At 33.5% G+C, this 134,433-nt stretch overlaps 24 protein-coding genes, 2 non-coding genes and 1 pseudogene across 46 annotated transcripts in view; 18 read left to right on the forward strand and 9 right to left on the reverse strand.

Moving 5' to 3' along the window:
- Nucleotides 1-357: 357 nt before the first annotated feature.
- Nucleotides 358-2,748, forward strand: LOC8289340 (perakine reductase). The gene is made up of 7 exons (XM_002512169.4): nt 358-630; nt 995-1,162; nt 1,248-1,457; nt 1,538-1,710; nt 1,900-1,996; nt 2,139-2,292; nt 2,466-2,748. Exons 1-7 carry the CDS (start codon nt 571-573, stop codon nt 2,636-2,638), a joined length of 1,035 nt encoding a protein of 344 aa, XP_002512215.2. The 5' UTR covers nt 358-570; the 3' UTR covers nt 2,639-2,748.
- Nucleotides 2,749-3,631: 883 nt separating this feature from the next.
- LOC8289341 (probable aldo-keto reductase 1) lies at nt 3,632-6,490 on the forward strand. The gene is made up of 7 exons (XM_002512170.4): nt 3,632-3,889; nt 4,506-4,673; nt 5,082-5,291; nt 5,406-5,578; nt 5,741-5,837; nt 5,947-6,100; nt 6,212-6,490. Exons 1-7 carry the CDS (start codon nt 3,830-3,832, stop codon nt 6,400-6,402), a joined length of 1,053 nt encoding a protein of 350 aa, XP_002512216.1. The 5' UTR covers nt 3,632-3,829; the 3' UTR covers nt 6,403-6,490.
- Nucleotides 6,491-6,645: 155 nt separating this feature from the next.
- Nucleotides 6,646-10,513, forward strand: LOC8289342 (probable aldo-keto reductase 1). The gene is made up of 7 exons (XM_002512171.3): nt 6,646-7,570; nt 8,250-8,417; nt 8,901-9,110; nt 9,235-9,407; nt 9,602-9,698; nt 9,840-9,993; nt 10,111-10,513. Exons 1-7 carry the CDS (start codon nt 7,409-7,411, stop codon nt 10,287-10,289), a joined length of 1,143 nt encoding a protein of 380 aa, XP_002512217.3. The 5' UTR covers nt 6,646-7,408; the 3' UTR covers nt 10,290-10,513.
- Nucleotides 10,514-10,965: 452 nt separating this feature from the next.
- On the forward strand, nt 10,966-14,605 carry LOC8289343 (annotated as a pseudogene).
- A 155-nt stretch (nt 14,606-14,760) lies between these two features.
- TRNAG-GCC lies at nt 14,761-14,831 on the forward strand. Its single transcript has one exon. It is a non-coding gene; the product is annotated as a tRNA-Gly (tRNA).
- A 117-nt stretch (nt 14,832-14,948) lies between these two features.
- LOC8280232 (probable aldo-keto reductase 1) lies at nt 14,949-17,193 on the forward strand. The gene is made up of 6 exons (XM_002512174.3): nt 14,949-15,042; nt 15,462-15,629; nt 15,737-15,940; nt 16,043-16,312; nt 16,418-16,571; nt 16,645-17,193. The coding sequence occupies exons 1-6, from the start codon at nt 14,986-14,988 to the stop codon at nt 16,821-16,823; spliced, it is 1,032 nt and encodes a 343-aa protein (XP_002512220.2). The 5' UTR covers nt 14,949-14,985; the 3' UTR covers nt 16,824-17,193.
- Nucleotides 17,194-17,701: 508 nt separating this feature from the next.
- On the forward strand, nt 17,702-24,302 carry LOC8289346 (peptide-N(4)-(N-acetyl-beta-glucosaminyl)asparagine amidase). 3 transcript variants are annotated; one of them, XM_002512175.4, is made up of 17 exons: nt 17,705-17,908; nt 18,057-18,110; nt 18,197-18,346; nt 18,435-18,533; nt 18,707-18,793; nt 19,360-19,442; nt 19,783-19,896; nt 20,854-20,908; nt 20,991-21,077; nt 21,512-21,567; nt 21,686-21,745; nt 21,868-21,955; nt 22,048-22,788; nt 22,885-22,945; nt 23,251-23,353; nt 23,535-23,669; nt 23,752-24,302. In XM_002512175.4, exons 1-17 carry the CDS (start codon nt 17,831-17,833, stop codon nt 23,861-23,863), a joined length of 2,163 nt encoding a protein of 720 aa, XP_002512221.2. In that variant the 5' UTR covers nt 17,705-17,830; the 3' UTR covers nt 23,864-24,302. The 3 variants fall into 3 exon arrangements, 2 of the variants coding, with proteins under 2 accessions (XP_015570590.2, XP_002512221.2); XR_001534758.3 differs by lacking the exon at nt 23,752-24,302 and having other exon boundaries at nt 17,703-17,908; nt 23,238-23,353; nt 23,535-23,673; XM_015715104.3 differs by lacking the exons at nt 23,251-23,353; nt 23,535-23,669; nt 23,752-24,302 and having other exon boundaries at nt 17,702-17,908; nt 22,048-22,765; nt 22,885-22,920.
- An 876-nt stretch (nt 24,303-25,178) lies between these two features.
- Nucleotides 25,179-27,836, reverse strand: LOC8289347 (PITH domain-containing protein At3g04780). Its single transcript, XM_002512176.4, has 8 exons — nt 27,648-27,836; nt 27,407-27,493; nt 26,999-27,122; nt 26,854-26,902; nt 26,699-26,756; nt 26,555-26,601; nt 26,395-26,472; nt 25,179-25,449 (listed from the first exon to the last, which is right to left on the reverse strand). The coding sequence occupies exons 1-8, from the start codon at nt 27,684-27,686 to the stop codon at nt 25,401-25,403; spliced, it is 531 nt and encodes a 176-aa protein (XP_002512222.1). The 5' UTR covers nt 27,687-27,836; the 3' UTR covers nt 25,179-25,400.
- An 8,152-nt stretch (nt 27,837-35,988) lies between these two features.
- Nucleotides 35,989-37,194, forward strand: LOC8289348 (probable ribose-5-phosphate isomerase 3, chloroplastic). The gene has a single exon (XM_002512177.4). It carries the CDS (start codon nt 36,144-36,146, stop codon nt 36,996-36,998), a length of 855 nt encoding a protein of 284 aa, XP_002512223.1. The 5' UTR covers nt 35,989-36,143; the 3' UTR covers nt 36,999-37,194.
- Nucleotides 37,195-38,827: 1,633 nt separating this feature from the next.
- Nucleotides 38,828-40,715, reverse strand: LOC8289349. The gene is made up of 6 exons (XM_002512178.4): nt 40,531-40,715; nt 40,218-40,376; nt 39,985-40,068; nt 39,750-39,875; nt 39,573-39,647; nt 38,828-39,184 (listed from the first exon to the last, which is right to left on the reverse strand). The coding sequence occupies exons 1-6, from the start codon at nt 40,622-40,624 to the stop codon at nt 39,108-39,110; spliced, it is 615 nt and encodes a 204-aa protein (XP_002512224.1). The 5' UTR covers nt 40,625-40,715; the 3' UTR covers nt 38,828-39,107.
- Nucleotides 40,716-43,824: 3,109 nt separating this feature from the next.
- Nucleotides 43,825-44,885, reverse strand: LOC8289350 (mitochondrial import inner membrane translocase subunit TIM23-2). Its single transcript, XM_025156197.2, has one exon. It carries the CDS (start codon nt 44,572-44,574, stop codon nt 44,029-44,031), a length of 546 nt encoding a protein of 181 aa, XP_025011965.1. The 5' UTR covers nt 44,575-44,885; the 3' UTR covers nt 43,825-44,028.
- Nucleotides 44,886-47,106: 2,221 nt separating this feature from the next.
- LOC8289351 (trihelix transcription factor GTL2) lies at nt 47,107-49,995 on the forward strand. Its single transcript, XM_002512180.4, has 2 exons — nt 47,107-48,000; nt 48,352-49,995. Exons 1-2 carry the CDS (start codon nt 47,579-47,581, stop codon nt 49,832-49,834), a joined length of 1,905 nt encoding a protein of 634 aa, XP_002512226.2. The 5' UTR covers nt 47,107-47,578; the 3' UTR covers nt 49,835-49,995.
- Nucleotides 49,996-55,952: 5,957 nt separating this feature from the next.
- Nucleotides 55,953-62,292, forward strand: LOC8289353 (serine/threonine-protein kinase Nek1). 2 transcript variants are annotated; one of them, XM_002512182.4, is made up of 15 exons: nt 55,953-56,337; nt 57,232-57,352; nt 57,469-57,535; nt 57,878-57,943; nt 58,295-58,341; nt 58,461-58,506; nt 58,659-58,739; nt 58,844-58,886; nt 58,967-59,016; nt 59,095-59,176; nt 59,278-59,327; nt 60,389-60,462; nt 60,573-60,624; nt 60,778-61,203; nt 61,366-62,292. In XM_002512182.4, the coding sequence occupies exons 2-15, from the start codon at nt 57,267-57,269 to the stop codon at nt 62,020-62,022; spliced, it is 1,827 nt and encodes a 608-aa protein (XP_002512228.2). In that variant the 5' UTR covers nt 55,953-56,337; nt 57,232-57,266; the 3' UTR covers nt 62,023-62,292. The 2 variants fall into 2 exon arrangements, with proteins under 2 accessions (XP_002512228.2, XP_015570649.2); XM_015715163.3 differs by lacking the exon at nt 55,953-56,337 and adding an exon at nt 56,937-56,961.
- Nucleotides 62,293-62,869: 577 nt separating this feature from the next.
- LOC8289354 (protein IQ-DOMAIN 19) lies at nt 62,870-64,789 on the forward strand. 3 transcript variants are annotated; one of them, XM_048379973.1, is made up of 4 exons: nt 62,870-63,398; nt 63,499-63,759; nt 63,861-64,439; nt 64,515-64,789. In XM_048379973.1, the coding sequence occupies exons 1-4, from the start codon at nt 62,997-62,999 to the stop codon at nt 64,533-64,535; spliced, it is 1,263 nt and encodes a 420-aa protein (XP_048235930.1). In that variant the 5' UTR covers nt 62,870-62,996; the 3' UTR covers nt 64,536-64,789. The 3 variants fall into 3 exon arrangements, with proteins under 3 accessions (XP_048235930.1, XP_048235929.1, XP_002512229.2); XM_048379972.1 differs by having other exon boundaries at nt 62,871-63,398; nt 63,858-64,439; XM_002512183.4 differs by having other exon boundaries at nt 62,872-63,398; nt 63,517-63,759; nt 63,858-64,439.
- Nucleotides 64,790-64,903: 114 nt separating this feature from the next.
- On the reverse strand, nt 64,904-71,259 carry LOC8289355 (multisubstrate pseudouridine synthase 7). 7 transcript variants are annotated; one of them, XM_015715166.3, is made up of 20 exons: nt 70,922-71,250; nt 70,620-70,829; nt 70,288-70,505; nt 70,099-70,171; nt 69,858-69,914; nt 69,424-69,503; nt 69,279-69,341; nt 69,091-69,178; nt 68,746-68,848; nt 68,508-68,611; nt 68,172-68,245; nt 67,672-67,736; nt 67,369-67,547; nt 67,207-67,274; nt 67,051-67,111; nt 66,673-66,710; nt 66,437-66,505; nt 65,996-66,341; nt 65,566-65,677; nt 64,904-65,114 (listed from the first exon to the last, which is right to left on the reverse strand). In XM_015715166.3, the coding sequence occupies exons 1-19, from the start codon at nt 71,225-71,227 to the stop codon at nt 65,648-65,650; spliced, it is 2,232 nt and encodes a 743-aa protein (XP_015570652.2). In that variant the 5' UTR covers nt 71,228-71,250; the 3' UTR covers nt 64,904-65,114; nt 65,566-65,647. The 7 variants fall into 7 exon arrangements, with proteins under 7 accessions (XP_015570652.2, XP_048235924.1, XP_048235925.1 ...); XM_048379967.1 differs by lacking the exons at nt 67,051-67,111; nt 67,207-67,274 and having other exon boundaries at nt 70,922-71,251; XM_048379968.1 differs by lacking the exons at nt 64,904-65,114; nt 65,566-65,677 and having other exon boundaries at nt 66,062-66,341; nt 66,878-67,111; nt 70,922-71,259.
- Nucleotides 71,260-71,895: 636 nt separating this feature from the next.
- LOC8289356 (ER membrane protein complex subunit 2) lies at nt 71,896-76,534 on the forward strand. The gene is made up of 9 exons (XM_002512185.4): nt 71,896-72,268; nt 73,071-73,135; nt 73,634-73,682; nt 74,201-74,295; nt 74,450-74,535; nt 74,637-74,696; nt 74,804-74,885; nt 75,704-75,817; nt 76,065-76,534. The coding sequence occupies exons 1-9, from the start codon at nt 72,082-72,084 to the stop codon at nt 76,233-76,235; spliced, it is 909 nt and encodes a 302-aa protein (XP_002512231.1). The 5' UTR covers nt 71,896-72,081; the 3' UTR covers nt 76,236-76,534.
- A 4,191-nt stretch (nt 76,535-80,725) lies between these two features.
- LOC8289357 (40S ribosomal protein S3a-1) lies at nt 80,726-83,143 on the forward strand. Its single transcript, XM_002512186.4, has 7 exons — nt 80,726-80,873; nt 80,966-81,013; nt 81,257-81,362; nt 81,903-82,040; nt 82,144-82,329; nt 82,414-82,614; nt 82,795-83,143. Exons 1-7 carry the CDS (start codon nt 80,863-80,865, stop codon nt 82,894-82,896), a joined length of 792 nt encoding a protein of 263 aa, XP_002512232.1. The 5' UTR covers nt 80,726-80,862; the 3' UTR covers nt 82,897-83,143.
- A 574-nt stretch (nt 83,144-83,717) lies between these two features.
- LOC8289358 (protein tesmin/TSO1-like CXC 3) lies at nt 83,718-88,786 on the reverse strand. 2 transcript variants are annotated; one of them, XM_015729156.3, is made up of 11 exons: nt 88,573-88,786; nt 87,918-88,084; nt 87,139-87,820; nt 86,573-86,825; nt 86,382-86,484; nt 86,237-86,305; nt 85,232-85,412; nt 84,892-84,987; nt 84,745-84,811; nt 84,494-84,599; nt 83,718-84,408 (listed from the first exon to the last, which is right to left on the reverse strand). In XM_015729156.3, exons 1-11 carry the CDS (start codon nt 88,639-88,641, stop codon nt 84,054-84,056), a joined length of 2,148 nt encoding a protein of 715 aa, XP_015584642.2. In that variant the 5' UTR covers nt 88,642-88,786; the 3' UTR covers nt 83,718-84,053. The 2 variants fall into 2 exon arrangements, with proteins under 2 accessions (XP_015584642.2, XP_015584641.2); XM_015729155.3 differs by having other exon boundaries at nt 86,573-86,828; nt 88,573-88,785.
- A 2,053-nt stretch (nt 88,787-90,839) lies between these two features.
- Nucleotides 90,840-94,746, reverse strand: LOC8289360 (protein NDL1). The gene is made up of 11 exons (XM_048380060.1): nt 94,526-94,746; nt 94,235-94,334; nt 93,769-93,866; nt 93,522-93,610; nt 93,058-93,118; nt 92,878-92,964; nt 92,332-92,409; nt 92,173-92,229; nt 91,987-92,042; nt 91,622-91,757; nt 90,840-91,470 (listed from the first exon to the last, which is right to left on the reverse strand). Exons 1-11 carry the CDS (start codon nt 94,583-94,585, stop codon nt 91,231-91,233), a joined length of 1,062 nt encoding a protein of 353 aa, XP_048236017.1. The 5' UTR covers nt 94,586-94,746; the 3' UTR covers nt 90,840-91,230.
- A 3,947-nt stretch (nt 94,747-98,693) lies between these two features.
- LOC8289361 lies at nt 98,694-101,581 on the reverse strand. 4 transcript variants are annotated; one of them, XM_048370154.1, is made up of 4 exons: nt 101,291-101,581; nt 100,949-101,031; nt 99,256-100,855; nt 98,694-99,124 (listed from the first exon to the last, which is right to left on the reverse strand). In XM_048370154.1, the coding sequence occupies exon 3, from the start codon at nt 100,771-100,773 to the stop codon at nt 99,874-99,876; it is 900 nt and encodes a 299-aa protein (XP_048226111.1). In that variant the 5' UTR covers nt 100,774-100,855; nt 100,949-101,031; nt 101,291-101,581; the 3' UTR covers nt 98,694-99,124; nt 99,256-99,873. The 4 variants fall into 4 exon arrangements, with proteins under 4 accessions (XP_048226111.1, XP_015584637.1, XP_025011959.1 ...); XM_015729151.3 differs by having other exon boundaries at nt 98,694-99,128; XM_025156191.2 differs by lacking the exon at nt 101,291-101,581 and adding an exon at nt 101,135-101,282 and having other exon boundaries at nt 98,694-99,128.
- A 5,014-nt stretch (nt 101,582-106,595) lies between these two features.
- LOC8289442 lies at nt 106,596-108,838 on the forward strand. Of its 2 annotated transcripts, none has more exons than XM_015714939.3 (6): nt 106,596-106,936; nt 107,281-107,382; nt 107,515-107,579; nt 107,721-107,776; nt 107,875-107,924; nt 108,013-108,838. In XM_015714939.3, exons 1-6 carry the CDS (start codon nt 106,632-106,634, stop codon nt 108,014-108,016), a joined length of 582 nt encoding a protein of 193 aa, XP_015570425.2. In that variant the 5' UTR covers nt 106,596-106,631; the 3' UTR covers nt 108,017-108,838. The 2 variants fall into 2 exon arrangements, with proteins under 2 accessions (XP_015570425.2, XP_015570424.2); XM_015714938.3 differs by having other exon boundaries at nt 106,598-106,936; nt 107,875-107,904.
- A 2,527-nt stretch (nt 108,839-111,365) lies between these two features.
- On the reverse strand, nt 111,366-113,950 carry LOC8289443 (peptidyl-prolyl cis-trans isomerase FKBP16-1, chloroplastic). 2 transcript variants are annotated; one of them, XM_002512192.4, is made up of 8 exons: nt 113,525-113,922; nt 113,238-113,423; nt 113,063-113,097; nt 112,782-112,875; nt 112,600-112,660; nt 111,962-112,007; nt 111,815-111,885; nt 111,366-111,650 (listed from the first exon to the last, which is right to left on the reverse strand). In XM_002512192.4, exons 1-8 carry the CDS (start codon nt 113,581-113,583, stop codon nt 111,573-111,575), a joined length of 630 nt encoding a protein of 209 aa, XP_002512238.2. In that variant the 5' UTR covers nt 113,584-113,922; the 3' UTR covers nt 111,366-111,572. The 2 variants fall into 2 exon arrangements, with proteins under 2 accessions (XP_002512238.2, XP_025011915.1); XM_025156147.2 differs by having other exon boundaries at nt 111,474-111,687; nt 113,525-113,950.
- A 114-nt stretch (nt 113,951-114,064) lies between these two features.
- Nucleotides 114,065-120,311, forward strand: LOC8289444 (zeta-carotene desaturase, chloroplastic/chromoplastic). Its single transcript, XM_015715119.3, has 14 exons — nt 114,065-114,774; nt 115,356-115,480; nt 115,638-115,772; nt 115,956-116,028; nt 116,186-116,259; nt 116,634-116,738; nt 116,843-117,087; nt 117,200-117,287; nt 117,713-117,755; nt 117,873-118,029; nt 118,159-118,287; nt 118,733-118,805; nt 119,380-119,544; nt 120,016-120,311. Exons 1-14 carry the CDS (start codon nt 114,588-114,590, stop codon nt 120,181-120,183), a joined length of 1,767 nt encoding a protein of 588 aa, XP_015570605.1. The 5' UTR covers nt 114,065-114,587; the 3' UTR covers nt 120,184-120,311.
- Nucleotides 120,312-120,467: 156 nt separating this feature from the next.
- On the forward strand, nt 120,468-122,417 carry LOC107260753 (GDSL esterase/lipase At5g03980-like). 2 transcript variants are annotated; one of them, XR_007217665.1, is made up of 5 exons: nt 120,468-121,241; nt 121,379-121,590; nt 121,675-121,826; nt 121,910-122,173; nt 122,279-122,417. XR_007217665.1 is itself a non-coding variant. In XM_048380132.1 (4 exons), exons 2-4 carry the CDS (start codon nt 121,497-121,499, stop codon nt 122,087-122,089), a joined length of 426 nt encoding a protein of 141 aa, XP_048236089.1. In that variant the 5' UTR covers nt 120,468-121,241; nt 121,379-121,496; the 3' UTR covers nt 122,090-122,223. The 2 variants fall into 2 exon arrangements, 1 of the variants encoding a protein (XP_048236089.1); XM_048380132.1 differs by lacking the exon at nt 122,279-122,417 and having other exon boundaries at nt 121,910-122,223.
- Nucleotides 122,418-123,598: 1,181 nt separating this feature from the next.
- Nucleotides 123,599-124,867, forward strand: LOC8289445. The gene is made up of 3 exons (XR_007214370.1): nt 123,599-124,132; nt 124,257-124,473; nt 124,560-124,867. It is a non-coding gene; the product is annotated as an uncharacterized LOC8289445 (transcript).
- A 633-nt stretch (nt 124,868-125,500) lies between these two features.
- Nucleotides 125,501-126,761, reverse strand: LOC8289446 (DNA damage-repair/toleration protein DRT102). The gene has a single exon (XM_002512195.4). It carries the CDS (start codon nt 126,689-126,691, stop codon nt 125,735-125,737), a length of 957 nt encoding a protein of 318 aa, XP_002512241.1. The 5' UTR covers nt 126,692-126,761; the 3' UTR covers nt 125,501-125,734.
- A 4,839-nt stretch (nt 126,762-131,600) lies between these two features.
- Nucleotides 131,601-134,433, forward strand: part of LOC8289447 — a 3,156-nt gene continuing 323 nt past the window's right edge. The window contains exons 1-9 of one of the 3 annotated variants that reach the window (XM_048370284.1): nt 131,601-131,806; nt 131,944-132,095; nt 132,240-132,337; nt 132,426-132,491; nt 132,721-132,803; nt 132,882-132,956; nt 133,326-133,372; nt 134,129-134,207; nt 134,375-134,433. The exon at nt 134,375-134,433 is cut by the window's right edge and continues 323 nt beyond it. In XM_048370284.1, coding sequence (XP_048226241.1) covers nt 131,765-131,806; nt 131,944-132,095; nt 132,240-132,337; nt 132,426-132,491; nt 132,721-132,803; nt 132,882-132,956; nt 133,326-133,372; nt 134,129-134,207; nt 134,375-134,433 — 701 coding nt within the window. In that variant the 5' untranslated portion in view covers nt 131,601-131,764. The remainder of the gene's footprint in view (nt 131,807-131,943; nt 132,096-132,239; nt 132,338-132,425; nt 132,492-132,720; nt 132,804-132,881; nt 132,957-133,325; nt 133,373-134,128; nt 134,208-134,374) is intronic. The other 2 variants (XM_048370285.1, XM_048370286.1) reach the window with 2 other exon arrangements.

A 134,433-nucleotide genomic window follows, 5' to 3' on the forward strand; every position in this document is an offset into this window, starting at 1 on the left:
AGTGTAAAACCGTCCCGTGAAGTTCAGCGACATGTTCTAGAATCCGACTTTTAGAAGATATTCCGTGACTGGTCAACATTGTGGAGCTTAATTGGCTTTAAAATTCTTTTTCGTAGAGCATGTGTTTGGATTTAAGCCCCTAACTCAGTCAAATTTGGGGAGCTTTACTATTTTAATAATATTTGTTTTAGAAAAAGAATGACATAATTGAAGTGATTTCCCTTCGTGGCGCTGCAATATTTCATTTGCAACGATCATGTTTTTTCTTTTAAGCAAATAGAAGTTTGTAATTGAGTAGAATATTAGGGGCCAGCCGCCTCCAATGTGGTTATAATTTTCTAATATCAGTCGCTTTCTTTTATGGAAAAAAGGAAAGAAACGCAGTCTGAATTATTGACATTTTTTATAATGCCTCACTGCCATTATATGGGGGGGATCAAAGGATCATCTGTCACAGCAATTTGGTATAAATAACAACCTTGTTGCTTGTTTGCTGCACTGGTTTTCTCTGCCTTTTCCATAGCTAGAAGAAGATACAAAGAAGAAAAATAAGAAGAAATAGCAGAAAGCATGGCTGAGGAGCAAAGTGTTTTGATCCCAAAGGTGAAACTGGGTAGCCAAGGATTGGAGGTAAAATCCATTTCCCTTCTGATGCTCTTGTATATCTTTCAATCAAAAAAGTTTTGTTGCTCAAGTGGCAAGTGCGTTTCTTATCCTGTCTACCAGTGAAGCTGTTAATTTATGAGCTATAGATTATCTTTATAAATAAAATCAGTTTAAAGACTTAATAACTCGTATCTGGTTTGTCATTTTGTTCTGAGATAAGTAATATTTTCGTCCATCACACGGTTCAATTCTGTGATCAGCACTTACTTGTTTATAAAAGCGATTGAATCAAGATGGGCTTAAAGCTAGCCAAAGATTATCTTACCATTTGAAAAATAATAGCACAGAGCTAATGTTTTCTAGTGTCACATGTCTTGTTCAAATTCAGGTGTCCAAATTAGGGTTTGGATGTATGGGGCTTAGTGGTTTCCTCAACGCCCCTGTCTCCGACGAGGTTGGCATTTCAATTATCAAGGAAGCATTCAATAGAGGAGTTACATTTTTTGACACAGCTGATTATTATGGACCCTGCACTAATGAAGTTCTGGTTGGCAAGGTACTTAACTATCTAAAAAACATTCAATAACTCTTTTGGGAAGCTTTTCATTTTTGAAGGAATATTGATTGTCTCCGTCTTTCAGGCATTGAAGCAATTGCCGAGAGAAAAGGTCCAGTTGGCTACAAAGTTTGGCATTGATTTCAAGAACAGTGATTTAGTAAAAACTGTAATTAATGGCAAACCTGAATATGTTCGTGCTTGCTGTGAGGCTAGCTTAGAACGCCTTGGTGTGGACTACATTGATCTTTATTATCAACATAGAGTCGACACTTCAATTCCAATAGAGGAAACTGTAAGTATATATATCTCCTTTCATTCAATGGATATCTGAAATCCAAGCTTCAAATTTTGACATATTGTTTGCTTTGGCAGATGGGGGAGCTAAAAAAGTTAGTAGAAGAAGGGAAAATTAAGTATATTGGAATATCTGAGCCAAGTCCTGACACCATAAGAAGGGCACATGCTGTTCATCCCATTACCGCACTGCAAATGGAATGGTCCCTTTGGACTCGCGACCTCGAGGAAGAAATAGTCCCACTTTGCAGGTAATTTCCCATGAACTTTGGCTCGATGGTATTAGATTTGTCTCCAGGGTGATGTAGTTAGGACTAGGAGTCCAAATCCCGACCAAAATTTAATTGATTAAATAACTACATACAAGTTGAAAAATTGCATATATTATTTCTCTATATTTGATCATAGACTGAGGGAATTTGGTTATGAATTCAATGCAGGGAACTTGGAATTGGAGTGGTTACATATAGCCCTCTTGGTCAGGGTTTTTTTGGTGGCAAAGCAACTGTTGAAAGCTTGCCTGCAGAGAGTGTGCTGGTATTCAACTTGTACTTGTTACTTACTCATACCATTAAAATCTTTATACTAATTGTTTTTGGATTACCTCATTTTCTTGAAACTTGAATGACTGGATTTATATTTGGCAACTAATGATCTCTTATACCCTGTCATGCACTAGAAATATCTGCCAAGGTTCACAGACGAAAATGTGGAAAAGAACAAGGTATTTTATGCTCGAATTGAGATCTTGGCCAAAAGACATGGATGTACTCCTGCTCAGCTTGCACTTGCTTGGGTTCTAAATCAAGGGGATGATGTGGTTCCCATTCCTGGTGAGTATGCTATTGTCTTTTCTATAGTTTAATGAAGCTGTCAGAACTCGAATAACCTGACTTATTGTATAATGAGACAGACAATAGATTGTCAACTAATAGAGTTGATGTTTTCAGATTTACAGTTTGATTTATAGAAACGCTAATATGATGATCTTCTTGAATTTGGTTAGGAACAACCAAGATTAAAAACCTGTTGGACAATATCGGAGCAGTGAGAATTAAGCTAACAAAAGAAGAGTTGAAGGAGATCTCTGATGCCGTTCCTGACTATGAAGTTGCTGGACATAGAACTATTAAACCCGAGTTTACATGGAAGTTTGCTGATACCCCACTTCCCAAGTGAGATGGTCTTAATATCCAGTTACTAGCTTGCAATAATTATTGAGTTTCCATCTTTAATGTATTCAGAGGAACTGTGGCTTGTTTGTAATAAATCATTTTTCTCGAGTGTCATTATTTTTGTCTGATTTCATTTCTTTTTCTTTATTGCAAAGAAAAGATTGAATTTTTTATATTAAGTTTTGCAAACAGGAGAAATTGAGATGTGTTATAAGGTTTTAATATATAAATGTAAAGAATGGAACTGAAGGGAATTTAGTTGGTTTTAGCCCCTTTTCCTTCTTTCGGTGATCTTTACATATAATAAATAAATATAAAATTCATCTTTCTCGACAACTTCCATTTTTTAGTTCAGTGATTCTAATATTTAAGAATTTGATAAAAAAATGAATTGATAACAAAAATTAATTTAAATTTGTTGTTGTAAAATTTCTTTTGACTTCAAATAAAAATAATTTTAAAATAAAAAACTATATACTTTTGAGTTTATATTTAATATAAATATTTTGTATTATTTTATTTTCTAAAATATTAAATCTAAAAATTGTATATATTATATGTCTAGTTTACACTACATCAATCATTCCCAAAAAATTTATTACTAAATTCATTATATATCTTTATTTAGCCTATATATATATATATATATGTATATATTAAATTACTATTGTTGTATGTATGTACATGATAATTGTCAAATTCTATGTCATGCACAATATTTTTTACTAGATCTTTCTTTTTATTTATAAATCATATATAAATTTTAATAAAAATATATATAAATAATTAAAAAATAAAACTCTTTTTAAATTAACAAATACTCTGTATTTATAAATTAATAAATTATTTATTTTCATTCCTAATAGTATTATTTTATAGCCATTTTATCATATTTTAATAATAATTATTTTAAACTCTTTGAGTACAAGAAAATATTTAATAATACTAATGCAAATACATATAAATAGGAGTGCGGACATTTCTTTTAGACATGGATAGGGACATAGCATTGCCCCTACCAATATGTTACCCATTGCCATCTATCTCTGCTGAAAAGATTCACTTCACGGCGGACACAGGCGGCAAAGAGTCTTCCTTCTACCTCCTCTAATTATTCTTCACCTCCCTCTATCCGAAACAGACTATCTGTCATCTCATAACAAGAGGAAAGGAAAGAAAAACACACATAAAAGATATGTCAGAGGAACAAGGAATTGTAGTTCCGAGAATAAAACTGGGTAATCAAGGATTTGAGGTAAATAACCATTTTATATTACTGGTTCTGTGTGTTTTTTTTTCTTTTTCAAGAGGTAATTAAAATCAAAGAGGAACATCAATACAAAATAAGAGTTTGAAGCTCATTGGGAGCAGAAGAAATCCAAGCACAAGGAAGACTCCCAGCACAATGCTTATCAGCTAACCACCTGGCAATGCGATTGGCAGTCTTAGAGACAAGCTTAAAACCAACACCCAAAAAGCTTGAGAGTGATTCTTTAAATTTATAATTACTTGCACAGTGTGAATGAAATCCTTCTTTTTTTTTATCTTGCATTCATCAGAAAAATGTTAATAGTACCTCTTTATGGTCCATGTCTTTCAAATCTTTAACCTGTTAGTTTCCTTGGCACTCTTTTTGCGTGTGTATATCTTGATAATTCGTTATGGTTATTAAATTGGCAAGTATGATCTTTCTACTTCTTTTAGGCTAATCCCACTGGATTATTCATTAATTAGAATTTTTAGTCGGTGATCAAGACCCAGATATCAGAATAAATTTATCATGTCTATTTCTTCGAGAAGTTAAGATATACTAATGAAGGGGCTTGCATTTATGTTCTCATTCTTTTGTCTGGTATAAATTGGATTTTCAGGTCTCAGAGTTAGGCTTCGGATGTGGGGGGCTTAGTGGTATGTACAATGCTCCTGTCTCTGACGAGGTTGGCTTTTCAATCATCAAGGAAGCATTTAATAGAGGAATTACATTTTTTGACACGGCTGACGCTTATGGACCTCACACTAATGAGGTCTTGGTTGGGAAGGTAAGTGTCCAAATGTTTCTTCTGTTTAAGGTTTTGTTCCGATTCTTTTGATTTTAAAGTTCTGGCTGGTTGCAAAATTAGTGGGACATTTTGTATGATTATTGCTCATCTAATAAAACTTCTGCAATATAGCTTTGTTTCAATCTTGAAATAGCAATTGTAGTCCAGGATTCATTTGTGGCCTGAAACAGTAGAGTTTTATCATCATCTATGGTAAACAATCAAAACAAAATATATAACTGACAGGCCGCTGAGTCTAGAAATAGTGGGAACAGTAAACATAAAGCCAGAAATATGTTGCTTCAGCATGCAGTTAAGGCAGAGGAAATGTAAATTGTGTTGTGGCATCAAGTTTTATTTATGTTAATCAATTTATGAACTAGAGTGTATGATACTCATGTCTTGCAGGCACTAAAGCAATTGCCTAGAGAAAAGATCCAGTTGGCTACGAAATTCGGTATTGTTGTCAACAAAACTGATTTTGGAAATGCTTCAGTTAATGGTAAACCAGAATATGTTCGTGCATGCTGTGAGGCTAGCCTAAAGCGTCTGGATGTGGAATATATTGATCTCTACTATCAACATCGTATTGACACTTCAGTACCAATAGAGGAAACTGTGTGGCTACCTTTCTGTTGCTCTTATTTCAGAAACACTTCAAATTGATGGCATGTGCCATTTCTTTTGAATGAAAACCTATTGATCAATACTTGTTGAATTTTGGGTTGACAGATGGGAGAGCTTAAGAAGCTAGTGGAAGAAGGAAAAATTAAGTACATTGGATTATCTGAAGCAAGTCCTGACACAATAAGGAGAGCACATGCAATTCATCCCATCACTGCAGTACAGATGGAATGGTCACTCTGGACTCGTGACATTGAAGAAGAAGTAATCCCACTTTGCAGGTATACTGGCGCTTTATGCAGAATGTAGAACAACTTCCTGTTGATTTTTCCAAGATATAAGTGCACGATTTTGCTTTGAATTCATTTATATTAACTTTGGATATCTAGTAACATCTTCTACTAGCTGGTATGAGGGCATTTGACTCTGGAAAAACCATGCAGGGAACTTGGAATTGCAGTAGTGGCATATAGCCCTCTTGGTCGAGGCTTTTTTGGCGGAAGAGCAGTTGTGGAAAGTTTGCCTTCAGATACTATACTGGTTTAGATACTTCTATTAATCAGTTATTCACTAGTCCTGACAATAAAATCTTGCTCTAAAATATATTTACATGTTAATACTAGTTTCTTGTAACTCTGTCTTATTTCAGAAATCACATCCAAGGTTCACAGAAGAAAATATTGAAAAGAACAAGGTATTTTACACTCGAGTAGAAAATCTGGCTAAAAGATATGGATGTACTCCTGCTCAGCTTGCCCTGGCTTGGGTTCTTAATCAAGGGGACGATGTGGTTCCCATCCCTGGTGAGTCAAATGCTTCTTAAGCACTCCAATTCAGATAAATGTAACAAAATTCCACTCTGCTTTGTGCTTTCTTAATCTTTCTTAATCTTTCTTCTTGTTGAATTTCATTAGGGACAACGAAGGTGAAAAATCTGATAGACAATATTGAAGCATTGAGAATCAAGCTAACGGAAGATGAGCTAAAGGAGATCTCTGATGCTGTCCCAATCAATGAAGTTGCTGGAATTAGATCTTTCAACTATAAGCAGACCTTTAAGTTTGCTAATACACCACTACCTAAAAATGCCTACCAGACCTTATAAAATTCTTTTCTCTTTCACATCTATCTTGCATGATGAACACGAGCTATGTTTTTTTTGTTTTTAATACAACAAGAATTATTATTTATTATTTAAAAGAATAAAAAGTAAAATTAATTGTTAGAAGAGAATCAAAAGAATTGCAAGAGTAGATGAAATTGAGGAGTCAGCTCATATTTGTCTGTGATCGGAAAGAAGATGAACACGGTTGCAAAGATGAAGCCCTCTATGGAAGAAACCCAATACTACACTGCCAAACAACCAAAGCATCATTCCTCGAAGCTCTGAAAGTTTTTTCTTTCTCAAAGTATCATCACAGTAAGTTGAGTTGAGTTGAGTTTGATAACAACAACCGCGGCAGCAATGAATATATCTCATAATCTAACATCAATAATCATAAAGGAAAGAGAAAAGAAGGTGATAATGGAGAATAAGTAAAGTTCAGGAGACAGGAGTGGCGACATCATCAGCTCCATCTGCCTATCTGAGAGCAAAGCCTCATTCTAGAATTAATATCATTTTTACAATTACACCCTAAATATTGCGTAATTTCTTTTTATGGGTATTGATGGCAGATAGAGGATCTAAGAGCGGTGTCTAATGTCTAGAATCGAAAGGAGCTTATTTCTAGTAGTTGCCCACCTTCAGGTAGCCGGAAATGATTGAATGGAAGCCATATATAATATCCAGAATCGTCTATTTTGAGTTTCGCAACCACCATCAACTCTTTTTCTTGGCAAGGGATTTCTCTTTTTGGTAAGGCCATTGTTGCAACTCTTTAATGAAACCGAGATAACAGTAGTAACTTTGGCATTAATTCTTGCTTTATGGTAGCTGAAGGATGGAATTTCAGAAACTGAAATTTTGTTTTTCTTCTAAAAAAATTGGGGTTGCGGGTTCTTCCGTTCTTCTTTCTTTCTGATGTTGCTGACATGTGGTAATGCGTCAGTGAATTCACTAGAGGTATCTCTAGATTCTCTACTAGATTACGTGTTGCTGACATGTGGTCATGCGTCACAAGGGATACGATTTCTCAATATATATAAACGATAAAAGAATCAGTAGGAGCATACTAACAAGAGGAAAGGAAAGAAGATCACAGATCAAAGATATGGCAGAGGAACAAGGATTTGTAGTTCCAAGAGTGAAACTGGGTAATCGAGGATTTGAGGTAAACCAAAATATCTATAATTCCTTGTCTTTCCTTCTTCTGCACTTTTAATTTCTTCACCTCATTTATTAATGTTATTGATCAAGATTCCGAGTAACTAACTAATTGCATAATACCCTTAATAATCTTTTATCTATCAGGGAAATGTTAATACTAGTCGTTATGATCCATGTTATCTTTCATATTTTCAACCTGTTAGTTTCCTTTTGCCTTTTCTTCTTTTTTGTTTATACGTTATTAATCTTTATGGTTACTCATTTGGCAACTGTGATATTTTTACTTCTTTGTGGGTTACTTCTACGGGATTATTCAGTTATTAGAATTAAGACCCAGATATAGAATACCAATTTTTCCCCCCAAAATTTAAGATAGCAGAAGCACATAACATTTAACTCCATGGAAAAGCTTATACCAGTGATTTGTGCTCAATATGTTAGTTGAAATTCCTCACTTTGTGAAAGTATGTGGATGACCTCCTATGAATCATATGTAAAGCAAAGGAAAACAAAGGATAGCAAGTTTTTCCCCATTTATGCACTCAGTTATAGTCACCAGCCTATCCTCAAATGATAACGACACCTGGCTATTTATGAGAAAACAAGAATCAAAGCATCTTTGCAAGGGAAACTTGCATTTACGTTCTCATAATTCTGTTGTCTGATATAAATCTGACTTTCAGGTGTCAAAGTTAGGCTTTGGATGTATGGGGCTTACTGGCACGTACAGTGCTCCTGTCCCTGAAGAAGTTGGCATTTCAATCATTCAGGAAGCATTCAAAAGAGGAATTACATTTCTCGACACAGCTGACGTTTATGGACCTCACACTAATGAAGTCTTAGTTGGGAAGGCAAGCTTCCAACTGTTTCTTCTGTTTAAAGTTTCTGTCTGACTCTTTTGATTTCAATGATTTGGATGGTTGCAAAGAAACATATACTGCATTATGTTTGATTATTTCTAAATGTGGAAAAGGTGCCAAAAGATTTCAATCTTTGCTTGGCATCATCAAGCTACCCAAGGTGTTGCTTCTGAAAAGGTTGTGCTCATCTAATAGAACTTTTGAAATATACCAATGGTTCCATCTTGAAATATGAATTGCAATCATGGGTTCATTTGTGGCCTGAAACACTATAGTTTTATCATTATAGTACTTAATATGTTATTGACAGGCAGGTCTGTCTAGAAATAGTGGAAACAATATACACAAGCTAGAAATATGTTGCTTCAGCATGTGCTTAAAGTAGAAGGAATGTAGTTTGACATAAAACATCAAGTTTTATTTATGTTGTTAATCAGTGTATGAACTGCTAGTCTATGATACTCGTGTTTGCAGGCACTAAAGCAATTGCCTAGAGAAAAGATCCAGTTAGCTACGAAATTTGGTATTGTTATCAATAAATCTGATTTTGGAAGCGCTTCAATTGATGGCAGACCAGAATATGTTCGTGCATGCTGTGAGGCTAGTCTAAAGCGTCTGGATGTGGAATATATTGATCTCTACTATCAACATCGCATCGACACTTCAGTACCAATTGAGGAAACTGTATGGCCACTGTTTTATTCCCTTATTTTAGATACACTTCAAATTGATGATATATGCCATCCCTTTCGAATGAATAATTTACTGATCTTCTTAATCATAATCTTATTAATTTTTGAGTTGACAGATGGGAGAGCTTAAGAAACTAGTGGAAGAAGGTAAAATTAAGTACATTGGATTATCTGAAGCAAGTCCTGATACAATAAGGAGAGCACATGCAATTCATCCAATCACTGCAGTGCAGATGGAATGGTCACTTTGGACTCGTGACATTGAAGAAGAAATAATCCCACTTTGCAGGTATATCTACCTGTGTGATCTCTGAGTATAAAAATAAGATGTAAAATGGTATCCAGGATGTAGAACAAATTCCTGTTGAATTTTCCAAGATATAAGTGTATGATTTGTTTTGTATTCCGTTCATTTTAACTTTGGATATCTAGCAACATTTTATACTAGGTACTAGGGCATTTTTCTGACTGGAAGCTATGCAGGGAACTTGGAATTGCAGTAGTGGCATATAGCCCTCTTGGTCGAGGCTTTTTTGGTGGAAGAGCAGTTGTGGAAAGTTTGCCTTCAGAGACTAAACTGGTATAGACGTTGATTAAGTAGTTATTTACTAGTGCTGAAAGTTGAATCTTACACTAAATTATTTCATCTGTTAATACTAGTTTCTTATAGCTTATTTAAGAGTATGCTTAGTAACTAACTGTGCACTTTGTCTTATTTTAGAAATCACATCCAAGGTTCACAGAAGAAAATATTGAAAAGAACAAGGTACTTTACACTCGAGTGGAAAATTTGGCTAAAAGATATGGATGTACTCCTGCTCAGCTTGCCCTGGCTTGGGTTCTTAATCAAGGGGATGATGTGGTTCCCATCCCTGGTGAGTCAAATGCTTCTTATACTCCATATTTTCTGAAGCACTCTTAACTTAGATTGATGTAACAAATTCCAGTCTGGGTCCTGCTTTCCTAATTTTCTTCTTGGTGAATTTTATTAGGGACAACGAAGGTGAAAAATCTGATAGACAATAGGGAAGCATTGAGAATCAAGCTAACCAAAGATGAGCTGAAGGAGATCTCTGATGCTGTCCCAGTCAATGAAGTAGCTGGAGTTAGATCTTTCAACTACAAGCAGACCTTTAAGTTTGCCAATACACCACTGCCCAAAAATGCCTAAGCAGCAAACTGAACAATTATGGATGAGATGAATTTGCTTTTGAATTGAATATTGTGGTGAAAAGCTGAAAATGTAACAAACAATAGTAGCTGCATTGTTGATTATTGAATTCAGCGAGGTGCTGTTCCTGTAATCATGTGGCAAATTTGATAATTTCATTGGCAGCATACTGTCACAATTTCTGTATTATTGTTGATGAGGTAATTCTATCTGTTAAGAGACTAGTTCAACTATGATTTATGCTTTTGTGGATTTGAATGAAGTAAAACAGAGATAATGGAAAAAAAAGCCATAAATAAGCATCCGCTTCAATTCTTTTCCAATTTATGTAAAATATAAATAATTTTTCTTTAGTGAATAATATATAAATCAATTGAGTTATCTTTTTATAAACTTAATTATCTTATTTTATATTTATTTTTTGACTTTTTGTTTTTAGTTGAGCTTATTACTTTCCTGATCAAATAATAAAAGAATATCTGAATTATAATTTTTTTTTTTGTATAAAATACACGTTAGATCATTTAAATAATAGTAAGATAAAAATAAATTAACTAAGACATTACATAATATACCGTTCATTGGAATTTGCTCAACCAAGTTGAACCAAATTGACAGAAATAAATAATATTATAAATTAAATCTATCAAACTAAATCAACAAAAAATTTCACGGGTTTGTTGTTTAATGGAAATGAAAAATGTTCATGCGACATATGACTTATTTGAAATTGCTGTCAGTATTTAGAAAAAAAAGAAAGACAGATTTATAATTTTTTTAATTTTAATAGATTAATTTTCTTTCAATTTTTTATATACTGTTCTTCTAAAAAGTATTTTGAAATTTCTTCAAATCTTTTTTTTTAAAAGCCCTTTGAACACCAATGTCAGAAGAAAGAGCAATCTTGAAAGGACAGCCACACAAATCCTCTCTTCCACACTTAAACCATATCCCTCGACCCAGATCAAAGACATGGCAGAGGAACAAGGATTTGTAATTCCAAGAGTTAAGCTTGGTAATCAAGGATTAGAGGTATAGAAATCATTCCAGTATTGCATACCCATTTGTTAAGTTTTTATTGTTGATCAGAAAATGTTGTTTTCTTACTTCAATTGTAGTGTTTAAGTTAATCTTTTCTATATAGTACCGGGAGAATCTTTACACTGTCTGGTACTGTTCTGTTTTATATCCTCTAATATCTGGTGGTTTTGCTTTTGCCTTTCTTCGCATAAAGTTTGTCTCTTTCTAGTATGTAGTAGGTTAATTCAAGTGGATATATTAGCCAATTAACAATAGCCATTTTGTTGGTGAGGGAAAACAATTCTTTACTTGTCTGTACACACACTTCTATTCATTAAATTATAACGCTCTATTAAGGAAGCAAAACAATGTAGCTGAGGGGATTATAGCTCAAATGGTAGCAGTGTGCATTCAGTCTTCTTATTCTTCTGTGTGATATAATGTTGGTGGCTACTTTCAGGTTTCAAAGGTAGGATTTGGACGTATGGGGCTTAGTGTTATGTACAATGCTCCTGTCCCAGACGAGGTTGGCATTTCAATCATCAAGGAAGCATTCAAGAGAGGAATTACATTTTTTGACACAGCTGATGTCTATAGACATTGCACCAATGAAATTTTGGTTGGGAAGGTATATGCCAAAATGTTTATACTTTTATGTTGGTCGCAAGTTAACAAGTACTTTATATATAATCACAAATAAAGTGAGGCAAAAATCTTATCTCCACTTGTTCTAAGGAAGATAACCCATGAACTGCTTCCTATTTATATTGGAAATTTCTGGACTATTTTCTTTCTTGGTTAAGGTGAAGGTTACCCTTTCCGCTTTTGTTCTTATAGACTATACTTTGACCTGGACATCATTTATGTAGATGCTAGCAACTGTTAAGGGTACACTCAATTGTTGAACACCAAAATCATATTGCATTATATCTCTCTGTTAAAGGTAAGACCTGCTTTAATTTCCATTTTTTCAAGGGTCAGGGCTTTCTAGCAGTGGGTAAGGGAAGTTTCCCATGTCCGGGATTTTCTGAAATACGGAACATATCCAACTTGAAAGTACTCATGGGTTCATTTGTGGGCTGAAAGTTAGAAATTCATGACAAGAATGGAACAGTGAGCTGAAAGGGCAGGCTTTCATTTGCACGTGTTCTTCTGATAATTTAACATGGTGATGAATGTAAACATAGAACAAGAATTAAATTCTCTGCTATGCAACTAAAGATGTTGAAATATACCTTAATATACTATCAAGTGTTATTCTCATTTATGTACTACATTTATAGGTGTACTATGCTTTTTGTGTTGCAGGCGCTAAAGCAATTGCCTAGAGAGAATATCCAGTTGGCTACAAAATTTGGTATTTCTGCCAAGAATTTCAATTTTAGGAATGTTTCAATTAACAGTAGTCCTCAATATGTTCGTGAATGCTCGTCTTGATGTGGAATACATTGATCTCTACTATCAACACTGTGTCGACACCTCAGTACCAATGGAGGAAACTGTATGTCCAACATGCACCCTTTCGTTTGGAGGAAAGTATATGGGTTATTTTAATCCATCTAAAAAATTTTGTGTTGGCAGATGGGAGAGCTTAAGAAATTAGTGGAAGAAGGAAAAATTAAGTACATTGGATTATCTGAAGCAAGTCTTGACACAATAAAGAGGGCACATGCATTTCATCCTATCACTGCTGTGCAAATGGAATGGTCCCTTTGGACTCGTGATATTGAGGAAGATGTAATCCGACTTTTCAGGTATCTCTACTTGTGTGATTTCCTAGTATAAATTGACTATATTGGGTTCCTTTCCAAAATTATAATAATTTCTTATTCAGTTTTCCAATAAATCTGCTAATTGTTTGCTTGATTTTTATCTTTTACACTTTTCTTTTTCTCATAAATATTTCACGTGGGCTTCTGAATCTGCAAAACATGCAGGGAACTTGGAATTGCAATTCTGTATAGCCCGCTTGGTCGGGGTTTTTTGGTGGCAAAGCAGTTCTGGAAAGTCTGTCTTCAGAGACTATACTGGTAAGAAAGTAATATTAGTATTCTGTAGTTCTCTTGAATATTGAATTTCAGTTTTGAGTTTATTTTTGTGCTAAAACTGGTTTCTTGTTGTTTGTATGAGTGAAGATGCTGGCTGACCTGCCTTATCTTGTTTTAGAAATCACATCCAAGATTTGCAGGTGAAAATCTTGAAAAGAACAAGGTGCTCTATACTCGAATAAAAAATTTAGCTGACAAAATTGGGTGTTCCCCTGCTCATCTTGCCCTTGCATGGGTTCTCAATCAAGGGGATGTTGTTCCCATCCCTGGTGAGCTAACTTCTCGAGTTCTATGTGTTTGAGCTATCCAATTTAGACTGAAGTACTAATTCCTTGTGCATTGTTCATTGCTAATCTCCTTGAACTTCATTAATGACGACAAAGATTAAAAACTTGATCGACAATATCAACGCGTTGAGAATCAAGCTAACAAAAGATGAGCTGAAGGAGATTTCTGATGCTGTCCCCGTCAATGAAGTAGCTGGAGTTAGATCTAACAATTTCCCACTTACCTATAAATTGGCTGACACGTCACTGCCTAAAAATGGACAAGCAGCAGCCTGATATCTTTGTGGAGGATGGTGGTGAAATGCAAATTGTAAGCAATATAATTTGACCTTGAACTGATTGTTGTTTTGAAAATTTAACAACCAAATAATAGCTGCATTCATATCCATACAGAGAACATGGTCAGAGGATAGTTACAAGTACTGTACTTTCTAGCTTCATTTGGTCTCAAAAATTGGGTTTTGGCTGCATGGATCTTACTTGAATCTACAATGCTCCTGTCCCTGGAGAAGTTGGCATATGAATCACAAAGCCCACATTCAGTGAAGAATCACATTCTTCCATACCGCGGAATTCTCCAAAGAAAAAAAAAAGTAAAAGCAGCTTGAGGTTGTACTTGTGCTGGATAATTGCTAAAGCAGTATCGAAAAGAAACTTGAGATGGTGTTGTCTGGTTACAAGAAAATTTGGCAATGGAGATGGAAGTTGACTCGTCTTTTCTTATGTAAAGATGGCCAAATGGAAGGCAATATGCTGCCCGACTTATCTTAAGAACCATTTATCTAGTTAGTTTCTCCATGTAGCAGCTGGAACTATGTATTTGTAAAAAGAAAAGCATGGATCTTGCTTCAAGTGATGCCTAAGCTGGATTCTGGACTGAAATCTGAGAAACTTGTTTTTGATTTATATATCATTGGAAAAAACAAAGTAGAACATAAGAAACATTTCCCACATCTTGAAACTTCCATGTCAGTTTCTACATTGTCCAGTTTACCATAAGCTTATAATCAATTTACCTAAGGCAAAATTAAATGGACATTAAAACACATTCTGTGGTAAAAGAAAGAGGCCAGAAGAACTTTTACATATATTTTGTATTAAACTTTTAACGTTAGAGCACCAGTGGTCTAGTGGTAGAATAGTACCCTGCCACGGTACAGACCCGGGTTCGATTCCCGGCTGGTGCAGATTTTGCTTTCTTTTCTTTTGCATTTCATTTATCATCTTCCACGACATTTTCAGGCCACGACATTTTCAATCCTAAATTATAGATACTCACCTGCTATATGATGTCTTGAAAATTTTGTTTATGTCTTGGAAAACGTTTCATTCACCTCAACAATGGCACAGGAAAACTTCCAAATTCCAAGAACGAAACTGGGGAGCCAAGGACTTGAGGTAACCAATCGCATTTTACATTCTAAGACAAAGCACGAGCTTTTCCTTTCAAGTACATACCTTCCTCTGTTGTTTAATGCTTGTTTTCTTGATTGGAGAAGTGCCATTGTTGTATGCAAAATTCGACATCAAAAAATTGATCTCTTAACGTTCATCCTGAAGCATCTATGATCCCTTTCTTTACATTTTCTTGATGAAGTTATTCTGTATGATGATCCCTTTCTTTACATTGCCATAGAATGTGATCCAGGTGGACAATGAGATTTAATAAAAAAAATCATAATGCAATGAGTCATCAAGTTTATCAGATCCTCTGATTTCAGAGCTGGTCTTTGTCATATAACTGAATTGGCAGTCTGTCATTTTTTATCTTTCTCTTCATTTGTAAATTCTTTTTCGTATTACATATCTACTGACAGGTCTCAAAGCTTGGGTTTGGATGCATGGGCCTAACTGGAGTCTACAACTCTCCTCTCTCAGATGAGGACGGAATCTCAATATTGAGACATGCCTTCGATAAAGGAATCACTTTCTTTGATACTTCAGATGTATATGGACCCCATACTAATGAGATTTTGGTGGGAAAGGTACGTATCTTCGCCTGTAATTTTGGCAATATCTTCAACACCCTGTTGGGTTGAACTTGGAATCAGTATGTGTGCATTATTGTTAAGAACAGTTGTGCTTTTCTCAGGCCCTGAAGCAATTACCAAGAGAAAAAGTTCAGTTGGCCACAAAGTTTGGTATTGTCAAAATGCCACCTCCTAAAATGATAGTGAATGGCATCCCTGAGTATGTAAGGTCAAGTTGTGAGGCCAGCTTGAAGCGCCTAGGCATAGATTACATTGATCTGTATTATCAGCATCGAGTCGACACATCAGTGCCTATTGAGGAAACTGTCAGTAATTCTCAATTAATCTACTGGACATCTGCCCGATTTCATAATTCTTGAATCTTGATGAAGAATTACATATATTTTTTTTCATTTTCTTGAATGCAGATGAGTGAACTAAAAAAACTGGTTGAAGAAGGAAAGATAAAGTATATTGGACTATCTGAAGCTAGTCCTGACACAATAAGAAGGGCACATGCTGTTCATCCCATCACAGCTTTGCAGATAGAGTGGTCCCTGTGGACTCGTGATGTTGAGGAAGAGATCGTTCCTCTTTGCAAGGAGCTTGGCATTGGAATTGTTCCATATAGTCCTCTTGGTCGTGGTTTTTTTGCAGGTAAAGGAGTTGTTGAAAGGTTGCCTGCAAACAGCATGCTGGTACGTATGTCTGCTATCAATGCATCAGTTACCACATATTAATTCAAAAGCGTTCGCTAATTTTAGTTAAGACATTCCAAGTTCCCTGTTTTTCTCTCTTATAAGGTTGGATATCCTCGATTTCGAGCAGAGAACTTGGATAAAAACAAAATGGCATATAATCGAATGGAAAAGCTTGGTGAAAAGCATAAATGCACTCCTTCTCAACTAGCATTGGCATGGATTCTCCAACAAGGGGATTTTGTTGTGCCTATTCCTGGTCAGTGGTGTTTCAATCTTCTTCTCTGCATAATTAGTTTCTAGGTTCCTGAATACTGTTGATTTGCTTGCAGGGACTACTAAGATCAAAAACCTGGAATCGAACATGGGCTCCTTGAGGGTGCAACTTACAGGAGAAGACCTAAAAGCAATCGCTGCAGCTGTACCCATAGAAGAAGTGGCAGGAGATAGGGCCCATGAGAGCATGAGTGCCATGTCATGGAAGTTTGCTAACACACCTCCACAAGTATAACACAATAGCTTCTGCAGCGAAGGCACCACTCTGCTTTCCTGGCGTTATGTCAGTTTGATCAAGTCTTACTAAGCCAAAACCTGGCTTTTTTTTCTTTTCCAGCCACGAAATTTATTTGAAACAATGAGGTTCTGCTATGTAGTTTCTGTTTCAGTTTTCGAGAAATGAAATGGCTAAGGAGAACTGTTTCTAATTTTGAGTGGATAGGGACCCTGCAGCCATTGTTCTCTGCCATTTTGGGTAAGAGAGGAAGATGACCGAAACTCAGAAATGGGCATGTACATGAATACAGTTCAAGGTAGCAATTGTGCAGGAAGATGGGATTTGCAAGAAAATAATGGTAAAACTAAAAAGCGAATGTTATGTATTCTGAGCTGAGCAAAACCAAAACCGAAAACCGAACCGAACTTGCTGGTTTTATTCATTTCTTCTTAATTCAATTTTAATTTTTACAAGTAAAATAATTTTAGTTATATATTAATTGAATATTATAAAAATAACATAAGAAATTCCAAATTGTGCTCTTTCACTGAAGTGAGATTAAATGGTTTATTTCAAATAATTTCATTCATATTCGAATACTAGAGCAGCAACTAAAATGGAAACATCCAAAACACTATCATCGTCGTAAAGAATTACTTTACTCTTAATTTATATATACAAAAATAAAAAATTATAATTAATAGTACCAGTAAATTTCAACTAATTTTGTTTAATTTGGCATATTATTATTATTATTATTATTATTATTATTATTATATAATTTAATTATTGAGATTTAAATAAGAATTTAATGTTATAGATTTATAATTAAAATTTAAAAATAAAAAATTAATCTTAACTAGTAATTTTTGTATTAATAAAAAATAAAAATGTACTATTGTTCTTCGACCCGTCACTACTCGATACTAGTCGTCTTGTCTAAGCACCAGAAAATTTGAAATAAACATCCTCTCTGACACAGTTTCTTTTTCTTCTTCAAAAAAAAAAAAAAAAAAAGAGAGAAAATGGTAGCTCGAAAATTCCTTGTTCGCTACAGTAACTCCACCTTCGACCTCGATTACGACACCGACGATGGCTTCGAGGTCTCTTCAATTTAAGCCCTTCTTCTTTCTTTCTTTCTTTCTTTCTTTCTTTTTGCTTTAGATGATTTCTTAAACCTTTTCAATTTATCTTTTCAATCTGCATCTCTCTCTTTTAGTTAACTGCTATTGATGTTACTTTTTGGTATAGGTTTTCAAATTCCAGCTTTTCTCTCTCACTTCAATTCCTCCAGATCACCAAAAGGTTTTTCCAATTTATTTTTTTTTTTTTAATTTTTATTTTTATATATAGACGTAACCTAGAAATTGCGATTAATGTTATTGTTTTAGATATTTGGAAATGATGATCTTGTTATATCAAACGAATCCGATCTTCTTACGAGTGCTAAAAATGAGCTCAAACTAGTATCAATTAGCGAAGAGGACAAGAATAATGCTGATTTCTTGATATCCGATGAGGAATTGGCGCGAAAGCTGCAGGTCTTTTTTTTTATATATAATTTTCTTTATTGGTTTGGTAAAGTTTTATTTTTGAGGGTGCATTAATTTTGTTTCTGTTGCTGTTTAGGCAGAGGAAGAGGCGCTAATGTTACAGCAGCTTACTGTCACTGAACAGAATCACCAGTTTGACCAAAAGATAAGGCCTTACGTCACTCAAGTTCTAATGGTAATAGTATAGTTGTGTACTAATGTATGTATGCCAGTAAATACAGTTGCTTAGTGTTTTTCCTTTTTTTCCTACTAAGTGATTTGCTCTGTTAGTTTAGCAGCTAAATAGAGAGTAATTTTTCTTAAAAGATTTTTTCTTTTGGTTGAGTGATTGGAGTACTATCATTGTAGTATGAGGACCCAGTGCGGCAGGAGGCAGCACGAAAAACAGTGCCTGTGGAAGAGCTTGAGGAGAAAGCATTGGTGTCTTTGGCCAAGGTATGATTTTTCTTTCTTATGCAATTTCGGCTATTAGGATAAAGCCTTTGATTAAATCAAGTCTTCTTAAATCACGTCATCTAATTTGATTTGGACCTTTTTTTCATTTTTTAAAAAATATAAAGCATTATAGATTTTTCATGAACTATAAGTGAGTGCATGTAACAATTTTAATAATTTTAGTTGTGGATGTATATCAAGCAATGCACATATAGACAAATGCTTTTGAAAAATCAATGGCTGTAGCCTGTACTTCTGTTGTTAGAGTTAAAAATCTTGCCAAACCTTTATGCATAGTGCCTAGTAACCATTATGGTACTCTGTGATGCTGACTATTATTTTTGCTTTTATTAAAGATTGTAATTCAACCAAACTCCTTTTCATTTTTCCATCTTGGGAAAAATAAACCTTTTCTTTCTTTATAAACTTCGCATTAATTGTTTAATTACAAGGGCTGCTGTGTACGTGAGATCAAGCTAGTTTGAAGCTTTATGAATCATGACACAGTGAGAACCCTTTTTGCTAATACGGCATGATAACTGTTTATTCTGATAAAAATGTGCTAGGAGGGGAACTTTAAACCGTCAAAAAGTGAACAAGACCAAGCTTTCCTGCTGCAGCTGCTTTTCTGGTTCAAAGAATCATTCAGGTGTTTATCATCAATTTGATAAATCTTTTACACTAGATTCCCTTTAGCTTTGATAAAATAATGAGTAGTGAACAACAGCATGGAATTCCACTAGTTGTAAAGCCCTCACAAAGCAGTTTTAGTTTCTTAAATTTTTTTTCTTTTTTGTTTAATGCAGTTTCATGCCTAAAAGCAATATCACTACTCTAATGAATGATGAGAGATGTTTGCTCAATTAAATATGACAACTTATTTCCATTAGCTTTACAAAATGATAGTGAGTTTTTTACCACATAATCACGTCACGACTTCTTTATATTTTCATGCGCCTCTCTGTGTGATAGTTTTTCTCAAACTGCAGGTGGGTCAATGCACCTCCTTGTGATGGTTGTGGCAGTAATACTACTAATCAAGGAATGGGTGTTGCACTTCCTTCTGAAATCCAATATGGAGCAACTCGAGTTGAGCTTTATCAGTATGTACTGGAGCATATTTATCAAGAACTTATTGTGGTTTTCCCTTTTCAATTTCAGATCTGTATATCTTGTCCTATATAGTGTTTCTTCATGGTTGGTTTGGAATTTTTGTTTCCTGATGTTTTAGTCATTCCATCATGCAAGTGCTCAACAAATATCGAGTAATAAGTTCAGATGTCCCGCCATTTCCAGTAGCTTTCAGTTGATCTTTTGATGGAGTATACTTTTTCATAGTTCTTAATCAGTATTTTCAGCATATAACTGTATGTTAGATATTTTTCTTCATACTTGGGAATCTTAACCTCATTTTAGCTTCTTCAAGTCATTGTCAAGTATTATGGTGAATCTGTTTCATGGCTGGACTCTTCTCTCTCTCTCTCTCTCTCTCTCTCTCTCTCTGCCTTGCTTCTTTATTCATGTCTATCATCAACAGAAAGAATTGAATTCAGTTCCATCCCCACATAAATTGTGATAGGATTGGTTTAGTGCCCCCACTTTATGATTTAAACTGATTTTTCTTTTTCCTTATTTGTAGTTTGGATTACTTTCATTGAGGATCCTATATTACAACATACTCATTAGTGTTTCATGACTGAATATCAAAACAAATTAATATTTCTCCTATTTTGAATTAAACCTTCTGCAGTTTTAAACCCAAATCTTGTCTTCATAGAAGCAGAAAAGTGCTTGCAGGCTAAGCTTCACTTCGTTGTGAGTAAAAGAAAAGTATTATATAGGTGGATTATCTTCTGGTTGAATTTGTATTTCTATTCTTATGCTTATGCGTGAATTCTACTATGAATTGTAGGTAATTACTTTGTCAGAATTGGAATTTAGTTGCCACTTCTTGCTTCCTTCTCTGGTGTCTGCACTGGGACTGTGTGACGTGCTTGTTTCATTTTGATATTCAGAGCTTCTAACCCTTTTGTTTTTCCTTTTTTGCCCCTTGGTTTCAGCTGCAACCTCTGTCCAAGAACCACTCGATTCCCACGATACAATGATCCAATGAAGGTGCTCTTATTTTTTTCCATAAGTTGATGGATAAGTTACATTGACTTAACTCCTCTCTCCCTTTTCCCTATTTTACATGCAGCTTGTGGAAACTCGAAGGGGTCGTTGTGGGGAGTGGGCCAATTGCTTTACACTCTACTGTCGGGCTTTTGGCTATGAATCTCGTTTGGTTATTCTCTTTCTCATTTCTTTGATTTGACCATGAGTAGAAGCTTGATAGTTTCAATTGACATATGATATGGTGCAGTTGGTCTTCTACTTGAGATGGTTCCAGAAACCTATTTTATTTGAAGGAATTTCCTAAATATTTTATTTAACATTGATGTGTTTATTGCCATCGACAGAAATATCTGCTTTTTTTATTTTATTTTCTTAGTATAGCATTATGAATTTTCTGGTGTTGTAGTTGTTCATGTCTCCAAGGATCTGTTATGTTATTCATTCATCATACTCCCAAGCACACACACCTGCAACACAAATGTGTACTAGCACACCATTTTTTTTTCATGGTATGATGATTAGCTAGCTATAAAATTTATGTGAAAGAACTTGTTATTGGTGGAAAACATTGTCATCATTTTCTAATCCATATTTCATTTCTAGATCCTGGATTTCACTGATCATGTGTGGACGGAATGCTTCTCTCAATTGTTGGGAAGGTATGCTTCATTAACAGATTTGATGCATGTTTGCCTTTTCCTGAGAAGCATTCAAGAATTTTAGCTAAATTATGCTGTTGGCCTTCAGTTTAATGTGTCCTTGCACATTGTTATACAGATGGATGCATCTTGACCCTTGTGAAGGAGTATATGACAAACCCTTGTTATATGAAAGGGGGTAATTTTAACTCCAATATGATGTATATTTCTTCTGATTTATTTCTTTCCTCCTCCTCAATCTTTCAGTCTTCATTTTCTGGCCCTGCTTCTATGAAAGCTTATTTCATGCTTTTTGGGTAGGTGGAATAAGAAATTAAATTATGTAATTGCAATTGCAAAGGACGGAGTTTATGATGTCACTAAGCGCTACACAAGGAGGTGGCTTGAGGTAATCACAACCATTGACATGGAATTCTTTCATTTATATTTGTAGTTCCCGACACAGGATAGGTGCTAATTCAGGATTCATAAATTTTACAGGTTTTGTCTCGTCGGAACATGATTACAGAGCGGGTTTTATCAGCCACTCTCACTAATATAACAAAAGAGTGCCGAAGAAGCTTCGAATCCCAAGTTCTTTCCTTACTTGAAGACCGTGACAAGAGAGAACTGGAAGAAATTGAGAGAGACTTGCAGTCCTCAGATGATATTTCAGTCTCTTTACCTGGAAGACAGAGTGGGGACAAACAATGGCGTATCTCAAGAGCAGAAATAGGTTACAAAGAAGATGGTTCGTTAAGTTCTTCTTCTTTCCCTGTCCGTGTATGCATAGATGAGCATGTGACAATGATCTACAATGCAGTGTACCCTGTTCTTTCTCAATTTGACAAGAATTCCGTGTCCAAATCTAGAAGTCTTGAAATACTTAAAGTCTTTAGAGGAATTTTGAAGGAATTAAGGAATTTACCCTATAAATCAAGGAGAACTTCCATAAATCCGTTTCTGCTTCATTTGCTGCCTTATTTTGATGAGTTACTAAATGCTCTTTCATTGAAGACTGAGATAAACACTGAAGAAAATGTGATCATTGGTTTGGCTGGTGATCCTATCAAAACTTCCTTAGCACTGCCTGTTGTGTTGGATGCTTTGGATGGTACTTGTCTCATCCTTAACAAATGTGAGAACTTAAGCAAAGTTTCCCTTTCCTTGCCATTGATGAGATTGAACAGAATCCATTCCGGTTCAGTTCTTGCAAGCGGTGAGGAACTTCCTTTTGGAATAGTGAGTAGTTTTCATTTGTCCTATTATTTGCTGCTTATATATATGGGGTACGGGCCTAAATAGTTTCCTCATGACTCTACTTCAAACAAATTTCAGGCCACATCAGCATTTGATGGACTTTGCACAACTAAATGGGAAGAACCAAATGGCGCAAGAGGTATTTTAGTGAAAATCTGAGAAATTTACTTTATTGTACTTGCGTGCAAAAGTCAGTAATTCAATTGTCTTTTAAGACAAGGAAAAAGATAATTATTACTTGAATTGTCCTGCATATATATATCTTTCTTTATTTTGCATGGAATCTAAAAAATGAAGATTGCATTATGTTTGAATTTGTATTATCACTTAATGATCCAAACCTATATTTCAGAAGAAACAAAAACTGAAAAAGAAAAGAAAATCCTATCCATTCACTTATTTAATTTATTTTTTGCCTTAAATTATTTCAGTTACTTCCTGCAGGTTGTTGGATTGTGTATAGACTACCAGACAGTCAAATGCATGAACTAGCAGCATATGATTTGATGTCCGCCAATGATGCCACAGAAAGGGATCCCATGGATTGGTACGAATTAGAACATGTGGCCTTATGTTTGTTTTTCTGTTGACAAGCATCTTTAGTTATATTGTCCAATGGTGCTAATTGTCTCAGAATGCTTGCACAGATTATAAGCACTTGACTATAATAAATTTCATTGATATATGTCGCCCTTCATTTGCTTATTGAGTACCTTTTTTCTTCATAGGGTTGTTGAGGGAAGTGCTGATGGAGGATCCAGCTGGTGTGTTTTGGATAAACAGACTTCTCAGGTGTTTGAAAATCGTTGTCAGCGTAAATCATTTAATATTAGATCTGAAAATTTCTTCTGTAACGCTTTCAGGTGATTCTTTAAAAAAACTCTGGTCATTTTGGTGTTTCTATGCTGTGGTTCTTCATGACTGATTTAAGTTGTATAATAACAGGTTTAGATTTCTGGCAGTCAAAGATGTTCAATCAACATCACGGCTGCAGTTGGGTAGCATAGACCTGTATGCAAGCAGCTCAGTTTATATAGAGCATAATTCTCCACATTGAATGAGGACTGACCCCAATCTTACTGTGTAGGAAGACCTCCTACAGATAAGAGACATAGGGCTAAAGAGAGCCAAAAAAGGATCTCTCGTGTATAATCCTGCATAATCTCAATTTTGTTTGATTATCATTTAAATGTTGCTAAAGCCTAAGAACCGATCAACTTTTCCTGCTAGCCAGCGTTGCAGCTGGTCCTAGGCGACGGCAGGCTGCATTACTGCAACGCCTTGGAGAGGGATGGCATTTGTGCCGGTTCTCTGTGGTGCGGCTTGTAACAATTTATTTTTCTACAATCAAGACCTCAGACCAGAATCTTTTGGAAATTGTACTTAGTAAATTATTATCATGAAGAGACTTATTGACTTTCTTCAAATGGTTGAATCGTCATTCCAATGAGAAAAATTTTGTTGCAACTGTGGGTTCTGTTGCACTTCTATTTGAACATTGGACGTGAAGAATAGTATTTTTTCATATCTTTTTTATATGTTTTTATTTTTGAAATTGTAATTTTTATAAAAAAATTCAATTAAGAAAAACTAGGGACAAGATTTAAACTATTTAAATTCAGAGATGAAAATAAAAATGAGAATAATGAGAATAGAAATGTGAATAAAATAAAAAGAAATAAAATTGAAATGATTATTTTATGTTATTTATATTTATTTTTGATATTAATAAAATATTTAAATATTATAGAAACAATAACTTTTAATTTATTATTATAGTATGTAATCAATATGTTATAAATTTTAATTATTTATAATTAATTTGATTTAATTTTTATAGAAATAAAAAAATTCATTTGATTTAATTTTTATAGAAACAAAAAATTCATTTTTAAAGAAATAGAGAAGAATGGATGATTTTAGAGTAATTTTTTACCAATTAAATACCCATATTGAATATCACTCATTTTTATTTTCATAATTAGCTCATCTATTTACCACCCAAACCACTCCTTGGATGTGGTAAAATAATGGGTCAGTCACACAATAATAAATAAATTGAGTTAATTATATTGACCGTTGGGTTGCACTAATCAACAAAGAAAACCATCCTAGGTACTGGAGTAAAACACCAAAAGCCATAAAGATTTGCACTAATACAGATTGCGATCAACCATGAAATAGGGGAATTTGGTTCGGCTGCTATTGATAAAAGGCTCTTAGCATGTCTGCATGGCGACAAAGCATATTCTAAGCTAACATGTCTGCATGACGACAAAGCATATTCTAAGCTAACAACCCTTCTGGGTCTGTCTCCAGGTTTTGTATTTGAAAATGCTTGATAAAACCAGTATCACAACATAGCTAAAAAATACTTCAACAAAAGGTGACCTCAGATGCAATTTTGCAGGTAAAACCATTTGACAGAATTCTAGGAATTTTTCTGATTTTCCAGGATCAGAGATTGAAATAACAGCCATGAAACTTTCATGCACTGAACTGTTTAATACTGTATATAGCTTAAACATCAGAAGACACAAATAAGACAATTAAAAGTGCTTCCAAGCAAACTTCAACCCCTTTTAACCCTTCTCTCAATGATCCTCAACCTTCTTCAAGCCCTTCATGTCGGTTGTTTCCACTCTGCAATAAGGGGGAAAAAGGAAAAAGACCAGAAAGTGATGTCAGATGCACATTGCATTTAACATTTATATTTTATAGCGAGAACAGGAAAAAAAAATTGCACCATAGATACAAAAATGCTATTAATTCAAAGCATAGGATGAACTTTATATTAGCCATGCTCATTATTAAAAGGAAAATAAACATTCTTATGACTAACTATTTCACTGAGAATGAAAAGCTAAATATTGTAAAGGCACTATAACTGTTTTTTTTCTCGCTCAAAATAATTAGAATGAGGAGTGCATATGCAACAAACCTAGACAGGCCTGCTGTACACTAAATACTTATTGACCACATAATCTAATCAACAAAAAGATATTCAGCATCTCTATGTAACACTTAAGAAGTCATATAATAACATTTACCAAACAATAAATAATAAAAACTGCAACTAAGTGAAATAACTCTTGGTTGATGTATGTAAGAAATTTGATCAACAGAACCAAAACTTCAAGCAGGGTTAAACAATGGCGTCCATTATACTTTAAAAAAAAAAAAGAAAAAGTAAAGTTTTTTGGAGCGTCGAGAGATGTTAGAGGTGACAAGTCAAAAATCCGAGCCTATCATATGTGCAAAATAGCGGTGCACATTCAGCTAATAAGCACAAAAGAATGGCTTGAAAAAGAAAACCTAAATTCATAAATAACGTCGGACAGCCTGACTATTTATTGAAGTAATTCAAAGTTACGATTTTTCTTAACCTATAGATCACTATGGAATTGCTACTACTAAAATATTCCAAAAGATATAGCTACTACTAAACAAAAATAAAAGACATCAATTCACTAGATCTGAAGTGAGGTACATACGTCACATATCATGTGTACAGACAGTTGCAAGAAAAAAATGAATAGATAAATAAGAAAGAAATGTAGGTAATGTTCATGGCTCGCTCAAACTTACGTCGTCCCAAACAGTGCAAACTTTTGGACTTTGGTGATATCAGAACCCGTGTGATTATCCTCAATAAAAATTGTCAAGCTAATAAAAATAAAATCAAATTAGCTTCCAGAAGATAGAGTAATAGGAATAAATGGAGTAATAACACAAGAAGTTGAAATACCTACGAACATTCTGAAACTTAACATACTTCAAAACTACTGGTTTTCCCTATAGACAGAGAAGCATAAATGGCATTGTAAAATTAGCATAATTATCCAAACCATGAATCATAAATATAATACCAGTACAAGAAATATATATCCACCTGGAGAGTATCTGGTGATAAAATTACTGTGTCACTAGGAGGGAAGTCATTGACATTACTGCCATTATCACATCAAAAATAACAACATATAAGATTTTCTTTTACACTTTTAGTGAAAATTAAAACAATCAGACATAGTTGATGCTGAATCATACCTAAATCCCATATGCTCTTTGTTTGAGAAAAGTTTTACAGTCTTAGGGCCTGTAGAGACAACCACGTAATTAGAATACTAGGCAAGCAGATAAAAGCATTTTCATGGTGACTTTTCTAGTCCATAAAAAGGGTTTCGATTAATACCTTCTTCTTCAGGACCTTTAATGACAATAGAGTGCAGTTTAATAACTTGGGTGAAAGGTATATAAATCAATAACTGCTCATCCGCATCACTCTCTAGATTCAAACCATCATCTTCCCTATAACCCTATTTGTAAACAACAAAGTACCATAAATAAAACTCACAGACCAAACTAGTCATGTTCCTTATCGTTGATAGCATACGATAGTGAAAGGAAAAGAAACGGACATTGGCACAAGATATCAATTTAAAGGACAGCAACTCTCTATTTCAGCATATTCAAGAGAATAACACTGATTTCTAATAAATTAAATAACACTAGCAAATCTTAGAACTTTCATTACCTTGAAACTTCTTTTTCTTTTTTTTTTTTTTTTTTAAAAAAAAAAATAAGTTCTTTTGAAAGTTACCTGTTTGAGAGCATTGGAAAGAGAGTGACTGGGGTTTTGGTTAAGGCATTCAACTCCAGACCAATCAACGAAGTCCACAAGATCAACCTGATTCATCAAAAAGACTCAAACCCATAAATTAGAAAAGTATCAATTAAATAACCCTCCAAAATCCCAGTTCCAAGATTGCAACTTTATCTTTTCTCAAGAAACAAATAAAGAAATTTGACAGAAAAACAAAAAAGAAAGTAGAAATAATTACTTGGCTTCTTTGAATTGCAGTGGCTGATTCTGCAGACATGGTTGTTTAATTGCACTGATTAATGAGGTTGTAGCTCTTCTGAAAATATGTATAGAAGAGAATAACTTTTTATACAGGAGAAAGAAAGAGAGAGAGAGAGAGCGAAAATAGTGTTTTTTTTTTTTTTTGAGAAGGAGAAGTGTATTTAAATTAGGACAAAGAAATATTTATATTAATAATATTGTGACCAACACAACAGAGGAATCCCAGAGGAAGACAAATTAGAAATTTAGGAATCGGTTAAACGACACAGTTTAACTTGTGACCCGTTTGGATTAAAATCTTGTTAACTTGTCTCCGAACTATGGGCCTCTTGCCATTATTCGTCTAGAGAGCTTAAGACTAAGCCCATTTTTTGGGTCCTGATACTCTTTTATATGCCCGTCTAACAATGACACATACAAAAATTTTATGGTACAGAGCTTTTTTCAAGAAAATGCAATTTTACAACATTTTTTAAAATTTTATCTTTACCATTTTTTATTTTATTTATATAATTTTTTTATTAAAAATATACTAAATATAAAAAAATTATCAAAATTATATCATTTAATTTGTATTATTATCAAATTAGCTGAGTGTGCTAAATTTATTATTTTTATTTTATATCTTAATAAGTTATTGTGTTTTCTTTATACGGCTTTCTAAACTCTCTATCTCTTTCTCTTGATCCTTTGACTATGAGTCTTTAGTTTGCACGATTTGTTCTTCTATAATTCAAAAGGACTAGCTCGGTTATAAGAATCCAATAGAGCATATAGACCATTCATGGCTAAGTTGCCTTCAGTTGCTCTTAGCTTGAGGATTTATCTTGTCTTGAGCTTACAGTATGAGAATTATTAGAATGAACAGCTCTCGGCTCCTTACTGGTATCAGAGCCATTTGGTGAAAGAGAAAGAGAATTGAATCAATATGGTTGCAAGTCCTGAATTCACTACTCAAACTGCTACTTTTCAACTTTCTCCATCTTATAGAAAAACCCTAGCCTATAAAATAGACAATCTTGTAAAAAATTTTCACATTCCTGAAACTGTCCAAATTGATAAAACTCTTATCCATATAATCAACTTGTACAATATTTTCAAGAAACAAACCTTGATAATAAGAACCTTTAACCAATTACTACACAAACCTCCTCTCACAGTCAAGGAATACATTCAGTCTTCTGCATTATCCCAATGTTCTTTAACAGCTACCACCTAAGAACAATATGTTACCTTAGAAATTCCTGAGTCTTTTATCCAGTAATGGAAGAGACAAGGATATACTCATCTCCACCTCGGGGCCATCAGATTGGTGTTATCCTACCATGACTGAATGGGTTTACTTGTCACTGCCCGGATGTCACTCTTAGACACTATATATCTTAGATATGAGCATGTTGTTATTGGAGCAATTGTCACAACCCTCAATACAGGAAGTGTAGTACTCACTTTCTTCCCTAATTTCAATATGTCACTCAATGACCCGTATCTCTCTACGGCATTGAAAGTACAGATCCAGATCACTGGAGCTGACCAGGTGGTTGATTCCCTTGCAACAACACTGCATCACCAATTAGTATATCGGCTGCAGGATCATGCAATAAACCTACAACTACCAGGTCTTCAATCTTCAACAGATGCTCTGTTCATCATGGCTGATGCAAGACAAGTTCCCACAATTGTGCAGGCACTACGACAATTGGAAAAATGAGATCTAGAGAAATTTATCCCTCTTGAATGGGCAATAAACTATGAGAAACTTTACCAGTCATAGGATAAGCAGATCCAAGCCACATATCCCCCTTTTATCAAAGAAAAAGATGGCACTGTAAAGACCATCTTCAGGAAAACTGAAGAATCTTCATCTTCCTTTCCATTCATATTTCAAGCATCAATGATACAACTAGTCCCATCTCCAAAACCTGAAAAGGGCCTTCCGGTAAATGCCTTTTCACCTTTCGAATGCTATGTCTATCCAGCCAAAATCAACAGCCATTTTATCTGGGATATAGATCCTTCAAAATGTAACCCAGAATGCAACTGTGCAGAAGAACTAGGAGAACCATGTTTTCAGAAACCTAAACTTGAAAAGCCTAGACTGATTCCAAAGGTATTCTACAGTTCTCCATGTTCACACAAGAAATCCAAATGCGATGATCAGGACCCAGATGGTGCATCAAGAGTAAGGACCCCTCTACCTATCTATGAAGAGGCTTTAGAAATCCTACAAAAAGAGAGACCACTCTTCAAAAAAGTCTCTCTCCATCCTGTCGTGCAAAAATACAAACTCTTGTGTCCACAGTCTTACCTGTCCAAAGTTGTTTTATGATTCAGGACCATGATTTTTCTCCTTTGGGAAAATCAAAAAATATGATATCTGAGGTCACCCCTTCAAAAGTGGCTCCTTTTGGGCAGATTGAAAAGCTCATTCAAGCAGAAGAAGTGCTAAACTGGCAAACTTCTAATGCTTTAGCCTAGAACATGTACCTAAAAAAGATCGATGGCAAGTTAGACCAGGCCTTACATTTCTCACAAAAGTTAGATCAGAAGTTGGACACCTTCTCTCAAGAAGTACTCTAGCTGTATTCCTCCTTAACCTCCAAATACCAAACCCTGGATAGAAAGCTTCGAATACCCCAACCAATTACACCAGCCTTCACCTAAAAGGAAAAGAAAATTATGAGACTTAAAAAGCAGATTGATCAAATTGAATATTCTTATAAAAGATCAATCTTCTATGGTCCCTTCATTCACATCTGTAGCCTCCACATCTTCTGCAATAGCCCCCTCATATTATTCTGCATTTCCTCTCCTTCGACACCCAGAGCAAGAAGAAACTTTTTACCCACCTTTTAATACTTTATCATACCTCTATCTAAAAAACTCTACACCCTAACAAAAAAAGGCTTTGAATCCTACAGTTTTGAAAGGCAATATATTGTCAGACCAATCTCTAATCAGCCCTTATGATTCTGATTCTGATTCTTTTTCTAATACCTCTAGAATGGCTGATATAACAGAAATACTCATGAATACCTCTACTACTGAATCGTCTCTAGAAGTAGTAGAGCATGAAGATGGCACAGATGATGCACAGTCATATTTTGTTCCTACTGAAACTCCACACCCAAGGTCAAAATCCACAACTGGAACAGGACCTTGGTTCATTTTTGATGATCTGTCTCCATCAAAATGGAGAGATAAACTTTTTAAATTTTTAGCATGGATTGATCTTCAAATGACCTTTGAAGGTGCCACACTCAAAAAGGTTCTTGCTGAATTTGTGACAAGATTCACAGGCAGTTTAAGGGATTGGTTTCAGTCGCAGCCTGAATACACCAGGCTCCAATTCGTGACTTTGCCAACTCCATCAGCTGCGGTCGCAGTCCTCCATAATCAGTTCCTTGGAAGCTTTGATCTCATTATACGACAACAGAAACAAGAATACTTTGATCGAAAATGTTGTTCGTTAAAATCAAGGATCTTGAAAGATATTATTCTGCAATGTCCAAATTGTATTATGTTATTGGTGGACACGATGGTGATGATACGCTAAAATATACTTTCATTACCTCATTATCATATAAGATCCAACCAGAAGTCAATAATATGATCGCCGCAACAAAGAAGTCTGTTACCTCAATTATCCTTGGAGAAATCTGGCAGTTTACGCTCTCCTCTATCAAGAGACTATATGACCAGCAAGAATTATTCAGGAGACTGTCTCAAAAAAGATTTGATTGTTCAAAAGGCCTGCAACAAAAGCCACATCAAGATTAAAGGTAAGTCCTCTAATTGTGTCTGCTCCAGCCACAAGAAGAAAATAAGACACCATTTTCAAAAATACCCTCATAATAGAAGCAAGGAGTTCAGTAAGAAAAGGTCATATACAAAGAGGTTCAAATATTTTCGGAAAAAGAAAAATAGAGGCAATAAATCAGATAGATGCTACATCTGCCGAAAAAGGGGGCATTATGCTAAAGATTGTCCTCAAAATTCGGAAAAGGCAGCAAGAATGATCCAGCAAGTTAGTATGTCCATATCTCTACCAGATTCATTTGAAGAAGACATAGAGTCTCTCTTATCAGAACAAGACGATCTCATTCCAGAAAGTCTCTTTGGAATAGAAGAAGAACATTCAGATTCTACTGATTCCTCGGAAGAATCCTCCTCAAATTATGATGCTGATATGATTCCAATCTTAATGATCAATCACCCTGCAAAAGGTGAAAAGGACATACTAGCAAATGTGATGCAATATCCTTTCTCTCCATCGCCAATTTCCCAATTGTCTCAACTTGCTACTAAGGTACCTCCAGTACCTTATGTTCCTGTACAAGTATTACCTTCAAGGTATTCAAAGCCTATATCAGTCATAGCCTTCTTCGACACTGAAGCTCAAAGAAGCATGATGAATCCTGATGTTCTCCCGTTTGAGTATTGGAAATCTCATATCCAATTTTTCAGAGCAGCAAATGGCCACACTTTCAAGACTACGAAATAAAAAATTAGGATACAGTTCTTTCTTGACTGTGTGGTATGGACACACATCATTCGCTCATACCTCCCAAATAAAGACCTCTTGATAGGTTTTGATGTTTATCATCAAGCGCAAAGGCTTCAAATTCTTCCTACAGGAATAAAGTTCAAGAGACAATTCCGTCCATACACAGATACTTCTAATCTGATCGCCATAGCAGACATAGAACCGCCATTCCTGCAATACAAGGAGAAATTCCTCCCTTTCTGTCCGGAATCCCATTCACATTTCCAACATCCACTACCTTTGTGGAAAGATCCTCAGTTCTATATCAAGCTCTCTTTCAAGCTTAACGAGGATGTCAATCCAACTAAGGCCACTCATCTAGGAATGTCTCCTACAGACCTGGCTCTTGCCAAATCCGAGTGCCTGACTCTTCTACAACAAGGTCTCATCGAGCCCACAACCTCATAATGGGCCTGCCAAGCCTTTTACGTGGAAAAAATATTTGAAAAATTAAGAGGGAAAAAGAGACTTGTTATTGATTACAAGCCTCTGAATCACTTCCTGCAAGACAACAAGTTCCCTCTTTCTTGCATCTTGAACCTAAAAATCCACATCCAAAAGGCCCAATACTATTCAAAATTTAATTTTAAAGCTGGATTTTGGCAGTTGGGTATCCATCCCTCAGAAAGGTATAAAACAGTCTTTTGTATCTCAAACGCACAATACCAATGGACAGTCATGCCTTTTGGACTCAAAACAGCCCCTTCCCAGTTCCAAAAGACAATGATAGAAATTTTTGAACCTATCCTCTATTCCTCCCTAATCTATATTGATGATATTCTCCTATTCTCAGAAACAGCTGAAGATCATCATCAGTTTCTGAAATAATTCCTTGCTATCATCCAGAAGTACGGAATAATGCTTTCAGAAAATAAAAGTATTATTAGCCAGCAAGAAATAGAATTCCTTGGAATGCATTTTAAGAACAGCCAATATACGTATGGTCCACACTTGACAAAAGAGCTTGATAGTTTTCCAGATGAGAATCTCTCTGTAAAACAAATTCAGCAATTTCTTGGAATACTCAACTATGCCAGGGAAGCCATACTACATCTTTCCAGTCACACATGTCATCTTTCCAAAATGCTCAAAAATAACCTCCCTTCTTGGGGCACATAACAAACAACAGCTGTCAAGAAATTGAAAGAATTGACCCAGAACCTTCCACCACTTACTATCCCGTCTACGGGACATCTTATCCTACAGACAGATGCATCAGATCACGCATGGGGGGCAATTCTTCTTGAAAATCTTAATGATAAGGAAAAACTGTATGGGCATGCATCCGGACAATTTTCTCCAGCAGAAAGACATTACCATTCAACATACAAAGAAATTTTGGCAGTCAAATATGGAATAAAAAGGTTTAAATTCTTTCTGATCAGTCAACACTTCTTGGTACAAATGAATAACTCTTCATTTCCAAAAATTATTGAATTCAATCAGAAAACTTTACTAGAACCACAATTATTGAGGTCAAAGTCATGGTTCAGCAGGTATGATTGTGAAGTCCAGCATATAAAAGGAACAAAAAACCTCATCCCAGATTTCTTATCCAGACTATCAAAGCCACAACCAAAAACCCAACCTATTGTCCTTCTCATCTCAACAATCAAACTTCCGATAATCTTCATGGCCTCTGCGTTCTCAAAAAAGCCTCTACAACATCCCTCTCCACCAGACCTTCCTACAAATCTCACAACAGAACAGGTCAACAGTTTTGTCAAAAATATGATGTTCCATTATCTGGCAATCATCCAGAAGACTTTCTCACTACCTATCCAACCCAATTTCTTTTATCCAGATTATCCTTGGTGCTTAATCTACCACCTTTCTCCTATCCATCCACAAATCGAAAGTGAACTATGGTTTCTATGGTGTCTTTCCACAGTTTGTTATCATACTATAGAAGTGCCAGTCATGGACCTCCTATACTTCTTCGATATTGATACAAATGCAGGGACATATTCATGGAAATATCTCATTTGGTTCAAAACCCCATATCAATGGAAAAAGGATCTCCTCAAAATCATTCATGAAAATAAATTGTTCACAAACAATAGCTTCAAGGCTCCAGAATATCATGTCATCTATATTCTTCACAGGCCTTACTTTAAACTCTCAGAAGATACATATGCCATCCAAAACATCTATCAATACTGGAAGACAATTGAAATGCCCTTACATCTTGCTCCTCCACCAATAACAAGAGAATTAAAGCTTACTCTGTAATTAAGAAATGATCTAGGAAGGACCAATGTCTCTACACCACTTGTCTGTACTTACAATGGACCTAATAATCAATAGACTGAACACTCCACCACTGAACAGTCCACTTTACCTTTGCTGTCATTACCTCTGGATGATCCAAGTCTGACCACAGAACAACAAAATGCCATTATGCAAGATTCCCAGCCACTAGACGATGACAGTGGTCCATGGTATCCAACCTTTTTCGATGGCAATCCAAGCAATGAAGACAACACAACACCCAATCTCTCTCCTCCATATTTTATGAAGTAATTGAAAGAGTGTAACTTATCTTATCTATCTTTATGTAAAGTATGTAATCTTATCTTTCATGTCCTTATGTGTGCATGCGTTGCACGACCGCCATTATTATTCTAATTTATAAAATCAAGTTGATAGATACAATCTAATAAAAAATTTAATATTTAATATTAATTTATAAAATTTTAAAAATTAATAGTAAACTAATTATTTTTCAATATCTTTAATTTTTTAAAATTTTAAAATTTTATTGATGTAATAATATAAAATTATTTTAATAATTATTAATTAATTAATTTAATATCATAAGAATTAAAATATAATTGATATTATTATTATTTAGAATTAGAAATTTATTATATAATTAGAAAATTAATTTATTATTGAATATAATATTAAAAATATAATTTAATGTGTTATGTTTTAAAATTAAAATTGTTACAATTTATTAATTAATATAATATTAAAATAATTAATATGCTATAGTATTATTTTCTAATTAGCAGACTATTTATTAGTAATATAATATTAAAATATAATAATTATACTATTTTTTAGGAATAGAGTCCCTTTTAATTAAAATTTTAATTTATGAATCAATAAATTAATATAAAATTATAAAATTATATATAAATTTACATTTCATGTATCAAAAGTAAGTACATATGTAAAAGTAAAAATTTATGTACAAAAATTTTAAATATACATATTAAAAAATTTAAATGAAATCAATATATATATATATATATATATATATATATATATATATGATTAGATTCTAAAGACATGGATAAATTGATTTTTAGTTATCCCCACCAAACAATTCATCTTCCTTTCAAATCTCTCCCTCATATATATTTATACTTAATAACTTATGTTATGGAACTTTTTTATATTTATCTAAGTTTTAGAAAAATACTTCTAGAAATAAATGATATGATATGTTTTAATCTTTAAAAGAATGTGGCAAACTCTATTTTAAACTTTAGAGTTTTTTTTATGTTGGTTAAGTTAAATATTTAATTTATTTATTAAACTTTTATATTTTTATTTTTTACTAAAATAAGAATGTCTATTTATTTTTTTAAAAATCTGCACACTTTTTAAAATTTTTATTTATTATTTATTATTTTTTTGATATACTTCTAAAATTATGTTTTATTGAATTTTATATTTATATTTTTGCCAAAGAAAAATATGAAAGAGAGATACCAATTTTAGCAACCTAACAACCTCAAAAAAGACACCAAAACCCAACCAAAAGTCTCAAACTTTCTATCTTCATCTGAGTCCAAACAACCATAAAATCAGACACCAAACAATAACACAGAAAAGGGATATACTCATATCCCACACAATCAAAAGTCTCATCTTTCATTTCCCTTCACTCACTCTCTCCTTCTTCCATTTCCGCCAATGGTTTCCTTATCCTCCACCACTACCTCCACTTCCCTATCCTCCCTCCACCACCGCAGCGCCTCCTTCCATATTAACCTGCGCACCCGCTCCCTTAGCCTACGGACCCCCACCAAAACTTTCTCAATCAAAGCCCAATCTGCCCCTGTTCTCACCCAAGATGACCTCAAGAAACTCGCGGCCGACAAAGCCGTAGATTACGTAAAATCCGGCATGATTCTTGGCCTCGGAACCGGCTCCACTGCCGCCTTTGTCGTCGCTAAAATCGGAGAACTCCTTAAGTCCGGCGAATTAAAAGATATCATCGGCATACCCACATCAAAACGCACCGAAGAACAAGCATTATCGCTAGGAATTCCACTATCAGTTCTTGATGAACACCCAAAACTTGATCTTGCAATTGATGGTGCAGATGAAGTAGACCCAGATCTTAATTTAGTGAAAGGTCGCGGTGGGGCCCTTCTGAGAGAGAAAATGGTGGAAGCTGCAAGTGATAAGTTTGTTGTTGTTGCTGATGAGACTAAATTAGTTGATGGTCTTGGTGGAAGCAAGCTTGCAATGCCTGTTGAAGTTGTTCAATTTTGTTGGAAGTATAATTTGATAAGGTTAAAAGAATTGTTTAAAGATGAAGGTGTTGATGCTAAGCTAAGATTGAATGAAGATGGGAAGCCTTATGTTACTGATAATTCTAATTATATTGTTGATTTGTATTTTGAGAATCCTATTAAAGATGGGTATGCTGCTGGTAAAGAAATTTCAAGTCTTGAAGGTGTTGTGGAACATGGGTTGTTTTTGGATATGGCCACTGCTGTTATTATTGCTGGAAAGACTGGAATTGATGTCAAGACCAAGTGAGGTAGCAATTATCATCTGCCGCTCTGCTATTGTTATTCTTGTTGTTGTTAATTACATTTTTGTGCTGATTTTGAACTCGCTAGTGGAACTCTTAGATGGGGCCATTATATAAGGTTTTGCTCAATTTGCTTAGCAATGGATATGTGAAATAACGGCAAGTCATTTCATTCTTGTATAATTCATGAGCAGTTATTTTTCTTGTTTTCTTTTATGCCTTTTAGTTATTATTGGATATAATGAAAGTGAATGCCTAAATTAATATTCCTTTGTACAATTAATACCAATGTTGGTATAGACAGTATTTTAGACAGTATTTTCACCATGTTATGACTTTTACCAATTATGTGATGTGAGAAAGTGAGAAATGCAACTGCAGTGAATTCTGAAGATCAAATGCCTTCTGTTAGAAATTTGGCTTATTGGAGTATCTTCATGGCTACCATGTTTAGGAGCATCCTGAATTTACTCTTTTTATAATCCTGAATTTACTCTGTAAATCGTTTTTCTGAGGTTGATTTGATTCTTAATTGTGTTGGAGCACAATTGATGCGGATCAAGAAAATAGATATTTGGGATTTAGTTCTTAATTATGGCATTAAGAATTTTCTCCTAAATTGTTGTTTACTAAGTTTAAATTTAGGTGTAATTAGGAATTTTACTGCCATTAGTAATATTAGAACTTATTTTTATTCTATCCTAATTAGTATTCTTGTTTAGTATCTTCCTAGTTAGTGTTAGCTTATAATTTTTCTAGATTGAATTTCTAGTCCTGATAGTGTTAGGATTACTTTTAGTCTATAAATAGCCAGGCTCCTAATGTTTTTTTTTTTTTCAGATTTTCAGATTAGAGTTTTGCTATTTTTGAGTTGTGTGATGCAATTCTCCTACCTTTTTCTTTCAGCTTTTTGTTCTTTTCTTTGTTAATCAAACTCTGAGATATGAAATCGCAGGATGAATATCAGATTTTAGCTGCTGAAATTCCTATTTCTCACAGAAATTAACATAGAACAGCAAACGCTAAAGCGTTCCTACACCAACAGATAGCCTCTGTTGTGCCTTAACATCAAGATGCAGAGTGGAATGTTGGATCCCTTCTGAAATTGTTAGCGTGTTTCTGTTGACATTTTTGGAGCATTATATTCTTCCTTAGAAGGGACATCTTATTTGAATCCGGAAAGTGATTTTTGTAAAAATTTTAATCAAACGACGCCCGATCCCTGATGCTTCTCTTAAATGTGATTCTTAAGGCTTGCACTGGGTTGTTATCAGTCTCTATCATTCCCTACCTTATCCTTCATTTCTTTCCGTGATAACACAGTTGACCTTTGCATTCCTGGGGCAGGACAGAAAATGAGGGGAATAATAATATGGTACAGAGCGTCAATCATCTGACCTAGACTTGTAGCTGGTCTCAAATTCTGTAGCCAGCCACACCTTTCTTCTATAGTTGCCACTATCAAGTTTCTTTTGAAGTTTGCACGTTTCAAAGTGAGTCGTCAGTCATTAAGAAGAAGCATTTTGCATGCCCAAAAGCCACTACATACATGAATCGGGTCATCTTCTTTCGCATTAATTACTTGAGAAGAATTCTCTCTTGTCCTTTTTGGTGGTAAGGTTGTGTATCCTTTTCAGAAATTTTTTTTCAGAAGGCTTTATTAGGGGGTGGGGATTTAAAGAAAAATTACATTTGGTGGGTCTTGTGCTAATAATAACTTGCGGTAGCATTACATACCTCCTGAAATTGATGTTGACATTGAAATGTAATTTCTATAATATGATTGTTTGTTATACAAGAAAATCAAAATTTTCATATTAGTTTCTAGGTGAAATTGACATCTAAAATAAAGTCTCGACTGCAAAGATTATCATTGAATATAAATATTTTATGTACTAAAAAAAACGCGGTCTAAACAAATAAATACACTGCCACCTGTGTGTGTTCTATCGTTTATTCAATACAAACTGAGTTTCTACATAAGAATCGATAGAATGATCAAAGGAATGATACATAAAGTAAATTTCAGCATGTATAGTATAGTAAGTATGGTATGGTGAAACTAGAGGCTGGTACAAAATCAGTATTCTTTCTTTCTGCTTTCATATCTCATCCTACTTGCGCAGAACCATAAGGATAGACACAAGCACTATGATCATCCATCGAAACTTCCCTGGCAGAATTGAGCTTGCTGTATAACAGACACAAATAAGACAGCTTCAGTATCTGACACTAGGATTAATCATATTCATAGAACTTTTGACTTTGGTTTCCAGGGTCTCATAATTCAAACTCTGAAATTAATTCTATAAGGTCTTAAAGTCAGCTGCTTATTACGAATTGCACTTAATCTAATTGGTAGCTTAACTGGCAAAGTTGTTGCAACAGATATGTTTATCACAAAAAAGAAAATGAAGAGTGAAAAAATTTTGGAACTTGGAAGGGATTAATCTTCCAAAAAAACTAATGTAGTGGTGATGATGATAAAGTCAATGAGGAAGAAAACTACACTAAAGAAAGCACCATATTAATGAGAAGACAACCTGAAACAAGGGGATGCAAATTTAATTAAATCTTACCTGGATTGGTACCTGGTGATGACTCTGAATTTGAAACTTTAATCCCAAGGCTGGCACAATCAGAACCAATTGTACCTAATCAACAATAAAACCATTTCAGTTTTTCAAGATTGTTAATTAGTGTTGAAGAAATAAGCTGAGGTTAGCTTAATTAGCACGCTAGACAAAATTTCTTACATGGGCTGTAGCAAGGGAAGTAAGGGACATCAAGAAGGTTTGAGAATCCTGACTTGCATGTACACAAGTGGTTATATGTTGAATTCTTTGTGCAAGTACCTTCTCCACAGAACATCCAATAGCAAGCTATACATGTATAAGTCAACTTGGTTAAAAGAGGAGACGTCAACTGATGATAATATATATACTTTGATCATAAGAACAGAAGAGGTAGTGCAAATGTTATGGTAATTACGATCATAGAATGATGAGTTCAAGGGAACTGTTTTCTCTGGAGGTGTCGGTGGAGCTGGCTGGCAACCGTCGTAATTGAGAGTACCTGTAAAGAACATGCGTATAGATTATACATGAGTTTCTGTTTAGTTTCTAAGGATCCTCGTCAATTGTTTAAGGATTCTTGTATGCATGTTTTAATTGTTGAAGAAAATGAACCAAATAAAAAAAAATGAAGAAGATAAAGCTTCTTACACTTTGGATAGACACAAGGGAGGAACTGGAGAGTGTCATTAACATCAGCATCTGGACTTCTAGCCCAACCAGACTCACACTCGCAGACATAGCCTAATGGCTTCAAGATGTCTCCTTTGCATGTTCCTTTCCCACATTCCACTTCATTGCATATTGCATCTGCAATTCACCATACCACACACTTCCATCAGAAAAATTCTTTCAGAAACCCAATAAGTGGCTATTAGAATTCATATTACATTATTTAGCTTCTGACATCAGTTATATCTGCTTATAATTAACCCAATAACTTTGTAAGAAAGAGCAGAAGTACCAAGGATAGGAGTCGAGCGATTATCCCCTAAAGCGATTGTAGGTAGCAAAACAAGAAACAAAGCTAAAAAACAGAATTTCTTTACAATGGCCATATTATTTTCTAAAAGAGAGAAAGAGAGCAGAAGAGATGTTATGCCCAGAAATGGAAGTCAAGGATTGCTTTTGAAGTTGGTACATGTGTATGTGTATGTATATATATATATATATAAGATCCTTAATGCTACCAAACCTAAGAGATTGAATATTCTTTTAACACTATTTGAGTTCATTGAAATTTTCTTTATAAACAATGACTATAATAAGAAAGCTTAATATATAATTCCTTCAGAAGTTTCTTGCAGGCAGCAACATATCTCTTCTGCAAATCTTTTATTCTGTAATTCATTTTTAAATTGTATATAATATACATTACAGTTTGAATAAATCAAACATCTGATTTTATTATTTGGGTTGTTTTCTTTTTTTTCTTTATACAAAGGAATAAGTCTCTCATTTTGTTAAATTTTCTTTAATAATAACTTTACCCTTAAATTTAGTCAGCTTCAACCAACAAAAGTTTTGTCTGGCGTATGGTTGATGAAGGGTATATAGGGCAGTTAGCTGGACACAGAAGTCAAATGATTAATGCCGGTCCATGTCTGCAAATAAAAGAATCAAATCAAGCTGATTTTATTACTTATACAAATTAAAGAAAAGAGTTCCTTTTTTTTTAAAAGGTAAGAAAGAAACATGACATACGAATCAAATGGTTATATTATTTCTCTGAGAGAAGGAAACGAGGTGCCAAGTATTCTTCAATTATTTAATTTATACGATTGAAAAAGTAATTAGAAAGATGAACAAAAGATTGAAATCAGAAGAGGTCTTCTCTGTTAACCTTACGAAATCGAAATTTGAATTTAAACACTATTTCTTTAGTACAGACTAAATTGAAAATTTTGATTACAGAAACATTACTTGGTCTAGAAATAACTTGTCTTCCAAGAATTAAAATAAAACCAATGCCAGTCTCTTCTATAAAAAAAAATTTAATTCATAAAAGTTTATTTTTAGTATTTAAATGGTGTATAAATCCATGTTAGTACAATCTGAAGCACAATTAATCAAATTTCTACAACTAATTATGAGCCAAGTGAAAATGGAAAAAGTTGTGCTAAGTTATGCTATAAAACAGTGCTTTGATTTCCCAATGAAAGTTAGTCACTTCCAATCAGAAGTTTTAACTCTCAATTTGCCTAATAAAATGCCAAACGTGTAAACAAATTCAAAGAAGAAGAAGTTCTAGAAGAGTGGCAATGTTCTCTTAGAAATTTAAAAAAGAAAAAGATAAGGTGGCAATAAAATGATAATAATTGAACTTTAAAAAGTCAGTGTTTCACCAAAAATGGGCATAAATGTACCACAGAAGCTTAGAAAATATAGAAGTGATAGGTTGAAGGAGTCAAAACAGAGACAAACATAGAATAAACATTTAAAAGATTAGTTAGTGACAAACATTAGTATAATAGCCTTTGTCCAGTATAAAAAACCCAAGTAAAGTCTTATAACCAAGTTGAGAAATCATATAAAAAAAATTGCATTATGGCCAAAATAATGAATTGAGGATTGGGTATTAGAGGTCTCCCCTCAAGGTAAGATGTTATATTATTGAATTTGATTTTTATTTCTTTCCCTTGACAAGGTCTCTGATGTTTTGGTTTTTCAATCTTTAGCTCACTTGGAACATTTTCTATCATCCCAATTGAGTTCATTTTTCAGTATGTAAATATCCTTATTCATGCTAGTTCACCTTATGATGATTTGATACTCGGATAAAATTAAGTAAAACAGAACATTTGATATTGAAAAGCTTGCTAATGCTAATTGATAAATGGGTAAATCCATCATCCGTTGGGACAAAGCTGAAGCTGAAGCTGAGCTCAACTGCAAATATCTGTTATGAAGATGGGTTTATTTGGCACGACACATCTCCAGTCAGTTTTCTTAACCTTCACTCCCGAGACAACGTCAACCTGAAAGTGTTTTCATTAAAGATTTTAATGAATTGCTACTGCTGCATAACTATAAACAACAGTTTATCCTGTTTGCAGCAAAGTAAAATAAAATAACCATAACACCAGGGCGCCGCCCACCAGAGAAGAGGAACATCTTATTCTTTCAACCCAAATGGAATTAAACAGATCAAAACACCAGAAGGGAAGGTGGGCAAAGGAAACGTATTCTGCATATTCACCCACTTCACAGTAGTTAATAGAAGATGGAAAAGATATAAATTTAAACTCATTCCATGATCATTTTTTATACCGGATCTGTACATCATATGACGGACCCCATCAATTTCCTTAAATCAGCATATAGCCCTCAACTCCATTCATCCTTTCAAATCATTCAGTCCCGCAAACAAGGTAGAGCTAATGCATCTTAGACCTTATGCTTACATTATAAAACTCGGATGTATCCTGCAAAAGCCAGTTTAGTATGCACAGATATTGGGTCTGAACTGAAAGCACAAAATAACAGAACATTCCCCTTATATGTTTCTGGCCTCTTCTATATTTCTTCCAATATACTTTACATCATGCCTTACTGAATACTGTTAGTCAATAAGTTAGAATAGATAAAATGAAACACATGGTTAATCGTCTTAATGAATCCTGACAGTCGATAAAGCCAGAATAGAGAACATAAAGTTCATGGTTAACCAGTTTCAACTTGATGTCTTGAAACTAATATATCAGTATTCCTTCAAGTTGCAAGAACTGCTTCCCCTATTCTATCTACTCAGAATCTTTGTTACTTGCCCAAAGTTCTCATTCATTCCTTCACCAAGGTAAATATTAACTGAAATTAGAATCTTCCAAGCCCACAATTGATACTATCAAAATGAGAAGCCAAAATATATTATAAAGATAACAACCCATGACATTGAACATGAGCCTACAATACTAGAACGGTCCGTAGCACACTGGTATTACTGGAAACTATCAAGTAAAAATAAAAACACACAAGGGGGACAGTAGTCCTTTGAGTTGGAATCATGACATAAATGCTCAAGCTTCAACATATAACTACGGATTGTTACTCAAAGAAAAGATTACAATGTTATCAAACAATAATGCACACCATGAATAATCCGATTTCTACACCAAATTAACTATAAAACTAACAATAGAATCCTCAGCATAATTCAGAGATATATCAATACCTAAATCACTTAGAGAGCCTGCAAAACAACCAACTCAACAACATTGGAAAAGCCAAAAACCCAAAATTCCCATCAAACAGTAGAACATCAATCAAGAAAGGACAAGTCGGCAGATTAGATTATAAAAGATAATAACAATAATAGTATTCACTACAAGCAGTCAAGCATGATTCCAATTACGCCAAATATCCATGAAAAAAGAGACCATCTAAAACATTACCGAAATAATAAAAACCTCAAGTGGCTAAAATAAGACACCACCTATCCAGCCTCTCAAAAATCAAGACTTTTTCAAATGGGAACATATCTTTTAACGACCTGTTTTCCCGCAACGGCAGCAGCAGCAGCAATTCCACCAATAGCACCAGCAATAGCAGCAGACCTAGGGCCTCTAGCCGCGCGATAAATCGCACCAGTGCCAAGACCGGCAAGAGCAGTATTAATCAGATCATCGGCATCTCTATAATGAATCAAAACACTTTCAATCCCAGCAAACATTAAACCTAATACCCCTAAATTATTCCCAAATTTCCGACCCATATGCCCACCCGAATTCAATACCCTATTGACCCGTAATTTCATTGTATCGCCAGGCTCTGCAGATCGGATTCCGTCTAATGAACCCTTAGCTGCCCCGACAATTGCGCCCGATAAATACCCGGTTCCGGTATAGTATTGAAGATTCTCGCTCCAGCTACGGCGTTGACATAAAGCTTCTTCGTGAAATAGGAATTCTGGCGACGTGGGCAGTTTGTATAGGCTTTGTGCTGGCACGTTGTAAAGATCTTGATACGGGTGATATGTCAAGTACTTTTTATCGTTCGAATCGTCCATCATGGGGTTTCTCTCGATTACGAAGAAATGAAACTGTGACCTTTATGTGGAAAAAGAAAGGGGTTTTTGTGGGTGGATTTGGGTATTAGGGCTCTCGGGTGTTTGAGAGATTGATTTTTATTCTAGTGGGTATATATATATGTATATGTATATGTATATGTATATGTATGAAATGTGAAAATGGAAGAGAAGAGGTTTCTAGGAAGAAGAAGAAGAAGCTGTTTTCTGGGGTTAGGGTTTAACGGCAAAGAAAGAAAGGGTTTTATTTAGTCCAACTTTTCCTTTTAGAAGGTTTGAGGTTTTAGATATTTGTCCTTTTCTTTTTCCTTTTACTTACATCGTCAAGGGGGTTTGTGTTTTCTCCCTCTCCGAAGATAGTTTTTTTCTTTTTCGGTCTAAAATATTTTGTATCTTTTAAATTGTCAGTTAAATAGTTACTATAATAAAAAAAAAAAAATTCTTTCAGATTAATACGACATTGTCACTTAATTTAGATTTTATTTTTAATTTTTAATTTATAAAATTTATTCGAAATAAATTTTTATTTAGATTTCAATAGTTACAAATTATACAAAAATAGTATAAAATTAAAATAAATAGCTGATATGTTTTAATAATAAAATTATTAATATTTTATAAGATTAAATTTATATATATATATATATATATTTATATAAAAAAATAAATCACAATATAATAATAATAACAATAACTACTAAGAGATGTATTAGTTATTTTTTAATTTAAATAATTATATAAATATATATTATATGAATTTTAAATATATTAAATATACATTCTTAATTAATTTGACTATGTCGCCTTGCATTTTAAATAGCCATATTCAACTGTCAAGATATTTATTTTATAAATTTTAGTAGTCTATTTTATTTTTCTATGTCCATAAAATAAATAAAAAATACTTTCAAGATTAATTTGAGACAGATATTCTTATAATTCAAAAAACATAGAATATAAGTATTAAAAGAAAACCATTTTAAACAATTTAAATAAACTATGTCCTATCTAATTCACTGTTTATGTATAACTTGGATTAAGCATTAATTTCATAATTAAAAATCTTTAGGAGTGAATATAATTTTCAATCTATAGATTCAAATTGCTACTAGCAAAATATTTTATTAATGAAAAAACGAATTAAAAAAGTTTTCAAACTCTAAACCAAGAATACTGCTTCAAAAAGTCTAGAGATTAGAGAGAAAATAAAAACTTTCAGAAAAAAAAAAAAAAAAAAAAAAAAAAAAGAAGAAGAAGAAGAAGAAGGAAGTATCCTATGAAATCATTAAGCCATGGCTCCCTTATAAATGTCTCCTCCTCTCTGAGAGCCTGAAGCTATATCATTTTCAAGCTTTCGCTGAGCCCTCAATGTTTGGGAATTTTCTTTTAGGCTCCATTTGTTTCACGAAATATATTAGTCAGAAAATATTTCAAATCTTTTTCTATATTTAAAATGCCTAAAATAAATTAAAGAGAAATATCTTCCCGTCAATTGGAAAATTTTATATTTTCTAAAAAATGTTTCCGTTTTAAAAATAAAAAATATTCTCAAATTATATATTTCCATCTTTATTTTTATTTTTTTATAATAATTTTCAACATTGCAGTCAAATATAAAAAATAAATTATTTTCCAGAAACACGAACGAAACGGATCCTTAATGTTATTATTTCCTGCTTTCTAGAAAGAAATGGTCATTGAACACAGCTGTAGTTCTAGAAACAGAAAGTTCCTAATAATTGCTTCAAGACAAAGCAAGCATCTTGATCAGTACAAAATCACAAAACAAATTAAGGTTGTCGTTTTGGGCTTGGTTTTTGTTTAAAGACTTGCCCACTTACTTAATTGATCCAGTTGTCCAAAGAAAAGATAGCACAAAGGCCCAACAACTCAATCTCTACACATACACACTCATACCGTATTATTCACTTGGTTTTTGGGCTTATTTTTCTTTCTCCTCATTTCTAAAATGTCATGTCTTCCCATCTGATGATATATCCTTAATCATAGTCTTGTCATCTTTCTCCTTTTGCACTCTCTTTACTCTCCCTATATAATCCTTTTTCATCATGCTTTCTCTATACTTTTCTTCCATTTTCTCACTTACCAAACAGACACAGATTTACATATATCATCCACTTTCCAACAACCACCGGAAAACAATATTCAAATGCTCTTAAATGGCCAGCCACATTTTGGGAGCTTTTTATTTTTTATTGTTTGGATTCAAAACAACTGATATTAACTGCCTTCATTATCAACCAGCTTCACTCAATTGCCGGGTTAAAATTCCTTCTTCTTTTTTTTTTTTTTTAAGAAAAGAAAAAAAGAGTATAAAGCTAAAATCATCCCAAAAATGAAAGAATTGTCCTGTTATATACTATTAGCTGAAGCTGTACACATGGAGACTGTAGCCCTGAGGAACATGTGAAAACAAAACAAATGAATCCCTTCATATATATATATATATATATATAGGAAAATGTATATATCTTCTCCTTCTCCTTCCCCTTCCTTAAATAAATTGGTCCCATTCTCTGCATGTTTTCACGTGTCCTGCCATCTCCATTGCCCGTTAATTACACCATCATGACCATCAGCTACTGCATTGGATTCTAAAAAAGACCCACCATGATACCCCTTTCAAAAAAACAAATACATTAACAAGTATCATTTTCTTCCTCTCTAATTCCCCCATTCTCACATACACTCTGTGTATATTACATCCTTTTCATTCTCATTTACTATTATAAGACAGTGACTTCACTTTCTCTCAAAAGTGTGTGTGTTTTTGGGCTTGTCTCTTCGCCCTATCTTCTCCTTCCATGATACGACAAAGTCCTTGATAAATGAGAGAGAGAAGAGGTTGGTGTTGTAGTTTTGTGACCATGCCACTTCTTTTTTTTTTTTTTCTTCTGTGTGTGTGTGGGTTAATTTACAGTGCCAAAGTAAAGAAAAGTAGATAGCAAAACATAACACATAAACAAAAATGTTTGAAGGAGTACCAGACCAATTTCACCAATTCATAGCTTCAAGAACTTCTTCACTTCCTCTCCCTGTCTCTTTCCCTCCTCTTCATGGCTCCTCCACTAGTAGTAACACTAGCTTTTCTAGTTTTTATCATCCTTATACTACTGCGACTACTATCACTAATTCCCATCATAATCAACAAGTACCCTTACAACACCCAAATTTCTTGCACTCGTTGCACCACAGTTCAGACCCCACTGGCAAGAATCATGAGGACAAGGAAGAGGATAGCATGGTGGCTATGAATTTGGAGATTGAAAGAGAGAGATCAATTCAAGAATCGGTTGATCCGTGGTCTAATGATGAAGTTCTTGCTCTATTGAGGATCAGATCTAGTATGGAGAATTGGTTCCCTGAATACACTTGGGAACATGTATCAAGGTAAAATTTGATTGTTCTCAGTAAGTGTTTGTGCTGCCTCTCCTTTCTTATATGAGGTTCAGATTAAGATAAACATCGAATTGTAGAGATTTCGTTTGAACTAACCTGTATATGATCAGTGAATGATAGCTAAATTTCTCACTTAAAATATGAGCCTAGCATCTCGTTTCTAGTCTATAGAGTTTCTGTAACACATGACTAGTGTTTAGTTTGTGTCTGGGGAGAGAGAAGATATATATATAATCAAAGAAACCTTATTGTATATTTAAGAGCTGAAAAATTAAATGGAGAAAGTAAATGCTAATGATATGTAGGTAGCTTCGGTTTTATATATATTTATGGTGGGTACAGGAAGCTTGCAGAGCTTGGGTTCAAAAGGAGTGCTGAGAAGTGCAAAGAAAAGTTTGAAGAAGAAAACAGATACTTCAACAACATTAATTACTCCAAGAATAATTACAGGTTTTTTGGTGAACTTGAAGAGCTTTATAATGGTCATAACAATCAAAACCCTCAAGAAGCTGTAGCTGCAGAAAAGAACAAAAAGATGGACAAGGCCAGCCAAAAAGAAGAAGACAAGATTGAACAGAACGTGGAAGAAGATTCAAGAGTTGATCAAACAGTAGGAAATTACCCAACTGAAGAAGATAATAATGGGAAAGAAGTTGAAAAATCCAAGAGCAAGAAGAGGAAAAGACAGATAAAGTTTGAGATGTTTAAAGGCTTTTGTGAAGACATTATAAGTAAAATTATGGCTCAACAAGAAGAAATGCATAATAAGCTTCTTGAAGATATGGTGAAGAGAGATGAAGAGAAAGTAGCAAGAGAAGAAGCTTGGAAGAAGCAAGAAATTGATAGGATTAACAAGGAACTTGAACTTAGGGCACAAGAACAAGTTCTTGCAGGTGAAAGACAAACAGCAATAATCAACTTCTTGAAGAAGTTCTCATCTTCATCATCATCAAGTAGTTGTTCTTCAATTGAGATTCTTCAACATTCAAGTGCACATGATCTTCTTAAGGTACCAAACAGTTCAAATCCTTCAAGTTCATCTTCTTTGGTCATAGCACATAACCCTAATCCAACTTCTCAAACTAATAACCAAAGCAAACCCGAAGCACCTACATCAACCAGAATAGCTTTAGGCCATCAAGACTCTAGTCCTGCACAAGCCAAAAGCAAGCCAGCTAAACTCACTTCATTGCAAGAGAAGCAAGCACCTCAAATACCTAGTTCATCTTCATTCTCTATAGCTACTACTCAAAACCCTAAACTTCTCAACTCCCAAAGCAACCCATTAGCACCCAGTTCATTATCAAACGATATATTATATAAAAAACCTACAACATCTAATAATAAGGATGACCTTGGTAAGAGGTGGCCAAAAGATGAGGTTTTAGCATTGATAAACCTAAGGTGCAGTCTCTGTAGCAGTAATGAAGATAAGGAAGCAACAACAGTGAAAGCTCCTCTGTGGGAAAGAATCTCGCAGGGGATGTTGGAATTGGGTTATAAAAGGAGTGCAAAGAGATGCAAAGAAAAATGGGAGAACATAAACAAGTATTTTAGAAAAACTAAGGATGTTAACAAGAAAAGATCTGTTGATTCTAGGACGTGTCCTTATTTTCATCAATTAAGCACTTTGTACAATCAAGGAACACTAGCAGCACCGCCATTGGAGGCGGGGAAGGAAAGGCCGCAGTCGGCTTTGCCGGAAAATCACACGGCTAGCAAGCTCAATTCATCCCTGAATAATGGCTCTAGTAATTCAACATTGCTTGGCAATGAAGGGGAGAAGAATCTAGCTCAAGCATCAGGTTTTGACTTTGAATTCTAAATTTTGCAAATTTTTATGTGGGTGTTAATTAAATTTATGCTATAATAATGGACAAATAATTAGAAGTTCTTTTAATTAATTTATTCGTTTGGTTTATTTGTACCACTTTGTTAAACTTTGATATTAGATAAATAGTATACATATATATAAATCTTTCCTCATGACATTGTTTTATTCATATAACACATAAATCTATTGGAGAAGACATGTGATGTTGTATTTTAGTGAGCACCGACACCATTACAAATTTAAAGGACTCGACAATATTTTATTGTGAGATCTTATGAAAGCAAAATTCATTGCTAATTGTATTAAAGTTTTCTGTTTTCCATATTGGGGAAAAGCATCCTTATGGTCCTTTCACTATTCTTTCCAAATAAAATGAAACAAGATGAAAAGAAACCTTGGAATCTTTTCCAGCAAAAGATAATGCAGAATATGTACATTGCATATATATATATAATGAAAAATATGCATAAATCATCAAGCTCGAGACTTTAAGTTATAGAAATGTAAGGTTGTGACTATTGCTGCTGCTGTATTATATACTGAATTGTCAACCTTTCATGGGTCAGTTGTTGCCATAATTTTTAAAGTGCCAAATACATTATGTTGTCCTCAGGTTTTAATTGCAGTTTCTTTAGTTACTAATAGTTTTCTAGTTTGACTCATTCTATTTCTTTAACCTAATTAGACACTTTGGTGTTTGATTTAATCTAAGGGACTTTCAAATTCTATTCTTTTAATATTAAAATGTCTATATATACAATTCATTCATGTTGATGTATTAAATATAATTAGATATCAAAAATTTTAGATATTATAATTGAATAAATTAAAATATCTATTAAAAAGTTAGAATATTAAAATAATTAAATCTAAAAATTGAAAAGTTTATATATACATTTAATCAATTTGAAATACTAGAGATGGCATTTAGTTGCAATATTCCAAAAAATAATGAAAATGGGCATATAATCATAAATAGATACAAAATAATCATGATATCATATATAACATTTATAATACATTTTTTTTGTTTTAAAATCAGAACATATTATTATATTAAATTAAATGCTGAGCAGAGACTGACTGGACAGTGGGGCTACATTACAAAAGATCACAACGACAACACAGAAACATGACATAATATGTCTGTTGGGCTGGTGGGTCCCACCACATGCCCATGAACATAAACTACACACGTACGCTTCCTTGTCTTTATCAGCACACCATACAAGTGACAACGCCTTCTTCCTGTATTCTTTTATGTATGTAATAATTCAAAAATGTAAGTTTTCCAGGCAGTGTTCCAGGTCTCTTGTAATGACTGATAATGTCTCAGATTTTAATTCATTCACTCTCTATTATAATCACTGAGCATTTTTCTAATGAAAGATATATAAACAGGGTTCTTATAGCTATTGTAATTATACTTATAATGAATGAATAAAAAAAATATAAATAGTTCTTTTGTTCATTATGTAAGAGTGTACTTTGGATGGAGATTAAACAAAAAGATTAACAATTATCAATGATCTAATGAAGTATTTGCACTTTGTTAGAAACACAAGAGCAAAAAGATTGGAAGAAGTGGAAATGAGTGTATTTGAGTTTTGAAGATGAGTTGCTTGCATTTGCAAGCCTTGGTAGCAAATCCAGCCCATTTTACCAAACAAACCCAACTCCACCTTCTCAATTACCCAAAACAGGCTTCAACTGCGAAAAGCCCAACTCTGTAACTTTAAAAAGGCCTAAAACAAAGGAATACAAAACCTCACGCCCTATGTAATGATATATTTTGAAGAAAAATAAAGAAAGAACACTTGAGCATGAGACATTATTAGCTAAATCACTTTACTCATTAGTGAAATAACAAAAATGTTAACATATGTTATAGGGAGGATAATGATTATAACTAGATTCAACTCCTTTTCTTTCTTGTAAGAAAAATACAAGTCAAACAGTAGTGATGATATGGGTTTTTAATGATGACTTGTGTAATAATATGTTTGAGTAACTCCAACAATAAATATTAGATTAAGAAGGCAGTGTTGTGCATATAAAATATCAAATTTGGTTTGTCAGTAAGCAGGAATTTCAGCTTTGTTGGCACGAGTGAAACAAGTGTGTCATTATCACCCCAACTATACTAAAATGGAAATTTAAGTGATGATTAGGTCGTTGAACTCACGGTCACGGTCACAGTCACAGTCACGTGTATACGTGTCTGTTGCATTGCTTATTAACCATTTTTTCTCCTTTGTGTTTTTCACTCCCCAGTATGTTGACACAAGCACATGTTTGCTTTATGAGTAGCAATAATCTCTTACTTAGATTTAGTTGGTGCAATTTAAATGGCAGATTTTACAACCATAATCAAGCCTAAGCAGTTATTGCCTTCAATTTCTCAAATAATATGAAATGGTTTATAAATTAAAAATATTTAGTTTTAATGTATTTTCACTTTATGGTATGTGATTTTTTTTTATCACTTTGATATTTTGTAAATATAATTACGGTCAAATTATACGACACCGATAAAACATTTATGACGCGGCATTATAATAATTATTGTTCTTCCAATTACCACATCAGCACCTACTGGCGGTGTTATACAACTCGATCGTTATTTGTTAATGCTTATATATTTATAAAATATTAAATTGATAAAAAGTAAACCATATATATATATATATTTTAAAATAAAAATACGTTAAACCACGTAATAATTTCGTAAAAAAATTTTAAACTATCATTAAGATTTTATTTTTTCTTACTTATAAGAGGCTAAAAAGTCATATACTACATAATAGAATAATCAGTTTTTTTTAAAAAACTATTTCTGTATGACCTATTATAAAAATATTGGTGTTTGAAATTTTTATAAATAAAAATAACAAAAAAAAGACACCATTGATGCGTAAAGCAATCTTGATTGGCCAACGGCATAACTTAAATAAATTCAGCACCTCCTTTTCTCTTCTTTATGTTGTAGGTTAAATACAAACAAATTAGTTGCTCCAATATTAATTGGAGAAGCAGTGACTCCATTTTCGTTAGGTGTTTGGATCTCAATTTTCATAAGCTGGATGCTAAATAAGGACATGAACTTGACAAGTTGGCTTGTGTTTTAGAAATGGGTCGTATGCTTGTGGTTGTGGGTAGCACTATCCCTCCTCCGTATCCCAATTAGATTAGTATATCTTTTTATCTAATCTCAGGGTTTCTTAGTATACATCCTACCATGTTCCCTATACTCGATAAAACCTACCTATCTTGGCTACCCTACACCCCATACGATAAAATAGAAAAATAAAAATTAATTAATTAATTAATTACACTATTATTGTATAAATTCCCATTAGACCTTTTCTTAGGACACCTTATTTTCATTACAATACACATCCACATTTTGCTACATGCTGCTCGCCAGTACACTCGACTTGACGTTTGTGTTTAAGAAATTACTTTTTCATTCTAATTATAAAATGATAAGTTAAGAAAAAGATTAGTTACTAATTAGTAGCAGAGGTGGTTAAACAGTTAAATTAGTTGCCCTGATTACACAATTGGCTCAAAGTCAAAGGCTGAATAAAAACTGTATATATAGTTAAATAGGTGGCCTTTTTGATGATGAAATAACACTCGATTAATATGCTCACGTAAAGGTAAATTGGATTTTGATCTCCCTTTTCACGGGCGGTACATCACTTTTCTTAAGTTAGTTGAATATGAATATCTCATCTTTTTTGTACATGAGAATGTGACATTCTCTTTATATAACATCTTTTAGTGGCTTATTAATTTACTTTTTTTTTTGCATGAGATTCAACAGTAACTTATAAGATTTTTTAAAAAATTTTACGGGCGATAAATTTTTAATTAAATTATAAATAATTTTTTCTATCTGTCTATACATTAATCGATTTTTGAGCTTTAATTAAATCACTTAGAAACATTTAGTTTTTTTTTTTCTCTTTTTAGATTAATTCAAAAATAAATTTAATTTTTTTTTTTGGAAAGAATAAATTTAATTATACTTTGAGGTTGAAAATTGGTTAATGTATTACTACGAGTTATGAGGTGCTAAAGAAAACAAATGCTTGGCTATATTTGGTTTTGATGGATATTTCTTATTTATGAAAACTATTATTTTATTTTAAATTTTATCCAAAAGAAGTTGAGCCTTTTGTTTTCTTTCTCTTGGAACTGACTGTGTCTACCAATATTCTTGGATGTGGTGGAGCAAACCTTATTGGTTTAGATTTCGGGACAATCCTCCTCTTCACCTTAGCTTCCGTTGGATTTTCACCTTTTAATACCTGAATTTTTCGAAATTGATGGAATTAAGAAATTTAGAGTTCTAATGGTTTTTTTTTTTTTTTTTCCCGTGAGTATTACTTATTTGTTATGTGAATTTAATTCGTGAAATTTAAAAATAATCTTAGATAAATTCTTTGTTTGTTGAGATAAAATAATTTAAAAATTTATTATTTGTTTGTTATTTGAAATTTGTTTACATTTTTGTTAAAACTAATAGTTTATGAAAATTAAATTTCTATAATTTTTTTTATTTTAAATTTTTTTATTTACTTGCTTATTTGATATACATATTACATATTTATAGAATAAAAAGAAGTTGAGATAACATTCCATTCATAAAATCAAGGGACTTTACGAATTTAAAGGGAAAAAATTAAATTGGTTACAACTAAATAAGAAATTAATTAATTAAATAAGTGAATTTCAATATTAATTTTTCTCGATATTTAGTTTTCCTGAAAAACAGTATGTGGTTTTCAATTTTTTAACATACATTTTTTGTATGGAAATAATTTTATATTTTTATTCCAACTCTTACTCACTGCATATAATATATTTACAAATTCCTTAATTTTAAAAGTAAATTTAAAAAATAAAAATAAAAATTAATAAAAGATTTAAATTTATTGATGACTAACAAGATAACTCACTAATTTGTGAATTAATTCGGATTAACTAAATAAACAGTATTTGTTTTTGATTTTTGGCAAAATATTTTAAATTAGATTAGTATTTCCTTTTCCTTTTTAGTTCGATCAGGATTTTCTTAAAAGCAAAAAACTCGTAGCAAAATATGAAAAAAAGGAGAAAATCAGGAAGGGGTAATATAGTAAAAGAGGAGGTGAATGAAAAGCGCCGGATAATTAGCGTCGTGATTGCAGATCCAGGAGAAGGGGCCTATGGGGTCCATCGTTGTTTCCTTCGGTCGGTTCTTCTTCTTCTTCTTCTTCTTCTTCTTGTTCTTTCTCATTCATCACTACAATGACCGTATATGATTGTTTTATATCATAATATATATATACGGTCCACAGCCCAAAATAATAATAATAAAAAAAATCATATATATAAGTGAACGTAACAAACTATCAAACACAACACAAAGCTGCCAAAAGAAATAAAATTACAGTAGTACTTGTGTAGACCTATCTTTAAGTAAGAGTATTTATTGACCCTCTGATTTATACTATTTCTTTTGTTTTTATATATATGTACTTTTGTTTGAGTTTTATGAGTTCAATCTCTCGTTCTTTACTTCTGAATGTCTCTCCTTTTAACACCCAAAAAAAAAAAAGGTGAAAAACCCACACCCATCTTCTCCTCTGTTCTTGCATGATTCTCGTTTTGACCCATTATTGCTTTTTCCCTCCACATCCAATCACCTTCTCTCTCATGCTCCTGCTTAATTATATAGATAAGCGTTTTATATAAATATATTATTAAAATTAATAAATTTATAAATATAACTGTCATTTATTATTCTTTATTGATTTTTGCATTTAACTCTAATCTCCTACCCTTTGACCAATGATTAAAAGTGAACAAACTGTTATGAACAACAATTAGAAACAAATAAATAAATGCGTTTTCTACGACTTAAATTCATAAGCAAAATAAGAAAAAATAGAGCATGAACTCGGAGGAAGCAAGCAAACAAGGAGTTGCCTTTCTCAAATTTGTCTGTTTCTCTCAAAGCATTTGTTTAATCAGTTATTAAGTGATAGTAAGCTAGTATTATAAATGATTAACGTGACAATTTATTAATCTAATCTCTCCCTCTAGTTTTTTTTTTATATATTTTGTTGTTGAAAAAGAAAGAGAAAAAGGAAAAGCTAAGCTAAGTCTATGCATCTATAAAAATGGTGGTCCAATACACTCTCACTTCTCTTCTCTTACTACCACTTTGTCATTTTTCTCCCACTCTCTCTCTCTAGAAACCGCACAAACCCGCAGCACAGCTCAAGTATGTCCCAAGAGCTACTGCTACTGTCTTTGCAACTTGCTCCTAAGCTCCTCCTTCTTCTTCTCAAACGCTGTCGTTTCTTCCTTTCCTTGCAAATGTTCAATTCTGCCTTCTTGTTTCTCTCTCTTCCTACCGCATTGTGATCTCTCTCTCTCTCTCTCCCCGATCCATTCGCATTTTGTTTTTATTTTTCATTTTGTGCTGTTAACGCATTCAGGTAGATTTGATTTCGCTTTTAAAGTGGCATTTTGCATTTTAGTTTCTTACTCAATAAATTTGATCTTTTTGTTATTTTGCTTATGCATTTAGTTATTTGCTATATTGGGAACTTTGATTTTGAAATGTGAGGACTTTTTAAGCTGCTCTGTACTTGTGGTGGTTTTCAAGTGATCGCCGCTTTAGGTTAGATATTTTTTTCGCTTTGGATAATGACAGTGTTTGGTTGCTGGGAAAATGTATTGAAAGGAATAACATTTTAGGATTTTTAGTAAATCTCTTATTATTTGGTTGGTGAGAAATTGATTTTTTTTAAAAAAATTATTAATTTCAAGTTTTCTGGTGTTGAATGGTTTAGTTGATGTGATTAATGGCAGTCATAAACAAAAAAAAAAAAAAACTGTATTTACTTTTTTTTTTTTTTGTGTAATAAACAATCTATTAAAATTCTTAGCTTCCCTATTTAAGTGCCACTCAAAAATCTAATTTACTTTTACCTAATGATTTCCGGGTTTTTATTTTATTCTTTTGTCTTGCATTCTTTAATTTTGAGTTTCGTCCTTTTTAATGTCAATTTAGTTTATTTGAATCTGTGCTTTTCAAACTCATGTTATGCAGTTTATTCGTAAGTCCAGTTTCTTGGCTTTCCTGATGATCAGGAATTTGTTTCTTTTGCTGAGTAGATAGTATCTTGTATTTCATGGCTTTCAATTTCTTTTTTTCTTTTCCTTCTTGCAGTTCCTTTCTTTGTCAATAGCTTATAGGATAATTAATTTTATCTGTATTTCTTTTTGTTGTTACCTTTTTTACTTTCGTTATCTAAGTACATTTGATTGTATTCAAGATGGGTAGTGGGTAAAATGTGGAGATTTCTGAGTTTTCAACACTGTATCAGGAAAACTGGAGAAGGAAGTTATTTGAAACTCTCACATGGAGCAATATGAAGTACTAGAGCAGATAGGGAAGGGGTCATTTGGTTCAGCTCTTCTTGTGAGGCATAAACATGAAAAGAAAAAGTGCGTATGAACCTAACACTCTGGTCTCCTTCATTTTGTTAGTTGCCTTTAAAAGTTTTGCTGACGACAATATGACAAATTTTCATCTTTTATTCTGATTATTTTTCTTTCTTAAGGTATGTGTTGAAAAAGATTCGCCTTGCCCGGCAGACTGATAGGTCACGTCGATCTGCCCATCAAGAGGTCAGCATCTTGCTCACCAATTAACTTATCATTAGAATAGGTGATACTATCTCTGTTTGTAGTTGTATATTCATTCAATTTCTCTTTTAGGCTTTGCTCATGGCATATACCAGAAAATATTTCCCAGTTGTCTTCTCTGTGGCTCTGTCTCCACGTAATGTGATGAACTCCTAATGCTATATCTTTAAACAATGTCATCTGGACCTTAATGTGATAAATGGTATTCGGTTGAATTTTGATCTGGACTAATGAATGCGGCCAGAGATGGTTGTGCTATGCCCAAAACCTTTGTTAGATGATATTTGGATTTACAGTCTTACCCCTTTTCCCTATTTCATGCAGATGGAGCTCATTTCTAGAATACGAAATCCATTTATTGTAGAGTACAAGGATTCCTGGGTAGAGAAGGTACATTGACTATTTTATAGTTATGATGTTTCATTTAGTTGTGGCAATTTTGCCTTGTTTTCTTTTCCCTTTCTTTTCTTGGTCAAGGTATGCCATGCCTCACTGATGAGTTTGATTTGGGTAATCTTGAATTGATTTGAGCTGAACCTTTTCCAAATCAATTCCAATATATTGTTCATTGTCACATTACATATCCAAGTTGTCTATATGTTCTACACCATTCAGACGCATTGCCTAACTCTTTTCTTTTGCTATGAATTGTTTCTTTGTTACCCTACTTATTTTTGCATCGAAAGGGCTTACTTGAGCGGGTGATCTAATAGTCATTCAATTTTGATACTTCTGACCCAGGGTTGCTATGTATGCATTATCATAGGTTATTGTGAAGGGGGCGACATGTAAGTTTTCCTTCTTGCTAGAACTAAGATCGAACTATGGTTCTGAACATTCTTATGATTTCAGGCGTGGCTTGGATTACCTCGGTCATGTGTCCTATTTTTCTTTTCTTGTGTTACAGGGCAGAAGCTATTAAGAAAGCTAATGGAATGCTTTTCCCAGAAGAGGTTTGTTTTTTCTTTTCCCTTTTCGGCCCCCCTCTTCTATTTAGGCAATATTTTGTTCATTTTAAGTTTTTAAAGAATTTTGCACATTTAGTTCAAATATTCAATTATGAAGGTCCTTTATAACTGAATCTTATTTATTGAATGTTTTTCAGAAGCTCTGTAAGTGGCTTGTTCAACTTCTGATGGCTCTTGACTACTTGCATGTGAATCACATTCTTCATCGTGATGTCAAGGTTAGTGGCATGCTTTTTGTACTTGGATTTAACATTGTATTTCTCTCTAGAATATCGTAACTTGCATTGCAGTTGTACTTATAATGTCTCATGATTCTTTACAGTGTTCAAATATCTTTTTAACGAAGGAACAAGACATTCGTCTTGGTAAGTGATGTGATAGTTATCTGCCAATTCTTGTCGGGGGCATTATAGTGCTGAGCAACTAATGATCACCACTGATGCAGGTGATTTTGGACTTGCTAAAATATTGACTTCGGATGACCTTGCTTCCTCTGTAAGCATTATATTCCCCAAACTAGGGTAATCTTCCAGTTACATCTTCTTTTGCTAAAATAATGTTGTCATGCATCAGGTTGTGGGGACTCCAAGCTACATGTGTCCTGAGCTTCTTGCTGATATCCCATATGGTTCAAAGTCTGATATTTGGTCTTTGGGTAAGTAGGATTATGTAAATCTGAAAGTCACTTAAGTTCATTTGCTCTTTTGATTCTTTAGCTGCATCTCTGTTTATAATTCTCAACAAATTGTTGGTCAGGATGCTGTATATATGAAATGACTTCTCTCAAGCCAGCATTTAAAGCTTTTGTAAGTTTTATGGACCTTGATTTTACACCTTGAAGATCAACATACATTATGATTACTTCTTCTCATGCATGTAAGAAATTGAATTACAACTGCTGCTCCAAGTAATAGCAAGCACCACGATATTAGACAACATTTCACTGACAATCATGTAAGATATCACATGTCTGCGCAAGCAATTACGGCCATCTGATTCCTTAACCTGAAGTTTAGCTAGTGTCATGTACCTAAGTTATTAGGCATGACCCGAGAATGAAGAAGAGAATGTGGTGAGAAATTAAGAGAGAGAGGAGGAGAGAAATGAGAGAAAGAGTTGAGAGAATTGTCTTTGTATTAATTCATTGATATCTGAGTTCATTATATTCTCTTCCTATTTATACTAATCTTTGCTAATATTGCTTGTAGAGAATTCTATTAAGAATTCAGTTACAACAACTAGCTAATACTAACAAGTAACCAGCTGTCATTACAAACAAATAATAGAATCTTCTTATTCCTTTCTCCTGATCTTATCAATATGTGCCCTGATCATTCATTGGTTGCCTTTATGCTTTGACCTTCCCTACTACTTTTACTTGACTATTAGTGCTGCTGCCCTGATACTTGTTTGCTGCATATTTTCTTCCTTGTGTCATAAATATTGTGCATTGATTGAGAATAACTAATCTCAGTCTTAACTCACTTAATCGAGTCATAACTCATCTATTAAGTTAGGAGCGATGGTTAACTAAGCACTCGAACACATAAATGAGCTTTATTTTAATAGCTGTTTAAAAAGATTCCAAATTGACTTAGGTTTGGAGAATAGGAGGTTGGAGCTGAAATTATCATCTTTCGGTCCTTATCATGATTGTCGTCTCAAATGGAGCACATACAAATTCTGTTATAGTAGTTAGTTGAGCCTGTAATTTGCTCTGCTTCATTGATGATCGGAGGCTTTTCTGCATTTTTCCATTTGTATTTGAGCTGTCTCCAGCTGCTATGATATAATGTTTCTTTTTGTTTATGATTTTCATTCTGTTTTTACTGTATTTTTTTTTTTTTTTTTTGTGTCTCTTGAGCAGGATATGCAAGCCCTGATCAACAAGATAAATAAATCAATTGTTGCTCCACTTCCAACTAAATATTCTGGTGCTTTGTGCGTTCTCTATCCCTTAAATTTATTGCTGCTGCAGCAATTTATTTCCATAGATTATGGTTTTCCAGTGAAAGTTGTTATTCTTATACTGTTTCTGTTTATTGTTCCAGCCGAGGTCTTGTCAAAAGCATGCTGCGAAAGAACCCAGAACTTAGGCCAAATGTATGTATAATCTATCTGTGAAAATTTTGTCAGTACAAGTGCTTGATTGCGGGCAGTACATACGAAGCGTGCATGCATGTTTGAACATATGTATGAATGAGCTTCGGCTAGTATACTGATGCTTTTCTTCTATTTGAATAACCATTGAGGTAGGCTGCAGAGTTGCTCAGGCACCCACATCTTCAACCTTATGTTCTTAAGGTTCAGCTTAAGATGAATAGCCCTAGACGCAATTCGTTACCTGGCCAGTGGCCTGAATCCAATTACATAAAGAAAACACGATTTGCAGATTCAGATCTTGCTCTTAACTCTTACAGGGAGAAGCGACATTCATTCAGTAATGATAGGGCATTAAATCCAAATGCATCTGCAGCAGACCAAGACTCCTTGTGTTTGACCAGAGGAATACACCGTAGATTGTCAGAATTATCCCTTGGAAGTAGTAATGAAGGGACAGTCATCTGTAAACCAATTACTGCTTCAAAACCTTCAAGTATTGCTCGGATTTCAAAACATACTCCGACAAAAGCTTCTGCCGCTCCCAAGAGAAGAGCAGAACCTATGAAAAAGCGTGAATCTGTAAGATAATAGGATTCTATGTTCTTTCTCAACACTTGCATTTGTACTTGCACTCTTTTACTTGTGCACCTACACACACTCACACATGGAGAGCTTCTGAATGGCAACCTTTACTAGTACTACTAGTCAGTATCTGATGTGGCCTTTTTTTATTTATTTCAGCTACCTATTACACGTACTTCAACAAAAAAATCAGACTACACAAACCGCAGAGCATCTTTCCCGTTGCAGACAAAATCAACAAATATTGGCATCCTTCAGGATATAAAATCTCCGGATGTTTCAGTCAATGCGCCTCGAATTGATAAGATAGCTGAATTCCCATTAGCTTCATATGAAGAAGCATTTTTTCCCATTCCCATTCGGAAAACTTCTTCAGCTTCAGCACAAGGATCATGTGGATCTCCATATCACGGTGATCGCTCAATTACAAAGGACAAATGCACAGTTCAGATTTGTGACAGAACCTCTACTGAGCCCAAATTCACTGATGCATGGCAAGGGATTGATCGTAGCATGTTTCAGGTAGACGAAGAAGAAGGAAGCAACTCCTCTAATCAAAATGCCACTGCAGGGGCATCAAGCCGTACCTCATCAGATACGAGAGGTCGTAGGTTCGACACCTCATCATTCCAGCAGCGTGCTGAAGCTCTGGAAGGGCTGCTCGAGTTCAGTGCAAGATTACTGCAAGAAGAAAGGTATGACGAGCTTGGCGTGCTGCTAAAGCCGTTCGGGCCTGGCAAGGTTTCCCCTAGGGAAACTGCTATATGGTTGACGAAAAGCTTCAAAGAGAATACTCAGAAACAGGAAGACTTATAGTAAGTGGTTCCATGTGTTGTACCATATTTTAGCTAAGACAGTTTTTAGAGCTCAGTGTATCAGCTTTTTGCCAATAATAGAGGCACTAGATATTTAGGCAGATGCTTTTTAGGTTGTAAATTTCAATGCCCCCTCTTCTATTTTTCAGTGTTTTTTTTACTGAGGTAGGCAATGTAATGTAGTACTGCCATATTAAGGATTCAGAACGCTACTGTAGCTGTACTTACTATATTTCAATCGGATATATCCATGGCTAATCTGCAGCTGATACATGCTTGGAACCTCTCTTCTCATCTTTCTTTCCTGCTAATTTCCAATTTGACTTAGTAGCCAGCATGTGGAAGGCAGCTACGTGGCGTTAATTTGATGTCTTTCCGAACTTGGTGCTAGAAAAATGATCTCGTGTCCAATTATACAGACCAGATGTGTGGCGTCAGTAAAACAAATGTCTCATGGCAATAAGAAAACTGTAGTGACGCTTGTTTTTTGACATTTAAACTCGAATTGCGTCGTCGCTTTTGACTTTAAAGGATGCTTTGTCACGTCGCTAATTATGATAACTGCCCACGTAATCGGTGTTACTAGAAACAAAAGAAAAGTTCGGGGGTGGTCAAGTAACTGTGGAGTCGTAGATAGAAACAGTCCAGCAAGCAGGAAAGAACCATTGTGAGTAATCTTTAGGAGAGTGGCAAATGGCTTGATAAGGGAAAACTTCTGCCGGCCTTGCCCAAAAAACTATGTTACAAGAGGACAAGTCCCATTTGACAGGAAAAAGATAATTTAATATAAGTATTTGCATGGATGCACGCGTCAACAATACAAATTGATGTTTTATATAAAACAAAATGATAGCCTGCGTCTTCTGCAGAGTAATATCAGAAAAGGAGAGAAGTCTTCAAGTATTTGTAAAGCTACCATTACTTGCCAAATCCATTTTTATGCCCTAGAACAAGATCTTATATGTTGTAGTAGAGATGGGCAAGGCAAGCAGCTGGATAATGAACTTCCTGGTAGGCAAAAAGGAAGAGAAAGAGAAGAGGAAAAATATTACTTTCTATGAAGATTATATGAGAACACCAAATGGAAGTATACCATCTACTCCGAATTACAAGAGGAGATGGAGCTTTGGGAAATCATCAGGAAGAGAGAAAGTTAATAAAAATTCCAAATCTCTTGATGCAATCACCCCACTTATTACACAACATGCAGCACCATTGGAATGGGAAAACCGGCAAAATAGAAACAAGACAGTGGCAGCAGTACCGGCACCAGCAGAAGCTATAAAAAGAGTAGTGGCAACAAGAGAAGACAGAATAATCAGATCAGTTGAAGAGGCAGCTGCCACCAGGATCCAAGCTGCCTACCGTTCTTATTTGGTAATAATATTATACTCCCTCTCATTTGACACATATATTTGTATGTCCTATTACAACGGATAGAAAGTAAAGGTTTGAATCCTGAGAACAATTATGTCAGTTTTATGTATTTCTGCAGGCAAGAAGAGCACTGTGTGCTTTGAGGGCATTAGTGAAGTTACAAGCACTGGTAAGGGGTCACTTGGTGAGGAGACAAACAGCAGCTACTCTTCAGCAAATGCATGCATTGATGGCAATACAAGTTAGAGCTCGGTGTCAAAGAATTCAGATGGCTAAAGAATCAGCACAGCTTGTTGTAAGAAGCTTATCATCCAGGCATGGAAATTTCCCTCTCGACAGTGAACTGAGAGGAGCACTTAAAGTAAGTATTCAAGAAATATAATAATATTTTAAGAGAGATTTGATTTTTGATTTTCGAAGTAGTAGCTAGTTCGTGACAATAACAACATGTTGATATAGGAGGCTATGGACCTAAATGTTTATGAAACAAAAAGAGTATTGAAAGACGATCATGGTTATTTGGATCATCCACAAATGGGGAGAAGAGAGCACGGAAAAACCAAATACTACTCTGGAGAAATATACATCTCAAAGCGAAAGGACCAATACGAAGAGTTTTCCTTCCCCACAGTACCGAATAGTCCTGAAAATTATTCCCCATCTCCCGTGGCAATACGAGGAAGAGCCTCTTTTACCTATCAGAAGCCAGATTATATGCAACCCATCTGTCATCCAAATTATATGGCCAACACGGAATCTTCAAGGGCTAAAGTCAGGTCACAAAGTGAACCGAAACAGAGACCCAAAGGGAGTATGAGACCAGAAGGAAAGGGAACAGCTCCGATGAATGGAAGCAATGCCCAACAAGATGGTCGGCTACAAGGCTCCTCCTCTTACTCAATGTCGTTAGCTTATGAAAACCGAGACCCCTGGCTTACCAAGGTCTTCCAATCAAGCAGGCATGAGGATTGCGAATATGATGCCAAGAGCAAAGCTCGCTCTAGTTACTCCAACTGCAACAAACTTCTTGCCGCATGCGAGGTAATTAATTATCATGTTCATTTTGCATTATCTTGCAAAGTATTTATCTGAATTATTTATATATTTTGACTGCAGCCCCACCTGTACCTGTATTAAGTGATCATCTTAATCCTGAGGACCTTTAAGCCAACAGAAGAGCATATGGAAGGAAGTACTGAATTCAAATTCTAATTTCTTCCAAAATCTTAGAAATTGAATAAAAAATTTCTTCCACATAAATTGGTAGCGATGATGCTATCAAAGAAAGATGCCAAGGGCGCATCAAATTTTGAACTTTATGGTGCTAGTGTCTTTGTAAATTTATAATATCATCATCCGTTTGCACGATGGCGATGCAAAGGAATTCCGAACCTTCCCAGTGCACAAAAACCACACAACAATCCGTTTGAATGGTCTCCGTATGTTAGTGGGAAAAGAAAAGGAACCTGATAGTTGGTATATACAAGGATATCATAGAGGGTGACTTATGTCAAATTGAACGTCTTTCATAGTAATCACGAAAGGAGCAAATAATTCCATTAGTATGTTAAAGATACAGCATCAGATCAAAAGGTGAAAAAAAAAAAAAAAAACATAATTTGTTCTCTTTCTTTCCTTCCCGGACAGTCAATAGCTATTCTTTTCCAAAAATTGTTGAGTATGAGCTGGCGATTTAATTGGATAAGAAAACGTTACCTGCATGTGGATTGAATGCATAAGCTGTAGAACATGTCTATGATTGCATGCTACATAATAACAGTGTGAACCTTAAGGCATAATAGGGTAGGACCTGGCTCCTAGAAACTGTAGTTCCTGGGAAACAGATGATCGCATCTAAAACAACTTCTAAAGTTTATGAATAGTAAAATGCAAAAACAAACAAAATGCATAGTAAACCTAACACTGTTACTAAATTAGATCAATGTTTGCATCATTCACTTTCAACGCTTCCTCAGGATGTTAAGTTTATATGGACTGGAAACTAAGCAAAGTCTTACGAATGGGATATGGTCGCAGGCCATGGGGCACGTCAAATGGATGTTCTAATCAGAACCAAAGAAAAAAGAAAAGAAGATCTTGGCCAGTCTCATCTATTGGTATAGCAATTTATAATACAAGCTACAATTCTTATGGAAAAGGACAGCACCTTGTTTGTGTTTGTAACTCTTTCTGTTGACCCCAGGCCTCAGAAAAGCATGAGTTTCCTGGACATCACAAATCTCATGATCTCACTGGTTTAATGTTTTGTGGAATGCAACCTGCAATTCTCATAAATAATTAGTTAAGACATGTATGTACTTAATACTTGAAAAGAGGAACATTCTGGCAAGTAATATCTAAATAATAAAATTGTTGATAACATCAGTAAACTATACGCCATAATCATGTTTGCGTGAAAAGATCCCTATATAGAACAGAGTCAGTTAAAAGCTGTAGCATATACCATTTCTGTTAAGTACATACGTCAATCCACACATGTATAAACCTTCTGGCTCAAGATATTTGCATTAAATTTCCAAATTTTATCTTATTTTGACAAATGCACAGAATTGAATTTTAATTGGAAGATAACGTACTGATGTTGATGTCTTCAGCAGCTCTCGTATGGCCATTGTGGCATAACATGAAGCTGGGAGAGTGAAGGTCAACTTTAGGGCTGTTTGGGCACCCCGAGTATTAGGACCATAGAGAGGCTCAACTTTCGCCACTTCTACTTCTCTCTCACCTTCCCTGTTATATTCTGCTGATAGATGTAAATCATTTCCAGAGCTCATTGGTTGTCTCATGCAATCAGATGGGCTTTTGGTGTCATTTTTCTTGGTTTCCTCTTCTTTGTTTAGTTCTATAGATTTAGCTTTGGCAAGTTTTTCCATATCTGTCTCCGCCAACGGCGTAGTACCATCAGTATACGACAATGTTTCCCTGCAAAAGGAGTAAATAATGAATGGTCAAACGTATGATTCGGATATTCAGACCAACAAAGCTATATGATGAGAAGAGTAGGCAAGCAGACATGCCATTCGAAGTCCATTGGCTTCTGAAAAACACGCCTATAACTTCCAGTCATACTGGTTATTGAAAATTCCCTGCAAAAAGACAAATGGGCAACTCTCAGCCAAATAATGTGTGTGCGCGCGCGTGCGTGTAGGGGTGTGTGTGTTATAGAGAGAGAGAGAGAGAGAGAGAGAGAGAGAGGAAAGAGAGGTGGTATCATAAAAAAAAAAAAATTGAGGGATAGTGTTTAGTGTAGTACTTGGCACTATGCACACTCTCAGCCAAATTGATAGCATCCTGCTCAATGCAAATGAGATTATCATTAGAAGTAAAAATAGCAAAAGAGATACTGAGAAGACCTACAATTTGAATGTGATATAGGCAAACATAAATAAAATAGAACATCTCAGGGGTCTTATGTTTCTAAATTTCAAAGAAAAAACAGCAAAAGTCCTATGCTTTACTTGCTGAACATAAAATATGCAGCTTGTTTGTATTTCGGTATTGAGTTGAGCCCAACGTGCTCTTCCCTTTTAAAAATAGAAACGGTTAATAAAAATCTAAGGACTTTTCCTTGTTTCCTGTTCCAAAATCCTTCTATTAGGGATACGAAAGAGATCACTAAGATATTCTGAACCTTCTCGGCCAAATCATGATAAACTTTGGCAATGTCATTGGTTGGATAAGACACCCTAGATCTGCCAAAACAACAAAACAAAAAGTGTTAAGAGAACTCCATTCCTCGATTGTTCTTAATAATGCAAGAAACCATGTCAGACTTGCTTTTCCTTACCCAGGCATAGGAAGGATAACATCATTAATGGTATAATTTCCAGTTGAGAGGTCTTCAGCATTTACTGCCTGCCTAATGATAACTAGTCATATTCAAATCCAGAATTAACCATAACAGGAGTACTTTCCTAATAAGAATTCAGCAGCTAATTCAAGACTCAACCTTAACAAGAGTATCTTTCCTTTCAGAAAGATCTGTTCCAGAGGTTTCATCTAAATTACTGCAGCCATACATATCTTCACAGCCATCATCTTCACATGCAGAATTAGCACTGCCTATCTCCCTTTCAGTGTCATCTCCTTTACAATACACCAAGTCTCCCACCACAACTTGGTCAGTTCCTGAAACATGATTAAACAACATAATAAAACTTTATGCTCTGTTCTCAAAAGCTGTAATAAGGCTTTCAATAATGTGGAAGATGATACATTATGCACATGAAAGAAAAAAAAAACATCAGAATACCATATTTTTGCACTCTCATACTTGCGGCGTGATTCCACAAATAGCTTTGATAACTGTGTACATACCTAAACAATAATTACACCATATATGTCAAGATTATAAACCATAAAGCTAAACATAATAGTTTAGACATGCAAGATATTCTTGTTGTATAAAACCAGTTTTGCAGATAAAATAGTGGTCTTGTATTAAACATATCTCATAACATCCCAAGCAAGCATGCATACAGAGAAGGAAGTAACTGCCCTTGTGAGTGATAGGTTTCTTAAGGTAACATCACAATGAATTGAAGTAAACCGTATTAGATTTTGAAACAAGAAAAACTTAGAAAACAGATTACTTAGTAAACACCTACATGTGGCAAATATGCTTTCAGAAGGACGATATTATATTTGTAAGCATGGAAAACAGACTGTCTTTGCTAGTTCCATCCTCAAACTGGGCCACTTACGAATCAGTACAATGATATTATAAATGAATGTTGCTGCACAATGACTTACATCATTCTCAGAGTTCTAGGTATAGCTTTCAGGGCCTGCAAATAGTTCCCAGGGCATTTCTTCAAACACTGAAGCTGTAAAGAATAAGAAAAGGGAACCAAGAAAAAAAAGGTTAATGAAGTGTTCTCATGCAAAAATATGAATTCAATCACTAACAAGGCAATGTGAACAGCATTTGTTAAATGAAGGTGATTATCTAAGAGGGGAAAGGATAACAAGTTAGTGAATAGATTAATATTCACCCTTTAAGAACATTAATCATGGAATCAAGAGACCAAATATTGCAGGCCCAAGATAGAAAAAGCCATGTAGAAAAAGTGATAATAGACAACTCACCACAGCCCTTTCAGCAGTCAGATAGCGAGGTAATTGCCTCAGGGTTCCATCAATATCATCACTTTCCTTGTAATATTCCCGTGCCATCCTCACTGCATCTCTTTGTATTTACAGATCTAAGTCAAGGAAAGTAACTGCTAATAATTCTACTGGTGATGCTTTAGACAAATCACTTGAAAAGGAATCAGCGATACAAAAAAAAAACTCCACATGAAGCATATAACCAATAAAAGGATATCCCCTTCTCTTGGATCAAGGATCATGCTTACAGCATATTTCCACTCGCCTCGGAGTAATGCAGCTCCAATGAGATGTGTTGGCACAGAGCCACTACCAAACCGCTGAAAAAAACATGTCAAAAATATTCAGTAAAATCATGGCCATAAATAAAAGCAACATACAGTCGTTCTCAATTATAGGACATAGATGAATAGTCACAGCTCAGCAGACATTTACACAAGGAAGCCTAATTGGTTGCAGTTGGCTAGAGATGCATAAAGTGGGAAGTTCAAAATATAAGAAAGTTCACACAGAAAGTGAAAGAGAGAGAGAAAAATAGAGACAGGTATGACCAAGGAAGTACTTGTAAACCAAAGTAGTTGATGAACCCATGCCTTCCTAATGAATCTGCTGACCCCTTGATGGTATCTTCAGAGTCTGCAACTACTCCCCTAAGGGAATGTGTAAAACTTGTGAATCCATGCCACAAGAAAATGAATGGTGATTGTAACCAGTCAACATACATGAATGATGGCAGGAAAGCACTCTTACCGTAATGTGACTGTGAAACGGTTACCTAGTAGCTGTCCAAGAAGAAGTCCTTCGTTGACATAGCTGCAGAATAATGCAGCTATAATTTATGACAAGCTGTTAAATATTTCCCTTTAAAACTGGGAAATTAAAATTTTAACCGTACCAGAAATCACCCACTTTGATACCAATCAATCTGTCATTGAGAGCAGCTAGTCTACTAGCATGTTGCTTGAAAACCGTTACCTAGAAGCACAAGATAAACATATCTGCTGAAAAGACTTTCTTTATCCACTGAAACAACTTTCTTTAGACTACAGTAAATTATGCCCAATGATCAAACCCACAGAATTGCATTGTTACAGAAGCTAGATGGTCAATACATATGCATGTATACATACATATATCTATGCATATTATTATTGATTTTCACAAACACTCTGGACACTACACTCACCTAAATTGAGAACATAACTTTAGAATTCCATTTATTTCCATTTCAGCAACACCCAAAATGAGCCAGGTTGGAGTACCGTGATTTGTAAATAGACATACACGATAAATACATGTACAGACAACTTGATAATGAGAACAGCTTACCCGCTGAGTTGATACAGATCGTTTATCCTTCGTACCCGCAAATCCAAAAGATCTTGGCTGTAAGACAAAAATTCCACTTAAATAAATAAAAATGACAAGCATGATAATAAATCTGAATTTCCCAAGAGAGAAAAGCTATCCAGATAGAAGGGAAAAAATCAGAATATGAATATGAAAATTCAATTAAAAGCCAAAATCTTTTGCTGTTATTGCGTTTCATCTTCAGGATAATTTAATGTACCTGAATGCCAAGCATTTTCCCTATTAGTCCAATAGCTTCCTGCGTATCTTTATTCTCCTTGTAAAGATGAAATCTGAAAATTGTAAATGAATAGTCAGTCCATTATGAATTTATTCAATTTACAAAACCTCACACCATAAATATCAAAGCATGAATAGAAATCCACACCACCTCGTATATACTCATTACCTAAGAAATTTTCCAAGATGCTCAGGCCAATGATCAGAACCTCTACTATCAAAAGGTTTATCATTTCTATCCTTCCGTTTCTTTGAATTTCTATTACCTTCATTAATATTTCCTCGAGAATTCAATCTCACACGAATACATTTCGATGAAGCGTCCGGTCCATCAACCGTATCCGTAACAAGAAACTTTAACTTCTCCTTGAAAAAATTATGTGTGGCCTATAATTAAATTAAAAAAAGAAAAAGAAATTTAAACACTAATTCCTCTAACAATACATGATCGCAAATAAACAAAAAGAAAAAAACTTGAAACTCAGAAGTCAAAAACCGAACCGTTCGATGAGCTTTATCAGAATCAGGAGAAAGAAGAATAGGCGAAATGTTAATGCAATTATCTTCACTAATAACTTGATTAATAAAAGCTTCTAAACGCTGCGTATCAGCATCTCCAGCAAGTTCCCTAAACGACTCAATCTCAGCAGCATAATTTTTCCCTACTTGATTCGTTATCTCTTCCTCTCTCTCCTCTGCAACCTCCACAATCTGAAACAGTTAAATAAACAGAGATAAAAAAAAAAATCACAAACAGAAACTGTTTAAATATTAAAAAAAGATTGTGAATTGACGCAGTTGACCTCACGAGGGACGTGAAGAGAGGTTAAATGGACTACATTTCCATTGTTATCGACTTCATTGACTATAAAATCAGAGTATCTTTGCTTTAGAATGCCGCGAAATCCGGGGACCTTGGAGATGTAGCAGGAGATGCCAACGTCCGATTCTTCTATCGTCGTCATTAGGGTTTTGAAACTGTGATCGGCGACTAGAGTGGCGGTGGTGGTGCGATAAGTGGAGTTGCTGCAGGAGGAGGAGAAGGATGGCGGGTAGTAGGGTTTTAGTACAGCCAAGTAACGGAACGATACGGTGCTGTGCCACCTCATTTCTTTCTGGGTTTTAACGATCCACCAAAACGACACGTTTTGGTGCTCTAATGGATGAAATATTATTTCCTTTTTTAGTGTTCTAGATCACATTTTATCAATTATTTGAAATACTATAAATTTTTTTTTTTCATTATCTTATCATATTTATATTATTCAAATTCATCTATTACTTTCCATTAAAAAATCTATTTATTTACTCACTGAATTTTTATTTAACATTCGACATATTATACTACTATTTTATATTTTATTATTTTAATTATCTAAATTACATTTGAATTTTAATTTAAATTACACAAGAAATTTCAGCCTAAAACTTTTATGTATTTTTGTTTTTATTTATGTAATCAATTGATTAATAATTTGATTAAATACTTTTTTCACTTAATGTAATACAATAATTGTTTTTTTTATATAAAAATAAAATTTCATCAAATGTAGATGAATAGTACAGAACTTCAGATTTAATGTTGTTATAAGATTTATATTAATTATCTAAATGAGAAGTTAGAAAATTTAATATAATATCAATTTATTTGTATCTTCTTATAAAATATAATACATAAGTTAATATATAAAAACAAAATTAGCCTTAATTTATATACAAAAATCTGATGTGGAGATTGTGGACCCTAGCAGAACAACAACAGAAACAACAAGAGATCGCTGCCCTTGAATCAAACACAAACACATACACACACACACACACGCACACAAAAAGAAGAAAAAAAAAGTGCTTCCAAGTCAATTCACACTCTCCTCCTCCTCCTCTCATAAACTAGAAACAGATCCAAAAAGCGGCCGTAACCAGAGACACAGTACACTTTTTCTGTTCACAGACCAATATCAATATGGTGACAAAAACAGAGGAGACACAGTTGAATAGGCTGGAGAGCCAAGTTGAGCATGGAGGAGGAGGGGCTTGGGAGTATCTTTCTTTGGTCAGGAAGCTCAAAGTTAGGCGTTCTGATAAGGTCTTGAAGTATGGTTTATCGATCTTGAATGATCCCAAAAAGCGATCTGGTCTAGGCTCTGAAGGTCAGTCTTCTTTTTTCTTGATTCGGCATCGTGGATTTTGCTCAATTGTGGTTCATTTCAGTTTTTATCAACGATTTAATGAGCTTTGAGTTATTGGATTTGAATTTTGGAGCTTGATTTGATTTGGGGTCTCGGGGGAAATTACTTTTGATAGTATAATTTGATAAAGTCTTGAATTTATTTTTTGTGTGTGATTGGTGAATAATTGAAATTTGAGACTTTGTACCTTGGTGCTGGTTGATTATAAATGTGAAACTCTACATGACATAGTGCAAAAGCTTTGACCTTTGAGCAAGTAAATCGGATTGTGATCAAGACCTGAGATGCCAGGTTATTCTCTTTTATCTGTTTTATGTGGAGACCTGGAGAAACTTACGAATGCAAACGTCAAGAGTTACAAATTGATAGAAGCAAGTCAGTTTAATTATCAGTCTGACATATTCTGCAAAACGCAGCAAAATATTTCCAACTTTGGAAATTGTGTTCAGTCTGTGTAAAGAGCCCCTTCTCTCAATGTTTTATTTGGAGATTATTTTTAAGTGGCTGGATTGTTGTGCCTTTTGTGTTCATCTTGTTGCCTGGGAATGCTGTCATTGAAGTTGAATTTTTTTTATCTCCTTGCTTCTTACATGGAAAGAAAAATAGATGTCCAACCTGATTCACCTGCAGTAGTTGTTTCAGTTCAAGACTTTCTTTTATTCCACAACTTCATTTTTTTTCCCATCACCCTCCCCCAATTCTTGGACAATTACAGCCCTGCTCGACAGTGCTTCTAACTAGTAGTTGCTTTTGTCTTATGTAGAATGGACTCTCTATGAACAGGTGGCAATTGCAGCTATGGACTGTCAATCTCTTGATGTTGCAAAGGTACTGCTTCTAATTTTTTCTCCTCTGAAAAGAAACCTTCACTTAGTTATCGGGAAAATGTTTCAACTGACCATTGTAGTAAATTCTGTAGATAGAGTAGATCGTATTTCTTAAGAGTCAATGATCTTGATGTTGCAATTGATTTTGCAATCTTATGATTTACTTACACAGTTAATTATTATTACCATAAATGTTTCACCTCATCACTCACCCTTGAACTCTTATGAAGACAGATGGTGATGTTTGTGTATGTTGTAGGTCCTTATGGTTTGAGATGTCATTAGTTCAAAGATTTACACTCATATCAGTGTTTGAACTTTGACACACTTGACTCTCCCATGCTATATTTACTTTTTTGCAGAGAAGTTAAATTCATTGATTTTCTTTGTTAGAGATAAGAGCACATTTATCAAATTTCATTGAGTAATGAAATATCTGGATAGTGTAAGATTCACAATCTTGAAGCTGATACCATTTGTATTCTGGAACTTCTTGTAGGATTGCATTACTGTTTTGCAAAAGAGATTTCCAGAAAGCAAGAGAGTTGGTAAGTTGAAATAACCTATGGCTAACTGTACCTTTGTAATTCACTATTATTTTTCATGAGAAGTTGTATGCTTGATCAGGTTTACTAGTAATGGATCATCGTGTGCATTTAAGAAATTCCAACAGGTCTTTTTCTTCTTTTTCTTTGATGTTCCCATGCTGTGAGAGAAGCTTTGGTTGCTACGTTGCAATTTTTATATATATGCGAACCTTAACTTCCTACCAATATAGCTTTCTTCACCACTGACTGCCCAACAATGAAGATCAACAAAGTTGAGAACTTATTCTCGCAAATACTCAACTTACTTTTGCACCATAACATAATGCTAAAGTCAATTAGTGTGCTTATTCAAAAGCACATAGAAAAATCCATTAGAACTGAAACCTAAGATGTTTGGCTGTAGTTTGAGTCCTTTAGTATTGCCAATTAAACTGGCTAAGTTAGGAAGAGATGTATTTTTTAAACTCTTGCCGTGGTTATGTGATGGTTTGATAATAATATTTTGGTATAAATCACAGGTAGGCTGGAGGGCATGTTACTTGAAGCAAAGGGATCTTGGGCAGAAGCAGAAAAGGCTTACGCGAGCCTGCTAGAGGATAATCAATTGGATCAGGTGAATTTCTTTTTCTTTTTAACCAATTTTGTGTGAATGAACTTATTTCTTTAGAATGAATGTTTTATCTTTTGAGACTGGTTAAATGTCATAAATATTCATGGTGGAAAGTAAAAGCTAAACGTAGCACTAATGTTGGCTTTTCTTTAAGCAGGTCATATTCAAGAGGAGGGTAGCTGTTGCAAAGGCACAGGGAAACGTGTCAGGAGCTATTGAATTGCTAAATAAATATCTTGAAATGTGAGGCAGATCTTAAAGCCCTTCATTCTTACAGTAGATTATATATCAGTGCAACACACAACTGAGTTTTATTCTTTTGTTGTTTATCACTCCTTTTGCAGATTTATGGCAGATTCTGATGCCTGGAGAGAACTTGCTGAGATGTATGTTTCCCTACAGATGTGAGTTTTTTATCTAAATTCTATATTAAGAAAGTTACATTTTACCAAATTCATTCATGGCAGTGTGTATTTAACAGCACAGCTATGTCTATGCATGGATAAATTAGGTACAAGCAAGCAGCATTCTGCTATGAGGAATTAATATTGTCTCAGCCTACGGTTCCACTATATCATTTAGCCTATGCTGATGTAAGCAACTTCTCTAATTGGTTATTAACATATTCTTTTCTCTCTTTTGGTTTTGAATGCCTAAGAAATTGACTCAAATATAGAAGAGTAGGAAGGATCTTATTTGTGAAGAATATAGAAAACAGGCTGCAATAATCCAACAACGCAGCCATAAGATGACACTTTTATGTGCGTGTTGCTTGATGTCTTCTACTGTTTCCAGATTTTAGATCATTGATTGAACTGAATTTCTCCGAATTCCTCATCTGAATTACTTGATGCCTGCCCAAAGAGCATATATCTTTCCCCCTTCTCCATTTTAAGCGTTGCACTACTGCCAAGTCCCCATATTCAAAGTAAGCTGGAGGCCAAAGCCGTTGAAGGAAGAATGTGCTGTAATTGGACATCACTGGGCTGTATTAGAGCCAGGGAGGATCAATGAGTTGTGTCTGAACTATAACTTTCATTCTGGAAAATTTGGGCTGACAGTATATTGAAAACAACCTCCCTTAAGCTTCAGGATAGAGTCTTTGAAGATTAGAAATCCTTTGTTCAACTCTCAGCTTTAGGGAGATATGATTCAATGTACATATGCTTGCATAAATTACTGAAGCTTTAGGGTGTCTTTTCATTTTCCCTGTTGGTACTTCAGAATATAACAAGGAACGAAAACAGACACATGATCTGTGCAATGCTATATTGGAAGCTATGTAGATTTTTAGTCAGAGTTCTTGATCTTGCATTATATTCTAATAGGATGATGATATGTTGGTATGGAGAGGATAGCAAAATTTTGGACCTGTTAACGATTTAATGCTTTTGCTTTCTTGTCCTAACAGGTGCTTTACACACTTGGCGGACTAGAAAACCTTCAAGCAGCTAAAAAATATTATTCATCCACAATTGATTTAACTGGAGGCATGAACACCAGGGCATTGTTTGGTGTTTGTTTGGTGAGCTCCACTCTCTCTAGACAAGCAAAGAGTCGTATGTATATTTATTTGTAATGATGTTGGCATTGGAATTCCATTTTCTGCATTTTCTGTTTCCATCAAGAGGAAATCCATACAATATTGATGATATAAACCATTTTATTACCTTTACTTTCAATAGTTTGGATCTCTCTCTCTTTATACTATGTGTCATTTACCTGATATCTGAACTCTATGGCTGAAAGAAAATTATTATCTTGTCATGCAGTGTACATCGGCAATTGCACAGCTTACAAAAGGGCGAAACAAGGAAGACAAGGATAGCCCAGAGCTGCAATCTTTGGCTACAGCAGCTTTGGAGAAAGAGTACAAGCAAAGAGCTTCTAACAAGCTTCCTGTGCTTGCTTCTGCATTAAAAAGCTTGAAAATTTCATCATAACTTCTTGCCATCGAATGAAGCTTTTCTAATTGCCCCCCATACTCCAGGACTGCAAGGGACCACAACATAAACTTAGACCAAACTCCAGGATTTTTACAGATGTGTTGAGATTTCATATAATTTGAGTCCTGTACTTTTCTTTCAGTTTTCCCCTTTCCAGTTTTCATTTGAGTCCAAAACATGAGGAAATGATGTATCATTTAGAATGCATTTAGTAGACTAGGATCATTATGACTTGTGAGATAATTTTTATTTTTTCCCCCTCTTGCATAATTTAAAATTTACTTAGTTTCCTCCAATTCTTCTGTGTTGATCTATTTGTGGTGCAAAAAGGTCAAAAAGGTCAGGTTTCAGGTGCAGCTTCATAAGATCCCAATTGTGGTTGCAGTTTTAGATTTTAATTTTCAACTAAAATGGATCAACTTCTGCTAGTGAATATTAATTCAACCTTTTCTTTCGGCCTAATGTAAAAGCTAACAGCTTCCTTCCATCGTTAAGGTTATTGCTGCAAAAAGAGTAAATTCATTAATAATGATAATCTAGATTGTACGAAAATTGTAAAATTGATGTTTTTATATTGGATACGTTTCAAAGAATGAAACTCTTCAAATAAATTTTAAAAATTTTAAAAAAATATTTTGTATTACTTTTTTATATTTTTTATTTATTTTTTAAAATTTTAAATTTTTTTTAAAAAAGGTCTTTCCATTTAATTGGATTTTAATTAGATCTTCTACTTTGAAAAAGATTTTCAATATTTTTTCTAATTATTTTATTTTCTATTTATAGATAATTTTTAACTATTTTCTATTATATATTTCTTTTTATTATATGAATATTATTAATTTTTAGTTGTTTTATATTTAAAAGTCTCTATATACATGTATATTTTTTAACGTTATTTTTCTTTTGGTCTATAGTATAATTATTAACATAACCAATTATATTAATTGTATTTAATTTGTATCTTTTATGATGATAAGACAGTAATGTAATAGAATATATATATATATATATATATATATATATATATATATATATATATAATATTTTTCTTGTATTTTATTTTTTATTTTTTAAAAAATTTTATATTCTCATGCAGTGTTATGTCATGTCGTGTCTATTTACGTGTAACCTAGATGATAAAATAAGATAACTCTGTTAAGAGCTATATTTTCAAATTACTTTTATAATTAGAAATTGTAACACCTGAAATTTTTATATATTTAATAATAAGTTTTTATTTAAGTTAATTTTAGCTTCATTATTATTGGGTTTAATTTGAAATGATTTAATGAAAAATTTAATATTAATCAAATAAATGAGTTATTTTCTATACCCAATTAGTTTGAAATTTTAAAAAATTATTCAAGTAAATTATTTGAGAAATGATTATATTTTGGTTATTCAAAATTTTTCCAAATGCATATTTATATAAGTAAAATTATATATTGAAAAATTTTGGAAGAAATTATAAAGGATGTTTTTATAAAAGAATTTTGGGAAAATTGGTATTATAATTGATTAGTAGTATTAAATTTTAAGTTGGAAATTGATTATTTAATTTAATTGTGTGTTAGGACTAAATTGGAAATTTATTTTGGAATAAGGATTGAAAGTATAATTTTATTTTTATGGGGTTTTAATGGAAATTTGTGAGCTTGGTATTTTTGTAAATAAATATGTCGGTCAGGGGTATTTTTGTAATTGTGTATTTTCAATAATTCGGATTTGGCCCAAATTATTTAGTTAAGGGCTTAATTGAAAGGTTAAAGGAAAGTTTAGGGGTTAAATTGAAATTTTGCTGGATGGAACTGTAAGTAATTAAGAAAGTTGAGGGACCAATTGTAATAAGGAAAAGTTCGGGGGCCTAATGTCGATATTGAAAGGAAAGAAAATCGGGGAAGAAGAAAGGAAGAGAGATAGAGAGAGAGAGAGGGAAGAGAGAGAGAGATGCAGGTGGCGAGCTCCGGGGCGGAGGCCGTGAGGAAATCGCGCGGCGTGTGGCGGCTTTCGAAGGCCGTTCATCTTCCGGCAGATCTCGGTGGCGATCGGCTCCCCTTGGAGAGCTTCCTTTTGGCCGGCGTCAGTTTTGGTGGCCGGGAGGAAAGAGTTCGGCGAAGTGGTGGCAGCCGTGTTTTCTAGTTTTTCCGGCGAGCTCCGGCGGAGGATGGACGATCGGAGGACGTATCCCGACTCTCCTCAGCTCAAGCTTCGCGATGGCACTGGTTTCGTGGCAATTGGGCTCCGTTTGCAAATCGACGGCCGTGATCGTCCGCAAATTTCTCCGGATGATCGGGTGTCAGATCGAAAAATCGGAAGCGGGGATCATCGTAAGCGCGTCGTTGTGAGTCCGATGGTGTGTCCAGATTGTCGATCGGACTCTGGCGGCTGGAGGCGAGTCGACCGAGCGTCTCGGTAATTTTCTCTGGCCGTTGATCTTGGAAATCCTTTGATTTTAAATTTGTGTTTATTGGATTATATTGAGTGTTTGATGATATTTGTGAGTCAAAAATAATTGTCTGTCAGTTTGTCTGCCTCGTATTTTGTGTTGTGTGGCGGAGTCGGGAAATAGTGAAGTTTGGGGACCCGACTCCCGTTGTTTAAATTGTTGGATATTTGAAGTGTTCTTCTGGCAGGTCCTGGACCCGTTTTTACGGGGGGTAATGTTCGTGTTGTTAGGGAGGTTCTGCCGGATTTTCGGTAGAATTCTCCTGAGTCGAGATTCTTAGACAGTCAGTCCTAGGAGTCTAGACCTAGGATTAAAGATCGATTGTTTCAGCGTTTTGATAAATTGTTTTCCGTGACTAGATTGTCCGTTTGTTCGGCTCGCTCCAACCGAGGCACCGGAGCAGAGCTAGGAGGTCGCCCAATTCTGTGAGTTAAAATCATTTAATCATTGCGCTATTGCTAAGTTTGATTTTAATATGCTCTTTTGAAAGTTCATGCTTAATATGGTTATTAGTATCGCAACGTAAATAATTTCACTGAATTATTCATTATTAAAGGTAATATAAGTATTATTATAGTAATGTTATGATATTACCAAATATTATCAGTTTTCCACATGAGTTGCCTGATGTCTTACTCTTAATTGTTAATTGTTATTTTGATATGGTTGAATGATTTCATTATACAATGATATTTATTATATGTGATGATTTCGATTTGGGGATGTGCCTTTCGTAGAACATGCCTTTGATGGGTTACATCGGGACGCGTCTGCCGGTAATGATCATGGACATGTAATCAGATTTTTTTATGGGTTTGCCCTGGTCGAGCATGGCTCTCTGGGCTAATTTGTGTAAATTGCCGGAGGTAAGGTCCCTGGTCGAGCATTGCTCTCGGGGCGCCGGCTTATTTGGATACTTAAGTGACCAGACTGGAAGTAAGGTCCCTGGTCGAGTATTGCTCTCGGGGCGCCAGTCTTATTGGATTAAGAGAGCCAAAATGGATGTTAGAATTTGGGGTTAGGGTTCTACTGAGCCACTCGTCCCGTAAAAGTAAAAATATATTTTTATTTATTCATTTATTTATTTATTATGGTATGATTATAATATGGATTGTATTTACGTGCATGGTTGATATATTGATTTGAATAATCTATGTTTTCTGAGAAGAATGCAATAGTTCCTAGATTATTTGATTTTAACTCACTCTCGAGACTGACAGTCTCATTTTTACTGTTTTTCAGATTCATGACTGTTAGTCCTCTTGCGACTCTTATTCAGTAACCCGACTCCTTCATCATCGGGTGATGTATTTGATTTGGTATGTAAATTGGTAAATCTTAGATTCTCCGCAGTAGTAATAGTAGATGTATCAGTTGTAAATTTTCTGTGTTTCAGGTCTCGCCTAGTTTTTCCGCATCAAGTATTTATGTAGAATGTACTGTTAAGATAAATTGTGGCTTTAATAATATTAATTTGAGATGAGATTTGTTTAAATCAAGTGTCGGGCTTACTACGGGTTTCGGTGGCCTTAGAAATACTTAAAGAGATGTAAAATTCATAAATTTACATTATCAGTTCAACTTTTTTTTTCTTTTTTGTCTGTTCTAAGTTATATCTATTTTTTATTACCTTTCTTAGTAGATATTTTTTTTATTACTAGTTTAACAAATAGTTGTTAAATATATTTTTTATTAATTATATGCCATAAAATTATTTTAAAATTATAACTTATATAAAGAGTTTATTCTAGAGAAATTGTGATAAAAAATTAATGACATCAATTAAGAAGATATGTAACTTCTTATCTGAATATAAATTGAAAATAAACCATATTTTTTTAGATGTATGGAGTATTAATTTTTGAATATGTATATTAGATATTATTTTCTTTATGTTTATTTATTATTTATTATTTTATATTCCAAACTTTATTATAAGATGATTAGTCATGACTACAAAATAAATAAAAAGTAAAAAGAGAGAGCAGCGCAGCGGGGGCATATCGGTAAATTAATTGGAAAAGAAGTGGCAATTACAAGTGGTAACGAGTATAAGAGCTAACCCTAACACGGCTTTTAGAATTTAGCGCTGCTTTGCTTTTAACTCTTTTCACTGCCTCTTTTCTCAGCAACGGCAACAGAACCCTAATTTGCAGCGCTGCTCTCTCTATCCCCATGGCCGTCGGGTACTCCCCTTCACTATCCTTCTCTCTTTCGATTTCTACACGTTATTAGTTTGAAACGATTGTGACCAATTCTGTTCGTATTATTTTTCCAGGAAGAACAAGCGTATATCTAAGGGAAAGAAGGGAAGCAAGAAGAAGGCGTAAGTATACTTGCACAAAATCCTAATTTTTTCTCTCAAAGTTTCAATATTTAATGACTTATTATATATCACAATTTGGTCTAATTGATTGGGTATGGATAGAGAATATTCGTATTTGTAAATTTGATGTAATGCAGTTTTAATGGAGAATGTGTATATGTGCATGTTTTGAAATGGGTAGTTTTTATTTTATTTGACTAATTGAATTGTATTAATTTTGCTGGTTGAATTTAAATGAAACAGAGCTGATCCTTTTGCTAAGAAGGACTGGTATGATATCAAGGCACCTTCTGTTTTCAAAGTCAGAAATGTGGGCAAAACCCTTGTCACCAGAACTCAAGGAACCAAGGTCTTTCTCCTGTTGCCTATTCATTCTTTCTCTTATTTTATGCATTCGGTTTTTATATTTTTTAGATCATTCTGTTTTTTAAACTAACTTGTTTAGTTTCTGAATTGTTGTCATGTCACATAGAACACTCTGTTCACTCTGTAAGTGAATTTTGATTTTGTTGCAAGCCAGTATGTATTGTCAGCTTTCAAATTGCAATTCAATGTATATTGCTATGCTCAGCACTCAAATTACTTGCTGGAAGACCCTCAATTATTTATAATTGACACGGTCGTGGTTTTCAAATAACCCACACCCCAAACACAACCCACCCACCCCCCTGCATTTTGGAAAAAATGTACATCAAAAGAAAAAGAAAGGAAAGATGCATTTTTTCTGTTCCGGACCTGGGGAAATTGTAAAATTAGTGATAGCTTTCATAGCTGTTGATTTCTATCTTGTGTGTGCAAAGACTAGAGCAGGAAAATTACATAAGAATGATGCTTGGTAAAAACCATAAAGTTCGAAAGATTCTTCATTGGAGTTTGCTTGTGTATACAGATTGCTTCGGAGGGATTGAAACATCGAGTTTTTGAAGTATCTTTGGCTGACCTTCAAAAAGATGAGGATCATGCCTACAGGAAGATCCGCCTTAGAGCAGAGGATGTGCAAGGGAAGAATGTGCTCACAAACTTCTGGGTAGGTAGCATCAGATACAATTAAAAATAATATGAGAGACTATTTTGTTTTAATATTACATTCTTTTAAATCACATAAGATCCTTGTTTCCTGTAAATTTCAGGGAATGGACTTCACTACAGACAAGCTGAGGTCACTGGTGCGCAAATGGCAGACATTGATTGAATCCCATGTTGATGTGAAGACTACTGATAATTACACCTTGAGGCTATTCTGCATTGCTTTCACCAAGAGACGTGCAAACCAGGTCAAGCGGACATGCTATGCTCAGTCCAGTCAGATCCGACAGGTTTATATTTCACCTGGTGCTGTTCTTGTTTATTAACTATGCATATTTGCACATTAACCATAGATCTTGACTTCTTGATGCCAGATTCGCAGGAAGATGAGGGAGATTCTGATTAATCAGGCAGCATCGTGTGATTTGAAAGAACTGGTGTTGAAGTTTATTCCAGAGTCAATTGGCAGAGAGATTGAGAAGGCAACATCTAGCATATATCCTTTGCAAAACGTCTATATTCGCAAGGTCAAGATCCTGAAGGCTCCCAAATTTGATCTTGGCAAGTTGATGGAGGTATGCTTTAAGCACACTGCTCTCTGGGTTTCATGTTTCATCATGTCTTTGGTACAAGAATGAAAAGAATTTTCTTTACTAAATAGCATATAATTTTGAATTGTCATTTTGATGAATTGGTCTGTAGTTACAGTTCTTATGGGTGTTTCAAATCCCATGATGTGCCCTGTTCATGTGTAGGTTCATGGTGACTATTCAGCAGATGACATTGGTGTGAAGTTGGAGAGGCCTGCTGATGAATTAATGGCAGAAGGGGAGACTGAAGTTGTTGGTGCAGCCTAAGCAGAGTTATAATTTAGGTTGTGAAAAACCTTTCAGTTTTGGGCCCTGTATTGGCTTTTGAGCATAAAGTATTTAGAGGTTTTATTTCTTTTCGATATTCAGAATGAGATGGAGAACTGATGCGGTCTACGTATTGACCTATATGTGTGGTTTGCTTAGATATTTGATAGGATTAACTTTCTTTTTCTCTTCATATGTACTGAGTTTTCATATTATCATTGCGTTGAGCATTTATGATTTTGTTCAATTGGTGGAAATAGCGGGCAATGAATTGAGGAGAAACTATATTCAGTCCCTGTTTTCCTCACAAAATACTCTCTCTTAAATTCTTTTTCCGTTGAGCAGTTGGACTTTCATTTGAAGTGGTAGAATTTGACTTGCTGACTTTGTAAATCAATTAATCAAAGATAATTCCGTCACTTTTTATTTATTCTTTTGAATGAAGAATAGAATTCTTTTTAATATGTAAGCTGGGCTCAAACTTATTAGGAACACTTAACCGTTACTAATATACTTTCTTTAAGATCAAGAATGTTCTATAAATAAAAGAAAACTAGTAGACAATTGTTTTCCTAATAACTGGATTAAAAATATTGAATAAGTAAGATGTGTCATTGTAATGTAATAATTATAATTTACCTATCAATTTCTTACCAAATAAAAAAAAAGAAAAAACCAAATCTATCAGGATCTTCTTTTTGTTTACTTGCAACAATTCTTTGTTGGAAACCTTGGGCCTGCCAAGTGCCTTTACTCGAATGATTTCTGAAATTATAATCAATTTGTTGTCCCAAGTAACAGCCTCAGAAGTCGAAAGAATATAAACAAAACTCCCTTATGCACTCATAAATTGAAAATGAAGCAACAAATTATCTAATTACTACTAGTTTAGAATTACACTACAAACGAGATCTAACCTAACTCATCTGTCTACAGCTTACATAGAGTTGAGAAATATAGTACAGGCACTGCTTTTATCTTAATCTTTTACAGCGTTGGCATTGGAATAGACCTGCTTGTATTCTTAAGCTTGCCATGCGAAATAGCTTTATCAACTGAGTAACAAAATTCTTATCATTACAACTATTATACAAGGGATGCCATTTGAGCGGCTCCCGATACAACATGCCTTGCCACATCCCAAGCCCGTGAGCATTTTACTGGAATTTCTGCTGATTTGGCGAATTGAGAGACGGGAAGGGTGGAACAGATCTCAAAATCAACTTTCTGCTGCTCTTCCAATTAGCTGATGCCCCAAAACCATGATGAGGAGGTGAGACCCTTTTGCAGTTTGGAGAGGTCGACTTCACACCACTTATAGCTGAGCAATTGCTGGTCAATGTCTCAGGAGCTTCTTCTTCTGGGATCACTTGGAGATGCGTTTCAAACTTAGGCTGGCAAGAAACCTCTGTTCCAAGCTTCTGGCTGGTGCGCATTTGAGTTGATCCACCAACTGCAGAAAGAGACCTCGAGAGCATCCCACTGAAGGTCATTGGCAGTTGAATTGAAGACCTAAAAAACGCCAACCTTTAATCTTTAAAAAGAGGTACACATGATAATGCTTTATATATTTTTAATACGTTATATATGAGAGCACCTAGCAGTTCCAGAAGGTCTTGGAAGATCTGCATGCTCTTCTTCACCCTCATCGTTCTTCTCAAATGCTTCTGATTCTCCATCTTCAGTCTCATTTTCTTCAAACCCTATGTAGTTAAATAAGAAATTCTCAGTACAATTTATCAGTTTAAAGATAGTTACATCTTTGCAAACACTGGCAATAATAAGATAACAAGGGTTCTGCTATTAGGATCTGCACTGGTGCTTTTAGAGGATGCAGTAATCACTCACCGTTTTTGCTACCAAAACTGTTTTTACACCCTTCACATCTACAGTTCGAAGAGCAACCCACACCACCCTTTCATAAATAAACAACATTGTCCATATTAGAAGGGCATAAATTACAAGAAAGGACATCCAAGAGAAACGTGGTGAAACCTGGAAGCATTCACAGTATTTCTTCAAGCAATTTGATTTTTTACAATTGCATCCTCTTTTATGTCGGGCTGAAGCTGGAGTTTTATTAGTTTCATCCTGCAAGAAGGGAAATCAAGCAACGTAGTTTAAGGATATTGTAAATTTCCAGAGACAGAATAAAGTGACAACAATGACGTCACAGCCTTTAAAATAGAATCCTCTTCATGAATATTTGTGAGATCATCGTCGGCTTTTATCCCACACATATGAGACCACTCTTTATCAGAAAGATAGCATGTCATAGCTGAGATGCTAACATGACTCGTTGTGCAACAGTATAATAAAAGGGAAGATTTCTAACCCCAAAGTCAGAAACATAATCTGTGCTCCTAATCACTTTTGGAGCAAATGCAAGAGGGTTGCGAGATTCAATCTGTTTCCGAGTTTCCAAAACAGTGTCTTCATGAGCAGGCTTGTTAAAACAATCTTGGCATGAACAAGGCTCAATACAGTAGAGTCCAGCAGCAAAACAATCGCAATAACTGTAGAAAATGACATAACATTTATCAATCGTAATAATGTAACATTTATCAGAACTGTATTTAAAATACATTAATGCAAGGTATATAATATAAGAACCAAAGGCAAATCCTTGATCCTAAGCACCTAATTCCTAGTAATGAATGAAAACAGAGACAAGGAACACATGATGTAAAAAATATGAGGCAATGAGAAAATCCTACTTTTTTGGGCAATGTTAACAGCTTGCATATTTGACATATAGTTGATGCTATTGGGATTAAAAGACCTGTAACTTCAGAAAAGAAAATAAAAAATAAAAAATCCATGCTGATTTGTTCATTACTGATGCAATACTGAACAAACATCTTAGATTACTCTTACAACAAACTTTAGCTTACTTGGATATAGAATCATTCAGAATTATATGAGAAACAAAGAGATATCGAGCAGATTTGCTAAACTGTCAACCTAGATTTGCAAGACTTTATGAAAAAAAAAAGAGGAGAAAGGAAGAAAAGGGTGATAACATCTATGGCTACTATTAAATGGCCCACTGTTGTAAGTTTTCAGTCCATATGTAATTCTGTAAGTTTAATGGTCGACCAAGGGGAAATTAAACCAAAGAGGCAAAGATTAATTCAATCCACCACAATCAAGACTCTTACCTGTGAATGAAATCCAATTTAGTATCTTGTGCATTTTAACCAAGGAGATCAAAACAAGGGTGTTTTAGTGAGAGTATGTATCACCCCACTATAAATCTATAGAAGTTATATTTAACAGAATACACGTTACTTATTATAAGGGCACATCAATTTTTAAAGATAGTTGAGTGAAAACTCACAGCTTCAAGCATTTTGACCTCTTACAATTACAGCGTTTGCAGGATGCTCCAACATGTTCCAGTTTGTGCCTGCAAGTACTTAGAGAGTAAATTAACTTTCAGGTATTTGAACTCAGGTTTCAGAATGTAATGATCCAGTAAATACCTCTTTATTTTAGGACTACTAATGCCAACGTCTTCAGTAACACCCACAGATGTTTGGGGAGCATTTTCCATAACCTTATCTTCACAGTCATAAAGAACTAAATCTGTCCCAACAGAGTTCAGAGGTAAATATTTATTAGCAAGATCTCTACTAGATTTCATGCAATCAGAAGATAGTAAAGGTTGGCTTACTTATTTCTTGTTTTGTAGAAGATAGAGTCTCAATCTTGATAACTTTACCATCACCTGAAGTAGTAGCTAGAGCATTCAAGTGCAAACCTATACCCTTTCTTGATAACGTTGATATCCTTGGAGTTGAATGCTTTTCAACAGGGGCAACTTCACAATCTGATTGAGGCAATATTGAAGAGGTGCCGTCAGAATTACATACTGATTTCTTTTTATGAGCTCCTCCCATCTCAAAAACCAGTCTTCTTATTCTATTCTGCTGCTTAAAAACATGTTAAAGATACGTTAATGGAGAAAAGCACAAGTCAGTTTGGGTGCAATAATGTGCATAATATAGTATTTACATACCACTGTGTCTGAAAGATAACGACAGTAATTCAATACTAAAGAAAATCATCTTTGAGTAACTGAATGAATGGCGAATATATAGATATTAGACAACAAAAAGATCAAATTACATATGATATTCATAGTAACTTAAATGTTCAAGCAGTAATATATTATGAAAATAAAATTGACACAAATTAAGAGAAATCTTCAGTATAAGCAAAAGAAATAGTAAATGTCACCTTGCAGCTGGATTGGCACTTTTTCCCCTTGATATCTACTTCTACGGCTGCATCACTAACAGCTAGCTTATTCTGTAAAGTGCTAGAGGGTACAGCATGTAATTTATCTGTTTCCTTCTTATTTAATGATTCTGTTGACTGAGTTCCTGGTTCTCCCATTTTCAGTTCTAAAGAGCCAACGAAATTAGTAGATTCTATATTCTCCGTATCATTGTTATTATCCTGCGGGATCTGTAGTACATTTGAGATAAAAGAGATTGTCCCAGGATCCACCATTTTCTGCTCTTCAGGTTGCTCTTCAATAATAGATGATTCAAAGTGTAACATATCATCCACATTAGAAATCAATGCCACCCAATTGCCTCCTGCTTCATCTTCATTTTGCTCAATTCGACAGATTTTACGCAAATGTTTCTCACTCTCATACGAAGAATGTCTCTCATTTGATATTTCTGCCTTTTCAGTATGGGTATCTGTCCTAATTGCATCAAGAGGCACAATGTTCAATGATTGTGGCAGCTCAATTGCTAATTCCAAGTGTTCACCGGGCTGCTCAGCAGTAACCTCTTTAGCAGAAGTATTAGAGTTATCTAGTTCAACAGCCTCCGGAACCCCTTCGCTCGTATTGTTACCATCTTTACTATGAGAGAGCACCGGTTTCAATGTCTCTAAGAATTGACGCCTAACAACAGAAATAAATAACACAAAAACGTGACTCATAACTAACCAAAAGTAGTTTAAGTTAACAAAGCAACGAATGGATGGGCACTGTGTTTTACCTTTTAAGAAAAGATCTAGTGTCTCTTAGGGAAGTAAGCTTGGGTGAAGCGAAGACCGATGGAGGAGATGAAAAAGAAAGAGAGTTGAATGTTTGGTCGGTACTATGCACAGACTTGGCTAACTCGATGGGTGAGAGATTGTTGATGTAATTAAAGACGGGTGAATCCTGCAAAAACATCAAAATCATTATTTTCTGTTTATTATTATAAAACACCATTATCACCACAGTGGTCAGCTATCAAAAAGACACTACCCGAATGCAATAATTAAAACAAGTGAAAAAAAATCATAAACAAAAAAACCTACTACTAATTAAATATGGATGATTGGGAACAAGGTATATCTCAATCCTCAAAATTAACATACACTTAAAACAGTAAATAACACAGGAATTCATATAATTATGGAAACAATAAAAAGAGTATAAAAACAACCTTACTTTTCATAATCAAGCAAAAGCAAAAGAAAAACATTCCAAACAAAAATAGAAACAAAATCTAAAAGAAAAAAATCATAAACTCCAAACCGAAACAAAACGACGAAAGAAACCTATTAGTATAACCAAACATCTTATTAGAGTAAATTTTGTATTATATTAGAAAAATAGTGAGAGATTAGGGTTTGAGTAAGAGAGAGAGGGGGGGAAAGAGAGACCTGAAATTGAGAAAGAGGAGTGGAGGAGGAGGAGATGGTATGGTTCCTGTTAGGTGTGTTCAGCTCCATTGTAAGTCCTCCCTCTAAGATCTCTTCAACATTTCATACTCTCTCTAAACATCTCTTTCATTGCTTAAACATCCTCTGTATCTTCCTCAGTGGTCAAAAGGGTCGATAATTGATAAGAGAGAGAGAGGGGCGGGAAGGCGGGAAAACGCATATTTCTTTTAGTTTTGTAAAATTTGGGCTCAAACCCTAAATTATACATACTATGGGCCCAAGCTTTGTGTTCGGATTTGGGCTCTAATGAAAATTAGACAGACCCCGAATTATACCTACTTTTCAGTTTTTACAAACAAATTTTAATGAAAAAAGAAAATCCAAGTCATATTTATTAAAGAGAAAATCACACTGTATACACTTTTTTTAAAAAAAATATTTACAGCTTTTTATTCATTACATTTTTACTCTTTTTTTTTACTTTTTTACGTTTTTCTTAAATAAAGTTTAAGCTCCTCTTCCAACCTACCATTAATGATGAAATGTTGATGTCCAAGGCTAGAAAGTATCCATCTAGGATCCCGGGAGACTCCGATCACTGGAGAAACGCGAACGTTGGGAGCTGTCATTCGTTGCCTAGAGGTTCTCGAGGGTGGAGATTCGATTGTCGGTCTCAGATCAACCGAAAATCATTAACAGGAGACAGTTTCAACGATAGCGACAAAGAGCCGAAACTTTACTTCATCAAATCACCATTTCTAAGCGGTTTCCGCAAAAATAGCGGTGATGATGAACTCGCGATATTAAAAGAAGGTTCCGGTGAGAGGTGGTCGGAAATGGATGAACGGATGAGAGAGTGGCAGTAATGACGTGTACTCGGATAGATAATGAATGAGATAGAAAGAGTGACATTTCATGATATTTTACTACAGTGTAAAATCTTGATTGGTCCCTTATTTTTTAAAAATTAAAGATTTAGGTTTATCAGTTCCAATAATTTTTTTGTTGACGTTTCGTTGATGTAAAGGGGTATGGTTTATGTCTTGTTAATTTTTTATTTGTTGTCTGATTCAATTTTGTTTAAATTTTAATTTTATTCATCGATTTTTATTTATTTAATATTTCTTTTGTAACCAGATAAATTTATTGATTTTTTTGTTGATTTTAGTTAACATGTATTTTTTTAAAAGATATTTTTTATGGTTGATTTTTAAGTTATCTAACTTGAGCATATTTTTATAAACAAAAGCGTATTTTTGTAAGCATATTTTTGAGTTAAAAATGCAATTATTATTATAAAAAAAAGATATTTATGTAAATAACCTTTTATTAAATGTTAATATGATCAAAGAATATGTGAAAGCAAAATTTGGGGTGAGGTTAAGGCCACACCTCTTTTTGTTAACACCAAATTATAAAATAAGAACTTGACAAATATGCCATTAATAAAAAAAAAAGTACGCGATATATCTTTTTTCTTTTTCCAAAACTACCCTTTTTTTTCTCCTTTTTTCCGTTTTATAAAAAGAACTGTGTCTGTATTATCTCTGTCTTTCACTGTACCCATAGCAACATTTTATGGAAAGACGAAAATCTGAATTATGAAATATCACAGATCACTAACTATACATTAAAAGGTTTAAATATGTTCAAATATGACATTTGTCATTTCAATCAAATAAAAATACCATAACTGATCAAATCTTACACGTTGACAAAACTAATAAGGCAAAACAATTTGAATAAATAATAAAAAAATATTATATTACTGCATCAAAAAGCCAACCTAACCTATAAAAATAACAAAAACAACAAAATTTGAATCTGGTACTAAGCCTATAGATTCAGACACACATCCATCTTCAACTATGCTGGGCATGCAGTAAGTACTCTCATCACTTGCTTTAACTTATCTCATGTATTTTACACGTTGACCAAAAAGATTATCTCATGTTTTTTTATTAATGGGCATTTTTGTCCAATTCTTATTTCATAATCTGGTCTTAACAAAAGGAGTGTGGCCTTAATCCCTCCCCAAAATTTGGGAGATCTTTAAACCCTATAACATTCTTTCTGTCTCCCTTTCATCGTATGTTGTCTTTTGGAGAGAACAGAATGGATAACAAATGTGAGGATCGGAAACATACGAGTATTTGTATATTTTTCTTTCTTTGATTTTTTTATTTTTGAATTCTTTTTCTTCTTTTGATTCGGTGCTGAAGAGAGATCAAAAAGAATTTATAATATATAATCTAAAATAGAAGAAATAAATAGAATAAGATTAGCAAGTTCATTAATCAATTGAAGTCCCAGCAATCCAGTGTTCATCAATAAAGAAAAATGTAAGTTCAATCTGAAAAAGCCTGAAAAAGATTTTAGGTACAAAAGCAATGAAATCTTCACATTGATCCTCCACTAAAGAATGATTGCACAACCAGATAAGATACTACTAGTGCTTGCTCCGCTAAAAGAACACAAAGTTGCCTTAAATCTATAAATTCTTTGTACATTCCAAAATTCCTCCTCCCTCCAATACAATCAAAGAATGTGAATTTTGCTATCCTAGATATTATACACTGATCGTGGTCATATGTGCAAAGCTGCTTCACTTGGACTGCCGAACTGGAATTTGTGTTTATGAAACCATTTTTCAACACATCAAGCTTCAACATGCACACGCGTTTTAATAGGTTTGAGCTTGACCCCCAAACTCTCAGGTGAGAGAAGTTCTGGTGCTATACAAGAATGGCTTGAAGGACTAGCAGGGTTGGAGCCATTACTCGACGAGGAAGCAAAATGAGGTTGTCTGTGATATCCAAATCCCATTAGATAGAGTTCCATTGGGATTACCATGGCGTATGGGTGCTCTTCTGTCACCAGTGAGCCACATGCCTGAACCTGACAACAAAAGATGGGGTTTTAGATGTTTTGGCAACAATGCAGCATGTGGGTGTCCCTGTGCATGTGCCAGCACGAATAGAAAACCTGACAACTCAAAGCTAAATCAGCATGCTCATAGAAGATAAACAACAGATGAATACCATCGTACCTCAACCAGGGCACAGCTTTTCTTGCCCATTTTGGCACACATATGCACAGACTCATCACGGAACTCGCTACTTTCACCTACAAAAATGAGTGTCTTGCACCGCAACTCCTTTAAGCTGTCTGTAAGGTCATGTCTCCTGCACAAAAACTTGATATTTAGTTGATGATAGGAATTTGTTATATGCGCATAACTTGGTTTAGATTTAACAGTACTTTCAGGTGATTTTTCCAACTATAGGAGATTTTCCGACTTCCTCCCATTACCAGACCGAGCATTAACAATGGAGAAGCTCAAATGAAAGCCAGAGAAAAAATGAAAAAGAAATGCAGATGATGAATTATATACAAAGAGAAGTGAGAACTCACTCATTAATTGCTTGAAGAAAACGCATAACATTTAAACTTTGCCTCTCATCCAGCAACTGCAGGTAAGCATTAGTAAGGATCAGCATTAATTCATCAAATGAAAGAAGCATGAATGTATCTCATAATGGTTTGCAACAGATTGCTCTAAACAATGTAATGGTAGTTTTTGGTGTTCCCTGTTCTTACCCTTCTACAAGCATGAATTATGTCTGATTCTGCACCATGCACACCACACCTAGTTTCCTATAATACGAATTTCAGTTGCAAGACATACTGAGATCAGAAGAAAACTTTCAAAGATTAATTCTAAATAGTTTACAAAAGAAACAAGTTCACTACTAGCACCTTACTGAAGTAACGCTGGATGAGACACTCCTTCAATATATCACACATACCGTAGAAGTATAACAAATTCATTAACACCTGAAAAGACACATATGGAAAAGTCTAAGGCCTAATTCTCAAATGAAAAAAAAAAAAATCAAGTGTGCATGATTTATTCTTATACATACTTCATATACTCTAATGAAAGAATATATAACAGGTGGCGGCACAAACCATCATGAAAAATGCAGCTCTGCTTTAGATCAATTAACAGTTGGTTAACTAGTCATAGTAGATATGAACACACACCCATATGTTGGCTGGCATATTCTTCTCTTTTTCTATATTTAGTTATCATAATAATATCTGTTAAACCTGTTTCCCTAGGGTCCAGAATAGTATCAGTTACAGATCCTGTAAGTGCTTTTAGTAGCATTCCTTATCCTCTTCTTTTTTATTTTTTCCCTTTTCTTTTTGACTGTATGGTTGAGAGGTTCCCCCTCTTCATTTTTTATTAAATGTTCTCTTTGCCATTGACAAGTACTGACTTTAAGATGGGAACAAAACCTTATTATAAAGCCACTCAGTCCATGAGGGTGCTTTACAAATAGGAGAAACAAGTATTAATCCAAGCACCCGTTCTTTGTATTTCATCTGCAACAGAAAGTAAAATAAACAAACAACCAATTAGAGAAACAGATTAACAAAAGGGGCAACTGACTGGGTAACTAACTTTTGCCAACTTACTGCAAAAAGTGTCAGGATGTAAGCACCAGCTGTTACGCCTAAGCACAAAACCTCTTTCAGCCTGGTTCAGAAAGCAGTTAAACCTTGAATAACTCATAAACATTGTATAAACCATAAATGACACCAGAAATGATAATATACAGTCTCAATTAGCTACAAGATAAGCAAAATGGCGAAATACAATTTTGGCTGATATTGGAAGCCAGCCAGAATCATGTACTAGGTTCTTTTTATTTCTTAATTTTGTCAACTGTGTTCTTTAATAAAACATAGGGGCATCTAAAACTGGCTAACTGTAGTTAGGGAAATAAGTAACAGGTCAAGAAATGAAACTGAAGTTAAACCAGGACTTGCATATCATCCAAATTACATGGCAGCAATACATGTTCTCGTGTTCATATCATTGTACAGCTGATTATATCTGATAAAAGGTTTTGTAGAACCAAGGAAAACAACAAAGTTACCTGAAGAAATCGAGCACTTCAGCAACCTGGTCTGCTAAGTCATCCACACTAAGTAATGGAACATCTGAAGAAATGACATCAGCTCCCAACTGCAAGAATTCTTGAACAAAGGGTGGAAAGAGACTTTATTAGTTTCACTCACTAGTGAAGTGGGTCGGTGTGGTGCTGGGAAACCTAGGAAATGAAACAAAATTAAAACAGAAGGGCTATTCAACTCAGCTAAAGTAAAAGAATCTCCCAGACTGACCTCATGGCCCGGGGCATCAATATGGTAAATGCAGAAGTTATGAAGCAATAAAGAAGCTGCCTCTGGGCAAAAGAAGAGGCCTTGGAAACAAGACATGTCTGTAAATAACCAAAGAAAGAAAACTCACAAAAATCAGCAACACATTATTAAAATTCAGAATTCTTTGACTAGAAGGAATGCTCACAGAATTAGCAACAGTTGAAAAAAAAAAACTCAAATCATTAAAAACATGTATACAGCAAACTACGAGTCCCCATTATAGCTAAATTCAATGTGTTCATTAACCCAATCTCTTAACTGAAATGAAGTCATTGTTTACAAAAACACACAAACTAGCACCAAACTTGAATCAAAATTGTCTAGTAAACTGAAATGCTATTCGATTTCAACAGATACCAAATAACCAAGCAAACCCATCAAAGTTATCCCAAAAGGAAATGAGAGATTTAGTAGAGTAAGTACATACAATTGAGAGCAACATCTGGGTAAGTAATCAAAGCAGGCTTTTCTTGATCGCCACAAACATACACTGTAATTGAACCTCCACTTGTTTTCACTACATATTCCTGCAACAACAACAACAACCATTAGATTAACAAGAACCCAAAATAAAGCTCAAACTTTTATAACAGCCCAGGAAAAGGCAAAAGAAAGAAAAAAAATCCATCTTTGGTAAAAGATAAAATAACTAAAACAAGAAAAGGAAAAAGAAACAACTGACTTGGTCTTCTTGTTTAGTTTAGTTTAGTTTGGTTACCTTTCCTTCAAAAGGAAGCATGTTAATATCTATAGAAACCGAGTCACTTGACTCGCCCATGACTCAGCTGTTTGCGCACACTCTCACTAACACCAATCAACACAGTAATAGTTTCAACTTTCTTCTTCTTGATTCTTTCTTGTTCTTGCTTGGCGTACTGGTTTTCCTTTTTTTTATTTTTTTGTCCCAGCTCCGCCAATGACAAAACTACCCCAGCAAAGATAATACAATTACATCTCCAGTTTCTCAATATGCAGATAATGACAAGTTTGCCCTGCATTTGGGTCATTGACTCCCTGAGATGAGCAACAAAAGGTGACCGTTAGGGGATCCTAAAACGGTCGGTTGAGGGTATTATTGGACAAGAGAAAATAATGGGAAGGGGTAGCAAATTGTTAGGTGATACTTAAGCGACATCGTTTTAATAGGGGAATAAGGTGATTCTGGAGAGGTATCGAGACAGCTGTATGCCACCTGGAAGCCGCATAGAGGATGGACCCAAGTGAGTTAATTCCATATCCTAGTGCGCCAGCGCATCACTGCCTATGCTTACTCACCTCTTCTAGCCCTTACTCTTTCTTCTCTTCAATGAGTTGTCCTTTTCTTCCTTCTTTTTTTTTTCTTCTTAATTGGTTGAGCCAATGTGCTACACAATTAAAAATAATTATTCATTATTCTCATTATAAAATTGAGACTATGGATATAGATATTTATATTTAAAATTTTCATAATTTTTACATATTAAAATACCACCAAATTACTCTCTTCTATTACTTATTTAAACCCTATAAAAAAAATCATATCATATGTACATTATATTATGGCCAATTTAGTGCTAGTCTAATACATGTATTGAGTTGAAAGAAATTAGAAACATGAATTATCCACTTTATTAGTTTTATTTTATTTGGACACTGAGTAATAAGAGGGAGAGATAATTAAATATTTAATATTTAAATTTATTAAAAAATGACAATCAAGTGGTTAAACTTTTAAAACTAATAATTAAGTATAGCAATATGTAAGAAAAATAACAAAATATTATTTTTTAATATATTATATTATAAATACCGATGTAAATTTTTTAATATTAAATAAGATGAAAAGTAAGAGACATGTAGTAAAAATGTGTTGTAAACACAAAAAAAATAATAAACTTATCAACAATATCATTAGAGTTTTATGGAATATAATAAATATTATAATTTATTAATTAGAAATTAAGAATTAAGACTAGATTAACAAATGTTAGAGAAAAAGAATTATATCCTAAAACTGCATCATTAATTAACCCACTTTAATTTTTCACATATTTACAATTAAATATTTATAGTTTGGTAAAAACACTAAACTACCAATCTAAATAGTTAGAATGATAGAATGAAATGGGAGCAACGCCAAATGCCAAAATAAGTGAACCCAATGATAAGTGGGTCCACTATCCGGGAAGACAACTTACTCACCATCATTCGCCAACTTACTCACTTTTTTTCTTTTTTTCAACAGATAAACGAAAAAAATGAAAACGCGTTTTGAAACGACAATCACGGGCACTGCACTCTTCTGGGCCAATCCAATCTTTTATTATTAATTTATTTGTTTTTCTACTGATATTATTTGTCGGAACATACTTGTACTAAATTTGTCCATACATATATATATCAAATATCATTATAATTTTATTTTATTTTTATTTAGTCCTTTGTTTTACTTATTTTGTTTGATAAAGATGTGCTCTGCTCCACCATTTTCTTTTTTTTCTTTTAAAGAAAAACCTGTATACGACAATTAGAGTGTTTCTTTGGTTGGGTTTTCTCAAGGCACAGTACAAAAGGAAGCCGATTGCATTGGATATTCGGTTACTAGCAAAAAGAAATAAGAATAATTAAATATGAGTTTTGAAACACTCATTATTATACACTTTTGTTTTGTTTTTTTTAAGCACATTTTGTTCCTCGTATTTATATGTTGTCTTGACCACTTCTTCATGTGTTTAAATATATACTGACCTGTCTATAAATTTCAAGTTTATATAAATATATTCTTCCAAGTCTAGTATACACAAACTTAAATATGAAAAGACTGAACTTGTATACTTCATAATATTATTATTTTCTAAGACTTGATTGACAAACTCAGGTCTCTTCAAAAATTAAGTTTAGTCCAAGGCTTCAAAAACTCAAATACAAGCCTTAATTTCTTTTAAATATATTTAATATCGTTTCGTCAAATAATCATTCTAGATTACTAAATTAAAAAAATATTAGTTCAAAACTTTTAAGGTAGCGATTTGTCATATATTAAAGCACATAAAGATTGTCAAAAAATTAAAGGAGAATTTCATTAAACTAACATGTGATTTAATGTATTTTCATTTTAAGATGTTGCGGTTTACTTTTTGTCACTTTGGTATATGGTAAATATGATCGTTAAAAGATTATGATGTGACATGTAATAATTAATATTCTTTCAATTGCCACGTTAACACCTACTAATGGTGTAGTGTAATTTGGTCATTATTTGCTAAGAATCACATTCACAGCATTGCCAAAATGATAAAAAATAAATCACAAATTCTAAATTGAAAATTCATTAGACTGTATGGTAGTTTATTGAAGTTTTTATAAGAATTAATATGAGAGACTAAAATATTCCACAGAACAAATATTGGTAACAGACAGCATGTGCTTTTTTTCTGGTTATCTCATACTCTACGGATGAAGACAATTTTAGAGAGGGATAAAAAATGTAATTTGTAAAGAAATAGGGAAGAAAGTATATAATAGAATAGGAGAAAGAGATTTAAAATTGTCCCTAAATTATTATAAAAGTGGTGGAAAGCTAGTCATTATTTATTATTTACTTAAAATAGGTATTATAAATGGACCATAAAATTTGAGGTTGTGAATGAATAAATTAGAAGTTTCCAAATGAGTTCTGATGCCATTTTAAGATAGGAAAGACGGAGCTCGCAGCCTGTTTATTATATACTAATATTATTATTTACCCTTTTTTACTGCCTTATAAGTAAATTTCCCCTTGTACACAGAAGACTCGCCGGCCTCTTCATTTCTTTTTCTTTTTCTTTTCTTTTCTGATTCAATTGGAATAAGCAATCTCTTAAGTATGACGAATATTTCATTGTGAATAGCTAAATTCATTTAAACTTCTAAAGCTACAGTCTGAACACAAGGATATATAAGTTATCAGCCAAAGGACCAAGCTGTCCAAAAGTTGTTTCTCAGCTGGTATGGTCAGATCTTGCCAATATACAAGTAAGTACATACTCTATGTTCGAGCATTGTTTATGGGGGGCTGCATAGACAAGTGAATGTCATTGTGGGAAAAAGAGCTAAGGCCCAATATCAAACTCAAGCAAAAGGACTGCTCTCACATCATTTAACCTGGCTGTTTAGCTAGCACAGCATCAGGTGCAGCACCCAGAAACAAGTAAGGAAAAATGGCAATGCTCTTATTTTTCATTTGCTCCAAGAAGATAAAAAAGACTGACCAACCTCCACTAGCTTCTTTTGTTCTAAATTAGAGACAGAAATTGCTGCTGTTGAGATTGGAATTCAGAATAACAGCCTCATATTTACCATAAGCCTCTAAAGTACAACTACCTATCACTCGTATCATTTTTTATAAGCAGGATTATTCTACTCATGTGGATTTTCAAACAGCAACGTAATATGGTGAGCGATAAATGGTTTAGCTGTTCTGTTTACTCTTCAATGTCGAAACTTGTCTGATTGTCTGGAAAACACACATATTTAGATTCAATGTACGATTTAGATGCTCAAGTGAGAAGCATTTAAAGCATACATATGGTTCAATGATAAATTAACATCACTTGAACTTGACAGTGAGCAACTAGCTGGGAGTTTTATGCATCACCTAAGATAGTATCTAAGCATTTAGAGACAGCAGTATCTAATAAAATGTGTTTCAGTATCTAATCATTCGATAGCAAGCAGAAAGCTGAGTTTCCATCATATGGTCTTTCACATTACCCGTTCATTTATTTCTCACATTTTAAATGAACCCAATAGACAGGACAATGACAGCATTTTAACGGGCCTAGCAACAGAGTAGCAAAATCTAACACTTTGATACAGCATTCAATTTTTTAGTATGGAGTTATGAAGCAAAGAGGCTCGCATCAAGCTTCACAGACACCTAAGGTGGGGGATCTTATTCAGATGATAAACTGAAGTAGAAAAGCAGACATGCCAGTGTACTGATATATGTTTACATATCTTGACATAAACATCATCTTGAAACAGGAAATGCAAATAAGAGACAAGAAATCTGAAAATGGTCTAATTAATGAAAGGCTGCTAACCTGCTACAAGCTTGAAATAAGACTAACAAATTCAAGAAAAGAGCACCTGAAAAATTACACGTGCTGTTGAAAACTGGGATAAAAATGCAATTGCAAAGAGCAAAGTGTCCAAGAGAACACTGATATTTCCCCTGCCGAGTTCGTGCAGAATCATAACCTAGAACAGGATCTAGACAGAGAACCAGCTGGAAATGTCTACATACAGGTATACCATGCTGCATTAGGAGAGGCCATAAGCCCAGAATCTGTCTAGGCTGCCTACATAGAGACATCATTGGCATAAAAACACAAAATATCCCAGCAAAATTTAATAATTGATACTTATTACTCAGCCATGCTAAAAAAATAAATGGTAAAAGTTAAGAATCAAGTTAGAATTTCATACCAAGATCCATCAACCGCAGATTTTAAATGCCGAAACTGGATTATTAGCATTCTTTTAAGTTCCTTTTCCAGCATTATGGTATGAGCAATCATTATATCTTATATGAATTCCAAGCATTCTCTAATCTGAAAATTCTTTCCCTGCAACACAGAGGTATCAATCTCAAACAAATAGAAAATCAACAAGAATTCTGTCAGCGATTATTGAAATGATTCTAGGAAAAGAAGCACATGCTTATGACCAAGACAACTTGCTATGGAGTGACCATTAAGGAGGTTTCAACTCAAAAAACTAATGAATAAAGATGTGCTATATGCTGCATGTCGAGGGAACAGAATCCGACCACAAATAAAAAACCTTCAAGCATTAACTTAAGTCTTGTGTTGATAATGGATATTTAAACGAACCAGTGAAGAAAAGGTAGCGGACAATTTATGGAGGGTATATAGCCAGCTATGAACACGAAATTGTATCAATTCAATTGCTCAAGTAACTCAACAGGGCAAAAAGAAGAAAGGAAAAACTGTTCAATCAAAGTAGGTGTAATCAATCACATAATCAATAAAAATCACAACTCCTAACTGTTCTGTTAGCACTCAAAGAAAAATTTCTGAGTCTCTATTCATTCTTCCAAGCATACAAAATCAATGAAAAACCGAGATTTTGTGATTTGGAATCCAGAAATCTCTGTGAGAAGGACCATGGTAACACATTTGGATCTGAAAGTGGTTGACTAGACCATAACTTCTCAGCTGAGAGGCATGTCTTGAACATAAAAACAGCATTCCCAACCGATGAGCCAAAGAGCCAGTTATGAACATCCCAAAGAACTTCTACTGCTAGCCCATCAACCAATATGGTATGATTCCCTCGGAACTTCCACCGCAGCCGCTTCACTTGCATCACAGTCTTACAGTCCACTCGAACTACAAGGCATGGATCACTAACACCAATTGTGTCACATTCAATCACAAGATCATGAACTTGACCATTGTCAGAAAACTGAGCCTTGGTGCTAAACACCCTCTTCCCAAAAACATGTTCTCTCTTTGAGACAAAAACAGCAGTCGAAGAAATAGGGGCGGCACTAGTTTTCTTGAAAGCTTCTTTTCTCATATCGCCAAGAAGAAGGACCATTTGCCTGTCGACAACAACACCTACATAAAATGCCTCTAGTGGTTCAGGACCAGATCCAAATTTAGCTGATGAAAGGTCCCAATAGATGTCAATTTTACAAGAATAGGCTTCTAAACTCTTAGACCCTTTTCTTTTCGAGAACAACCAGGGCTTAATGTCAACCTTGCATAAACACTGATTAGCAGAATCATCCATTCCAACACTTAAGCCTTGACCCATCAAATTCTTACTCCAAGTAATAGTGATCAAGCAAGAACGGCCTCGAATTCGACATTGATACACACAAGTTACTAAATTCTGTGCATTTTTACTAGTATTTGAAGATGAAGAATCTGCTACTTGTACCCCATTTTCACCAAAGCAAGAAGGAAAATCTCTCATCTTTTCAACAAAAAGACTCCAATTCACTACTGTAGAACACTCACTTGGGTCTTTCCTCAAACACTCGAGTTCAATTTCGCATCTAAAATTAATACAATAAAAAAAAAAACCTCAGAAATGGAGCAAACAGTAAACAAAAAGAAAAAAGTTAACACAAGAAATAAATAGCTCTTGCCTCAAAGATTCATCTCAAAAATGGTACAAAATCTGAAACTCAAGTCTTTATTCCATCTGGGTATCTTCTACTTTGATGCATCACTAGGAGAAAAGAAAACAGCGATCAATTGGAGAAGGAGAGAGAAGGCAAATCTAAATTGAATCGAAGACAAAATTGAGGAATGTAAGTGGTAAAGTAACTGACGAAAGAAGCAGACAAAAAGTAGACTGATTTCACTGTCAATGCCATCTCCAACAATAAATAATTAAGTAAAAACTTCAACTTTATTAAAACAAAAAAGAAAAACATCAATCCAAAATTGAAAAAGAAAAAGAAAAAAAATATCCAAATATGCAATACCTCTCAAGAAAGCGACAGGCTAAATAGGCAAGGGAACAAGAAAAAGGGCAAAACTTTGAAAGAAATAGCAACTCTGTATTGCTGGAAAGGCTGGTGGTTTGAAGATTACTCAACACTGAGAAAGGGAAAAAGGGCATTACTTTGTCTTTCTCTCTCTAAAAAATCACCTTTTTTTTTTTTAACCTGACAAGTATTCACATGTAAATAGAAGAGAAGAGACCGTAACATTTACAACCAGAGAAAAGAAAGAGAAAGAAAGAAACTGACTTTGAGACCTCCCTTCATTCATGAAACATAATTAATGCGGTTTAAGGTTAAGACCGTATATTTATAAGTTCATTATACTTCCATTTCTTAAATATATGAAATAATCAATCAGTTAATTAATTATCTTAATGAAGCTGGTTGTTTATTGTGGGATCATTTCAAACAAGTTAATGTAAGCACGTTGACATATTTAATTGTATTTAAACATCCTTAATTAACATTCTTTTTGGTTGCTTTTATTGAGAAATAATATATATATATATATATATATATATATATATATATATATATAAATTAAAAAAAATTTATTTAAATTTAGTATATTTTTTAACTGTTGATTGACATATATATTTATTAATTTTAAATAATATAATAAATATCAGTTATTAATATCAAAATATAAAATATTCATATTTCATTCATTTATTATAATATATGGGCTAAACCCATATAAAAAATTTTAAAATATATTTATCTAATAGCATTACAGTCCTAGAATCTCAATCTGGCCGGTAAAATAAGTCATATAAGTATATAGATTTTTTTTTTTGTTTTTCAAGATAATAGATTTATTTTCTTTTTTGATTTGTTGAATGTTAGATTTATTTATAATAATGATTACATATAATATTGAAAAGATTAAGTAGAAACTAGTTGATATATATAATTATAAATTATTATTTTTTTGTTTTGTAATAAAATTTTGGGAAAAATCAAGAGGAAATACTAATAATTTTATCTACAAAGCCTACCTCTATGAACTTTCTAATAAATTCCTCTATAAAAAGTCCCTTTATATGAAGTTTCTCTTATAGTACAAAGGAGGTGTTTTTTTATGACAAAATTGTTTTTAAGTACTTAAATTTTGAATTCAAATTATAGAAATTTGGTTTTTAGTGAAAAAAAAGAAAAGAAAAAAGAAAGACAGCAACAAATCTAAATTTATCTTTAGGGCCCACAATGCCTCTATGTTTTAATTAATTTCCATATTTCTCCATTTCTTTTATTTAGCTTTTCAATTATAAATTACGATGCTTTTATTTTTGCTACTTATTTTATTCCAAGAATCACTAAACACAAATCCTGGCGAAGATAATTCTTTGTCTAGTAACTATCACGCTTTCATGTAATTGGTCAACTTTTCTCCTTGAGAATAGAACGATGAAAAGGTGGTTCTCACGCAGATTCAGAGCGCGTGTGACATAATGGATGGCTTCTGTTCCAAGGACACATCAATTTAACTGATTAGTGGTAATAATTACTTTTTAAAGGAATAAAGACGTGGTGTTCACGTGCATCTGTCCGTGGTCAGTTTTGTGCGTTACAGCCCATCTTACTTCAGTTTACTTTGGGCCTTCTTTCAAGCCCACAAGTTATCTGTTAATTTGATTCTTAATTTCAACATTTAGAGTAAAATCAGTATTTAATCACACACTTAAAACTAAATAAAATTTATAACTGTAAATAAATTATAACTTAATAAAAATTTAATGTTATAATTTTTTTAAATTTTATATTTAATATTATTAATGAAATGACAGTAGTCAATAATAAAATAAAATACAAATATTTTATCATCTTATAAATAAAATTTATGAGACAAAACAATATTACCGTAACATAAAATATAACATAATATATATTTTTAATTTATATATATATAAATATTATTATATAGAGAGATAGTTTTTTAAAATAAAACTTAAAAAACGTATAACTTATTATAATTGAGAGTTCATTTCTATTTTTTAATTGATCCAAATTGAGACTGTAATTTTTTTATCACTTTAAAATATTTTACAGTATTTAAAAAATTAGTAAAATTATAAAATTTCATATATATATATTTAAATTCATTTCTTTAACTAATGTAAGTAAACACATTAAAAAAAAAAAAGAAGAAGAAAAAGGGTAATTGCCACTAGGGCTAGTTTAGTGTTGTTATAGGTATATATTTTTTAAGATTATTATTTTATCTTTTAATCTATTTATTAAGTAAAGCATATTTAAACTGTTTATTAAGAAATTAGAACTTAGTAAAAAAAAAATTAAAAAAGTTTAAAAGGAACCGGTGAAAAAGTGATAACTAAACGGCATGTAGTGTACTAGCTATACCTTTCTTGCATGGATGATGCATTAGCCATATTCTCTAATTATCTATATAAAATTATTTTTAAAAATATTTTTTTATATAAATTAATCTAAAATTTTGTTTAATAAATATATAAAAATATTGACAAATTACTGTAACGTATAAAATTCACCAAGATTAAAATATAGATTTAGCATGAGATACATAAGGCATTATTAATTGACCCGACATTGGCGCAATCAAAGGAAAAACACAAGAGTGTAACTTTAATTTGTTCGTGCCTTTGTAGTAAGATGTCTTGGGATAGGTTACAAACCGTTGGTGGGCTTAACTGTCATAATTAATTTGGTACCATTAAACTAATTAGGTCTGTATTGTATTGTATTGTATTATACAAAATAAATAAAAATAATACAATTATTTAATGTAAATATAGTCCGCACTTTCCCTAACATAACATAACCAAGGGGTTAGTCCAAAAATACAATATTTTGATCAATGCTAATATGTAAATTGGTTATCAGAATAATAATAAATTAAGAACATAATTTATTTTATACTTAGAAAATGTAATTGCTATTGTTAATTTACAAATTCTGGATTTTTCGTGACATATATGTGATATTATGACATAAAAGGAGATGATGTTATGAATGGTGTAATAGACAATAGGAAGGGTGAAATGAATGAAGAGAAGCAGACTTACTTTTTAAATGCCAAGGTGCTTTGGTACCTTTTTCATGAGTCTCTATAATATCTCTAATCCTTTCTGCACCAATTCCTTCAGAATTTGCAATCATGCACACAACCACATTTTCATAGCTTTTGACCTCCCAGAAGAACATTTCTCTTTTTCTTCCCATTTTACTCTTTTTATGTGATAAAGAAGGTAAATTTGTATAAGGCAATATATCATAATAATCAACCTTTTCTTTTCTCAATCAACATCCTTATTTTATTAACCAGTGCACTTAGGTCTAATATACATCTAGAGAATTTTTAGTGTGAAATTGAAATATTTTAATTATACCCATCAGATTTAGTAATTTGTTATCTGTTTAGCAGGTAATATTTTTTGCTCCATAAAACCTGCAACCTATTGAAATAGTTTTTTACAATAATTTATTAATTATGTGAATTTTCTATACTATTATTTCCATACTTCTTAATTTGAAATTATTTAACTACTAAATTCATTAAAATTTAAAACATTAATTAAAAACTTTAATTTTCTCTTCTTAATTTTTTAACAACTTCTATCAAACCTGTTGATTTGGTCAGCCTATTTTATTTATTGAATTATTTATATATTATAATTCAAATGAGACTCAGACACAACTTAAGCAATATGCTGTATCATATTAATATTTATACAACATTTACCTAATGTTAGGCTGCCTGGGCCTATCCTATATCCATTTTATACTTACTCGGACTTAAAAGGAGGCTTTCAGAAAGCTGACCCATTTGAAAAATTATTTATATTTCCTTTTTTTTTTTTTTTTTTTCTTTTCTCTCTTATTCATTAGAAGTCTCCTCGTGTATGCAGAATTTAGGATAAAAATAATATCAAATTTGAGATTTTAAATTTATACAAATGAAAATACACTAGATTTTTTTATAGTCGTATGTTAAAACTAAATAAAATTTATGCTTATGAGAAGATTATAATTTAATACAGGTTTAAATACTAAATTTTTTTCTTAGACTTAATATTTAATTTTGTTGGTGAAATAAAAGAAACCAACAATAATATAAATAAATATCTTATCATAAAATTGATGAGATAAAAAAATACTGCAGTAAAATAAAACATAGCATAAGAAATATTTTTTTAAATTATATATATAAATATTTTTTTAAAGATGAAATTTAAAAAATTTATAACTAGAATTTATTTCTATTAATAATTGATTCAAATATAAGTATTTAACTTCTATAATTATATAAAAATTATTCCTAAGCAGAGTATCACTCTTTTTACTGTATTGATCAAATTAAGATTTGATTGGCTTCCCATCCCATTTTATACAATAATTGAGAAAAAATATATTATTTAATTTATTTATTTTTATTGTAAAATTTGATTTGTTTTCTTGGATTTAGTTAAACCTGGAGAATTTTTAATTTTATCAAGTGGGAAAAAATTCATTTAAATTATTACTTTGTATTGCTTAGTTATCTCTATTTATTCAGTTGTTTCGGTCTTTATAATACGATTTTGTAGCAGATGGTCCAAATTTTGTATCTACTTGGAAAAACAATGACACGACGATTAGCATAATCCTAATATGATAGCACTTATCCATAATAATTCTAAAGGATAATCGAACAAGGGATAATTATAAATACTTTTTGAATTTTTTTTTCTTTAATCATTAAATTTGGTCTTTATATTTCAAATATAGACACATTTGGTCTCTCGGTCAAATAATTATTAATATGTATATTAGTGACATGTAAAATGATAAAAAGAAAACTTAAATATTAAAATGATATATATTATCTTACAAATCTTTTATTATACAATAATTTAGTCCCTAAAATTTATAATGCACTTTAATTTTTTATACTAATAATAGTTCATATTATTGACTAAAATTGTACTTTCTGACTTGATAATGTTCGAGTTATTTTACGTAAGAGAAATCAAAATAAAATATTATTTTATAAAATTATACATCATATTATGTATAAATACGAGACCGAGAAATTTTATTTTTAAAAATATGAGAATAGAAATGCATAATAATAACTAAAAAAAATCTTAAGCGAGGAATTATAATTATCCTTTGCCAAATTAGGCAGTGTAAGAGTTTAAGGTAATTTGCGAAAAACAGCATCAACTTGGCAAATGAGTCTTGAGAGAAGGATAACTACAATCATAATATTATTATCAGACCACTGCCTGATTAGCTGGACAATCATATGCCTCCATTTGTCCTCATTCATTACAAATCTCATAATATTAGTAAGTAGCCAATGAACCAGAGAGAGAGAGAGAGAGAGAGAGAGAGAGAGAGTTGTGTGGTTGTAATTGTATGCTGTTTGGGCAAAGAAAAAGGGAAGAAGATGGCTAAACATTCTTCTCTAGTAATAGATGCATGGATAAGAGAAGCCCAAGAAGTATCAAGATTGGTAGAGGACATAGAAACCAGGATCAGGAACAAGGACTTGGAGCAAGAATATAGGCTTAAAGACAATGCTAAGTCCAAGATTTTAGAAGTTGGCGTTAAGCTTGATCGTCTTGAATCACTCCTGCTCAATCCTCCTTCAAATCTCATTTTGTAATGTTTCCTCTCCCACTCTTTCTTTATGGATGTTTCTTGTTGCTTTTTCTTTTTCTGTATTCTTGATTTTCTTGCAAGTAGTTCTTTTATTTCTCCTTTGAATCGTTTTCTTTACCAAACATGTGTGATTTTTCATATTCGTTGCACTGGAAATGAAGAATTAGTACCCAGATGATGTTGTCTTTAATAATAAAAGATTTAAAAGGAAAATGAAGATTGCCGAATCACTTGATCCAACTGATCATAAAATTTTAACTGAGCAGGATAACTTCAAATCTATGGATCAGAAGCTGAATTTAATTAGACTGCTTAACTGATATGTAGTGGCAGTGCATTTGCAGAACTATAGAGGATTTGGAATTCCGATGGAAAATGCTATCAGACTTCCGGCTAAGAACAAGAGCGCTGGCTGCCAGTCTCTATCCATCACCGTCTATAAAGGGGTATGTTCCTTCTCATGCTCTTTTATCTCTTGGATTGAATATTAACCGAACCATCACATTTTCAGTTTCAAGTGTGGTAGGACAATTTGGTGGCTAAGAAATGTTAAATTTTTTCTTTTACTCCTTCTACAGGGCAAGAGGCTTGCCTGTTGCAAATACCAAAGGAATCATTGGGCCAGACAACAGTAATGACCAAGGTACAACTCCATTCATGTACGTTGAAATCAAGTCATAACACTATATACTGGAAAATATTCTGATACTTGGAAGACCTGATATTGATGTGTTTTAAGTAATGGTCCATATCTTAATCTTACTGTGTCAATATTTTGATGCAGATCAAATGAAGCCCTTCTTCTCCAAAGATGACTCAGAGATGCTTAAACCTCTTATTGTAAGTACCAAGTTCATATAGAATTGCTCTTTAATTTTTTTGCTCATTAGACTTCTAAACTTTTCTATGTTGCTTATGGCTTCTGTTACTTGATGCAGTCAGAGGATGCCACCCAAAGTCGAATGCAGGTACATTTTTTGAATATGAGGTGACAACCCTTATATTTTCTTTTTCTTTCTAATTCCAGTTTCAATTTCCGAATTAATTAACTTTCCTCTACTTGTGTGGCTAAGCAGATAAAGCCATCTGGGCCATTTACTCCAATGAGTATCCTCAGGATGCTGTGTTGGACCATCTGTTTGATTCTAGGAGCAGCCACACTTCTCTTTCTCCTGTTTATCCTTTGTGCAGTTATATAATCCATCTACTTTTCCCAGTGATTATGTACAGCTAGTGGTGTGTTTATCTTCGCTTCTTCATGACAGCAGAGCTGCAAATAATGGTTATACTCAGAAAAGTAGCTAAAAGAACTTCACTTGTCAATCGTATTTTTCTTTAATTAGTGGCCTCCAAAAACCTTCCTAGATAGAGAAAGATAAGGAAAGAAATGCTTCCGAATCTATCAGATTATCAATCAGGCAACATCTTCAACTCATTGTCTTCCATCAAGTTTTGGAATCTATTCATGGACTATCCTACTCGCCTGTTTGAACAGAGCAGACATATAAAATAAAAGTTAAAGACTGAGATTGAAGATAATAAATAGGCAGAAATGAAGAAAACACCTTTTGTTATTTCCAGCATAGCAGCAGCAAATTCTGAAGGAAGGCCAGGCTGCCGGAGAATGTGGAGATAGATTTGATCGAGGCCGCGATGGTGAACGGGGCTGATTCTAGGAGTAGCATAGACTAAGTTAGAAGCATATTTCTCATGTTCAGTGCACAAGTTACAGCGATGTTGATTGAATTCAAGCAGACGAGAGCATGCAATTGTTCTGGCAAAAGCTGCTAGCAAAAAATCATTAGGTTAGAAATATCCAAAAGAAAGAAATGCAAAGAACATTCAGAATCCATTTGTAAATAACAAATATTTAACACAGTGCACTCTGAAGTATTTTCTTGACTGTTTTAGATACTCATAATACTACAATGGAAGATTCTACGGCGATCTTATCTCTTACAAAGTAAATTAAGAACAAAGTAACCAAAGTAAACATTCAGACAATCTTTTAGTGGTGGGCAACAAACCTGCAGTTACATCAGTGATTATTGAAGGTAAGAAAGAAAAAAAAACAGCAGTAGAATGAATTGTAGCTTCTTCTGTCTGTCCAATATAAGGGACATCTCTTTACCTATAAATTAAAATGCTAAGTTTGACCACACTGTCAAAAATATTGCAGTTCAAAAAATAGAATGATTATCTTAATGAATCCATGGACTGGTTCAGATTCTCTTAGGTGTAGCAATCAGGTTATTCTCTTCCTTAAGAGTAAGACATGTGATAATTTTGTTTCCTTACATAATAATATACATGTCTTTGGTAGGGTTGAATGTCCCTTGGTGCTCCTCTTTCTGTTCCTATCTCTGCGAAATTATATGCATGTTCTAGTAAACAATGTTGTTAACACACTCCAACATTATTAACCTTTTTATTACATAAAAGTAGTGCAGTCAAGTACATAAATTGGAAGGACACTATTGAGCAAGAAATGAGAAATATACACACACATATATATATATATCCTTGGACGAAAAATCCACTTCTTCTAACAAAAGGCATGGCACAATTGGTACAACGTTTTTGAAACAGTGCTTGGACCCAATAATTCTCATATAATGGCTAGCAACATAAATGTTTATATAAATATAAACACACAGACGTAGAGAGAGGAGTAGACATAGTCTTGCATCTATTGTCTAAGGAATACTTTCAAGTGAAAATGAGGAAGATAAGACATTGCACCAAACATTCATTCAAAATTTTTATAAGCATCTTTGGCCTGCAAACTAGAAGTGGTATTCTATAATTTACCTTTGTCTAAGCAAAGCAAACATCTTCCCATCTCTTTTTTCTTTGTGAGGTTCTTTTCCTCTCTCTCTCTCCCTCTCCTTCTCTATAGCTATATGTTCTTCAACATTTTCTTTTACCTAACATGAAACTCTTTCATTTCCTGAAATGGGTTGGCTTCGATCCTTCTTCTCTCCATTGAAGAAGCTCTGGTTTCGCATGCACTCGACTCATAAAAAGAGTACTAAATCTTTTCTGCATTTTTTTTTCTGTTTTACTTCTTTCCATTGTGTTTCATGTTTCCATGCACTCTAGTCTCTAGCCAATGAGAATAAGAAAATATACATATTGGAATTGAACCCCAACTTATGAATTTCAAGTTCATTTTCTGCAAAGAATCTTTTTCATACAATAATGATTCATGTCTCCTGAGGCACACTTTCATACAATGCCACATTTACCAGCTATAGCTTATCAGCATTCATGATTATACTTTCTTTGTCAAAATCATTTCATTTAGATCCTATTTGCATGTGGCCATATATTATTGTTAATTTCGTTTGTATTTTTTTAGGTAAAGGTATATACATTCTATATGAAGATGTGAAGTCCTGCCCGAGTGAAGATGTACATGTTCTTTGGTCTATACTTGTAGAATCAAATGCACCTTCCATCCCACAGAAATAGTTTCGATGCTAAAAGTTTCAGAGACTAAGAGAAGAGTTGAAGAGGAAAAGAATATGAGCTTGAAACTCATATTATCACAACCTTCTTTCTTTTCTCATCAAATGCAATATGATTTTTATTTTTTTATATACTTTTAGCAGAAATGATATGAATTGGGTTTCTAGATGGTGGTTCAGTCTAACTATGTAAAATTTCAAGTTTGAATTAGTGAGTTACCTTGTCCATGTTTTTGGCAGTTGGGATTGCAGCTTATCACTTTTCAAAGTGTGTAATGAGATGTCTTGAGGTTGAAACATGTCAAATTTGCCCTTTCTTCAAAACAAGTTTAAGATGACAGTGATGTCTATCAATTGCTAATGGAACAGACAATTACTGTACAGCAATTACAATTTGGTAGACACTATGCAACATTTTCCTTGTGGACATTACATAATTCAATCTTGCGAAATCAATGGCTTCAATTATTAACCTCCTATTGGTCGACCGACACTTTCATCAAGGTGAAAATATATAAAATTATATGAATAAAAGTTATGTCATGCCCCATCAATTATTGAAATCGAAAAGGAAGTGCCAAAAATTGCATTTTCAAGTTGGGTCAAATTGTGAAATTTGATTATACCAGTGAGAATAACAATAAAAAAGTTAATTAGGCCAAAAACGAATCTGATGCTAAGAATTGGAACGAAAACTGTATAAAATGAAATAAGTGCATATGGTATAGGAAATCTGACACGGAAAAAAAGGTGTAGAGGGTCTAAAGGAACCTATATACAACAATAAGGTTTTGGCGGAAAGTTCATCTTCATCAGACAAGGACTAATAACAAGTAACAACATCCTTGATAAGTAAAAAATTAATGCAGGTTTCTAATTATTGAGGCCACTTCATGAATAAAGCAAAAGGTTATTCATCTTAGCATGTATAGGAACTAGCAAATCAATCACAACAGTAATTTACGAATCAATATTGTTATCTATATCATCACAGAATTTTATAAACATGTATGGAACAAATGAAGGGTTTCCAACAACTTAACTAAATCTTAATCTCAAGAATTAAGTAGCTATATGAATATCCATTGCCTGGCTCTTGTTTACATGTTTACAAAAGTAGTGAAAGTAAAGATACAATTTTCATAAGTATGTGCACACAGGAAAACTCAAAGAACTTTCAGGAGCTGCACCTCGAATATCAAGGGCTCCTTTGCATGAGAGAGGAGGCTTCGTCGAGGGCCAAACTGCAGCGAAGAGTGATCACCATAGCTGGATTAAGTACTCCAGAAAAGAAAAAGAAAAAGAAAAAGAAAAAGAATGACATTTCGGTTTTAGAGGTTCATGCGCTTGAGGCTCCAAGGATGATGCAATCATGCAAATACAGATAAAAGGAAGTAAGGGATTAAACCTCGTCAGGGACTGGTTGCAAGTTTTCATTTATGTATCCAACAGAAGGTGGTATCAATGCTCTTCTCTTGCCTGAGGATTATAGATTAGAACAAATCATTTTGAGGAGAGTAATTTCAGTACATCTATGTCTTTAAATAGAACATACCTCCAACCTTCATGCCAATTATGACTTCTTTCAGGCCTTTAATGATCTGACAAAAGGAGATACTTACAATATGAAAGCACGTTTTTCAATAGAAACACAAGGAAGCAAGATGACAACAATTTTAAGCTATTAGGCCAGTAATACAATGATTAAGAATCTGTCTCTTGCAAAAGATATGTGACTTGAGACTTTGAAAAAGTAGAATCACAACAAAAGATTGATAATTAGATTCAACATCATGTTTTCTCTTTCCCCTTCTGTTTTACCCTGCCCTCCCCTTTCATCTACATCATCATATCATCTTTCACATCACTTATCATACACAGCATTACGTGCCTCGTCACTATTTTCCCTTCATTTCCTAAATTCTCACCGTCAATTCTTTCTGTTGTATCACTAGAATGATTCATTCACACAAGTCTTTCGTACTATCTTAGATTTCAATATGCTAGCATGTTGTATTGAACAACGTATGACAGCGTAACTATTGTGTGCCGAAAGAAAATTAAACAAAAAATCTATAATTACAAACTTGAATAAAACATAATCTTGAATTAAATTAACTAAGAACCATACATGCACCATATTCCTACAAGTTCAGCATTCTAATCCAATGAAACATGAATCTCTGGACATACCCTATTCTCATCCAAAGGAAGTATGACAGGTGAGCTTTCCCCACTGAATTGATCCACTGTGCTGTATTAAGTAGAATTAGAATATAAAAAGAGTACAGTCCATTTGATTGAAGATGAGAATATAAAGACAAACTTATATTCTAGAATTAATCAGCAATGCATAACTATCCCTGGTGGTTTACCTGTGAACAAAATAGCCATTTGAGCGGCGGCATACATAATTTACTTCAACTACATCTCCTTCATGAGCTTCTTGACCTTTTCCATCAACAATTTCTAGAAATAAAAGTAAGAAATCGAGTTCTTAATTCTAGGAATTAGATATTAATTTGAGCTGGATAGCTTAATTACTGCTCCTATATCTTATTTCACTGTTCACCATCCCCAACCCATTTTAGGTCTATCTCTCTGTGTCCGTTACTCCTACAAACAGAACAAGTGCAGAACCAAGAAAAATGGATACCTCGAATTCTCACCCCATTATCAAACTTCAATGTCCTGAACGCTTCAAAATGCCAAACAAAACAAATCTCATATGAGAACTAATACAATTTATGAAAAAGGTTAAAATCTTTTGTTTTTTCCTGGGAGCAAAAAGGAAAAAGAAAATAAAGCCAAAAACACATACAACATTTTACCGAATAATTTCAGGTTCTTCCATCCCTGGCATTGGGGCAGCAAGAACAGGATTATTACTAATACATAGCAGAACTGTGTTCAACCCAATACACTTCAATATCACCCTCCTTGGCATTCTTTTTACATGTAGTGAAGTAAAATTGTCATCCAAGTTCATTGTCATAGCATCTCTACTTCTCTTATTGCTGCCGGGTTTTGCAAAAGTTGCACGATTGTCAGTGAATTTAACAATAATTGGCTACTATTAGAATATAATGATTGCTCCAAGTCTAGAGAAAATGTTTACCTTGAAGATTGGACAACTGAAAGGAAATTGAACATGGTTTGCAACGGAAGCCCCTCCATTTCCCAGAAAGTGTCACCGAATGAAAAATTTGGCTGATGTTGATAAGTCTTATCAAGAGGATAAAGCTTTTCTTCTTTATTTTTGTTTTAGTCGGACGCAGGCTTTAAGTTAGACAATAGGCTAGTCTGTCCTTGCATTCTTACAACTAATTTACTATTTGCAAATTACAATATCAATCAGTATATTTCTGATTGATTGCTAGTAAACAGTAATGGCTTATTTTCCTGTCAAAGTTGAACCTAGCTAAACTTTTTTTTTCTTCCCTTTTATTAATTACCCATTAGGCTTTAGTGTCACTTTGTTGTAGTTTAGGATGGGCTCGGGCTGGCATGCTGTTTTGTTTTTCTTTTAATGCGTTATCTGATGAATTTATAATTAAACTAGTCATGAAAAGGGAGTGAACGTGGTCCATTTCCTTCCTGTGGAGAAAGAATGGAAAAGATAAGGGCGCAATTTCTGTTAAACCCAGTACCAAAAACCAATGAAATGATAACACCCATTTTCATCAAAACGACACTTAAACATTTCCATTAAAAGGTTGATGTAAATAAAAGATTAAATAAAAGATTAAACAAAGCTCTCTCTTGCTGTCCTGAATTTTGTTGGTCCATTATCCTTCTCTTTTAGTGGCAAAGCCACCCAAGTGAAACTTTTGCCAACCGCAATAACCTCCAAAAGAAAAAGAGCACAAAAGACACCACCTTGTCCAAAGAAAGAATCTTTAAACAATGCCAAACTAAACTCTTATTATGTCTTAATTATCTATGCTTTAAGCATCTTCCTCAAGATACCCTCTTTTCTCTGTTTATAACGCTTTGTCTGTTATGTACCTATGACCGTTCTTTTTAAACTTGAACTTGTTCATGTTAAAAATTGACACTTTATTGGTTCGAAGTTAGAAAAGACGTTCACTTTCTTGTTTATACCTTTATCTTTCTTTCTTGAAAGATAGGTAAAAAGAATTGGACTTTCTTGATTTTTCTTTTCAAAGCTTCGAAAACTTATGATGGCTTCATCGATTCTTCTTCCGGCCAATTCTGTTGCTGGAACTAGAAGGAGGACTCCAGGATTCTTGCTTTCTGGTGATCGCCGCTCGTCGACGGCTCAGGTGGTGAGGACTCAGAGGTTGTTCTTTGTTCGCTCTGCTTTGGATTCCCTGGAAACAAAAGTGTCTGATATGAGTGTTAATGGTAAATTCTATATTCTTTTATTTGCTTTAATTTGTGTTCTTTCTTGTGCAAGGTCTGATTTTACGCTTATCTAATTTCAAATTTTTTTCTTAAATTCCTGAGAGTGGAGATAGTGTTTTCATTAGAATTTTTCTGATCGGTATTATAGACAATAGCTAATCGAGGGCATGGAACAGTGTTTTGTTGGTGAAGTGGATTTTTGCATTTACTATTAATTTCAACTGGACTTTTACCGGCAATTAGCTTCTGGGATGTTATGGAGTCACTTTTCCAGTTGCAATAGGTCCAATTAGTTAGTTCGTAGCAGCTGGTACATTCCAGATATTTGTTGGAAATGAATATTGAAAATTCTGTTGAAAGAATTGGAGTAAACTACTTCTAGGCTCAAGACTTGGTAAAATCACAGAAAACATATTACGGATTATGATCAAGTTCAGTGCGTGCTTTTAATGATCTTTTCATTCTCTTTATTTAGTGCCACTTTAAGGTCAGTGAGATATTTGATATTTTCCAGTTGTATAAGAAATGCGAACTTAAATCATTCTTGTTTTCTGCCTTACATTGAATCGTATACTTGCCAGCTCCAAAGGGGTTGTTTCCACCTGAACCTGAGCATTATAGAGGACCAAAACTGAAGGTGGCTATTATTGGAGCTGGGCTTGCAGGGATGTCAACTGCAGTGGAGCTATTGGATCAAGGCCATGAGGTGTTGCTCTTTTAAATCTCTAAGGCCTTATGGTGCTATCAAAGATCTTTTGATGTGTTTGTTTATCTGCAATTATTTTTTCTTTTTAATCCCGATAACTTCATCCTGTTGGAATTCCAAAAGAATGTGAGTTTAAATCACAAATGTTTCTTTGCAGGTGGACATATATGAATCAAGGACCTTTATTGGTGGTAAAGTGGGTTCATTTGTGGACAGACGTGGAAATCACATTGAAATGGGACTTCATGTCTTCTTTGGCTGCTATAATAATCTTTTCCGTTTGATGAAGAAGGTGAAAAATGCTTGATTGCTGTATAATGAAATTAATGAACTGAGTTAGGATTGAACTCTAATTTCACCCCATCATATTTTCTTTGAGGGTTCATATCAAACACATTTCCATGTATCAAACTTTTCTTATGTAATTATTTATATGGTCTCTATAGTCTTTCTCAAAATCTATGTATGAACGAAGGTGGGTGCAGATAAAAATCTACTTGTGAAGGAGCATACTCACACATTTGTAAACAAGGGGGGTGATATTGGTGGTAAGTTTTGGTTCTTGATTGTCTTTGATCAAATTTTACTTTGCATTAGCTATAGCTCAGTATTACCTTTGGCTTATTCAGTCTGAAATCCTTCTTTATTTTGGTATGGCCAAACTTGTGTTTTTAAATTCTTTGATAAGCTTGACTTGGATTGCAGAGCTTGATTTTCGGTTTCCAATAGGAGCTCCCTTGCATGGGATCCAAGCATTTTTGACCACCAATCAACTTAAGGTAATTTTATGACCAGTATGGCCAATCTGAATCTGAATCTTATTCAATATCTGTTTCTTAGTATGACCTCAACAAGGTTGTGATTGATGCGTCTTGAGTCAAGTAACTACTTGTTAGTAGCATTGCTGCACAGTGTAACAGCCTAAGTTTTTTCAATTAACTTTGCATCAATAGTGAAAAATGCAAAAAAAAAAAAAACTTTTTATGGTCCTCTAACTATAGAGTGTGAACTTGTTCGAGGATATTGAGTAGACAGTTAATAAATTACACTTGACTATATCTTTCATAGTTTGCATTCTCTTCAACTAGTGGTTGATTTCATGCTCCACTGAAATACTCTTGATGCATTTCCTGTTAATGATGTTCAAATGCAGACGTATGATAAAGCAAGAAATGCTGTGGCTCTTGCCTTAAGTCCAGTTGTGAAGGCCCTCATTGATCCAGATGGAGCAATGACGGACATAAGGAATTTAGATAGTGTAAGCAATGATACATTGTTCATTTCAGATTTTGATTACTTACTGATGGCGTCTCTTCATTTATACGTAGTGTTATACTTAACGAATGCATTTTGTTCTTCCAGATCAGCTTCTCTGATTGGTTTTTGTCTAAAGGTGGCACACGCACAAGTATCCAAAGAATGTGGGATCCTGTTGCATATGCCCTTGGGTTCATTGACTGTGATAACATCAGTGCTCGATGTATGCTCACTATATTCTCCTTGTTTGCCACTAAAACAGAGGCTTCGCTACTACGCATGCTTAAGGGTTCTCCGGATGTTTATTTAAGCGGTCCCATTAGAAAGTATATTGAAGATAAAGGAGGCAGGTATGGCGGAAACACGAGATATAAATTTAAACTTAGTATCTATTGGATTATTTTTCACCGTTATTGTTGTTGTTTTAAATGTTCATTTGAAATCTTTTATCTGCTTGAGCAGGTTTCATTTAAGGTGGGGATGCAGACAGATACTCTATGATACGTCTGCTGATGGAGAAACATATGTTACAGGGCTTGCCATGTCAAAAGTAAACGGCTATTCGTGTTACTTCTCTTACATATGAGATCCCATATGACATTGATCCGGTGTTTATCTAGTTATGATTGTTACTCACTTGAATATCACATGCATTTGAATCTCTCTGATTTCAAGATGACTGGTCAGAGTTTCAAATACCAACTAGACAATAATATCATCTAATTTCTGATAAACAGCTAACAATACAATTTCTAAAAGAGGTCTAAGAAGCTGCAAAAGATAAAGCATTACTCTGCACCTTCTAAATTTATTGTATTTTGCTGCAGTTGGTCAAAGACGATAAACATCCTATTTTCTGTCATTGTTTTCATGGACTTTGTCACATGTTTGCATCTATAGGAAAAGTTCTCTATTTTATGTCCCTTAGCCAGTGTTTATATAAGTTTTCATAGTGAAAGTTTCATTTCTTTGCAGTCAACTAACAAGAAAGTTGTGAAAGCTGATGCTTATGTTGCAGGTCTGTATCCAAATATTCCTTCCCTGTCAGAACTCAAATCCCATCCTCTTCTTGTATCACATGATCATATTTTTCCTTTCAATTCTGTACTCATTCTACTGTTCCATTTGATGGCAGCATGTGATGTCCCTGGAATCAAAAGATTACTTCCATCTCAGTGGAGGGAATCAAAGTTTTTTGATAATATTTATGAGCTAGTTGGAGTACCTGTTGTAACGGTTCAACTTAGATATGATGGCTGGGTCACGGAGTTACAAGATCTAGAGCGATCAAGGTGAATATCTCTTCTATGTTGCTGTTCCTATTGTGTGAAAAAACATGCTTTCAGTATTATCTGGTTTTCTTTTTGACAAGATGTTCTTTATTTATTTCTTCATGGGCCTCTATTTCTTTTGACTGGTAGGCAATCAAGGCAAGCTGTGGGTTTAGATAACCTTCTGTACACTCCAGATGCAGATTTTTCTTGTTTTGCGGACTTAGCACTCACTTCTCCGGAAGATTACTACATTGAAGGACAAGGATCATTGCTCCAGTAAGGGAAAGATTCTGTTACTGTTGTGGATAATTACCATACTTCTTCTTTTGCACTCAGGCAATGTTGTTCTATCTGATATATGCCCTATGGCTGTCCTTGAATGATTCAAGGTCACCACTGAATGTTGTGGTCACTGAATGCTAAGAGATAAATCAAGTTTGCCTTTGCAATTACACTAAATGGGTAAAATAGAAAGACAGTTTAAAACTGGTCAGTCATCAAAGGCTTAAATCAAGCTTAAGCATTAGTTTATATGTATGGAATTTTAAGGCGTCAACAGCCCTATAGTACAATGCTACCAATTCCTTTAGCGAAATGATAATCACCTTTCATGTTCATATATTCACCTGTAGACTTAAGTTTTTTTATCCCATGCATACATTTCTTAGTGCTTTCTTTATATTCATGTCATATTCAGTCATACCAAAACTGTAATTTTCAGATGTGTTCTTACACCCGGTGATCCTTACATGCCCTTGGTAAATGAAGAAATCATAAAGAGAGTATCAAAGCAGGTTGGTGGCTTCTAAGCAACATCTCATGGTACCTGAAGTGATTTATTATCTAAAAGCTCTCTTATGCACTATGAAAGTTGAGAAAGAGCTCGTGGTTTATGGATGGCCATTGAACTCAATTTCTATATGCTTTATGATCTTGCGTCTTATTTTAAATTGACAGGTTTGATAGAAGTTCTTTTATTTCTATGAGATGTCTGGCTTAAGAATATTACACATGCTTGCACAGCATGAACTTGGCTTCAGATTCAGCATTGCACACTGCAGATCTTTCGTGTTCACGTTTGGCATAGTGGAAGCAATTTCCACTTGATTTTGTGAAAAACACAAATCTCTGTTCACAATTTGGATGATTAATGCTCTTGGCAGTCTGAACTCTAGAACCAACTTGGAGCTCTTTTAGTTATCTCTAAAATTTGTTCTGCTGTGAATCTATTGTAAAAAATGGTTAATAAAAATTCTTATTGTTAACTACTTTTGACAGTGATGTTATTTGCTTATTGCAGTGTCGTTGTCAATAATGATAATGCAATGTTCTAACTATCCTTCTCTCTTTTTTCTTTTAATGATTCAGGTTTTGACTTTATTTCCGTCATCCCAAGGCTTAGAGGTTATCTGGTCATCCGTAGTAAAAATTGGGCAATCTTTATATCGCGAAGGACCTGGCAAAGATCCCTTCAGACCAGATCAAAAGACACCTGTGAAAAATTTCTTCCTTGCTGGTTCTTATACAAAACAGGTAATTTTACCTTTTCCAAAACTTTACATTTTTGTTCCTCACACAAATTTTGGGATTAGCCTTACCTACCAGAATTTAAAAAAGAGGGAAAATAAAAGAAGGAAAGAAAACAGAAGGCTTAAATAAATTAAAGGAGAGATGAGGATAATTGACATGATATAAGGTGTATAAATGGTCCTGTGCTCCCCTTATCAAGTTTTCAGATGTATGTATGCTTCACATTGAGCAAAACTTGGGCAAAACATACATTCTTTTCATTTATACATCTTAAATGGCTCATTCAGCAAAACAAGTACTTGTCTTATTACTGATATAGCAAGTTATTGCGTAACTTTTATCACGCCTCTATATATGTACAAGCTTACAGCCAATGGAACCTTGGTATGTCTGCTAGAAATAGTACTTGTCATCCACTAAACTTGCTAGTTTGAATGTGATAATAAGAAACTATGGCTCTACTACGTTGAACAGGATTACATAGACAGCATGGAGGGGGCAACTTTATCCGGAAGACAGGCTTCAGCATATATATGTGAAGCTGGTGAAGAACTAGTTGCATTGAAGAAGAAGCTTGCTGCCGTTGAATCTCCAGAATGCCCACAGTCTGCTGCAGTCGCTGATGAGCTGAGTCTTGTATGATGTAGGCGGTAGTCATGGCAACATGCTTTTCTTTTCTTTTTTTTTTTTTTTTTTCCTTAAAAAATGGAAAATTATGTATTGAAATGGAATTTGAATACCAATATATATAAAAGGTTAGTTTCAGCGTATGAAGCAGTCCATGCATTTACTTTTGGTCATTGTATGGCAGTGCCTGGTTTGATTGTTCTCGAAAATATTACATTTGTCTTGAACTAACAATACTACAATATGACCTAAAGTGTATATGATGATGGCTGGCTCTATATACACCCTGCCTTATAGATTTTGGCCTCTCCCTTATCTTCACTGAACCTCTTATCAAAGTTATTAGCCCGACAATGTAAGCCGGGTCTGGATAAATAAAATTGACCCGAAGTCAAACCCAACTGATTCTGGGTATATTGAAACAAAATCTAATGGTTAAACATATTGGTTAATTATAGCATCTCTATGAATCTTTGTACAACAAATGTTGGACTAGGCAATGAAAGATGATGGAAACTAAATTCACCAACCAAATTTGTTTTTGGGCATAGCCGTTAATGACCCTGGTGGTATTTCTGTGCTTCTATTCTACAAATAGAATGGATGAAGATATACAAGTTTAGCAAGTAATCTATCTAACAGCTTCAAAATACTTGTGTTTTGTTATTTGTTATTTGTTATTTCTTTTAATAGTTAAGAGCCAGTTTTGCTATGCCCATATAATCCTAGTGCAAAAAGAAAAATAAAATCCATCTATAAACTCTTATTGATTAGGCCGCAATTGTTTATTCTTCAGCTAGAAAGCATTATGGGTTCTGTCATAAAGGATGGTTCTTCTTGTTTTCTGAGTTTCTGCTGTGTTTTCATCCTTGTTCATCCTTTTTCATGTGATGCACAAGAACTGAAAGCATGTGGATTGGATGCAATATATCAATTTGGAGATTCAATTTCAGATACAGGCAATGCTGTTCTAGAATTTTCTATCCTTCCTTATGACCAATTTCCCTACGGCATAACAGTTAACAATGCAACTGGTAGACCTTCAGATGGACTACTTATGGTTGATTACATTGGTGAGACTTACAATGATACAATGATTTTTCTTTTTCAATTATATTGCAATATCAGCGATTTATGATTAATTTCATTGGCATCAAAGAATATGAAAGCTTAATCTTATGTTTTTCCTTCTCTTTTCAAACTTCTGCAGCACAAGCAGCTGGTCTTCCATTTGTTGAACCATATGAAAACCCAAAATCCAATTTTTCCCATGGAGTAGATTTTGCAGTTGCTGGTGTAACTGTTGTGACAGCAGAAACTCTAGTTAAATGGCATATCCCACTTTTGTCACTAACCATTCTCTAACATTGCAACTTGGGTGGTTTGAGAAGCACTTGTCAACTATCTGCAGTGATCCTAAAGGTAAACCATAACATTTCCTGCAAGTCATACAAACAAATTTCGTAGTACTTTAACCAACTCCAATGTATTGATTCTTGTTGATAGATTGCCAAGAGAAACTGAAGTCAGCCCTCTTTATGGTTGGGACAATGGGATCTAATGATTATTTCCTTGCATTGAGTCGAAATAAAACCCTTGAGGAGATCAAGAACACCATGGTGCCTGTAGTGGTGCAGACCATAACGGAAGTTGCCAAAGTAAGTAATTATTGTACATGGCATATTACAAACTCTTATCACTGTTATCAAGCTCTTAATCTTCTTGTTTTGATTCATCACAGAAACTTATCGGCCATGGTGCTGTTCGAGTGGTTGTCCCTGGACTTCATCAATTGGGTTGTTCACCAGGCATACTTACAGCATTTGAGACCAATACATCTGTTCATGATGCACAAGGCTGCCTGAAAGATTTCAACGACATGTTTGTGTATCACAATGATCATCAGCTCTTGAAGGATTGAGAAAAGAATTTCCTAACGTGCATGTCGTATATGCTGATAACTACAGTGCACTGCAATATATCATAGACAATTTGTCGAAGCTTGGTAAGTGGCTCTCGGTACTCCTTCTATCATTGCATGTTATGAAAAATGGAGATGCTTTTTCTTTTCTTTTTTTTTTTCTTTTTAAAACTTTGTCATTGTGCACAGGATTTAAAGCATTACGAGAAGCCTGTTGTGGAACCGGAGGAAAATACAATTACAGTGTTGATCAATTAAAGTTTGCCTGTGGACTTCCTGGCATACCATATTGTTCAAACCCTAGAGAACATGTCTTTTGGGATGGAGGACATTTTTCTCATCAAACAAACAAGTTCTTATCAGATTGGCTACTTAGAGACATGTTACCAAAGCTTCAATGCGCAGCTTGAAAACATTTTTTTTTTAGCCATTTTAGTCTGGAAGAAGCCATGTATTTGCTTGTAATAACCATAATTTTATTAGGAGTTTTAAATGATATATAAAATACATCATGTTTGTTCTCAAAAAGAATGGATCTCATTCTAAATCAACAAAAAAGATGAATGAATATAATAACTAAACCAGCAATTTTGTTTAGTTAAAAATAATTAAATAAGACGATGCATATTTATTTTTATGTGACTTGAGAATGTACCCTATCCATATAATAACTAAACCATTTTTATTTGGTCAGTTCAGTTAAGAATGAAGTAAAAAATATATGTTACTCAATTTTTACATGAAAATTCGTTAAAGAAAGCATATAATTTGTCCCTAATATGTTTAAACAAATTAGAAATTTTATTTTCCAATCATTCCTGTTGTTCGAGCGAGAAAAATGATAAGACTTATTCTATAATGCACATGATTTATGTATAAACCACCCCTTTTACTTAAAATGTAACATTAAGTGAGCCAAATCGGATATTTTCTCTTAAAAGATTTAATAAAGTTTTAATTAGCTAGATAAAAAATATATTTTACCGACAAGTATTATCTTGTATATGCGCTATATGTGATAATAAATATAAGATGTGAATCACATGATACTTTAGTAAGTATAAAACGTTCACCCTGAAGACTCATAACAAATTCAGGTTTTGAAAGTGGTTAGATGCTGAAACAAAATTAAGTCCACTAACTAGAATTTGGGTTGATGCTTTGAGGATTTATTCAAGGTATGACAATGATATTGTATTAAGAACTCTGGGTATGTATATATGTATATTTACCTAATTGAAAACAGGCCAATGGCTGCTAAACAAATTGATTAATTGTAGCAAATTTGTGAATCAAATGTTAGGTTAGCTACACAAGCAAAAGATAGTAAATTGACCAACCAATTTGTCTCTGAATATGTAGGTGTTAATGTGTCTGATGCTTTTCATTTTTCTTTTATTTTGCTTCTATTCTATAAATAGACTGAATAAACAAATCCAAATATGGTCAGTCATCTATCTACTTGTATGTTGTGGTTATTTGTTGTTCCTTTTAATAGGCAATGTTGCTGGTCCTATATAATCCTTGTGCAATAAGAAAACATCTATTAACTCTCAAGTACCAATTTCTTTATTCTCAAGCTAGCTAGATAGATTGATAGCCATATGGGTTCTGTCATAAAGGATGGTTCTTATTCTCTAATTTTCTGCTTTGTTTTCACCATTGTTCATCCTTTTTCAAGTGATGCACAAATCTGAAAGCATGTGGGTTTGATTCAGTATATCAATTTGGAGATTCAATTTCAGATACAGGCAATGCTACCACAGAATTCCCAATCCTTCCTTACGATCAGTTTCCCCATGGCGTAACAATTAAAATGGCATATCCCACGTTTTGTGACTAACCATTCTCTAACCGTGCAACTTGGTTGGTTTGAGAAGCACTTATCAACTATTTGCAGTAATCCTGAAGGTTAATATAATTTCGTTGGAACAATTGGATTTAATGACTATAACCTTGGATTACATTTGAATAAAACCATTGAGGAGATAAAAGAATATCATGGTGCCGGGTGTGGTGCAGACCATAATCGATGTTTCCAGAGTACGTAATCCTACTTGGAACCATATATTTCATATTTACAACTACATAGTTTTCTTGTTTTAATTGATCACAGAAAGTTATCGGTCATGGTGCTAATCGAGTGGTTGTCCCTAGAGTCTTTCAGATGGGTTGTTCGCCAGGCTTACTTACAAGCTATGCGACCTCTTCTGTTCTTGATGCACACGGCTGCCTGAAAGATTTCAATGACATGTTGGCGTATCACAATGATCTTCTCAAAACAGCTCTTGAAGGATTGAGAAAAGAATTTCCTGATGTGCATGTCATATATGCTGATACATAAGGTGCAGTGCAATGGGTCTTTGATAATTTCTCAAGTTTTGGTAAGTGCATCATGCATCATGTTATGGAAAATGAAGGGTGCTAATGTTTATTTTGGATTCTTATTAACTTTATCAATGTGCATCAGGATACAAGGTAGCTTGTTGCAGAATCTGCAGAAAGTACAATTTTAATGTTGATCAATTTCCGAAAGGCTGTGGAATTCCTGGCATACCTTATTCTTCAAAACCTGGACAACATATCTTTTGGGATGTAGGACATTTAACTCATCAAACAAGCAAGTACTCAGATTGGCTAATCAGAGACTTGTTCCCAAAGCTTCAATGTGCAGCTTGACAGCAATTTTTGTAGAAATTTGTCAGGAAAACGAAAAATGTAGTTCTTTCAATTGTGTACTTGAGAGTTAAAGATGTATATTAATCAAATTAACATGCATTGAAAAAGGGGGGGATTCTGAGGTGTGGATTGAGATGTTATGTTTCAAGTGATATGCAAACATTAACTGCTATTATAATGAATAAAAACAAGAAATAGAATCCTGATAACTTGGAAATGAGTTGTCAGTTGTAAAAATCACCTCTCGGTTATAGAAATGCAAACAGCTTCTGGGCCACATAACCTGCCCTTAAGTTTCAGATCTAGACTAGAGTGTCGTTCAAATCTTATAAGGTGATTATACACTGAAGGACCATAATTCTATGATTTGTATCCACATGGAGGATTTAGGGCACATGATAAGATTCCTAGACTTCATAGTTTCCTAGAAAGGTCTCAACCTCCTAAGCTGATAATCAACAAGACTGAGATCATTTTTGTCAACAATAGGGTTCCTAATCCAGCTTCAATGGAAGTTGAATCCCAGATGCCAAACTTTTTACCCATCTAAATAAAGAAATCAATTGATAGTCAAAGAATGTGCTAATGACAAAACCTAAACCTAACTTCCCTTAAATGATAAGAATTGCAGGATATGAAATGCAACTAGAAATAGACCACCACCATCAAAAAACACATTATAGTTATTCCAAAGACATCTCAGGCAAAAAAAGAGCATCTTCAAAGCAACAATTGGAAAAAAGATCTGCAAATTCCTTCATTTACAATGACATCGGAAGGTATTCATACATGCACCAAACGGATCGGATCATAATAATACTCAAATTTTAGAACACTCGCTCTATGCTGATACTCGCTTATTCGGACTGGAGTAGGTACTAAGAGTTGCCCAAACCAGACACCAAAGGAAAAAAAACCAAGAAGCACATACCAGGGCATTGTACAACAACACAAACACACATTCGTCTAGTTCACCCGCTGAAACCCATCATCCGCTTCTTTTTCAATTTCAGTTTTAGCCACCTCAAGATCCTCATCGAAGAAAAGATCCCATTTCCCCTCCCACTTAATAAAAAACTCAGTATCCTCAAAATACTTAACTCGATGCACATCACCAGCAGGAGTAAACAAATAATCACCAACACCCAAATCATACTTCACCTTCTTGCTCAAATTCCACACGCTCTTGCTCCCTTTCATCACCACTATATCATGCCCAAATGTATGATGATGAGCTGGCTCTATACTCCCCGCTTTGAACCTAACAATAGCTGACGTTGGACTTTCTCTCAGAATCTTCATCGACCCACCAGGAATCAAATCAATCTCATCTAACTTTCTGTTCTTCGCTAAGCAACACAGCGAACACGTACTCAATGTTTCTTTTTCTTCTTCTTTTATGTTTGTATCAACTTTTTGGCCGATTTCCGGCATTTCTAAAAGCGAATTATCTAGAAACTCAGATATTTCTGAGCTCCACGGGGCGTTATTAGAAGCAGGACAAGGAGCTTTGAATGGAGTACTAAGCCACGTGTCAAGAATCTGAATAGCGGATTCCGGTGTAGTGAACAAACCGGAGACGGCGAGTACGTTGCAGTTGTTGATGGAGCGTGTGTTGGCGGCGTCGCCGGTGGAGAGACAGGTGGAGGCGTAGACGCCGGGAAATTTGTTGGCGAATATGGAGACACCGGCGCCGGTTCCGCACGCGACGAGGCCACGGATTTCTGGAGATGGTGAAGTAGAATTAGCGGCGGAGACCCGGCGTCCGACTTCAGCGCCGATTGTGTAGTAGGAGGACGTGCCGAGGTCTTCTACGTCTATGTTGAGAGATCGGAGGTGGGAGATTAGAGCATCTTTCAGGGAGCAGCCCAAGGAGTCTGCTCCGGTTATGATTTTAAGTGGCTGGGGACTGTCGGCGGCCATTAGCGGTGGATTCCGGTGAAAAGTGATGGTGAAAGTTTTGTAATAGAAATAAATAAATATAGTTTTTTAATGTGTACCTGAACCATTTAAAAAGGCAGCGAAATTGATAAGTTTTGTTTTGTTAATTTTTTTCTTTAATTTAAAATTAGCGGATTTTTTAAAATGTTTTTTTAATTATTTACTTTCTTAACTGTATTTATTTTTTTCTATTTTATACAATTTTATGAACAATAAAATAGTCATCGTCTAGTTAATTATGAATTTCATAATATAATTTTATATTTGATATTTGATAAATTAGTAATTTTATTAAATATTAATTTTTAATATTTACTTTGTTTTACATTAATATATAAATTATATTATTATCAAAAAACTAAAAATTTTAACAATAGTTAATAGATCTTAATGTTTTATTATTTATTATAAAATATAATATTAAAAAAATAAAAAAATACTTAACAAATATTTTTTTCTAATAATTGCCTGTTCAATTTATGAATATAATATATTATATGAACTTCAAATATATATTTAATAAACTTATAATTTATTGATGATGAATCTGTTACTATTTAACTTGTATTAATTTATTTTCAAGCGGCATATTCATTATTTATAAAGTGTATATTCATTTAATATAAGTGTCAGGTTCATTAAATATAAATTTTAAGCTCATTACTTATAAAATATATGTTTATATGTTATTAGTCCAGGTTGAACATAAACTTTTAAATTTATTACTTATAAAGTATATATTCATCTATTATTATTTTTAGATTTATTAAACATAATTTTTAGGTTTATTACCTATAAAGTGTATATTCATTTATTATTAGTGTCATGTTCATTAAATATAAACTTCAGGTTCATTATTTATAAAATGTATATTTATTTATTATTAGTTCAGGTTCATGAATAATAAACTTCATATTCATTAAATATAAATTTCAAACTTCAAATTCATTACTTATAAGTGTATATTCATCTATTATTAGTGTCAAATTTATTAAACATAACTTTTATGTTTATTACATATAAAATGTATATTCATCTGTTATTAGTGTCAGGTTCATTAAACATAAACTGGATATTCATTAATTTTTTTACTATAAATCTATCTTAATATATGAATATATTTTTATTGAATTTATAAATTTCTAGACTATAATCTATAAATCTCAAGTATACATATGATGAACCTATAATTTATAACATATGAATCTACAAGTCATTTTATAAATTTAAATTATAATGGTGATGTTTGGAATTAAATTAAAAAATGATAAAAATGGTAAAAATAAAGTTATTCATATTTTTAGAAATATAAAATTACTTTTTTCTATGTTTATTTTTAATTATGTTGATTATTTTTTTTAATTATAATATATAGTATTTTCATACTAGCATATTACTAAAAAAATAAATTTATGTGAAAAGAACTATAAAATATATAAAAATATAAAAATTGAAATAAAAATACAATAATAAAATTATTAGTAGTATTTAATATAAAATGAGAAGTTGGATGTAGTAAAAGAGTTATTTTAAAGTATAATAATTTATGTGTCTTGCAATAAATTTAAATTTGTGGTGTTAGTTTATTTATGTCCTTTAATTAATTAGACATTTAATCATATTACAAGTCTAATTTTATAATTACAAAAGGGTTTAACTTAATTGATTATTAACACATACGTGTATTTAGTCCTAGATACATGATGCATCATATACCCGGGTACAAGATATAACAATCCTTCTCCATAAGGGCTATATATCATGCACAACCGGACCACATTGTAACGTGGTCCGGCTAGTACCACACGTGTGTTAGAACTTCTAATATATGATTAGATTTTTGACACATATTTTTTAAAAAATTTATATTCATTAAATCGGTGTTAAATACTTATTAACTTATATTCATTAAACATATATTAAAAATATTTATTGTTTATTAATTTTATTTTACTAAAAAAAAAAATATTTGTACCACAATATAAATAACCAGAAGTGATGTAGATTATTCAAGAATCGAAGTCGAAGACATCCTTTTAGAGGCGCCATCTTTCTTAAGAAAAAACTCCTAGAAGAATGGACGTGTAGAAGCATCTCGATTAGTTTATACCATTTGTAACTCGAGATTTAATCCCATAAAGATAATAAATAAAAAATCTTTCGCCATTTGCAAGATAATTTTAGTTTGACATTTTATTTATTTACTAACTGTAAAAACGATTTATATTATATCTATATTATATATGTTTATTTTAAAAAATTAATAATATCTATTAACAAACTAAAGAATATTATATCTATAAATGATGAATATTTCTATAAATCTAAAAATTGTATCAATATTTATCGTAAAATAAATAATATAACTTTCATAAAGAATCAACATTATTTTCGTATGAAAATAAATATTTCACGGTGAATTGAGAAATATATATAAATTTATAATTACTAAATTAATAATAATAAAATAATAAATATATAGATCATAAATTATAAATATTCTTCACTAAAATATAAATATTTAAAAATTGATTGAATACAAAATGAACATAATTATAATAAATAATAAGTATTATCTTATGAATAATGAATATTGATGTTAATTATAAAAAGATAATACTTTTAAGAAATTATCAATTATATATTGATGAAATATTTAAATTGCGAAACATGCAAAAAATTAGTTTCATTCACTAATAATATGAAAATTTAATATATAAAGAGTTCCTAAAAATTATATTATATTAGTTTTAAAAGATTAGTTATTTTATTATTTGTCAAAAGTATATTGATATTTAACTCTCCAAAGCATGACTAATTAAAAAATAAAAAAAAATGTTACTAATTATGTTAATTTTTAAATTTTATTTACCTATATATATATATATATATATATATATTAAATTTGAAAATATATATATTTTTAACATGTGTTACTATATTTTAATATATTTTAATATGTGCACTATTTTTAACACATAGAATTTTTATATAAATTTTTTTTAAAAAGACATTAGAAATATTTAATTTATTATTAATCATAGAAATATTATATTTATGTTATTAGTTAAACTCAAATAATTATGAAAACTGTATAATATATAAATAAAATTTAATTTTTATAAAGATATTAGTATATAATTTTAAATGATATATTATTAATTTTTATTAATTATTTTATAAAAATCTCACATATTAAAAAAAATTAAAACAACTAAAGTGCGGGACTCCCGCACGTATGTCTCTCCTCCGGCCCACACTGCAAGGTGGACCGGAGTGCAGGGCATAAATTACTTTCTTCATAAGCTGTATAAATGTTAAATGAAAAATCATGTTACCCGTAACGTGGGGCCTTATATCATGCATCTCGGGTTAAGTGTGATACATGTATCAGAATTTTGTCGCGTGCGTCAGAGTCTTGAAGGCTGATTTTTTAAATTTATATTCATTAATCTGAATATTTATTAACTTATATAAATATAAATATATATACCGAATGTTAATTGTTTATTAATTTTATTTTATTAAAAAGATATTTACACCATAATATAAATATTTATAAGATAATTCTAGTTTGATTTTTTTTTTATATTTACTAATTGTAAAGATGATTTATATCATGTCTATATTATATATGTTTGTTTCAATAAATTAAAAAATGTGGTATTTGTTATTTATTAATAAATAAATAAATATTATGCCTATAAATAATAAAAATTTATATTACTTATAAAAACATTTCAATATGCATCACACTAATAATAAATTTAACTTTCATAAAAATTAATACTATTTTCATCTTAAAATAAATATTTTATAATAATTTTAGAAATATATATAAAATTATAATTACTGAATTGACAATAACAAATTGATAAACATGTAAATCATAAATGATGAATATTTTTTACTAAAATAATGAGCATTTAAAAATTAAAAGAATACAAAATAAATATCGTTACAGTAAACAATAAATATTATCTTATAAATGATGATTATTGATATCCGTTATAAAAATCTAACACTTTAGTTATGAAATTAACATTTACATATGTACAACTTTTAAAATTGTCAAATGTGTAAAAAATTAATTTTATTCACTAATAATATAAAATTTTAAAATATAAAAATTCTCTAAAAATTATATGATATTAATTTTAATAGATGATTTATTTTATTATTTACCGAAATTATTTCGATATTTAATTCTGTAGAGTTATATGTTACTAACTATATTAATTTTTAAATTTTATTTATTTTAAGATTTAAATTTTCTTAAACATGTGTTATTATATTTGGACACATTTTGATATGTGCACTTGTTTTTAACACATAAAATTTAAGTTTATATATAAAAGATTTAAGAAACAAAGATATTTAATTTATTATTCGTTATAAAAATATTATAAATACTTATAAAATACTAAAAATTACTATTTTAATTTTATTTTTAAACTCAATTTATATTATTATTTAAAACTAAAATAATTATGACTATTATACAATATATAAATATTTATTTAATATATATTTTCCAATATATTAATATTAATTTTTTATAATTTATTTTATTATAAATTCAAATATCAAAAAAAAGTTATTCTAAAGTAGTGGGACATCAGTCCCGCACGTATCCCTGCATTCGGACCACATTGCAAGGTAGAGCAGGATATAGTTTGCCCCGTAATGTTTATAGCCAATGCAAATTGGCGCCTTATATTCTTTAATTTTTCATAAAAAAAAAAAAAAAAGAAAATCAATTTACAACCGTCTATTACAGTAGAAGGCAAAATATAGGCTAAATTACCTGTATTATCCCTCGATCTTGGCCGCGTATCATTAAAGTCCCTGTATTTTAATTTACAACATTAACTTCTCCAAACTTCAATTTTAGCAACATTAAACTCGCTGGTTTCAACTTCCGTTAAACACATTCACGGGAAATTCTTTAATCGTTAAAAGGAAATCCAGTTATCTGGAAAAGAAATAAAATGCTAAGTGGATAACACCAGCCAAATGCGGTGGAATTTTAACCGTTAAACGGTCTACTTGAAAATGGCGGGAATCTGTTTACCCAACCCAACATTGAGTTTCCGGGTACCAAAATTCAGTCATAATTTGGAAACAGGAAAATGAAAATCGCGAACTTTTTTTATCACTTTCTGTGTCGAAGACTGATGTTTTAAGTTTTAATCTTTGATAATTAATCAATTCACCTTTCAATTTTTTTGCAGCGAGTTAATGGAATCAGATGCTGTTTAGGTGCACCAGGTAATGAAAAATGGAACAGAACTCAAACTAAAACTAAAGCTCCACAATATTTGCAATTAGCAGTAAGTGGAATCACTGAGCTGCTAAGGCTCTTCTCCTTCTCTACCAAAGACAGGTTTTTCTTCTCTTTCTTTTTTCTTAAAAAGAAATAATAAGTTTTCTTGATTTTCTCTGTTCAATTTCTCTTTCTGAATTTTTGGTTTTTGCTATGTTGTTAATCATGTATTCTATTCTTGGATTGTGTTGTACATTTCGATAGGGTAAGCTTTGAAGAGAGTGATGATATATCTGTTTATAGTGTTGATGATGTTGTAATGATACTTAAGGCTGATTATGAGAATGCTTATTTTGTTACAGGTAAAGTGGAATTTCATTTTAATTATAGTTTCTCTGGGTTGGTTTTGCCTTTGTGATTTGATGCTTTTGTCTTCTAATTTGGAATTAGGGGGTTTCACGTCTGCTATTTATGATAAAGATTGTATCTTTGAAGATCCTACTATTAGATTCCGAGGTAAAGACCAGCCATGGATGCTTTATGTTATGTGTTTGATAAAATGCTTCTGCTTGAGAAATTTGTTTCTAGTTGGTATACGAGTTGTGACATGCTACTTTAGTTTGTGAATCTCTATTTTCCTTCTTTTTTTTTTTTCTTTTTTTTGGGCTTGGCACTTGGATTTGTTTGAGAGTTGTGCATGGATGCTAGAAAAACCAATTATTTATCTTTGTCTTTTGAACTTTAGGTACTGAATTGTATTCGCGAAACTTGAAACTGCTAGTTCCATTCTTTGAATCCCCATCCATTGGATTAGAAAATATGGAGAAGGTAAACATTTTCTCTGGAAACTTTGGGGTTTTTGGTTGATGTCAATTAGTTAGATATTAGCATAAACTCCAATACTAGATATGCACCCAAAAGCAGGTGCTCAGCTTGAGCCACTCCTTGAGAGCTAGATTCATATTTTGCCGTCCAATCAAGGTAAAGTAAATCTTCATCTCGGATCTTTCTTAAATGGCATGGGAAAATTGATGTGGAGAATGAACATTGACTTCATACAACTGGATCTTTTTCCAAGAGTATTGCCTAATAAATAGAATATTGAGAAGTACTGAGTCTGGAATTGAGTAATCTTTAAGAAAGATGAGCTCACGAGGCACTCTGTGGATCAAACGTTAAGATCTATAACATGTAGAAGCACCTTCAATATTGTTAAATGTTTGTTTTTACACTTAATAGATGCTTTGAACTAATTGGGTTTAGGACAACTTTGCTGATCTGGAATAAGAAATGATATTTTCTTATTAATTAATTCTCATTCTTCTTGTGCTAAGGATTCTTTACATGCAGGGTGTCAATACCGAGTCTAATTTCTTGCTGGCGACGTGGAAGCTAAGGTGCCTTACTTGTTTAACTGTGTGTTTCATATCTTAAGGCAACATAAACTTAGGTGAAACCGTTATTCCTTTTGCTGCTAATGGGGATTGGGCTAGAGGGCCTTTGTTCAAAAATTTGAAGCAGCTATTTTCTATCATGTTCTCTAATATTTTGCTTACCTGGCCAAGAAAAGAAAAGAAAGGAAACATCAGCATCATTAACTGTCTGTAAATTTTATGTGTGTTAAAGAAAGGTAAATATCAAGGTTTCTCTGAGTTACAATAAATGTTCCCCTTATCTTACATGTACTGTGGTCAAACCAATACTCGTGCTTCTTTATGTCTGATTCTTATTTGTATCTTCCTTTGGTACACTTAAAATGTGGAAGAGATTCTTGCCTTAGATGGAAGAAAAAGGAACAAGAGAAGATGAGTATCAAGAGATTGGCTTTATGAACTTTAAAATAATAGTGCAGTGCATTTCCCCACTCATCCTCATGGGCTGCAGGGGCAGTACTACATTGGATGCTTCCTGCATACACGTGTGTGTTCACATTTGTACATCTCCAATTTGCTACACTGCTCATGCATTTCGTATATGAAAGAATATGTTTGGATAAGTAACTGGATTACTTTGCTGTTCCTGTTACAATCTAAAACAATTATTTGTTGCCTTGTCCATAAAAGTGCTGCCTCTCTTTCCATCAAACTTTTTGCACTTGCACCATCAGCTTCAATTTCTGTTTATGTTGTTTTGACTAGTTTTCTGATTTGCAGAACTTACCTGAAATTTCCGTGGAGACCCTTCATTTCAATTGATGGAAGCACAATTTATGAATTAAATGATAAGTTTAAAGTGAGTCAAGAAAAAATCCTTTCCTCTCTATTTATTTCTTATTCTTTCTGTCCCCTTCCCTGCTCAACTTTTTGTGTTGACGAACTGAATTTTGTTCAAGGAGCCAATATTAGAAGCGATAGCAAAATGGTGAGATGTTTAACATTTTCCTTTTTTAAATTTAACAGGTTGTTCGGCATGCTGAGAGCTGGAATGTTTCAGCACTCGAAGCGATCGGCCAGATATT

The sequence above is a fragment of the Ricinus communis genome, chromosome 10, assembly GCF_019578655.1.
Source record: "Ricinus communis isolate WT05 ecotype wild-type chromosome 10, ASM1957865v1, whole genome shotgun sequence".
NCBI lineage: Eukaryota > Viridiplantae > Streptophyta > Magnoliopsida > Malpighiales > Euphorbiaceae > Ricinus > Ricinus communis.

Excerpts from the sequence above, each read along its gene's own strand:
- LOC8289340 (XM_002512169.4), top strand. The coding sequence starts at position 571 with ATGGCTGAGGAGCAAAGTGTTTTGATCCCAAAGGTGAAACTGGGTAGC. Across the intron at positions 1,163-1,247 it reads ATGAAGTTCTGGTTGGCAAG|GCATTGAAGCAATTGCCGAG; the intron begins GTACTTAACTAT and ends TCCGTCTTTCAG. Across the intron at positions 1,458-1,537 it reads CAATTCCAATAGAGGAAACT|ATGGGGGAGCTAAAAAAGTT; the intron begins GTAAGTATATAT and ends TTGCTTTGGCAG.
- LOC8289341 (XM_002512170.4), top strand. The coding sequence starts at position 3,830 with ATGTCAGAGGAACAAGGAATTGTAGTTCCGAGAATAAAACTGGGTAAT. Across the intron at positions 3,890-4,505 it reads TGGGTAATCAAGGATTTGAG|GTCTCAGAGTTAGGCTTCGG; the intron begins GTAAATAACCAT and ends TTGGATTTTCAG. Across the intron at positions 5,579-5,740 it reads GAAGTAATCCCACTTTGCAG|GGAACTTGGAATTGCAGTAG; the intron begins GTATACTGGCGC and ends AAAACCATGCAG.
- LOC8289342 (XM_002512171.3), top strand. The coding sequence starts at position 7,409 with ATGCGTCACAAGGGATACGATTTCTCAATATATATAAACGATAAAAGA. Across the intron at positions 9,699-9,839 it reads TGCCTTCAGAGACTAAACTG|AAATCACATCCAAGGTTCAC; the intron begins GTATAGACGTTG and ends GTCTTATTTTAG. Across the intron at positions 9,994-10,110 it reads TGATGTGGTTCCCATCCCTG|GGACAACGAAGGTGAAAAAT; the intron begins GTGAGTCAAATG and ends GAATTTTATTAG.
- LOC8280232 (XM_002512174.3), top strand. The coding sequence starts at position 14,986 with ATGGCACAGGAAAACTTCCAAATTCCAAGAACGAAACTGGGGAGCCAA. Across the intron at positions 15,941-16,042 it reads CAGTGCCTATTGAGGAAACT|ATGAGTGAACTAAAAAAACT; the intron begins GTCAGTAATTCT and ends TCTTGAATGCAG. Across the intron at positions 16,313-16,417 it reads TGCCTGCAAACAGCATGCTG|GTTGGATATCCTCGATTTCG; the intron begins GTACGTATGTCT and ends CTCTCTTATAAG.
- LOC8289346 (XM_002512175.4), top strand. The coding sequence starts at position 17,831 with ATGGTAGCTCGAAAATTCCTTGTTCGCTACAGTAACTCCACCTTCGAC. Across the intron at positions 20,909-20,990 it reads GATACAATGATCCAATGAAG|CTTGTGGAAACTCGAAGGGG; the intron begins GTGCTCTTATTT and ends TTTTACATGCAG. Across the intron at positions 23,670-23,751 it reads TTCTTCTGTAACGCTTTCAG|GTTTAGATTTCTGGCAGTCA; the intron begins GTGATTCTTTAA and ends GTATAATAACAG.
- LOC8289347 (XM_002512176.4), bottom strand. The coding sequence starts at position 27,686 with ATGTCTGCAGAATCAGCCACTGCAATTCAAAGAAGCCAA. Across the intron at positions 26,602-26,698 it reads TATCACCAGATACTCTCCAG|GGAAAACCAGTAGTTTTGAA; the intron begins GTGGATATATAT and ends CTCTGTCTATAG. Across the intron at positions 25,450-26,394 it reads TTTGCACTGTTTGGGACGAC|AGTGGAAACAACCGACATGA; the intron begins GTAAGTTTGAGC and ends CCCTTATTGCAG.
- LOC8289348 (XM_002512177.4), top strand. The coding sequence starts at position 36,144 with ATGGTTTCCTTATCCTCCACCACTACCTCCACTTCCCTATCCTCCCTC.
- LOC8289349 (XM_002512178.4), bottom strand. The coding sequence starts at position 40,624 with ATGGCCATTGTAAAGAAATTCTGTTTTTTAGCTTTGTTTCTTGTTTTG. Across the intron at positions 40,377-40,530 it reads TCGCTCGACTCCTATCCTTG|ATGCAATATGCAATGAAGTG; the intron begins GTACTTCTGCTC and ends GGTGAATTGCAG. Across the intron at positions 39,185-39,572 it reads ATCACCAGGTACCAATCCAG|CAAGCTCAATTCTGCCAGGG; the intron begins GTAAGATTTAAT and ends TCTGTTATACAG.
- LOC8289350 (XM_025156197.2), bottom strand. The coding sequence starts at position 44,574 with ATGATGGACGATTCGAACGATAAAAAGTACTTGACATATCACCCGTAT.
- LOC8289351 (XM_002512180.4), top strand. The coding sequence starts at position 47,579 with ATGTTTGAAGGAGTACCAGACCAATTTCACCAATTCATAGCTTCAAGA. Across the intron at positions 48,001-48,351 it reads ACTTGGGAACATGTATCAAG|GAAGCTTGCAGAGCTTGGGT; the intron begins GTAAAATTTGAT and ends TGGTGGGTACAG.
- LOC8289353 (XM_002512182.4), top strand. The coding sequence starts at position 57,267 with ATGGAGCAATATGAAGTACTAGAGCAGATAGGGAAGGGGTCATTTGGT. Across the intron at positions 57,944-58,294 it reads AGGATTCCTGGGTAGAGAAG|GGTTGCTATGTATGCATTAT; the intron begins GTACATTGACTA and ends CTTCTGACCCAG. Across the intron at positions 60,625-60,777 it reads ACCCAGAACTTAGGCCAAAT|GCTGCAGAGTTGCTCAGGCA; the intron begins GTATGTATAATC and ends CCATTGAGGTAG.
- LOC8289354 (XM_048379972.1), top strand. The coding sequence starts at position 62,997 with ATGGGCAAGGCAAGCAGCTGGATAATGAACTTCCTGGTAGGCAAAAAG. Across the intron at positions 63,760-63,857 it reads AACTGAGAGGAGCACTTAAA|GAGGCTATGGACCTAAATGT; the intron begins GTAAGTATTCAA and ends ATGTTGATATAG. Across the intron at positions 64,440-64,514 it reads AACTTCTTGCCGCATGCGAG|CCCCACCTGTACCTGTATTA; the intron begins GTAATTAATTAT and ends TTTTGACTGCAG.
- LOC8289355 (XM_015715166.3), bottom strand. The coding sequence starts at position 71,227 with ATGAGGTGGCACAGCACCGTATCGTTCCGTTACTTGGCTGTACTAAAA. Across the intron at positions 69,504-69,857 it reads GATCTGTATCAACTCAGCGG|GTAACGGTTTTCAAGCAACA; the intron begins GTAAGCTGTTCT and ends TTGTGCTTCTAG. Across the intron at positions 67,737-68,171 it reads CCTAGAACTCTGAGAATGAT|GTATGTACACAGTTATCAAA; the intron begins GTAAGTCATTGT and ends ATTATTGTTTAG.
- LOC8289356 (XM_002512185.4), top strand. The coding sequence starts at position 72,082 with ATGGTGACAAAAACAGAGGAGACACAGTTGAATAGGCTGGAGAGCCAA. Across the intron at positions 74,536-74,636 it reads CTAAATAAATATCTTGAAAT|ATTTATGGCAGATTCTGATG; the intron begins GTGAGGCAGATC and ends CTCCTTTTGCAG. Across the intron at positions 74,697-74,803 it reads ATGTATGTTTCCCTACAGAT|GTACAAGCAAGCAGCATTCT; the intron begins GTGAGTTTTTTA and ends TGGATAAATTAG.
- LOC8289357 (XM_002512186.4), top strand. Across the intron at positions 81,363-81,902 it reads CCAGAACTCAAGGAACCAAG|ATTGCTTCGGAGGGATTGAA; the intron begins GTCTTTCTCCTG and ends TTGTGTATACAG. Across the intron at positions 82,041-82,143 it reads ATGTGCTCACAAACTTCTGG|GGAATGGACTTCACTACAGA; the intron begins GTAGGTAGCATC and ends TGTAAATTTCAG.
- LOC8289358 (XM_015729155.3), bottom strand. The coding sequence starts at position 88,641 with ATGGAGCTGAACACACCTAACAGGAACCATACCATCTCCTCCTCCTCC. Across the intron at positions 86,306-86,381 it reads AGTAGTCCTAAAATAAAGAG|GCACAAACTGGAACATGTTG; the intron begins GTATTTACTGGA and ends AAGTACTTGCAG. Across the intron at positions 84,988-85,231 it reads ATTATGTTTCTGACTTTGGG|GATGAAACTAATAAAACTCC; the intron begins GTTAGAAATCTT and ends CCCTTCTTGCAG.
- LOC8289360 (XM_048380060.1), bottom strand. The coding sequence starts at position 94,585 with ATGGGCGAGTCAAGTGACTCGGTTTCTATAGATATTAACATGCTTCCT. Across the intron at positions 92,230-92,331 it reads TCCAGCGTTACTTCAGTAAG|GAAACTAGGTGTGGTGTGCA; the intron begins GTGCTAGTAGTG and ends TTCGTATTATAG. Across the intron at positions 92,043-92,172 it reads TAATTCATGCTTGTAGAAGG|TTGCTGGATGAGAGGCAAAG; the intron begins GTAAGAACAGGG and ends GCTTACCTGCAG.
- LOC8289361 (XM_048370154.1), bottom strand. The coding sequence starts at position 100,773 with ATGAGAGATTTTCCTTCTTGCTTTGGTGAAAATGGGGTACAAGTAGCA.
- LOC8289442 (XM_015714938.3), top strand. The coding sequence starts at position 106,632 with ATGAACCAGAGAGAGAGAGAGAGAGAGAGAGAGAGAGAGAGTTGTGTG. Across the intron at positions 107,383-107,514 it reads CCATCACCGTCTATAAAGGG|GGCAAGAGGCTTGCCTGTTG; the intron begins GTATGTTCCTTC and ends CTCCTTCTACAG. Across the intron at positions 107,905-108,012 it reads CCACCCAAAGTCGAATGCAG|ATAAAGCCATCTGGGCCATT; the intron begins GTACATTTTTTG and ends GTGGCTAAGCAG.
- LOC8289443 (XM_002512192.4), bottom strand. The coding sequence starts at position 113,583 with ATGGAGGGGCTTCCGTTGCAAACCATGTTCAATTTCCTTTCAGTTGTC. Across the intron at positions 113,098-113,237 it reads GAAGAACCTGAAATTATTCG|GACATTGAAGTTTGATAATG; the intron begins GTAAAATGTTGT and ends TGAAGCGTTCAG. Across the intron at positions 112,661-112,781 it reads AATGGCTATTTTGTTCACAG|CACAGTGGATCAATTCAGTG; the intron begins GTAAACCACCAG and ends TACTTAATACAG.
- LOC8289444 (XM_015715119.3), top strand. The coding sequence starts at position 114,588 with ATGATGGCTTCATCGATTCTTCTTCCGGCCAATTCTGTTGCTGGAACT. Across the intron at positions 115,481-115,637 it reads TATTGGATCAAGGCCATGAG|GTGGACATATATGAATCAAG; the intron begins GTGTTGCTCTTT and ends GTTTCTTTGCAG. Across the intron at positions 116,029-116,185 it reads CAAGGGGGGTGATATTGGTG|AGCTTGATTTTCGGTTTCCA; the intron begins GTAAGTTTTGGT and ends CTTGGATTGCAG.
- LOC107260753 (XM_048380132.1), top strand. The coding sequence starts at position 121,497 with ATGGCATATCCCACTTTTGTCACTAACCATTCTCTAACATTGCAACTT. Across the intron at positions 121,591-121,674 it reads TATCTGCAGTGATCCTAAAG|ATTGCCAAGAGAAACTGAAG; the intron begins GTAAACCATAAC and ends TCTTGTTGATAG. Across the intron at positions 121,827-121,909 it reads CCATAACGGAAGTTGCCAAA|AAACTTATCGGCCATGGTGC; the intron begins GTAAGTAATTAT and ends GATTCATCACAG.
- LOC8289446 (XM_002512195.4), bottom strand. The coding sequence starts at position 126,691 with ATGGCCGCCGACAGTCCCCAGCCACTTAAAATCATAACCGGAGCAGAC.